This window comes from Neltuma alba, unplaced genomic scaffold, assembly GCF_004799145.2.
Source record: "Neltuma alba isolate B1F8T4 unplaced genomic scaffold, ASM479914v2 tig00010682_pilon, whole genome shotgun sequence".
NCBI lineage: Eukaryota > Viridiplantae > Streptophyta > Magnoliopsida > Fabales > Fabaceae > Neltuma > Neltuma alba.
In genome coordinates this window covers 189949-334127 of record NW_021635523.1, presented here as the reverse complement: position 1 = coordinate 334127, position 144179 = coordinate 189949, and the positions used below count along the sequence as shown (strand labels likewise).

Here is a 144179-nt window from a genome sequence, read left to right as displayed (position 1 = left end):
AACCACGTAGTGATCCAGAATCAAAACTATATGGCTTCTGGCCATTATGACTGCTTAATCTCAAGATAGAAAATCACACACACACACACAACTTTTGCTCATTTAATCTTAAGATAGAAAATCAAATATATGACTTCTGGCCATATAAGATTGAAAATTGAGGCTATATGGCATCTAGCTATTTAATTAGATAGAAATTTAAAGTTGTGTGCCTTTTAGCTATAACATAAAAAATTAAAGTCATATGGTTTCTGGCCATAGTATAAGTATGATGGCTAATGGCTATTTAATCTCAAATTTATATGGACAAATATATCTCTGATGTCAATAATGAATCTGATAGTAAACCTTCAAGGGGACTACAAGTATCAATTAAATTTACATTAATTGCTGGTATTTGAGCTTTCTAAAGGTTTATTCTCATATCTTGTGGTCTTTTGACTCCATAACAAAATTTTGCCATTTATTACTAGCATTTGAGGTTGCTAAGAGTTTACCCCACATTTGGTGGCTTTCTGGCTCCATAACAAATGTTGCCATTTATTACTAGTATTTGAGCTTTCGAAGGGTTTACCCCCATTTTGTGGGCTTTGGTTCCAGAACAAACTTTGCCATTTATTACTAGCATTTGCATAAATATGACTTCTACCCACATTGTAACTATTTTTTTTTTATACAGTGGAATAAAAGATAGCAAAACTAAACAGTAAATGAGGACGCAAGGATCCCCAGAATAGAATCGGCATTCATGAGTTGCAGTCCCCAAGGATCATTCAGTGCTTTTTTTGCAAGATGGTCTACCATTTGAATGGAGTCTCAGCTAACCACTTGGAGTCTTACTTTCTAATTCCAAGTCATCATATTTTTTATTTTCTGAATCACGCCCCAATCTTCATGGAGGCTATTGTCAACAGCAATGATGAGATTTATAACATTAGAAGAGTCACTTCCTATAATTATATCTCATTCTCTGGTATCCCAAGCTCTTTTCAATCCCATTAGACAGCCCCAAAGCTCTGCCGTGAGATTATCTCTATGGTCTAACTTGAGCAGAAAACCTTCGATCAAGGCTTTGCTCTGGGATTTCAGGACACCTCCATAAGCAGCTTGTTGAGAACGAAAAGAGTAAGCTCCATCTACTTCTACCACTAGCTTGGCAGATTAGTCATTAGCATTTCTTTGAGTCACCTGACATTGGTTTGTATTCATGTTAACTCCTTTGAGTTTAGTTGTGGTATTGTTCATGCATTGAATGATCGCATGAGCTCTCCTTTTTACTACTAATAAATCCGAGATACTATTAGAGTGAATAAACTCATTTCTAGCTCTCTAAAGAAGCCAAAAAACAATCATGAAAAAATCCTTCTAGTTACCTTTCATGAACCCAACTGATTTGATTTCATTAATGCGAAGCCAATTTTGCAAGTCAGCGTTAAAAAAGCTATTATGATAACTTGGCTTGATGATGGGTTCCCAAAATTTTTGAATTTCATGACAATCTCAGAGTGCATGGATCTCATCCTCAACATCATGTTTACATTTGCCACAAAAGGCCATCTTGGTGTAAGCCCTTTTTATGCTTGCATTTATTGGTTACCAAGCATTTGTGGTGTAGTAACCAAGCGAAAGTTTTACATCTTTGGAGGACATTCAGCTTCCAAATATGTTTCCAGTTACCAAGTTGATTGGCTAAAGGAGAATTGAGAGACATGTAGGCTAATTTTATGGTAAAGACACCACTTTTATTCCACTTCCATTGGGCACTGTCATTTTTCTGGCTAACTTTAGCTTCTTCTATCTCTTCTTTCACATGGTGCCAATTGTTTTTAATTTCTCTCCAAGTATTAGAACTTGCTTTCTTAATGTTAATATGAGGAATAAGATCATTTCCACATCCATACTTGTAGTGAATCACCTTGACCCAAAGAGAGTCTTGCTTGGTAACTAATCCCCAACCAAGTTCCATCATAAAAGAGTGGTTTTGTTGCCTCATGTGGCGCATACAAAGACCTCCAAAATGCTTATCCATACACACCTCATCCTATGAGACAAGGTGCATCCTACGTTTCTCATCAGAAGATTCCCAAAGGAAGTCTCAAGCCTGTTTTTCAATAGTATTATAGGTACTGTCAGGGATGTAGGCCGTTTGGATGACATAGGAAGGCATGGCGTTTATAACATATTTGACTAGTATTCCCTATCCTGCAAATGACAAGTTATTGATCTTCTAGCTAGTGAGCCTGCTTTTGATTTTGTCTGTAACATACTAGTAAGTCTCCTCTGAAATACCATCATGGTTCAAGGGAACACCGAGATACTTGCCAAGGTCCACTGTGCGTGCAAATCCAAGCTCCTCGCTAAGTTGGCCTGGCCTGTTATGGTTCACATTGCTTGAGAAGAACACTTTGGTTTTTCCTTCATTCACTTCTTGTCCCAATGCCTCACAGAACTGCTTCAAATAGTTTTTAATAATTTTCACCTATTCTATACTAGCTTTTGGAAAAATTAGCAAATTATCAGCAAAAAACAAATGTGAGATGGGAGGGCCATACTTACCTAGAGTGATGGGTTTCCAATACCCTCAATTCATCTCATTATGGATCATGTGTACTAATTTCTCCACACACGGAGGCCTCGAGAGGGTTTAAAATTATTGGCTTTTCCCCCATCCCAAAGGATCTGCATTGAGGCCGAAGAGATACACGAGATAATAACATTTTTCATAGCTTATGGTATATTAATCTCATCAAGGCAGTTGCGAACAAATTCCCAAATAATGTGATCATATGCTTTCTCCAGATCTATCTTGATTGTCATGAAACCTCTTTTACCCTTCGTAATTCTCATCAAGTGGACCACTTCTTGAGCTACAATGATATTATCTGCACTCGTTCGACCCGGCATAAAGTTGCATTAGTTAGGAGAAATAATATCGGGCAAGAAATTCTTCATTCTATTCACAATCACCTTTGTAATGATTTTATAAGTAACATTGCAAAGGCTAATAGGATGAAAGTCTCTAATAGTCTCTGGTTTGTCCTTCTTAGGAATGAGGACAATATAAGTGTGGTTGATAGATGCAATAATTTCTGACTCAATAAAAGCTTTTTGCACCAACTTAATAATCGAGTTACCAACACATTTCCATTAACTTTGGTAGAAGACAGCATTCATACCATCGAGTCCCAGGGATTTCAAAGCACCCATACTAAACAGAGCTACTTTGATTTCCTCACCTTCCATATTTTTGGACGAAGTCATCATTTTCTCATTATTAATCTCTGAATAGGTGATATTGCTATCCTAGTTTTTCACCGCGTTTTCTTCATCCTTGAACAAGCTCATAAAATAATTCGAGTCACATTGTAACCATTACTCCCTCAAATTTTTAAATTTGGGCATTAGTCATGTGTAATCATAAATATCAATTGGAACTCCATGTTTTATCAAAATTAGTGACATCAGGTCACCAATGGCTATATAAAAATATTGATTAAAGCTTTAGGTTCCATAGAAGATAGTGATGTCAGGTCATCGAGAAATAGATAAAAGAAGAACAAATTCCTCATATCATAATTAATTCAAAAAGTATAATATTTATATCGAAATTAAATTACAGTGTAAAAATATAACGTATTAATAATCTTCAATCTTAACCACGAAACCCAATATTTAAAATAACAATAAAGAATTCTTTTAATTCCATATAATGACTCAAATTATGCTAGATAAATCGAATAGAGATACATATATTTTGAAAAACACCATATATATGATGCTTGAAATATCTTCATTTGAACTGAGCAAATGATACTATGGAAAAATCCTAAAGACTATGCTCTAAAGTTATACTAAGGATCAAAGATATGTCATATGTACTTTGGTTAAAACTTCGTGCTAATAACATGTCATAAAACTAAAGAAAGAGCAGAGAATAGGAAAAGAGAATAAAAGAGAATAAAAAACAGAATTATTTCTCATTCCATTCATGGTGTTGAATGTATGATACATGATCTCTATTTATAAACACAGCTTTACATTTTTTATAGAATGTACAGATTACATAATATTAGGAGATAATTATGTGATATAGAGATAATGAGATATATTAGAAATAATAAAAGATAATAAAGATATATGGACATCTACAAATATATTATTATATTCACAACAAAATCAACAACATTATGGCAAGGTGCAGTATTTTTATATTGGACAATATGAATTGTTAGAATTGACTATTAATTTACTTTAGTTATTAATTGCTAGAATCAGACCCAATGAAATAGAAAGGCTGGCAAAATTCTTATGTTTAAGTAACATGAAACCTACTTTGTTTTGCTCATAAAAAATAGGGTATAACAAACTGTCTAAACATGGCTTAAGTAAATTAGAATTTTGTACAAAAATTGGATATTTCATTTGCCTAATTTTTGTTTCAATTAAGGAAGGTTTGTTCTTTCCTTATCATATTACATGTTCCAATTTAAAAACAAAATGTGATCAAATTGATATCTATTATATAATTTTTTTTTGCAACAAAAATGTTCAATTCTTGAAAGTATAATCAAGGAATTGAAAAACAAATTACAATTCTCACAGACCAAAATCAGTATGTGTGATCTTTATATAATCTTTATATTTTTTATATTCAAATTAAGTAATTTATTTTTGTTTAATACTTTTCTGGCCTGAAATATAATATCTATTTTTTAAGTATAAATTACACTACAAAATTAGTCTTATATTTAGGATAGGTAAAGTATATTTTATTTACACTTCGTTATTTAATTTTTAATTTTTTAATTATTTAATGCTTATAGTGATTTTTATATTTATATTGAATATTCATGGTAATTATTTAAATTATAAGTTATTGAACTTTTTATTAATATTATTATTGTGTAAGGTCAAAAGGCATTTTTTTTATTTATATCCTTTTGTCTTTTATAAAAAGGTATTTTTTATTTAATAATATTATATTCTTTCATTAAAAGTAATATGGTAAGATAACTCAATTTTTTAGTCTCTTTTTCATCCAACTAAACATAAAGTTTTTATGGAACCATTTTTCAATTTCATTGTGAACCAAACACTCATTTGGTTAGAAATTTTCAATTCTCTTCTATTCATTTCTATTCCAATTGATTTTTTGAACCAAACGAGCCCTTATATTCCATTAGTTATGCGCCATATCTATTTAATAAAATAATATATAAAATAATTAACAAAAATGACAATAAAATGATACTACCTCTGGTCCTTAATATAAGACCCTATTTAAATTTTTATTTAGTCTTAGTTATAAGACCCCAATCCATTTTGTCTTTCATATTTATGTATTTTTTTTCCAACATAGTCCTTCTAATAATGATAGTTTTAGCCAATACACTTAATTAGCAAGGATATTTTAGGAATGACAACACTTATTTATTACAAATAACTAACTTAACTTACTTCCTTAATCTCCTCAAATAAGTCAACGGGGTCTTATAATTAGGACCGGAGGTAGTACTTCACTTTTGAAAATACAAAATGATCACTTCAATAAGAGAAATTTCATTATTTGGCCTTCACTTGCGTGTCACAAAGTTCTTGAAAAATTAATGAGTGTATAATAAATTGAAAATTTTTAAACTTATGTAATGTGATTGACAAGCCATATAACAATATTAACTAGTTTAGAAACAAAATTAGTAACATGTTTTTCACGGAATTGTGAAAGTGAGGTTTATTTTAACTTTAGTAATATGATTAACAACTCTTGCAATGATATTAACAACTATAATAATGCTATTCATCATGTGATCTAAAAGGTATTCAGCAACAAGGTTTACAATTCTTGTAAAGATATTAACATCTCTAATGACCTCATTCATCATGTAATGTGAGAGGTATTTTAACCTTGAGAAATTTCTAACTGCATAATAAACTGGGAATTTCTTAAACTCATGTAATGTGATTGACAAGTCATGTAACAGTAGTATTAACAAGTTTGTCAACGCAATTAACAACTTGTTTCCAGTATAAGGGCAAATAATATAAGGACAATGTGGTAATTTTAACAAATTTTAAAATTTTTATTCGGTCACGTGTGACCGAAATGCAATGTTTTTTTGGTTGAGTTTACTATTTGGAGTTTTCAAGATTAGAGTACTATCATTTTATTATATTTTTCCAAATAATTATCAAACAGTAATAATTTAAGCAGTAATTATTTATTATTAACTATTTAACTTCAGGAGCTAGAATGAAATTCAGCATTTTGCATGAATCACGTTTTCTACAAAAATAATTAAAAAATAAAAAAATACCTATGAAATTTTTTGAAAAAATTCAATATTTTATATTGATTATTCTTATAATAATTTAGACAAGTTAAAACCTGTTCTATTTATCTTATTCATGGTTTTGGCTACTTGCATGTCAAATCATCTTTTTGTTTTGTGATAATTAAAAAATAACGGCACAAACAACAATCTTGCTGTGTCTTATTTATGGACATGACCGGGAGGCGAATAACACGTTGCCACGCGTCCTATCGTGGGGAAGTTTGAATAAACCTCCGCGTTACCTATTATGCTCTATTTTAAATTTCATGTCTGAAACGGTGACTCCCACTTCATTGTGTTTGAATAAAGAGATAAGACATCATTTGCATCTCCCCGTGCTCCTTTTTTTGTAAATTAAGATAAGATTCACATTATGTATTTACTTTGTCTTCTATAAATAATTACTAAAAATCAGCTTAAAATAGGTTGAAGTAAGGTATGATTGGGATAGTGGATATTCCTTAACAAAATGTAGCGTAAGTTATGATTTTTTTTTTTTGTCTGGCTTTTACCAAGTGAAAATGTGCTTAAAAATTTGTTTTTGTATGGCCCAAAAAATTGCAATCCTTCTATGTTGTTTAATGTGTACTACTCTGTTTCTTATTATAAGATCATTTTAACTAAATTATGCAGTTTAAGAAAACAGTTAAAATTAGTTAAAAATAATTAATTAATTAATACATAGCAAATATAATTTTTTTTTTCAAATATATCCCTATATACAAATATGTAGATGTGATAGGATAATAGTAAGATAAATAAATAAAGAGAATGTATTAAATACATTAAACTAGGGGTAAAATAGGTAATAGTACATTAAATGTTCAGATAAACTCAAAAAGAATCTTATAAAAAAGGATAAACCTATTCAAAAAATAGGATCTTATAAGGGACGGAAAGAGTATTTATAATATCAAAAGATTAATATATCATTGAAAAAAATCGTGAAAAAAAAACCTACTAGATTTATTGACAGATCCCCATAAGGATAAGAAGGATAAACGATAAAATGATCACAAAAAATTTTAATTGAAGGTATAAATGAAGGAAAATTCTCATTTTTCTAAAAATTTAAGGTTAATATAATATTTAATCTTTTAAATTTGTCTTTATTTTAATTTTAGTCCATCAAATTTTAAACTATAGATTTTGGTCCTCAAGAGATAAAATGGTCTTAGTTTTTATTGAATTATAAGAATCAATATTTTAAATTAAAAGAAACTTAAAAAACCAAAACATATAATTTGAAATTTAAAAAACCAAAATTAAAATGAGGACAAATTTAACTACTAAAGATTTTATTAACCCAGAAATTTATGATTCCATGGCTAAATTTACCTGATAAATAAATTTCGGTTATTTAACCCGCCACTTCTCATTTAATCGTTGCCGTTTCATTCGAAATCTTTTTTTTCCCCCCTCCTTTTGTGCTAATTAAACAAAGTACAAGACAAGTGGAAAACAAAAGATTAATTTGTCATTGAAAAAAAATATGAGTAAAATTACACAAAAATCATGAGTATAATTATACAACGAAAAAGTTCAGGATATAGGCACATATGAAAAATAAGATTATGCTGGCCAAAAAAACAAAAGAGAAATAAGATTAATATTAAAATTGTACATTAAAAAAAATCCAACATAACAAGTGGAAAACATCCCGACTCTGTCTTATTTATGCACGTGACCTTGACCCCAGTAATACGTTGCCAAGTGTCCTGTCTTATGCTATTGACGACAAATTTAAAAGGCCCAAAATGGTATTAACCCTCTTTATAAAATAATATTACCACCTCCAGTCCTAGCTACAAAAGTTAGTTAAGAATTTAATTTGGTTCCAAATATAATATTTCAATTTACTTTGTCCTTCAATCTTTATTATTTTTTCGAAGTAGTCCCCATAATAATTGCACATGTTAAAAGATTTTTATTTTAATGCATGTGATTAATAAGGATATTCAAGAAAGACAATACTCATTTATTATAAATAATTAACTTAACTAATTTTCCTAATATTTACAAATTAGTTATTTAATTCTTATGTTAAAAGAATGAGCTAGTATGTTTCTCAAGGTTATAAATTACAATCTCAAAATTATATTTTTTGAGCAAACAGAGACAAGCGAAGCTTACAATTTCAAAGTTTTAATTTAGAATATTTGAATATTATAAAAATATTTTAAATAAAATGATATTTCTTGTATTAAAACATAGCTGCTAACAAGTTATTGGTTGAGATAGTAAACGGTCTCACTCTCATAGAAAGAAAAATACATGTTTGAATTTCAAGATCGATACTCATTGAAAAGAGACGAAATCCCTTTGCATTCCATATTCTAAAAAGAAAAACTTTTGATCAAATTAAAAAAAGAAATTAAGCTACAATTAAAAATATATACCTTGAAATTTGAAACTTGCAGCAACGCGGTGTTTGTAAGGTATAGACGCGGCATTTCATTGGCGTGCGTCTCTGAATTTTCTTGGGGGCTAAAAAGATAAAATAAAATATTTACTAAAAGAGATAAAGTATTTGTGACAAAAAAAATGGAAAAATTTCAGGGAAAAAAATGTCCTTGTATTGTATTTGAAAAAAAAAACTATTAAACTTGTCACTGACTTTGATTAAAAAAAACTGTTATTATTAGTATACTTTTTATTATTAGCTATTTAATATTTTTTATTGTTAATTCACAACTTGTTAATTAATAATTTGTCATTACTAATATATTTCTTGTTATTTGCCATTCAACACTTGTTATTAAACTTTTTAATATAAGAGCATTTTAATCATTTAATTACCTTTACAAAATACCAAATTAAGCACTACTTTTTTCTTTGTCATTTTCAACTCTTAAATGTTTAATTTAATTTTTTAAGTTTGTTCTTATTTTAATTTTCATCTCTTAGACTTTAAAAAAAAATTAAAAAGGAAACACGATGAAATTAAAGAAAAAATATAATTAACATGTCTTGAGTGAAAATATGAAAATAAAAGTGTGAACAACAACAACACATTAGATTTGAATTATAATAAATTATTTGTAAAAAGATTAAACCTACTGAAACTAATTTATTGAATTAATTTAAAATTTAAACTTATAAAATAAATTCCTTGCATTCCTCAAGCTTACGTATATGAGCTTGATGAAAATAAATTAAAGGTAGCTAATCCCAGTTTGATGTCTTCTGGCCATATAAGATTGAAAATTGAGGCTATATGGCATCTGGCTATTTAATCAGATGGAAATTTAAAGTTGTGTGCCTTTTAGCTATAACATAAAAAATTAAAGCCATATGGCTTCTAGCCATAGTATAAGTATGATGGCTAATGGCTATTTAATCTCAAATTTATATGGACAAATATACTTTGATCTCAATAATGAATCCAATAGTAAACCTTTAAGGAGACTACAAGTATCAATTAAATTTACATTAATTGCTAGCATTTGAGCTTTCTAAGGGTTTATTCTTATATCTTGTGGCCTTTTGACTCCATAACAAAATTTTGTCATTTATTACTAGCATTTGAGGTTGCTAAGAGTTTACCCCACATTTGGTGGCTTTCTGGCTCCCTAACAACTGTTACCATTTATTACTAGTATTTGAGCTTTCTAAGGGTTTACCCCCATTTTGTGGGCTTTGGTTCCACAACAAACTTTGCCATTTATTGCTAGCATTTGCATAAATATGACTTCTAGCCACATTGTAACCATTTTTTTTAATACACTAGAATAAAAGCAGCAAAACTAAACAGTAAATGAGGATGCAATGATCCCCAGAATAGAATCAGCATTCATGAGTTGTAGTGCCCAAGGACCATTCAATGCTTTTTTGGGGAGATGGTCTACCATTTGAATGGAGTCTCGCCTAACCACTTGGAGCCTTACTTTCTAATTGCAAGTCATCATATTTTTGATTTTCTGAATCATGCCCCAATCTTCATGGAGGCTATTGTCACCAGCAATGATGAGATTTATAACATTAGAAGAGTCACTTCCTAGAATTATATCTCATTCTCTGGTATACCAAGCTCTTTTCAATTCCATTAGACAGCCCTAAAGCTCTATCGTGAGATTATCTCTATGGTCTAACTTGAGCAAAAAACCTTCGATCAAGGCTTTGCTCTAGGATTTCAAGACACTTCCATAAGCAGCTTGATGAGAACGAAAAGAGTAAGCTCCATCTACTTCTACTGCTAGCTTGGCAGACTGGTCATTAGCATTTCTTTGAGTCACCTGATGTTGGTTTGTATTCATGTTAACTCCTTTGAGTTTGGTTGTGGTATTGTTCATGCATTGAATGATCACATGAGCTCTCCCTTTTACTGCCAATAAATCCGAGCTACCATTAGAGTGAATAAACTCATTTTTAGCTCTCTAAAGAAGCCAACAAACAATCATGAAAAAATCCTTCCAGTTACCTTCCATGAACCCAACTGATTTGGTTTCATTAATGTGAAGCCAGTTTTGCAAGTCAGTGTTAAAAAAGCTATTATGATAACTTGGCTTGATGATGGGTTCCCAAAATTTTTGAATTTCATGACAATCTCGAAGTACATGGATCTCATCCTCAACATCATGTTTACATTTGCCACAAAGGCCATATTGGTGTAAGCCCCTTTTATGCTTGCATTTATTGGTTACCAAGCATTTGTGATATAGTAACCAAGCGAAAGTTTTACACCTTTGGAGGGCATTCAACTTCCAAATATATTTCCAGTTACCAGGTTGATTAGCTAAAGGAGAATTGAGGGAGGTGTAGGCTAATTTTGTGGTAAAGACACCACTTTTATTCCACTTCCATTGGGTACTGTCATTTTTCTGGCTAACTTTAGCTTCTTCTATCTCTTCTTTCACATGGTGCCAATTGTTTTTAATTTCTCTCCAAAACCTGCTTTCTTAATGTTAATATGAGGAATCAGATTATTTCCACATCTATACTTGTGGCGAATCACATTGACCTAAAGAGAGTCTTGCTTGGTAACTAATCCCCAACCAAGTTTCATCATAAAAGCGTGGTTTTGTTGCTTCATGTGGCGCATACCAAGACCGCCAGAATGCTTATCCATACACATCTCATCCTATGAGACAAGGTGGATCCTACGTTTCTCATCAGAAGATTCCCAAAGGAAGTCTCAAGCCTATTTTTCAATAGTATTATAGGTACTGTCAGGGATGTAGGCCGTTTGGATGACATAGGAAGGCATGGCATTTATAACAGATTTGACCAGTATTCCCTCTCCTACGAATGACAAGTTGTTGATCTTCTAGCTAGTGGGCCTGCTTTTGATTTTGTCTGTAACATACTGGTAAGTCTCCTTTGAAATACGATCATGATTCAAGGGAACACCGAGATACTTGCCAAGGTCCACTATGCGTGCAAATCCAAGCTCCTCACTAAGTTGGCCTGCTCTATTATGGTTCACATTGCTTGAGAAGAACACTTTGGTTTTTCCTTCATTCACTTTTTGTCCCAATGCCTTAGAAAACTACTTCAAATAGTTTTTAATAACTTTCACTTATTCTATACTAGCTTCTGCAAAAATTAGCAAATCATCAATAAAAAGAAAATGTGAGATGGGAGGGCCATATTTACCTAGATTGATGGGTTTCCAATACCTTCGATTCATCTAATTATGGATCATGTGTACTAATTTCTCCACGCAAAGGATAAAGAGATAAGGGGAAACGAGATCTCCTTGACGGAGGCCTCGAGAGGGTTTAAAATTATTGGCTTTTCCCCCTTCCCAAAGGATCTACATTGAGGCCGAAGAGATACACGAGATGATAACATTTTTCATAGCTTATGGTATATTAATCTCATCAAGGCAGTTGCGAACAAATTCCCAAATAATGTGATCATATGCTTTCTCCAGATCTATCTTGATTGTCATGAAACCTCTTTTACCCTTCGTAATTCTCATCAAGTGGACCACTTCTTGAGCTACAATAATATTATCTGCACTCGTTCGACCCGGCATAAAGTTGCATTAGTTAGGAGAAATAATATCGGGCAAGAAATTCTTCATTCTATTCACAATCACCTTTGTAATGATTTTATAAGTAACATTGCAAAGGCTAATAGGATGAAAGTCTCTAATAGTCTCTGGTTTGTCCTTCTTAGGAATGAGGACAATATAAGTGTGGTTGATAGATGCAATAATTTCTGACTCAATAAAAGCTTTTTGCACCAACTTAATAATCGAGTTACCAACACATTTCCATTAACTTTGGTAGAAGACAGCATTCATACCATCGAGTCCCAGGGATTTCAAAGCACCCATACTAAACAGAGCTACTTTGATTTCCTCACCTTCCATATTTTTGGACGAAGTCATCATTTTCTCATTATTAATCTCTGAATAGGTGATATTGCTATCCTAGTTTTTCACCGCGTTTTCTTCATCCTTGAACAAGCTCATAAAATAATTCGAGTCACATTGTAACCATTACTCCCTCAAATTTTTAAATTTGGGCATTAGTCATGTGTAATCATAAATATCAATTGGAACTCCATGTTTTATCAAAATTAGTGACATCAGGTCACCAATGGCTATATAAAAATATTGATTAAAGCTTTAGGTTCCATAGAAGATAGTGATGTCAGGTCATCGAGAAATAGATAAAAGAAGAACAAATTCCTCATATCATAATTAATTCAAAAAGTATAATATTTATATCGAAATTAAATTACAGTGTAAAAATATAACGTATTAATAATCTTCAATGTTAACCATGAAACCCGATATTTAAAATAACAATAAATGATTCTTTTAATTCCATATAATGACTCAAATTATGCTAGATAAATTGAATAGAGATACATATATTCCGAAAAACACCATATATATGATGCTTGAAATATCTTCATTTGAACTGAGCAAATGATACTATGGAAAAATCCTAAAGACTATGCTCTAAAGTTATACTGAGGATCAAAGATATGTCATATGTACTTTGGTTAAAGCTTTGTACTAATAACGTGTCATAAAACTAAAGAAAGAGCAGAGAATAGGAAAAGAGAATAGAAAACAGAATTATTTCTCATTCCATTCATGGTGTTGAATATATGATACATGATCTCTATTTATAAACACAGCTTTACATTTTTGATAGAATCTACAGATTACATAATATTAGGAGATAATTATGTGATATAGAGATAATGAGATATATTAGAAATAATAAGAGATAATAGAAGATATATAGACATCTACAAAGATATTATTATATTCACAACAAAATCAACAAGATTATGCAAGGTGCAATATTTTTATATTGGACAATATGAATTGTTAGAATTGACTATTAATTTGCTTTAGTTATTAATTGCTAGAATCAGAACCAACGAAATAGAAAGGCAGGCAAAATTCTTATGTTTAAGTAAGACGAAACCTACTTTGTTTTGTGCATAAAAAATAGGGTATAACAGAGTGTCTAAGCATGGCTTAAGTAAATTAGAATTTTGTACAAAAATTGGATATGTCATTTGCCTAATTTTTGTTTCAATTAAGGAAGACTTGTTCTTTCCTTATCATATTACATCTTACAATTTAAAAACAAAATGTGATCAAATTGATATCTATTATATAATTTTTTTCTGCAACAAAAATGTTCAATTCTTGAAAGTATAAACAAGGAATTGCGATCTTTATATGATCTTTATATTTTTTAGATTCAAATTAAGTAATTTATTTTTGTTTAATACTTTTGTGGCCTGAAATATAATATCTATTTTTTAAGTATAAATTATACTACAAAATTAGTTTTATATCTAGGATAGGTGAAGTATATTTTATTTACACTTTGTTATTTAATTGTTAATTTTTTAATTATTTACTACTTATAGTGATTTTTATATTTATATTGAATGTTCATGGTAATTATTTAAATTATAAGTTATTGAAATTTTTATTAATATTATTATTGTGTAAGGTCAAAAGGCATTTTTATTTATTTATATCCTTTGTCTTTTATAAAAAAGTATTCTTTATTTAATAATATTATATTCTTTCATTAAAAGTAATATGGTGAAATAACTCAATTTTTAGTCTCTTTTCCATCCAACTAAACATAAAGTTTTTATTGAACCATTTTTTAATTTCATTGTGAACCAAACATTCATTGGGTCGGAAATTTTCAATTCTCTTCTATTCATTTCTATTCCAATTGATTCTTTGAACCAAACGAGCCCTTATATTTTATTAGTTATGCACTATATCTATTTAATAAAATATTCTTCCAATCCTTAATATAAGACCTATTTAACTAATTTGATTAGATTAAGAAAGTTAGGTAAGTTAGTTAATTATAAGAAATGTGACACATTTTTCTTAAAATGCCATAATCATCTTTCTTAATACCCCCTATTCTTCTTCTACTTGATTATGGTTGAGGGAGTATTTATAGGAGTAATTTAGAGAAAATTGATAAATATAAGAAATGGGTCTTATATTTAGGACCAAAACCAACTCAATAATTGGATCCTATATTAAGGACCAAAAGAGTAATATATAAAATAATTAACAAAAATGACAATAAAGTGATACTTCACTTTTGAAAATACAAAATAATCATTTCAATAAGAGAAATTTCATTACTTGGCCTTCACTTGCGTATCAGAAAGTTCTTTAATGAGTGTATAATAAATTGGAAATTTTTAAACTTATATAATGTGGTTGACAAGCCATGTAATACTATTAACTAGTTTAGAAACAAAATTAGTAACATGTTTTCCATGGGATTGTGAAAGTGGGGTTTATTTTAACTTTAGTAATACGATTAACAACTCTTATAATGATATTAACAACTATCATAATACTATTCACCATGTGATCTAAAAGGTATTTTGTTTAAGTGTCTAATAATTGAAAGTTTTTGAACTTCTGTAACATGGCTGGCAAGTTATATAATAGTATTGACAAGTTTGGTAACATAATTAGCATTCTGTTTTTTAGGAAATTCTAAAAGTGAGATTTTTTTTCAATTTCAGCAACAAGGTTTACAATTCTTGTAAAGATATTAACATCTCTAGTGACCTCATTTATCATGTAATGTGAGATGTGTTTTAACTGTGAGAAATTTCTAAATATATAATAAACTGAGAATTTGTTAAACTCATCTAATGTGATTAACAGGTCATGCAACGGTGTTAACAAATTTGTCAACGCAATTAACAACTTGTTTTCAACATAAGGACAAATAATATAAGGGCAATGTGGTAATTTTAACAAATTTTAAAATTTTTATTAACTATTTAACTTCAGGAGCTAGAATAAAATTCATCATTTTGCATGAATCACGGTTTCTACAAAAATAATTTAAAAATAAAAAAATACCTGCTAAAGTTTAAAAAATTAAATATTTTATATTGATTATTCTTATAATAATTTAGACAAGTTAAAATCTGTTCTATTTATCTTATTTATGGTCTTGACTACTTGCATGTCAAATCATCTTTTTGTTTTGTGATAATTAAAAAATAACGGCATAAACAGCAACCTTACTCTGTCTTATTTGCGGACATGACGTGGACGCGAATAACACGTTGCCAAGTGTCTTGTCGTGTGGAAGTTTGTGTATACCTCCGCGTTACCTATTCATGTTCTATTTTCAATTTCACGTCTGAAATGGTGACTCCCATTTCATTGTCTTTGAATAAAGAGATAAGGCACCATTTGCATCTGTTTGTGATCATAAACACGTTTTATGTGAATTAAGACAAAACTCACATTATATGCTTACTTTTTTTTTTGTAAATAATTATTAAACATTAGTTTATAAGCTGTTTTAAGCAAGCCCTTAATTAAAACTATCTGATTTGAATTTTAAGAATAGTTGAAGTAAGGTATGTTTGGGATACTGGATATTCCTTAAAAAAATATAGCATAAGTAATGATTTTTTTTTTCCTGTTGTTTACCAATTGAAAATGTATTTAAAATTTTTTTTTTGTATGTCCCAAAAAAATGCAATCCTTCTATATTGTTTGATGTCTATTTATAATATCAAAAGATTAATATATCATTGACAAAAATCGTTAAAAAAAAAAAACTTACTAGATTTATTCACAGATCACCATAACGATAAGAAGGATAAGCGATAAAATGATCACAAAATTTTTTAATTGAAGGTATAAATGAAGGAAAATTCTCATTTTCCTAAAAATTTAAGGTTAACATAATCTTTAGTCTTTTAAATTTGTTTTTATTTTAATTTTAGTCTATTAAATTTTAAACCATAAATTTTGATCATCAAGAGATAAAATGGTCTTTGTTTTTATTAAATTATAAGAATCAATATTTCAAATTAAAAGAAACTTAAAAAACCAAAACATATAATTTAAAATTTAAGAGACCAAAACTGAAATGAGAACAAATTTTGGGCTTGTTTGGTTTCTTGTTTTGAAAACAATTTTCTGTTTTAAAAAACAGAAAAATAAAAAAACTTGTTTAGTTTTAAAAAATTTTTTTGTATGTCCCAAAAAAATGCAATCCTTCTATATTGTTTGATGTCTATTTATAATATCAAAAGATTAATATATCATTGACAAAAATCGTTAAAAAAAAAAACTTACTAGATTTATTCACAGATCACCGTAAGGATAAGAAGGATAAGCGATAAAATGATCACAAAAAATTTTAATTGAAGGTATAGATGGAGGAAAATTCTCATTTTTCTAAAAATTTAAGATTATTACAATGTTTGGTCTTTCAAATTTGTCTTTATTTTAATTTTAGTCAATCAAATTTTAAATTATAGGTTTTGGTCCTCAAGAGATAAAATAACCTCGGTTTTTATTGAATTATAAGAATTAATATTTTAAATTAAAAGAAACTTAAAAAACCAAAATATATAATTTAAAATTTAAGAGACCAAAATTAAAATGAGAACAAATTTTGGGCTTGTTTGGTTTCTTGTTTTGAAAACAATTTTCTGTTTTAAAAAACAGAAAAATAAAAAAACTTGTTTAGTTTTAAAAAACAAAAAAACAATAATGTGTTTTTAAAAATTGAAAAACTAAAACAACTTTTACATGTTTTTTTATTTTTGTTTTTCTGTTTTTTTTTATTTTTTTGTTTTGAAAATTTAGAGGAATCTTCTTCTCTTCTTCCCTTCTACCTACTACTTATTACTACCGATGATAACTACCATTTGTCAAAGTGTAATATTTTATTATTTTTTTAAAGTGTGATTTTTTTAAAAAAATTTTCCAAACAAATTTTTTGTTTTCTGTTTCCAAAACTTGTTCTTAAAAAAATTTTATAAAATTATTTTGAGAATAAGAAAACAAAGAACAAAAATAAACAGGTCCTGAAATACTAAAGATTTTATTAATCCAAAAATTTATGATTCCATGGCTACATTTACCTGATAAATAAATTTCAGTTATTTAACCCGCCACTTCTCATTTGATCGTTGCCGTTTCATTCGAAATCTTTTTTTTTTTTAACCCTTTTGTGCTAATTAAACAAAGTACAAGACAAGTGGAAACAAAAGATTAATTTGTCATTGAAAAAAATATGAGTAAAATTACACAAAAATCATGAGTATAATTATACAACGAAAAAGTTCAGGATATAGGCACATATGAAAAATAAGATTATGCTGGCCAAAAAAACAAAAGAGAAATAAGATTAATATTAAAATTGTACATTAAAAAAAATCCAACATAACAAGTGGAAAACATCCCGACTCTGTCTTATTTATGCACGTGACCTTGACCCCAGTAATACGTTGCCAAGTGTCCTGTCTTATGCTATTGACGTGGAAATGGGTTTCATTGTGTAACTCCACAAGTTTAGGCTTTTCTCATAAGGATAACAGCAAAAGCAAGTTAAAATTTAACCCATTAAATTTCTCCTCATTTTAATTTTAATCCCTTAAATTTAAACTATATGTTTTGGTTCCTATAAGAAAATTTTTTTCCAAATATTTATTAAATTATAGAAATTAATATTCTAAATAAAAAGAAATTTGAAAGACCAAAAATCTATTATTCAAAATTTGAGGAATCAAAACCAAAATGAGAACAAATTTAAAGGGTCCAAAATGGTATTAACCCTCTTTATAAAATAATAATTACTATTACCACCTCCAGTCCTAACTACAAAAGTCAGTTAAGAATTTAATTTATTTCTAAATATAAGACTTCAATTCACTTTATCCTTCAATCTTTAATTACTTTTTTGAAGTAGTCCCCATGATGATTGCACATGTTAAAAGATTTTTATTTTAATGCATGTGATTAATAAGGATATTTAAGAAAGACAATACTCATTTATTATAAATAATTAACTTAACTAATTTTCCTAATATTTACAAATTAGTTATTTAATTCTTATGTTAAGAGAATGAGCTAGTATGTTTCTCAAGGTTATAAATTACAATCTCAAAATTATATTTTTTGAGCAAACAGAGACAAGCTAAGTTTACAATTTCAAAGTTTTAATTTAGAATATTTGAATATTATAAAAATATTTTAAATAAAATGATATTTCTTGTATTAAAACATAGCTGCTAACAAGTTGTTGGTTGAGATAGTAAGCGGTCTCACACTCATAAAAAAAATACATGTTTGAATTTCAAGATCCATACTCATTGAAAAGAGACGAAAATCCTTTGCATTCTATATTTTAAAAAGAAAAACTTTTGATCAAATTAAAAAAAGAAATTAAGCTACAATTGAAAAGAGGGAAAATGACATTGAGGTCCCATACAACACAAAATACTACAAAAAGGTCTCAGGAAATTTGGTAATGATTCTGAAGTCCCAAAGGGACTTGAGTGCAATTTGATGAATAGTAAAAAGACGCCTCTGCCCCTGGTGAGATGCACCTAAACTAACTGAAAGCTGCCTTGTTTTTCAATCTGAAAATCAGCATTCTATACGCAGGAAGCAAGAGAGAAAAAACCCAAACTTTATTTTGCTTCTTCCTCCATTCTCATATGAAAATCTCATCCACTCTATTAATGTCAATTATTGCCAAAAATTGTTTGTGTTTTTGGTTTGGTGTGTGTTTGGTCATTCAAGTTGGGGTTTTATTATAGGTGGGCATGGTGATTATGGGTGTTCTGTTTCTGGGTATATTGTGGGTGGATTGAAGGTGGGCTTGCTCTGTCTGGGTATGGTTTAGGGAGAATTGATGAGAAAGATGAAGGTTGGTGTGATTAGAAACCCTTACTGCGAAATAGGAAAATATGTTGTCAATATGGGCCGCGACAGTTGTCAATATAGCTCCTTGACTTGTCAATAGTAACAGCATTGTACAGATTTACATTAACTGATTTTTTAAATTTTTTATACAAAGGCCATGACCTTCTGTACCCTTGACTCATTGGTAGAGGTCACAAAAGAGGAAGAAGAGACAACAAAGAAGAGTGAGTAGTTACATGAGGCAAAAGGAAAAAAATGGAAGAAAAAAAGCCACTTTGATCCTAGACAAATGATGGCAAAAATTTTTTTTCATAAATAGAAGTGACATAAATTTTTTCTGTAGATGTCACAACACACACAAATAATTAGTTTGATACTGGATACGTGCAACTATATTTTTTTTAATGGGGTTATAAAATCGGTGTAATTACATGTATATGAAGTTGTAAATGAAAGTTAACTATGTATTACATTTTGATGCATAGTTAGTTGTCATTATACGCAACCTTCATTGTCAATTAATGTGCCGATATAAATTTAAAAAAATATGATTTTCATTACATAATGTTATACAACGTCATACAATATCACTAATTCCTCAAAACTAATTCATTTTTTATAATGTGATATAGAATAGTTATTAAAAGTCAATCATCACTGATATGAAGTCATAAAATCACTTGTCATGAACAACACATTCACTTGTTAATGGTTTCAGTGTAACTTGGCATGTTAGATTTTACTGTCATTTCAATTGTCATTACCCGCACCCTGCATTGTTATTAGACCTGTTATAACTTGTCAACGGAGCACTGTGACTTGTCAATTAATTTGCTGATGTAAGTTGTCAACAATATGAATTCAAAGTTACATAACCTGTGTTTAGTATCATATGATATTTTCAATTACTCTGTCATATTATGTTTTAGTTATATTGTCATATATAATCATTATTAATGAAGTGTCAATAGTGGCACTATGACTTGTCAATGGTGGCATTGTAACTTGTCAATAGAAGCACTATGACTTGTCAATGGTGGTACACTGACTTGTTAATGGTAACACTGTGACTTGTTGTTCGCCAAATAACTTCTTGAAAGGGTTAGGCGCTACAGCAGACATGATCAGCCGCCACGGCGCCTTACACAGAATGGCAGCTCCTTGGGATAGATAGGGACGCCGCGGCGGATTATCAGTTGTCAATGGTAGCATTGTGACTTGCCAATAGAGCACTATGACTTGTTAATAAAGGCACTGTCTCTTATCAATTGAACATAAATTTGAGTAACACATTCTTCATAATAATTATATTTTAATGCAAATATCACTTAACATTATAAATAAATGACACCTTCAGTTGTAAAATTTTTGAATATTAATTGTTACTATCGACACATTCATTTGTTATGAAATTGTTATATCACTTGTTATTAACTCTTGCTATATTACTTGTTATTTTGGATAACTCAGGTTGTTAATTTTTATGTTGGGTGCTGTTGAGCTATACATAACTAAGAATTTCAAAAGAAATGAGTTACTTTCTTTTCCAGCAATTGATGATGTAATTTCCTTCAATTCTTCATAAGTTGTGCTCTCCTTTATATTGTTGTTTTTACACTACCTTCCACATATCTCATATCATCTTCTTTATCATTTATAAACTTTCTCCCTATGTAAACAAAGTAAAATAGATGCTTTCCAGATGTACTCGCCATCAGTAATTTAAATGTGCATCAAGAATCACGCAACTGTCATTGACAAGTTAAGGAGCTACGTTGACAACTGTCATGGCACACATTGATAACTATCGCGACCTAATTGACAACACAATATCTTTCCACCCACACTAACCTTAATTTTTTTCTTCCTTTGCCACTAAACTAACATCAGAACAGAGCAAAACCATTAACAAGTGAATGTGTTGTTCATGACAAGTGATTTTATGACTTCATATAAGTGATGATTGACTTTTAATAACTATTCTATATCACATTATAAAAAATGAATTAGTTTTGAGGAATTAGTGATATTGTATGACGTTGTATAACATTATGTAATGAAAATCATATTTTTTTAAATTTATATCGGCACATTAATTGACAACTAATGGTGCAGTGAGTGACAAGTAACAAAGCATATATTGACAATGAAGGTTGCGTATAATGACAACTAACTATGCATCAGAATGTAATACATAGCTAACTTTCATTTACAACTTCATATACATGTAATTACATCGATTTTATAACCCATTAAAAAAAATATAGTTGCACGTATCCAGTATCAAACTAATTATTTGTGTGTGTTGTGACATCTACAGAAAAAATTTATGTCACTTCTATTTACGAAAAAATTCTTTTGCCATCATTTGTCTAGGATCAAAGTGGCTTTTTTTTTCTTCCATTTTTTTCCTTTTGCCTCATGTAACTACTCACTCTTCTTTGCTGTCTCTTCTTCCTCTTTTTGTGACCTCTACCAATGAGTCAAGGGTACAGAAGGTCATGACTTTTGTGTAAAAAATTTAAAAAATCAGTTAATGTAAATCTGTACAATGCTGTTACTATTGACAAGTCAAGGAGCTATATTGACAACTGTCGCGGCCCATATTGACAACATATTTTCCTATTTCGCAGTAAGGGTTTCTAATCACACCAACCTTCATCTTTCTCATCAATTCTCCCTGAACTATGCCCAGACAGAGCAAGCCCACCTTCAATCCACCCACAATATACCTAGAAACAGAACACCCATAATCACCCTACCTACCTATAATAAAACCTCAACTTGAATGACCAAATACACACCAAACCAAAAACACAAGCGATTTTTGGCAATGATTGACATTAATAGAGTGGATGAGATTTTCAGATGGGAATGGAGGAAGAAACAGAATGAAATTTGGGTTTTTTCCCTCTTGCTTCCTGCGTATAGAGTGCTGATTTTCAGACTGAAAAACAGGGCAACTTTCAGTTAGTTTAGGTGCATCTCACCAGGGGCAGAAGCGTCTTTTTACAATTCATCAAATTGCACTCAAGTCTCTTTAGGACTTCAGAATCATTACCAAATTTCCTGAGACTTTTTTGTAGTATTTTGTGTTGCATGGGACCTCAATGTCATTTTTCTTGAAAATATATACCTTGAAATTTGAAACTTGTAGCAACGCGGTGTATGTAAAGTATAGACGCGGCATTTCATTGGCGTCCCTGAATTTTCTTGGGGCTAAAAAGATAAAATAAAATATTTACTAAATAGATAAAGTATTTGTGGCAAAGCAAAATGGTAAAATTTCAGGAAAAAAATGTTCTTGTATTGTATTTGAAAAAAACTATCAAACTTGTCACTGACTTTGACTAAAAAAAACTGTTATTATTAGTATACTTTTTATTATTAGCTATTTAATATTTGTTATTGTTAATTCACAATTTGTTAATTAATAATTTGTCATTACTAATATATTTCTTGTTATTTGTCATTCAACACTTGTTATTAAACTTTTTAATATAAGAACATTTTAATCATTTAATTACTTTTACAAAATACCAAATTAAGCACTACTTTTTCTTTGTCATTTTCAACTCTTAAATGTCTAATTTACTTTTTTAAGTTTGTTTTTATTTTAATTTTCATCTCCTAGACTTTAAAAAAAATTAAAAAGGAAACACGATGAAATTAAAGAAAAAATATAATTAACATGTCTTGAGTAAAAATAAGAAAATAAAAGTGTGAACAACAACAACACATTAGATTTGAATTATAATAAATTATTTGTAAAAAGATTAAACTTACTGAAACTAATTTATTAAATTAATTTAAAATTTAAACTTATAAAATAAATTCCTTGCCTTCCTCAAGCTTACGTATGAGCTTGATGAAAATAAATTAGAGGTAGCTAATCCCAGTTTGATGTCTTTAGTTTGGAAATTGAAATTGCCTTCCGTCGGATAGTGACCTTCTTCTTCTTCCTTTTGCGTCACCGGAGACTGATATCCATTTTTTCCGTCGAAGAACACAGTCACAATCACAAGATATGTCCTCCTCGCAGCCAAACGATTTTGTCGAAGATGATACCAGTACTGCACTGGATGCTTCCTTGCTCGTCACTAGCAAGTACGGTCGGCTATGGCGTCGGAGCTTGTACATTCGAATCTTCATATCTCGCAAGCGAACGACCACAACTACTACTGCCACACGCGAATCTGAACAATTATCTCAGTACACGTCATTACCCCCGTCCCCATCACTTCCCACGAGAACTTCCTCGGCTAAATCTTCTTGTGCGATTGATGTTCCCTCTGATAACGAAGAGGAGGATATTTTGCGTTTGGAACAGCGCATCAAAAGCGATATTGCTGGTATCGTGAAGCGCAAGGATTTGGACTCGCTTCGTGAGCTCGGGGGAGTCGACCGTGTTCGTTCAGTTCTTAGTCGTCGTCAATCAGAGGTGTATATCTGATCAATAAGGACATAATAACTACCTCTAAGTTAAGCTTCCCTGTTGTGGATTGTGATCCTCACTTTTAACTTTTACTTTAGTTTCGAATCTTGAAGTGGTCCAAGCTCCTAAAAAACAAAGCTCGCTGTAGAATTGCCTTTCGCATTTTGTGTTAATTGAGATCCTTTGGATAAATATGTGAACATCGACATGCGGGCGTTTATGATTGTCCCATTTTTACTGATGTTTCTGCGTTTTGGTGTCACTGGTGCGTGAAGGTGTTTTGGAACCACCGAGATTATTTTAATGCGAAATGAAACTGTTAAGGAAGAATCTGCGGTACTAAAGCCTATTTTGAACGGGGAACACACGGTACACGTGGACTGCAACCAGAAAAGTGAGGACGATGAGCAAGTGGTGGTCCGAAGGAGCAAGGGAAGGCTACCGGCCGCCCCTGAAGTTGAGGGAATGAGCAATTATATGATATCATTCTGATATTGTTTGTGGGCTGGAGTATTTTGTGATTGACGTTTCTCTCTGTTATTTTTCTGAAGTGTGGCTTCTTCCGTTCAAGTCTCTTTTCTTCTTCGTTACTGTTTCTTTGTTCTCTATATCAAGCTGTTTCGTCCCCTGTTATCTGTTCTTTCTTTGTATCAGACCCAAGACTTTGTTTTATTGATTTTGATTTCAGAAGTTTAAGTAGTGGTTTCAGTAGCGAGTTGTGGTTTTAGTTGCCGATTCTGTTAGAATATTATTTCTGCCATTTCCATCCATTACAGAATCTACCAGTTTTGGGGAACTTTTCGTAGCCTCCTACCGATGTAGGTCCATATTGGATCCATACGTGGGCTCCCCATGTACAAATCAAATTTGGTTCATTTATTTATTGAATGTGCACAGCCAAGAATTGCTTTAAAGTTTGGTTCTTTGATTCTTGAGAAAGATGTGATTTTTTATTAAATTCATTTTCTTTTTAACAGGAGAGCAATATTAATAATGGGAACCATCAAGTGTTGGAGGCCACTAACCAAGGTCATGGACTGAGCCTCTCGTGCTGTTTTGTCAATAGTTGCAGACGCAATAGTTACACAATTTCATTACTCATGATCTCAGCTCTGTTGTCCTTGGCCATAGAGATCAAGCTGGAAGGACCTAAATATGGTTGGCATGATACTGCAGCTGTACTTGTTGCGATAATCATGATTATCTCTTTCTCTTCTGTGCAAAGCTTTTGGCGTGAAAGAAAGATGCTAAAATTGTCACAGAAGAAATGCAAGTTGAAATTTACTGTTGTTAGAGGCGGAACTCTCCAAACGGTGGACATATCAGATATTATGGTTGGTGATACAGTGTGTCTTAAGATGGGTGACGAGGTTCCAGCTGATGGTTTGCTTCTAAATAATGAAAACTCTGTGCTGGATGAGACACAGGATCCATTTCTCTTGTTTGGTTCAAAAATATCTTTTGAGGGTGAAACTTCGATGCTTGTAACATCAGTTGGAAACAGAATATCAGTTGAGATGCAGAATTCGGCAGCAAATAATCCTGAAAAGATTATGCTGTTGGAAAGTCGAATTGAGAAGCCGATTTCTTTCATTCACAAAGTTGCCCTTCTTATCTCTGTGTTGGTTATGCTTGTGGTGCTCATTCGCCTGCTTCGCAAGAAAAATGGGGACAACAGTGGGTTACCAGAAATGAAGGGTAAGGTTTCAGTTGACTTCCTGATAAAATTGATGGAGAGAATTTTCTTGAAACCCCAAGGAAAAGTTTCCATTTTAACTAGCCTTATAACTGTTGCAATAATAAGTATGCAACATGGGGTGCCACTTATGGTTACGATTTCTCTGAAATACCAAATGGACAAGGTGGTATCAAACCAAGTTGCAGATCTTCATGATTTATCGTCTTGTGCAACAATGGGACTGGTTACAGTCATCTGTGTTGATGCATCTGGTGGGCTAATGTCTAAACCGATGGAGGTTAGTAGAATTCGGATTGGGGAGAGAGATATCAGCAATGATATGACATCAGAAATTAATGAAGTTGTGCTCGACAAACTTAAGCAAGGAGCCAGCGTATCTGTTCTTGCCCCGGAGTTTATTCTTTCTCCAGTGTCCAATTCACTTATTTCTTGGGCAGAAACCACTTGGGGCGTGAACAGAGAATCTTTTGGTGAGAACCTTACCATTCTTCAGCATAGCAAACAAAATGCTCAGGGAAAGGGAAATGGAGTTTTGGTGAGAAAAGTTGGAGACCATGAAAAAGATCTGCACTCGCACTGGAGTGGAGCAGCGTCTACAATACTGGAAATGTGTTCACACTATTATGATAGTAATGGCGAATACCATGGCATAACAAATCAGAAAATCAAATTTGGGGAAGTCATTAAAGAAATGGAGGATAGCGGCCTTGAGCCTATTGCACTTGCTTATCAAAAGACTGAGGCTCAGGAACTTCAACGAGATGGTCTAATCTTGCTAGCTCTGGTGGGTCTCAAACGCTCATTCTTTGAAGAGACAAGATCAGCCTTGACAGACCTAAAAAATGAAAGAATCAAGATCAAATTAGTGTCAGGGCATGACATTGTGGCAGTGAAAGCCTTAGCTTGTGAACTAGGAATAGAAGTTCCCGCTGAAGATGGTTTTATTCTTCAAGGAAAAGAAATTCAAGATTTAAATGGCCCAGCCAGGTCAAAGAAGTTGGATGAAGCACTGGTAATGGGAGGTTTCCTTCCTGATCACAAGGTTCTCATGATTAGGTGTTTGCAAGATGAGGGTGACGTGGTTGCATTCTTTGGAGGATTGACATTAAATGACCCTGCAGTTCGAGAGGCAGCTGATATAGTGATCGATGCTAAGTCTCAGAACCTGAAATCTGATATGGAGAGTTCAAATGTATCTATTGAATGTTTCAGTGCAATAACTACAATTGTGAGGGCTGGGAGATGTCAATATCACAACATTCAAAAGTTCATTCAATTTCAGCTCACAACTAACTTATCTGGGTTATTCATAACCTTGATTACAACAATGTGCACCGGACAGTCTCCCCTAACGGCCATCCAGTTGATTTGGGTGAACTCGATAGTGTGCATTTTGGGAGGCCTAATGATGTTAATGAATTTAGACATCAGGGAAGATCAGCATGCTAACCAACCAAATAACCGGAAGCAGTCACTTATAACCCAAGAAATCTGGAAAGACATAGCCATTGATGTCTTGCTGCGGGCTTCTGTTTCTATGATATTTCTTTTTGGAGGACAAGTTACAGACAGCACAAAACAAGTTAGGAAGACTATGATCTTCAACATATTCATGTTATGTCAGGTCTTCAAGCAGCTCAACTTCTTGGGCCTAGCAATGAAGAAGGGAGTTTTCAAGATGGTTCCTCTGAGCTACTGTTTCTTGGTCGCATTAGGGGTTTGCCTGGTTATGCAGGTTCTGGTGATTCAATTTGCAAATAGCCTAGCAGATTGCATGAGCCTGAATGCAACTCAATGGGTTATCTGTTTCTTGGTTAGTTCTCTTTCATGGGTAATTGAGTGGCCACTGAAGAAGATTCTTACTTGGATATTTCATCATTTTTATCCCTAGTATTCACCCACAAATGTTAGATATATGTGCAGTATTGACCATAGGTCAGAGCTCAAACATTTCAATGGCCTATCCAAATGCTAATTGGATATTTCATTATTTTCATCTCTGTGCCATATTACTGTAATATTCACCGATCTTTGTATAATATGTGTATTATTGACCATAGAAACCAAACATTTCGCTAGTGGCATATTTAATCAATGCAGATATTACTGGTATTTATGCAGCGCCATGTCACACACACACACACACGTATAATTTTTGTGTATTACCTCTGTGCATATATATAGTCACCAGTCTACCATTGCGGCACTGTATGAGAAGCATGTATCAATGGACCATCTAGCAGTTAGGTGGTGCAAATTTAGGAGTGAATATAGTTATTCTTTTTTTTTTTTACAGTATAATCAATTAGTCAGGCTTTTCATAGTAGAAACTTCCCTGTTAGATATTGATTTATTGCATTATGTGTAAATATTACTCCTCCGGTCTTAATATAGGACCTAATTTAATAACTGATGTTAGTTTATATGTAAGATCTATTTTACATGTTTATCAATTTTTCTGAAGTTAACTTTATCAGTAGGAAAGGGAATAAGGGAATTAAGAAAGATAATTTGGGTATTTTAGGAAAAAAATATTATATTAACTAAGTTAACTAACATAATTAATTTAGGTAAATTAGTTAATTAGGTTTTACATTAAGAATTGGAAGAGTGTATTTTTTTTATAACACAGGCTGCTCTCATCTCTTGTACCCAAGTATTGGTTGTAACTTCAAACTCTCTTTACTGTATTATTGTTTCTTAAAGTCTTTCTAGAAATTTTTTAATCAAAATTATGTAAATATTCTCTTTATTCTAATACTCCTCCTGTCCTTAATATATGACCCAATTCTTGAGTTGGTTTTGATTCTAAATATAATACTCATTTTTCATATTTATCAATTTTCTCTAAATTACCCCTATAGATACTCCCTCAACCATAATCAAGTAAAAGAGGGAGAATGGGTATTAAGAAAGATAATTATGGTGTTTTAGGAAAAACGTGTTACATTTCTTATAATTAACTAACTTACCTAACTTCCTTAATCTAATCAAATTAGTTAAATAGATTTTATATTAAGGATCGGGAGAGTAATATATATCATAAACAATATGTTATGTTATACCTTAAGTTAATTTTATAAGTAACTCAACTTATATTTGTTTCTAACATAGATGGCGTCAAAAAAGACTACATCACAAGAGATTTTTCAGACGTTGATCCTCACCAATATCTACTGCGCAAAAGAAGTTTGAATTCATACCGTGCATCTGCACCCAAAAATCAAGTAGAAGCTTGGCATCCCCCGACTCCAGGCCCCAATTCAGACCAACCACAGTTTTGTATTCAGCGAACTGTGTAGCCATTGCAGCAAAAAACTTTCTTGTTTGCTCACTGACAGCTTAAGTTCGTAAAAGCTCATGATTACATTCCTTGACAAAACTATGCATTACCCATTTTCCATCAAGCCTTCTTTTTACATGCTTGCTTGCTTTACAATCAGTCAGAACAAGATCTTCAACCAGTTGAATTTTCAGCATCTTGCTTCTTCTGTCGGGCGCGTGGTCGATTGAATGATTTGCCATGCTCTCTTTCTGTTCCATACCTGGAACGAGCAAATTTTGCATTTATAAATTCTCGTGCTGTTTCAAACATAAGCTTATCAAAATAAGTTGAAAATAAGTTTTGAACATATCCCTGTGTTTAGTTTCTCGCATACGTTAAGCCTAAGTAGAATCATTTTTTTTTATATAAAAAAACTTTCTTTACTCTTAAATGAATTAGTAGAGAAAATTTTACTTTTTAATTTTATGGAAAAATGCATTAAAAAGTTAACTAAATAATTCATATTCTAATTTGGGTCACTGAATTTATGAAATCCCTGTCAAGCCATATAACCCAAAAAAGAATTTAGAAATTTAGTCAAATTACGTCAATGCCCTAAGGTTTAGTCAAGATTTATTGTAAATGTATTTTGGAAAAAAAAAAAAGAAAACTATAACTTAGAATTAAAATTGTGGACTGCATAATGAAACTTGTTAATTTTGAAGTTTGTCTTTTGCTTATGTTTTTTCCCCCCCAAGATTTAACAGAAATGTTTTCTAAAGAAAAAAGAAGTTATTAATTTGTTAACTACATAATAAAACTTGTTAATTTTAAAGATTATCTTGTGCTCAAGCTTTTTTTTTTTTAAAGATTTATTGGAAATGTTTTGTGATGAAAGATAAGTTGTTAATTAGAAATTAAAACTTATTAACTATATAATGAAATTTGTTAATTTTTAAAGTCGTATTGTGCTTAATTTTTTTTCAAAGATTTTTTTAGAAATGTGTTATGGTGAAAGGGAAGTTGGTAATTCCAAATTGTAATTTGTGAAATATGTAACAGAAAGGTTATATTGTGCTTAAGTTCGAATTAAGATTTATTATAAATGTATTGTAGTGAAAGAGAAGTTGTTAATTCGAGGTTGTAATTTGCGCGCTTTTGTAATGAAACTTATTAATTTTTAAGATTGTTGTGAAAAATGAGAAAAGTACAAAGATTGAGATGAGGGAGATGGAGAAAATAAGAGGAAATTGGAGGAGAAATTAAGGGGGAGTTCTGGTTCACTTCATTGTCTCAAATGTGTGTACATCATCTCCTATTTATAGGACCCCAATATTGAAGACTAACCTAAAGAGTTACAAGTACATAAAGAAAGGAATTAAGCAACATAATTGTACAATTGGAGGTTATAGGAAATCAATACTTGAAACCCTTCAATTTGGGAGTTATAAGGTATAATGCCATTAACCATGAGAAGGAATCCTAAGGGACTAAGGAGTTATGAACATCCACACAACATAATGTTTACAACACTCCCCCTTGGATGTTCATAAACAAATATTGTGCCTCATTAAAACCTTACTAAGAAAAACCCAGTGGGACAAAATCCTAGTGAAGGAAAAAGAGTACACAATATACATTAAAGCTGTTTCGTTAAAAAACCTTAACAAAAAAACCCCGTGGGACAAAATCTTGGCTAAGGAAAAGAGTACAACATGATCTTTGCTCCCCCTAATGACAACATCACTTTTACTCCCCCTGTCAACAGCATCACTCTCTATCATTTTATCATAATAGAGTATACTAATTTCTCAAGTTGTCCAATGCTTTTTCAAGCATATCTTTTTTTTAGCTAAACTATGCATAGTACGTCATCATCAAATTATATTGAAATGTATTCATCTAACATATCTTCTAGATATGTGGAATTATCAATATATTTTTTACTTGCACTGAGAAAACTGCAAAGAAAGTTTATTCTGAAAAATACTATAATATATCTTGCATCGACATAATTAATTTAATTTGAATAAAATGATATCATGTAATAGTTTCATAGAACTGCATATCCAATCTCAGTTTCGTTATTCACATGCATACCTGCAGAAACTTATCTTTACCATAATATTGACAATATATGTAAATATTATTATAGAATAAATATATGGGACTTCTAATATATTTAGTTGAATATATTTTGCAAACAAAATTATCATAACAAAATCAATCATTTTGCAATCATTGATGCATTCAATAACTTGATCTACGGGTCAAGTAAGATACGAAATTATTTATTTCTAATACATTTTTCTAAGCCAGATATGTATACTCAAATTATCTTATTCAGCATAATTTTTTAAGCATTGGATGATTTTCTTCTATAAATGCTTCTGGCATTTTAAATCCCTCAAGAATTCTCATGTAAACTTCATTATTTAGTGAGCCATATGTATATGCTATAACGATATCTAACAGACGCATATTTCATTTTTCATATACTGCCAAACTAGTAATATATGCAAAAACTATTGCATCCATCACAAAATATTATGCCTAATCATAATCACTGGACCTTTGTGAAATTCTTTATTTTCACAAAAATATTCATATGTCACATAATAACTTCGTATTTGATGTGTTTGGATTGCAGGTTCATAATTTTCACATATTAAAATAATAATTATGTTTCCATTGCATCTTTTCTCTTTTCCTTTTGCTTTTGGCCAAATTTCTATTTTCATATAAAATCCTCTTTAAAATCACGTGATATTATTATCAAAAATGTTGTCGACAACTTTATCTTTTTGGTTCCATTTTTCCTCTTGTGGCATAACTTATTGAGATCTCTTCATTATTTTTCAGGTACCTGAACCTCTTTTGGGGCCTTTTTTTTTCAACTAGTTATGTCTCAGTACTCTTCTAGAGCACATGCCTCCTTAATATAACTTTTAAATTTCATGCTCCTTTTTTATCAATATAATTATATTGGAACCGATTAATCTCTTATGCTTCAGGCATGTCTCACTTTTATTTATACTAATTGGAGTATTTTCAGCTGGAATATGAGATTTAATAATACTCACTTAGGTCAACAATAGCATCTGGCACATATTTTGTAATATCTCATGGATGCATTCTTTGATGAACTTCTGATTCATACTATGATATATCTGAGGATCTATACTTGATAATAATAATGCATTCTATATGTTATCTTTTTCCAACTACTCAATTTCTCCCCCTCATTTTGGGAAAATTTTGTCGAATGATAATTAATTAATCATGCAGTATGAGTCTCCTCAATTCATTTGCTTCTTTTAGAAACATCTCTTTTGTTTCTTTTATATATAAACAAGAAGAAGGAGATTCTTACCCAACATTCATTCCAATTTTTTATATCCATCTATATGTATATTGTGGTGGATCAATAGACATAAGCATTGCACATTTAAACTTTTAAGATGGAAGGTATTTGGCTCCTGACCAAAAGCCAATTTCATTAGGAGAATTTTATTGGCTTGATTTGCATAAATGTTGCAACATATCAAACTAAACAAGCCAACCTTGAGATGAAGATCTTGTTCTCAAAAGTATTAATCTAGCCATTCATGGAGGCTAATAATTCTGCCAGATCATTCTGTTAAGCAGACTTTTCAATTATTTTTCTAACAAATGCATGTTGATCACTGAAATTCTCGGATATAAATTCACAATCTTTTTCAATAGAAATTTTCTGGATCTCATAGTCTGGAACTTGTGCACTCAACATTATGATTACTCAAATAATTTTGCAAACTTCAGGTTGCAAATTAATAATAATACATGTAACCATCTTATAGATGCATCTATCAAATTTATTAAATACTAGTATGGTTTACATGCTATTGGTATGGGCCCATATATCTGAATTTGATATATTTCTAGAAATGTAGAGATCCATTTTACATCATAACTAGTGATATCAATGTAATCAATTTTTCATTGAGAATAAGCAGCATATGAATTCTTGGATCATATAATATGTTGGCTCTTCATGAAGAATCTTCTGGTTCTTCAATGAATGTTGATACAGAATCATCAATAATTTGTTACATCATATATATTATTTATGATAATCAGACAAGCCACCCCAACTATACATTAATTAGGCGAGTAAACTTCTGGTTTACTGTAACAAGTTTCAAGTGAAACTCTATCCAACATCAACTCACACTTGTATTTCAACAGTCTCCCCCTCAAGTGTGAGTCATAAAAACATGTTTTCCTTATTCATGTATTTCAAAAACAGTGACTAGCATATAATAGGCTAATAACCTCTATCACTTGGAAGTCCAAGTACTTCCTAGTTCATATATAATTATGGATTTTAATTCGATTAGGTTATTACTTTTCAGACTCTTTCGAAACCGAAGTTCTAATGTAGATCAATGGGTCATATTTTTTTACCATTAATTCTTTATCTGCCCATAAAGAAAAATATTTATTAGTTCTTTAGGAACTATATTAATATTTTTACACATAATTCTTCAGGAACTAAGTAATTTGAGAAGAATAAGGAGACAAATTCATCTTAATAATATCGTAATACATAATAATAAATAGTTATAAGTATCATAAGTTTAACTTGTAATATATATAGAATTTACGCATACTGCAAAGATGATTTTGTCCAACCAATCGAAATTAATATCAACTATTTATAATAAATTTTCTCATAAAGTTAAATAAATTTCTATTTTTTCAATTCAAATGTGACATAAATATATGATTTTTTCTCTCAAATGTCACAGTAAAAACTAATTTAATTGTAAATATACAATTTTCTTTTATACTTTTTCAAAATGTATGAACTTAAAGAATTAAATAATGTTTGAATTAATCCAATAATCATAATTTTTTAAACTATAATTATCATTTGCACATGCTTAATTTATTCTCATAAGCAAACTCATATAATTAAAAAGAACACAAATATAGAATATCTTTTAAAATAAACTTTCTGAGAATAAAGGGTAAAATTGAACTTATTGTCAAAACTTCTTAACATTAATATATATTATTTATTTAATTTGTAATACTCAAAATATATCTTCTGAAAAATTACTTACACATTATATGAATACTTAACTATTCTTTCTCAACTAATTTCTTGTTTAGTTAAACTCAAAACAATTTCAAATGCTCACAATAAAATTTATTGTCAATAAATCACAATAAATCATTCAAACTAAGATCATACAAATAGCATATAAATAAACAAAATATGAACAATATATCATCTCTTTAATTTGCGTACAAATATCACAATAAAGTATCAATATCATAATATGACCTTTTTTTTTTTTTGCTATTCTATTGATATGAAAATAAATTATATTCACAATTCATATTTATAAATATGCAAGTAAATTGGCACAATAAATTAACATTTCAAAGTGACCAATAACTACTTTTAATGTTTATCAATATCTTAATATCAAATACTTATAATAATATATTTCTACCAATCAATCACAAGAAATTTAAAATAATATTATATAACCTTCTGGATATAGCCTTCTAGGCTAATGATTATATTTTTCAACTTTGACTAATTTGAACATATTTCTCTATAAGACATTACCTTGGGCATTATAACTACATTTTCATACTTTTCATAATATATCTTGATCTTTTGATTTCATAACCAATTTTAACATTTACTTTCAATAGATTGGTACATATATTTGTCTATATGACTTCTGGTCATATTATGATATTTACTCATAATTGTTTTTTACTATAGAGATATCAATATCTCCTCAATTATGGTTTAATAGCTAAAACCAAATATTATTGCCCTTTAATTATTAATTCCAACGGTACAATGTGGGCATGCTCTTTATCACTCTTATAGACATGTTCCTTACTTTCAACAGCACATAATCAATTTATTCAAATATTAGTCTTCAGGACTATAGTAAAAATCTTTCAAATAAAGCTCTTTTATGCCATTTGATGTTTGAACTATTAGCCTTCAAGGCTTTGATACTTGTCACAATATAGCCTTCAGGGCTTCAATATTTGTCACCATGTAGCTTTCAGGGCTTTGATATTTGTCATTATCAAATCATCAAAGTGCCATAGATTTTTCTTGTCATTCCATTTAAAAGCATCCATAGTGTTCTTTCACAAAAAACAATTGCAAAAGTGATATGACTTCTGGTCATCTAATCACATATGGCTTCTAGCCATTTAATAAAATGAAATTAAATAATATCGTAATGAAATAAATTAAATAAATTAAAATTCATAATCAAATATAAATAACATTATATAATCATATATATAATACTGCGACATAACATAAACCAAACAGATATATGTAAACAAACAATAGAACAAGAAGTATGGAAAAATAAATAAAATAAACAACACAATATCACAATGGGGAGATAATAGAATTAAAATGTATAAAAAGAATAAATTAATAAATAACATAAAAGAACAACATAATATATAGCAAATATATAGAAAATTAAAATTAGACGTGATAATAAGATAAAAAGAATAATTGGGTAAGGAGAAGTTAGTAGAAAGTATTATCATATACTATAAGAATATATTAATTTACAAAGGACTCATACCTCAAATCTTTAGAGCAAACTCGTGTGATAACGTGTTGTGAAAAATGAGAAAAGTACAAAGATTGAGATGAGGGAGATGGAGAAAATAAGAGGAAATTGGAGGAGAAATTAAGGGGGAGTTCTAGTTCACTTCATTGTCTCAAATGTGTGTACATCATCTCCTATTTATAGGACCCCAATATTGAAGACTAACCTAAAGAGTTACAAGTACATAAAGAAAGGAATTAAGCAACATAATTGTACAATTGGAGGTTATAGGAAATCAATACTTGAAACCCTTCAATTTGGGAGTTATAAGGTATAATGCCATTAACCATGAGAAGGAATCCCAAGGGGCTAAGGAGTTATGAACATCCACACAACATAATGTTTACAACAAAGATTGTATTGTGCCTAAATTTTATTTAAAATTTATTGCAAATGTATTATGATGAAAGAAAAATTGTTAATTTTAAATTGTAACTTATGAACTGTATAATGAAGCATATTAATTTTTTTGACAAAAAAAGTATTAATTTTTAATAATGTATTCTGCTTAAGTTTTAGTAAAAATCTATTGCAACTATACCACGTTCAAAGAAAAGTTGTTGAAATCTATTGCGAATGAAACTTGTTAGCTGCCTAGGGCCATTCTTGTCGTTTTGTTAGATTTTAAAATCCCTAATCGAGTTACCTAACCTCTTTTTTTTTGCCTGCTATAACTCAGAATATTCTTAAGCTATGTTGAGTTTGATATTAATTTCTATTAAATCAACAGCATTAAGATTAAAATTTTCTCAACAAATAAGAAATTTCATAACTTTAGAAACTCTAACTTTAATTTGAGTTATTCAGTTGGCTTTTCAAGTAATTTTTTTCTAATTTTATTTGTAAATATTTATGAAGTAGCAATATTTTTCCTTTACAAGCATATATGTTATACAAAATAAAAAAAAAAAAACGCTGAAGGGTATACTTTAAAATAAAAAATATGTAGCTTTATAATTTGACTGCAAACTTTTAAATAAGAGATAAGCAAACGAATAATTAAATTTTTGTTAAACTTTTTTTTTCACAGAAATTATCAAATAAGTGAATAAATTAAGTTAATAATCAAACATGCTCAATAAATAAATAAATTAAATTAATTGATAAATTGTTTTCTTCTGCTAAAAAACAGTTCGTTGCAAACCGTTCTTTTGGTAGTGGCTGTTTTCTTCTCGTCTCAGTTGTGTGACTCCCCTCCCACAGAAACCAATGAGGAAGCAGATCTTGATATGTCCACGTGGCAGAAGGATAGCCACTTTAGATACCCAAAAAATCAACAAGGAAATCCACATCCAACACAACGACCAATAGGAAGCCGCTGGGCTGTACAAATCCTCATCCACAATATCACATGGAATCCTTCTCTCTCTTCTATAAACATTACTCCAACGCCTCATTCTTCTGATCAGAACGCAGACCAACCAGTCCAGAATCATCATATCAACATCATCGTCGCCGCCGTCGCCATGGCCACCTCTGCTATCCAACAATCAGCATTCGTCGGACAGACCGCATTGAAGCAGGCAAATGAGCTCGTCCGGAAAGCCGGCACCTCTGGCAACGGCCGCTTCACCATGCGTCGCACCGTCAAGAGTGCTCCTCAGAGCATCTGGTAAATTTAACCATCGACCTCTTTCATTTAATTTCTACTCATCAACGTAATTTTTATGCCATTTGCTTTTTACTGATGCGATTGAATTCTCTGAAACAGGTATGGTCCTGACCGTCCCAAGTACTTGGGTCCATTCTCCGAGCAAATTCCGTCGTACCTGACTGGTGAATTCCCCGGCGACTACGGATGGGACACCGCCGGCTTATCTGCAGATCCCGAGACCTTTGCCAGGAACCGTGAGCTTGAAGTGATTCACTGCAGGTGGGCCATGCTTGGGGCTTTGGGATGCGTCTTCCCTGAAATCCTTGAGAAGAACGGCGTCAAGTTTGGTGAGGCAGTATGGTTCAAGGCTGGTGCCCAGATCTTCTCCGAAGGTGGCCTTGATTATCTCGGCAACCCTAACCTCATCCACGCCCAGAGCATCCTCGCAATCTGGGCTTGTCAGGTCAGATTAGATTCGGTGCCTTTCTTACCAGAACATTACTCTCTAGTTAACATAAAGATACAAAGCGAGATGAGTAATTCATGAAATAAATTTCGAATTTAAATTTAGGACAAAACTAAACTCATGTATATTTATGACCGGAGGTAATATGCATAATATAGTACTCCCTTCTCCCTTGAGTCCTAAATATAAATAACAATATCTCTCTCTTATATATAAGTTACACTTTGCATATAGGTAAAAGTTTAATGCATTTTTTATTTTTATCCCAATTAATTACATGTATATCTCATTTTTTTAAAGTCAATCCCTCTCAATTATCATCTCGTTTTGGGGGGGGGGGGAAAATTAAATCTTGTCCACACGTATTATTTTTAATTAATTTTGGCTAATGTGATTTTGTTAGTTGTTATTTATACCTGGGATTGGAGGGAGTATACATCAGTTGCTGTTAATTGACTAAAATTGCATAATCCAAACATTTCATGGTTTGTTTGGAATTGTTTATATGCAGTATTTTAATTATAACTTACAGAAAGAAATAAACATATGAGAGGAGTTTTGTCTCATCGACTGATGTGAAATGTGAAATGTACTTATATAAGTGATACTAAATAATGTTTGTGGGGGTGTTTCAGGTTGTTCTGATGGGATTCGTTGAAGGGTACAGAGTTGGAGGAGGACCACTTGGGGAAGGGCTAGACCCAATCTACCCAGGTGGAGCATTTGACCCACTTGGTCTGGCAGATGACCCAGACGCATTCGCAGAGTTGAAGGTGAAGGAGATCAAGAACGGGCGATTGGCAATGTTCTCCATGTTCGGATTCTTCGTTCAGGCCATTGTCACAGGCAAAGGCCCCATTCAGAACCTTTTTGATCACGTTGCTGACCCTGTTGCTAACAATGCCTGGGCTTATGCCACTAACTTCGTCCCTGGTCAATGAGAAGGTTTTCAGCTGTAGCTTTATATTCTCTCATTCTTCTGCTATATTGTAGCCACTTGCTGATATGTAATGATATGTAATATCATACTTATCACTACTTTAATTTGTGTAATTACACTAGCAGAAGAAGAATCTGTGCCATAGTGGTTTCATCATGTTCATTAATTAGCAGTCTCAGCATTTTATGCATCAATGCAACTTATGGATCAGAGATTGTGCTTGGCTAGGGCAATTTGCATGATCTATAGTTCTTGATTCCTTTGAAACTCAGGTATCATGTGAAGATAAATATCTTCTCAAGATGTAAAAAGATTAGTCGTAAGCTAAGTAACTAATTTGAAGGTATTAAAAAAAATCGGTTAAGTTTGCTATTTATAACAAATGTGTGTATATAAATTACTTTTTTTAACCATCCGCATTCAAATTATAAAACCTCAACCGAAATGTTTTGGGGACAAAAATGATAAATTTAGAAAACAAAATAAATTGAAGTTTTATGTTTAAAAGCATATTCAACTTTCATCTAATTATTATATTAAAAATCGGAGGTAGTGCTTCAATAATATTATCAACAGCGGCAAGCCAACTCCGTGCTGAGATATGTTAACATCTATCTAGCGTTTAATAATGAAAATGAAAACAGTAAATAATGATTTAAGTGATTATGTGTTGAAAAATGATTTTCATTAGATGCATATATATTAGTTATCAAGCTAAGCAACAAAGCCATAAATTTCAATTATAAAGCTTAAACCCATTTCTTAAACGAGTATCAGGAAATAACTGGTGAAGATATCTGCAGAGTTGCCACAAGCGTCTTCAACGAGTGAGGCGAACCATATATTATTAAGAAGGCAGAATGTTTCAATATATTAAGAAAATACTACCTTCGATCATTAATATAAAATTTATTTGACTAATAATAAAATATGTTATATGATCTCTCTAAAATACTTACATACATCATTAGATTATATATTAGTTTATAAGTGAGTCAAATTAGTTTAAAAAAACAATAAATATAGATATTTTAAAGTAATTAATTTATCTTCATTACTTTCTCCAAATTAACCTACTCAACTTTATATTAAGAACGACTTCCCTCAATAGACAATCTTTGCAGTTAATGCAATAAATTCTAATTTAATTTATATTTAATGATGTGGAAAAACTTAATTAAAACAACCACTCCCTTTGGTCGTTATTATAAAGGCCCTTCTAGAAAAAATTCTATTCCTTTTTATAAAATCCTTTGATAGTTTCAATGAGTATAAAATCATATATGCTCATGTTTAATGAGAGTACTAGTGAGAGAATAAAATTTAATATGATGTTGGAATTTAATGTAACTAATGAAGGTAACATTGAAAGTTATTTGAATTTTTATGACAAATTTTATGCCTTTGACTAGTTTTATTGATATGTACAAAATAGTTCGTGGATTTTTTTTTTTTTTTATAAAAGGTTTGGGTGAATTGAGTCGCAGGAGTTTATTAGGATAAGGACAAGCTTTCAGGTTCAGAGCATGCTTATAGAGATACTTATAGATTGTTTACTAACAAGGTGCTCATATCAATAATAAAATTTGAACTCATAACTTTATTTACCGATTTTTTATTAACTGAATCAAATAAGATTTATTGGTGTCCGTAGATTCTTATAAGAAGAATAAAAAGAAACATATCCATCAAGAGTGACTTGAGCATGCACACTGCTCGGTTGTGATACGTGGGCTGAGGTCTGCAACGGAACCTTCAAAATCCCCTTTCCATCTTGTGGCCCAAAAAACTTTGCCAAGGCCCATTATTGAATACAATCTCGTCTCCCAGTTCCAGCTTATGATTCTGAGCTTATTCATATTTAAACTGCGAGAATCTATTTAAACATAATGGTTAAATATAGGCATCCACATATTAATTTTCTCTAAAAGAAACTTCAACTAAAAATGCTTAACTGCATAAAAATATTTACAAGTTTTAGATTATTTAACAAATCTTAAATTTTTCTAGTGGTGGGTGAAGTATATAATATATATATATATATTTGGTGAACATATATAATATATATTTGCATGTAAGAACTCTAAATATGCAACACACATAAGGAATATTTAAATGGAATAAACTATTCGAGATTGCTAATAATCTTGAACTTAATACAGTAACTAAAAAAATATATAAAAATTCCATTAAAATATACAATATGTTATGAATATTATTAACTGTGATATCCATCACCTCTTCTTCTTCAATTTCATCAACTCTCATCATTTTCATAATGCATTACTCATCTACTACTCTATTATTCCTCTATTATATCTTTAATCTTGTAACTCCCTTCCCACTCATATTTATGTAATTTATTATCCACTATGTCATTTAATTATGAGTATAGCTATGTGAAAGACTATACCCATAAATAGGATGTGTCATTATGAAGTGAAGTAAGTGAAGAAATACAATATCATTCTCTCATTTTCTTGTCTATATCTCTTCTCTAATTTATTTATTTTTGTTGGTTAATTTCATAACATATTATCAGCACAAGATTCTACCATCTGAATTCATGGCTTCTTGTTGATTTTTGTTGATTTTGTTAGTTGCATGAAGGTAGTTTAATCCATATGCCGTGATAAAATTTTTCTAATTTATTTAGAGAAAATAATGGTTTTGCATATTAACCTTATTCATTTATTGCTAACTGAATATTTTATTCATTGTATTGAGATATGAAAATTTTTATTTCTATTTCTTACCTTTCTTATATTTTCATGATTCTACTATCTTTATACTTCTTGATTTATTATGAGGTTTATTTTCATCTATATCATTACTATATATGATTATCATCTCCAATATTCATTCATTGTTGTCTTGAAAAGTAAGATGTTAAATACATAAATAAATGGTTCATAGCCATTGTCCTCTTGATCTTGTGATTAGATAGTTAGAAGCCACATCACTTTTTTATAATTCTTTGATAAAAGAACATCTTGTGGTTGTAATAAATGGCATTACAAGATTGTCACAATTTGAAAATCTATATTAAAATCTTGAAAACTAATGGTTTAAATATCAAATGGTACAAAAGAGTTTTGTAGTTTTGAAAAATTTTTGCTATGGCCCAAAAGATTAATATTTGAGGAAATTGATGGTATACTATTGAAAGTAAAGAACATGTCTATAAGAGTGATAAAGAACATAACAACATTGTATTGTTAGAATTGATAACTGAAGGGCAATAATATTAGTTTGGGCTATTGAACCATAACTGAGGAAAGAGTAATACCTTTATGGTCAATAAAATTATAAGCAAGTATTATAATAGACAAATATGTATAAATTCATTGAATTTTAAAAAAATGATTACGAAGCCAAAAGACTATGAAATATTATGAAAAATATCAAAAGTATTTATAATGCCCAAGGTAATAAGTTGTGATGAAAATGCTCAAAATATTTATAAAAATAGAAGATATAACCATATGCCTAGAATACCATATAATTTTTAATTTTTATTGGTTTTTAAATTTATTATAATTGTTTAGAGACAAATTATTATAAGAATTTGATATAAGAATCTAGATTAATATTCAGAAGTTTTGAATGGCATGTTTGATTTGCACTTTATTTTCAAAAGTTCATTTTAAAGGTTTTTCTACATTTTGTGTTTTATATATATATATATATTGCAAGTTAAATATATGATATTCATAATTATTCATTATTATGATAATGATGTATTGAAATGAATTTGTTTTCACATTCCTCTCAAATGATATAGTTCCTAAAGAATTATATGTAACAATATTAACAAAGTTTCTGAAGAACTGATTTAAGTTCTTTTTTAATGGAAAGATCAAGAGTTAATAGTGAAAATATGACTCCTATAGATCTACATCAAACTTTGTTCTCCAAAGGCCAAAAAGTAATAGCTCAATTGGATTAAAATTCATAAGTATATAAACGAGGAAGTACTCGGGTTTTTAAGCAAAGGATAAGCTATTGGCATATGAGCAACTTTTGCATGAACCAAGAGGGCCACATCACTTATGATCGGACCAATAATAAGCCAACAACTCAGAACCATTAATCCTAGTGGGTTGATGAATCATCTACTCCTAGACAATTCAAATTTTATTTTGAAAAAAAAAACCTCCTAATTTGAGCTTGAAAAAAAAACACTTATTAGAACTAGGAGTGCCACATCACTTGTGGTCTGACCAATGATAAGCCAATAACTCAAAAATATTTTAATCTAATGTAGTATTTTTTAGTGTGAGGAAAAAACATAAAAAAATTTACAAAAAGAATTCACAAAACCCTTTCCTGTGCTGATGCTCCTCTCCCTCTATCTCCCTTATCACCCATTTTGCTACCTAACATCGTTCTAAGAAAATAATTGTTTACGGTTACCAACTCTGATACTACTAAAATTGACCTTCTGAATAAAAGGTGTTGGAATACAATTTCAATTTGTAAGAGAAAACAATTGTTGGAGGACACCAACTTTGCCGCTACTGAAATTGAGGTTCCAAAAGTCACTAGAATACGATTTCAATTTATGAGGAAATGTATGATTAGTTAATGAATTGGTCTATATGCATTGGATTTGTTTTTCTCTTTTTCATTTATAATACATTTTGTGAATGAATGTATTTAGTTAATGCATTTTCTGTGCATAAATTTTTCTTCAGTTTATCAACTTTTATTTAAGATTATTTTAATTTTACATAGATTTTTAATTAGTTTTAATATTGTACATAATGAAAATAGCAAATGAGTCAAAGTTAGATACGAGAGGAGAAGAAAATTTTATGACTAGTTTTGGCTCTGAACATACGTATAATGGTGGTATTGAAAATATTTATTTAGGCCAAACTATAAATAATGAAGATAAGGCTTATGCGTTATATACAAAATATGCGTATTAGGTGGGTTTTTCTGTGAGAAAATCAAAACAAACCTATATTGCTAGAACTAACAAGATTCACACAAAGTATTATACATGTTCAAAACAAGAGTCTAAATATTTAGAAGAAGGTAGCAATAATTCATTTAGTAGAATGAATGCAAGGACAACTTATCAAGTCATGGTTTGGTTTATTGCTCAATTAGATGGTCTATATAAGATCACTAAGTTGATTACTGAGCATAATCATGAATTTGTAAAACAAAAGCATAGGCACCTTATGCGTTATGCTAGAAATACTTGGTGAGCTTATTAGTTGAATGGTGAATGCTAGAATTAGAACTATAGATGTGTGGAGTTATTTGGGTGAAGAAACACATGGCTTTGATAATATTGGATTTTCAAAAAAAGATTGCTATAATTATATCTATAGGCAAAAGTTAAAACTAATAAAAGCTGGGGATGGAAAAGGTTTAGTTAATTTCTTACGAAGTTTTTAGGTTGAAGATCCAATGTTTTATTATAGTGTTCATTTTGATCAAGAATTACATTTGACAAGTGTTTTTTTAGAGAGATGGGAGATGAGTAATTGATTATGATTGTTTTGAGGATGTAGTAGTTTTTGATACGACATATTGTACAAACAAGTATGATTTAATTTGTGGGGGTGATTTGCTTGAATAAATCATCATTGGCAAAATGTAATGTTTGGTTGTGCTTTTAGGATGAATGAATAAGCAAAATCTTTTGAATGGTTGTTTGAGTAGTTTCTAAAATCTATGGGAAATCAACAACCACAAACTATTGTCATTGATCAAGATACTGTTATGGGTAAGGCAATTGACAAGATATTTTCTGATATATGGCATTGTTTGTTCTTGTGGCATATACTTAAAAATGTCCTATCTCATTTAGGTCATTTGAACTTTGACAAGAAGTTTTAGTCATTATTTCAAAAGTGCATGAAATTGTGTGACTCCGAAGAAGAATTTGAAATGACATGGGATGAAATGATTAAGACATTTAAACTCAGTAACCATAGTTGGTTGAATAGAATGTACACAATTTGACATAAATGGTCAATTACATTTGGTAAGGATATGTTTTCTGTGAATATAAAATCTTCTCAAAGGAGTAAAAGAACTATTAGTGTTTTGGGTGATATATCTACAAAAAAAACATCTCTTATAAAAATTTTCTTAGCTTTTAAGAAGATGGTAGCAAAATGGAGAAGCTTTAAGAGTGAAGTAGATTTTCACAATAGTGTGAGCATTCCTTCATGTGCTATTAATAGTAATAAGAATTTATATCATGCATCAAAAGTTTATGCTAAAAATATTTTTAAATTGTTTGAGAAGGAATATTTGGATGGAGTGGGAACTTTATTTAAAATAAATAAAAAGGGATGGAAACAATTTTTACTATGAGGTATGGCCTAGAGGAAAAAGAGTCAAAGAGATGGTTATTGCAATTTGATTCCTCTAATGAGGATGTTACTTGTAGTTCCAAAAAATCTGAATCTATAGGTATGCTTTGTTCACATGCATTAAGAGTTTATAACAATAATTGTATAACAAGAGTACCAAATAAATACATTTTCAAGCAATGGTTAAAGAATACAAAATTTATTGATTGTCAACATAGAGGAAAATATGCAACTAGTGAAGATCCAAAAACTGTATACCGCAATTTCATTATACGGTCAATTTATAACCTTGTGTTTGCCTCACAAGACCACCAGGAAACATAAGATATTGTGTGGGATGTTATCAATAATAGATCTCAAAAAGTTCAAGAACATCTATATACTTTCAATAAAAGCAACAATTATGTGGGATGTTATCAATAATAGATCTCAAAAAGTTCAAGAACATCTATATACTTTCAATAAAAGCAACAATGTGGAAGTGAACAAGGAAATTCATAACAACAATCAAGATGCATCTCAAGTAGACCAAATTCTTGATCCACCAAGAGCAAAGTCGAAAGGGAGTGGAAGTGGTAGGAAAAAAAGTCATTTTGAAAAGCAACAAAAATCAAGTAAGATAAATTTTATAAATACTTGTCTCATGTATGTAGATTATTTATGTGTTTCTAAATTTAAGTTCTTTGTAGAGAAACAAAAAAAAAATGTAGGACATGCTAATTCAACTACACTAGAGCAAGCTTTTATTCCCCAAAATATTGGTTACTATTCACAGGTAAAGTAGATGTGCCTACAAAATTAATAAACATGATAATTATTTCTTTTATTATATTTGTAGAATACAATTGTGTTGTGATATAGGCTAACCCTACTCAACTTATTCCAAATAGTCATTCTATGACTCCTCATGCTTTTTATGGCACTTGGAACATTAGAAGCCTATTTCACATGATTGATATCAGTAGCAATTTAAATCAGGTTTAATTTAACTAGTTATATTATTCTAAAATAACTTAATCTTTTTAATGTATGCCTATTAATTATATTATGTTGATATATCTCAATATATTTTTTAGGAAGTACATTCATCAGTTTGGAGACCACCAACTACATTTGTACAAAATCAATAATTCCCTTCAAGCATTTAAAGCAAAGGAGATGAAAGAAGATTGTTTTGCTCTTACATTATTTGTACTCTTGTATGCTGGAAAAACCAGTAAATGCCTGGACGTTTTTCTTAGTCCTAACTCTTTTGATGTACAATCAGGTTTACTGCACTTGGAACCATTTTGAAAGTATTTAGAAACATTTTCTATATTTGTTCTTTGACAAACAAGGTCAATTTTGCAGTCCTTTGTCATTTTCTGCATTACAAAAAGTTTTACTTTTTGCATTATATTTATGTCTCAATATGGACAAGCATAATATCCACTTAATCCATATCATAGAATTTAAGCAATATAATCTAACATGAGTAGATCTATTTTGCCATTAAACAAGTGCTGCTTATATCAAGGTCTTGCAATAATTTATGTAGCTTTCTTCCTTGAATGTAACGGCAAAGCAAATGCACAGCCAAAATTTTAACAATATATATGGCTTAATTATATAGCTACTACTGAAACTTATAAATCATGAATACTTAAAAAGGAGCTATATCCATTTTTTTTTTATTTCAAAGATGTCCATACATCACAAACTTAAAATACAATATAGTAAATAATGTGTTTCAATATGACTAATTTCAATTTGGTACAATGTGTTACAACCTAGTAACCTTCACAAACTCCTAACACATTCCTAATCACAAGTTTTGAACCATTTGGTTGCTTTAACTGAATAATCTTCTAAATATTGGGTTTGGACTTGAATAAGTTTTTCTTCCATATCTAAGCCTCCTGTAATAATAATAGACAACAAATCAAGATTCAATCCAAAGTAAGTGGAATTAGGCAAATTTCTGTTGCTGTAACCAGAGATGAAAGCTTAAAACAACAATCAAGTAAAAAAAATTGATTTGCAAGCAATATTTAAAAACAAAACCTGAAAGTACAAAAAGTTCGTCAGATTTCTCATTAATCCCCAATGCAAACAATGCCTATGCCAAACTCAACTTTAACAAAAGATGAATCAGCAAGAGGCAAAGCAAGTAGAAACACTTGCATGATTTGATTAGTAGTTCCTCATGTAGTCAACCTTAACAAGTATTTATTTCCTACACTAGAATGACTTACTTTATAGCAAAGAATCATGCATATAAATCAGTTAAGTGTAAGAAAATAAACAAAGCCATCAGATGTATGAAAAAGTCACCAAAGGAAAAGGAAATCTATCACAGCTAGTGTATATCTTCCACCTAGCTTACAAAAAGTGAAAGTTTTTGCTTGTTTCCCTAACAATAAACATATTAGGACAAAATAAAGGAGACCATTATTTTTTTCTTGGACTTAAATCTGTATTACAATTCTACTACCTTTAGTTTTTTGGAATCAAAATGAACCAAGTAAAACAAAATTCTATATAGGGCAACCCAGAACAATATTATAATCATATTTTTCCCTTCATAAGCAAATCAGATTCAATACTTATATGAAGACTCTTCAAGATATCAAAACCTAGAATATTTATCTTGTCTAGGTGTCGACGGAGACCAAGGATTTGAAGATGCCGTTAGCAGCTACGAACCTTTTTCATCCAAGACTAAGTCTAAAAGAGACACAACAGCACATGATGAAAGAATGGAGGCCGCAAGTGATGTCATAGGAAAAACGCGCACTATGAGTGAAAACTGGAATCAGATCTAAAATTGAAATCGAAGATACTGCAGAGTTACGGACTCTCCACCAGTGACGTCATGAACTGCCTGCTGATGAAGAATATGCTACGAGGTGGGATTAGGGCACACTAGCGTGAAGCCTTCAATTAGGAGGTTTATTTTTTTAAAACTCAAATTAGGAGGTTTATTTTTTTTTTTAAATAAAATTTGAATTGCGTCGAAGTAGATGATTCATCAACTGGATAGGATTAATGGTTCTGAGTTGTTGGCTTATCATTGGTCAGACCATAAGTGATGTGGCACTCCTAGTTCATACGAGAATTTCTCTCAGCATATTATATAATAGTTATATTGTTTTGAAATACATAAATAAGAGGATCATGCATGTTTGCATGACTTACTTTTGAGAGAGAGATTGTTGGAATACAAATATGAGTAGATGTTAGATAAAGCCCTGCTCATTTTTCACACAACTCAATTAATCTCACAAATGAATATTATATAAAATCAATAATATGTTATAGAAATTGAAAAGTTTACTATTGGTTAAAAAATATGGTACAGTAAATTAAAAGTTTACTGATCTAATTGATTGTTAGCATGAATTGTTTGATCATCCTAAATTGTATATATGATACAATAAATTATTAAGCATTATGTATTTATATCCTTTATGAAGAACTAAAAGATTCTTGATGAATAGTCAACATGTTATATAGTTTCAAAATTATTATATGCTGCTTGTTTTTAAAGAAAACTGATTATGAGAATATTATTGGTCATATTTTGGAATGGATTTCTACATTTATGAAAATATATCAAATTCATGTATATGGGCCCATTCAGATAGTATGTAAACTATACAAATATTTAATAAATTTAATAGATGCATATATATAACAGTAACATGTATGATAGATATTAGTTTCCAACCTGAAGTTTACAAGATTGTTTACATAAATGATTGTGTGAGATTTCCTGTTACACTTTACTTTTAAACCACATTATGTCTCAATTAGAACTATTTGGAATCATTTCTTATGACCTTAAGTTGAAAAATTTTGAACTTCAAATTTCAATGAATTCAGGTTACTATTCATGTAACTCTAATTAAGGCCACATTTTGAAAAATAATAACTAATTCTAGAAAAAATTAAAATGAAGTGATTCCAAGTTCTATTTAAATCTATTAATATGATATTTAGAGAAAAAAAAAATACTCACTAATATCCAGACTTTACCAATTAATCCCAAAATTAATGCAAAATAGTACTGTTCATATGGTTATTTTTCAATTTTTTTAGAATTAGGCATAAGTTTTTGCACAAAACTCCAAATTTGATGGAATATTACTTGTTTTAAAGCTAAAAATATGATCTATAAGTCTGCCAAGTTTCAGCCCAAAAATCAACCAATTGCATAGAATTTCATTGGTGCAAAAATGAGATATTTTTAGGATTATTTTATCACTTTTTCATTCATTTTCTTGGTTTTTCTTCTCTTTTAACCCCATAGAACTATTCCATACACATATCAGAGAGATTCAAACATGATTCCTTAACCAATATTCACATGTATATCAACTTTGATTATTATTACAATATTCTAATATAATTCACAACAATTCATAATAATTCATACTTAATTACAAAATATTGTTCTAAGAGGCATAATAATCAACTATCTCCTAAGATGATCTCCTTATGCTGATCCTACTATGTAGAAATATGACATGTTATCATGAAACCAGAATTATCATGCAACATTTTATGTGTATTTCATTGTCATGGAAAGAGAGCAACCAATCAAGCTATTAAACCATTCCACATAACATATTGTCAACACATATTTGACATAAAATTCCACACATAATCACATAATTTGCTCAATCACATCATGGCAATATAAATCAAATAACACACACATTTTAAAAAAGTAAGAAAGTATTCAAATTATCACTAAAAATACAGTAAATTACCAGCGGTCCATTTTTAGATGTTAAAAAAAAACTGCTACAAAGGTATATATTTCTAGTGGTTATAATACAAACCGCAAGAAATCTACAGCGTTTAACTAGAAAGTGTGCAAGACCCACACATTTCTAGCGATTTTGAACCAACCGCTAGAAAGTGACTGCCACAACTGTTGGCGCCATATTTTCAGTGTTTAAATTCTAGCGGTTTTGTTACTGGAACCGCTAGAGAATGCAAATCATCGTTGCATTTCTTAGCGGTTCCATAACCACTAGAAATTTTAACTAATTTTCTCACGGTTTACATTGAAACCGCTAGAAATGTTTTATTTTTCCCAAGGAGAACTGACACATGGCTGCATGCAAGTGGCGGCGGACTGGCAATGCTACAAATTTCTAGCTGTTTTTGTATAATCACTAGACAATCACAGCCTATATATACCCCCTCCGCCTTAGTTGCATACTTTTGGTGAATCGTGAAGCAAAACTCTGTCGAATTCTCTCCACAAAGTATATCCAGATCTAGATCCAGATCCAAATAGTATTCCACATTTTCAGGTAAGAATAGAAATTTATTTATAAATTATTTTGGTTTTTATTTTTTTATTTTATTTTTTATATTGAGTTTAATAGACTGGTTTAGTTAGAGTTAATAGAAATTTTTTTTATAATAGACTAGTTTATTTAGAGTTAATAGAAATAATTATTTTTTTAATGAGTTGGTGGCAAATTTAAATGTAAAAATAAATGTACAAATATCTATTTTTCAATTATTATTATTTGATATTATTATTTAGAGTTAATAGAAATAATTATTATTTGATATAATTGTTTATTTTTAATAAGTTTTAGTTGTAAAATATATTTTTCATTATAATTGTTATTTGTTATTATTAGGATGACTCGTCGACCAGGGAAGGTGCTGGTTGATCCTGATAGAGTAGGACCCAGCAAGGATCATGGTACTAGGAGTGATGATGCTGGTAAGCCATTTCCAAGCATTCATGACCACGATCTAAATGAGGATGATATATTGGGCTTCATGGAGCATGATGATATCTAGCCTACTGAGGAGGCTTATTTATCGCGGGATGAACAACCTCATGTTGATGCTGGTGAGGAGGAGGAAGAGGAGGTTTAGAGGAATAAGAATCCCCATAATGAGTAGCATCCTGCTCCAAGACGCCAGACGGTTTTGAAGTAGAGTTTGTGGGTAAGTATTTATTTAATTTTTTAATTTGACAACTATTTGATTTATATAAAAAATTGTTTTAATTTAATTAATATATAATTAATTTTCCAATTAAATTTTGCAGACTCTGAGGAGAGCAGGTCCTATAGGAGGCTGACAGCCAGAGATATGTCCACAATAATGAGTGAACAGGTGGTTGTACCGCTGAATGAATTGGGCCAACCGACTAAAAAAGGTGGCCAGCTATATAATAAGTATGTACGCCTTCTTGGTCAGCAGTGGAACTTGTTCCCTGTTTATGTGAAGGATTGAAAGAAAATCACTACAGAAAAGAAGCAGCAAGGTTAGAAAGTGATGATAGTAATATATATTTGTTATTTATAATTTTGTTTAAATTAGTTAAATAAATAATATTTTTATTTAAATTACTTAATTGTTTGATTATAATTTGTTATTTATGTAATTAATTTTTTATTTATAATTTTTTAAATTAGTGAAATGAATATTATTTTTTATTTAAATCACTTAATTGTTTGATTATAATTTTTTATTTATTTAATTAATTTGTTATTTATAATTTTGTTTAAATTATTTAAATGAATATATTTTTTTATTTAAATTACTTAATTATTTGATTATGATTTTTTATTTATGTGATTTTTTTTATTTAAAATGTTTTTAAATTAGTTAAATGAATATATATATTTTTTATTTAAATCACTTAATTGTTTGATTATACTTTTTCATTTATTTAATTAATTTGTTATTTATAATTTTTTTAAAATTAGTTAAATGAATATATATTTTTTATTTAAATTACTTAATTGTTTGATTATAATTTGTTATTTATTTAATTTATTTTTATTTAAATTAGTGAAATGAATATAATTTTTTATTTTTTTAATTACAGAGTAAATTTATATTGGGAGAGGAGTTGAGGGCGGATACTATTAAGAGACTTAGGGTGGCATGGAAGAATAGGAGGGCTAACCTGTAACGGGAGAAGAAGGGTGACGGGATGAGGCTCCTATAGGAGATACTGGCAGATATACCTGGTGGAGTCCCGAAGCAAGACTGGTCAAGTTTTGTGTATTTTAGGATGCCGGCTGAGCAGATGGTATGATATTATTGAATTAATTATAATTTTTTTTTTACTTTTTTTGTTCAATTTGACTAATTTAATTTTTATACATTTTGTTTCAGGGTCTTTCCTTGAGAAATACTGGGAACGTCCGGTAACAGACAATGCGTTATAGGGCTGGATCTTGGAGCTTTACTATCACCTATGATGAGATTGTAAGTACATAAAAAGAATTTGTATGTTGTGTATATGTATTTAATTTATAATTAATAATTTTTTTTGTTTCATTTACAGAGAGAAAAGACACTGCATGAGCGGGGATATATGCCCACCTATGACGAGATGTGGCCGAGTCTGTAGAGGCCCCTCGAGATGGGTCTCTTGTGTCAGATGAGGTTGAGGAGATGGCGATAAGTAATTAATTAAATATTAATATCACAGTGTAAATATTCCATATTAATATTTTTATATTAATTTTGATAAGCGCAATGACTCAGGTCGATATCGAGCTGCGGGAGTCTCAAGGGTCTGTCTTAGATCCCACCGCCTCACTTTTAGCGGGTCGTGACTAAGTACAGCACCCTAGCAGAGTTAGTAGGCTCAGTCTTGGACCCACACCTAGTAGGTTGCCCCGCTCAGTTGGTGTTGGCCCTTCATACACTACTGGGAGCTCTTAGTCAGCAGCAGCGTCCCATTAGACAAGTGCAGTAGTGAAGCAGCCGAGTTCCTCGTCCTCAGACAAGCTGCAAGAGGAGATCAGGCGAGAGGTGGAGGCCAACATGGAGACCATGGTGGAGGCGAGGATGGAGGAGCGTGATCATCAATTGCAGTTCCAACTTGACCAGTTCAAGGCAATTGCTATGGCCATGCGTGATGTGATGATCAGTTTTGTTCCAAATATCCCGTTTCCTGAGTTCCCTGACATATGCCAGACACTAGCCCAGCCCCAACATGACCAGCAGCCTGCCTAACCCCAGCAGGAGGATCCAGTGCCTGACGATCACGATAATGCTGTTTCTACCTCTCACCTCTGATTTACGCCCTTCTATTGTATTGGATTTTATTATGTTATGTTTTATGTGAATATTTATTTAAATTTTATGTTTATTTATTTAAAACCATAGTTGTTTAATTTTATTATTAGTCACTCATTCTTTTTTTTATTTGTTACTGTTTTATTTTTTTTACGCAGATGAAATTTGTAGCGGTTACAAACCACTACAAAGGTTGCAAGAAATTTTAAACCCTAGCTGACAATTTCTAGTAGTTCTAATTACTGGAAATTTCTTACCGTTACACTTTGAAATTTAAATTCTCTCCCACCTCGACATTTCTAGTGGTTATAAATTGCTAGAAAAGTCTTGCCGTTGGCAAATTCAAATTTTCCTCCCACCTCGACATTTCTAGCAGTTATAAACTGCTAGAAAAATATTGCCGTTGGCAAATTGAAAAATTCCCTCCCACCTGAACATTTCTAGCAATTACAAACTGCTAGAAGATTCTTCTGAATTCAAATTTCTAGCGATTCTACCTACTAGAAAATGTATATAAACGTTAGAAATTTCTAGCAGTTTATAACTGCTACAAAATGTTGATCGTTATCTATCCGTTGGCAGCTTCCTTTATAAGCTGAAGAACTTCATCTGAAATTTATTTTAACTTCTCTTTGAGCTTTTCATCTCATATGTTCACGAAATTTGAGCAATATTAGTGATGGATAGGTCATGGATCAACTTGTACCGGTCGACTCCATAATACTTGGATGGTCTAAGCTATTTCTTCGATTTTGCTTTTGCCAATGCCGCCGTAAACGGTAAGATTTAGTGTCCATATCCAAAATGTAATTTAAAGAAGTAGCATCCAAGAAATTTGTTAGAGAGCATTTGATATTTAAGCCCTTCCCGTGAGAGCATGTATTTTGGCAACTACATAGGGAACGATCAGATATGATTGTTGAGTTAGTTCCAGTTGTTTCACGGATGGGAATTCGAGCAAAAGAAGCTTATGCCGTGAACGATGCTGTGCGTGATGCTTTCGACATTCACGAAAGTGAGGATCCTAATGAAGATGAAGTAGGGAGGCCTCAACTGGAGTTCCTTAGAAACAAAACTGGCCGAGAATTTGTTGACCTTATGAACAAAGCTGATAAGCCTCTTTATTCTGGGTGCACAAAGTATTCTAAATTGTCATTCTTGGTGAAGCTTTATCATATCAAATACTTTTGTGGTATGACTAACAAGGCAATGTCCATGCTATTGGAATTAATGGGAGATGCTTTCCCTCAAGCTGAATTCCCTCCATCTTTTTATGAAGTAAAGAAGATTATTAACAAGCTTGGCTTGAACTACAAGAAGATAGATGCATGCCCAAATGACTGTATGTTGTACTGGGAAGATGATGCAAACAAGGAGATTTGTATGAGATATAAGATATCTCGCTATAAGTCAGTATAGGGAAAAAGCAGAAGAAGAAACCAGCCAAACTTCTCAGGTATAATCCATTATAATGTGTTACTTGTTCCGTCTCTAAAATATTCGATATTTGAAATTCTCAATAATTCATTATAATGTGTTCCTTATTCTGTCTCTAAATATTCAATATTTGAAATTCTTAATACATTGTTTTGTTAGATACTTTCCTTTGAAACTGTGGTTGCAAAGATTGTATATGTCATCAAAAATGGCTAAGCACATGAGGTGGCATGTGACTGAGAAAAATCAAGATGGTAGGTTAAGACACCCACGAGATTCAAAGCGTGGAAAACATTTGATGCAAAATTTCTAGACTTTGTTGGTGATCCTAGAAATTTACGTCTTGCGTTGGCAACAGATGGTTTTAATCCCTTCAGAAATATGAGCAAAAGCTATAGTATCTAGCCGGTGGTGTTAATTCCATACAATCTCCCACCTTGGATATGCATGAAATAGAGCTCTTTTTTGTTTTCCATGATCATTCATGGCAAGAAAGCACCAAAAAATGATATAGACGTGTATCTGCAACTATTAATACACGAATTGATCAACCTGTGGATGAATGGTGTTAAGACATATGACTTATATGACAAGCGACTATTCAATCTCTGTGCAGTCTTGATGTGGACAATGAGTGATTTTTCCAATTTGGAAACTTTGTTCTGCTGGAACATGTATAATGGGTTGGCTTGTCTTGAGTGCAATTTTGACATCGTATCATGTACCTTCCACACAGTCACAAGTGTTGCTTCATAGGACATCGACAATTCCTCGATTCCAAGCATAGATTTAGATTGCAATGCATTCACTTTGATGGAAAACAAGAAAAGAGACATCCTCCTGTTACTTTGTCTGGTGTGGATATTTTGCGGCAGTTAGAAGATGTTGATGTCGAGTTTGGCAAGAATGTGGATCCTAAACAACTGGGATGACGGTCTCGTGGGACATTTGATGCACAACCTATGCAATAGCAAAAGAGAAGCATATTTTTCACTCTTTCTTATTGGGAATCTAATTTGCTATGACACAATTTAGATGTTATGCACATTGAAAAAAAAATGTGTGCGTTAATGTGCTATATACGTTGTTCAACGAAACTAAAAGTCTAAAGACCATCTCGTAGCTAGAAAAGATTTACGGGTCTAGGGAATTCGTGAAGAGGCTTGACCTGATAAAAACAACAAGTTTTAACTAGCTAAATTCACCTTGACAAAGCAGAACAAGGATATCTTCCTTTCAACGTTGAATAACATAAAAATACCTGATAGATATTCTAGCAACGTCTCAAGGTGTATCGATCTGCAGGTTCAAAAGATTACTGGGTTAAAAAGTCATGACTCCCATGTTCTTATGCAACAATTACTTCCATTGGCTTTGAGAAACACACTTCGTTTTGATGTATCAGTGGTTTTGGTGGAATCGTGTTCGTTTTTCAAGAAGTGGTGTGTGAAGGTCTTGATATCGAAAGAGCTCAATCAGCTACAAAATAAAATAATTCTTACACTTTGTCACTTAGAGATGATATTTCCTCCATCATTCTTCACTATCATGGTTCACTTGACTGTCTAACTTGTTTGAGAAGCAAAGGTTGCTGGTCTAGTTCAATATCGATGGATGTATCCTATAGAGAGGTACTAAATTATCTTTTATCCCTACCTCTTTAAATTTGACATTTTTATTTCAATTGCTCACAATTATTAATGGAATATTAACCTGTAGGTATTTGGAAAAATTAAAATCATATGTTAGGAATAAAGTGTGGCCTGAGGGGTCAATAGTAGAAGGTTATTCCCGATATGAGGTCCTAACTTTCTGTTCAAGGTACTTTGATGACATGGAGACATCTTTTAACCTCTCGCGTCATGTAGATGATTCTCCTCCTGGTCCTTCCACATCAACTTTATTTCCTCCTCTTGGGAAACCAGTTGGAGGATATGAATTCTTCAGACTCACTCTCACAGAGAAACTCCAGGCACACAGATATGTTTTGATAAATTGTAGCCAAGTTGAACCCTTCATGCAGTAAGTATTATATAAGCTCACTAACTTTCATACTTTATTTTTGTTTCTCACTGACTCTTCTAACAAATTACACTTCATTGTAGTGAGTTTAGAAATTACCTTAGGTGGCAGCTACAAGGGCGTGTGCATTCCACTGACATTGATAAAAGAGTCCACAGAGAGTTTCCCGGTTAGTTTACACGTTGAATATATAATGACAATAGCCCATACACAGATGAATTCAAATCTCTTTCCCTCAGTCCATTAGACCATGCATGAAGGTTTACCGCGTATAATGTGAACGGGTTCAAGTTCTGTACGGTTGGACGTGATCAGGGATTGCTCACACAAAACTTTGGAATTTACAGGATATTTGGGACGAGATGTTATGCGATTTTGGCTTTAGGAAGGTAATCATAGAATCTAATGCTAAGAGTTTAGTGTTGTTTAGTTTATTTTGGGCATTGCTCTCTCTTGTACCCAAAAAAAAAAAGACTTTATTAGGAAGAATGGCAAATAAAAGCCAGAATTGGTTACAATACTTAAGTTTTGACAACAATTGACTTGTAAATTACAACATATTTTTGTACAAATACCTAACTTATGATTTTATAATTTTTATCATTTTTTTGTCATTTTTCCTTTTTGATTATGCATATTTAGGCTTAAATGCATGTATTTGCAACAATAAAGCTTTTTTTTTTTTTTTTTACCTGAGCAGCACATAAAGCTTGAGCACATATGGGAAAGCACGAACATAAATGAAAGAAATGTAACATACGTATGGAAGAAGTTTCGTAGCATGGTAAGTCCAAAAAAACGAAGAGTATTTTGATTATATTTTATTGGTTTTCAAACCCACAAAATTAATATAAATAAGCATCTCATGCTGCATAATGTGACTTCATTAATTAGGTGCCATTTTTATATTAACTGTGCTTTTTTTTAAAAATATTTTTATTGTGTTATGGAATTAACCAATAAAGAAAATAGATTAGAGAAGAGATGTAGATAAAAAAAATAAAAAAAATGATATTATATTTTTTTCATTTATTTTACTTCACAATGGTATGCCTTATTTATAGACGTAGTCTTACACATAGTTACACTTATAATTAAATGACATAGTGGACAACAAATTACATGACTATGAGTAGGAGGTGAGTTATAAGATTAAAGGCATAAAGGAGGAATAATGGCGTAGTGGATGAGTAATGCATTATGAAAGCAGTAGAAGTTGATGCAGTTGAAGAGAAAAAGGAGATGGATATCTACACTTGGTAATATTCATAACACTTTCCTTTGGATGTCTATTATATAAGAACGTACCTCATTAAAAAACTTACTCTAGAAAAAAACCATTGGGAGAAAAACCTAGCAGAGGAAAAAAAAATACACATTCATTAATACACTATTCAATGCCATCTTAATTAATAACCTTGCTTGGAAAACTCAGTGGGAAAATACCATAGACAATGAAAAAGGAGTACAACGTGTAGTAACTCTCCCTCTTAGAAACATTAATTGTTATCTTTAAGTTTGCAGCATTTGATATCATGAACAAGCTTTTCAAATATTGTACCAGGAAGTAACTTAATAAACAAATCTGCTAAATTTTCATTTGAATGGATTTGCTAGATATTAATTTCACCATGTTTTTGAATATCTTGGGACAAATACTTTGTTTGGGATTATCAACATGTAGATTAGACAATAATCAAGAATCTCTATTTTAATGTATTCATATTGGTAAAGAACTATATCTTACTAGTAAGTTAACAACCAACAATATATAAGGTTGTGTGTGACTAGCAAGATACATAAGTGCACTAATTGCACTAAGATATGATACTTATAGACTAAATAGTTTTTCATCACCTTTTTGAGGTGTAAAAGAATATCTTTTTCCCACCTCTAATTGCCCTATAACCATCGAAGTATATAGTGCATAGGACTTATTCATATAAAAGTACTTTAAAACCTTTCTTAATGTATAAGAATTTCATTTCTCAAGTGTTCAATTTGCAATCCAAGTCAAAATTTTGTTCTTCCTAAGTTCTTCATTTCAAATCCTTTCTTTGTGAAAATAGTTATTTTCACATAAATGTTCATATATCTCATAAAAATTTATATTTCATGTGTTTGGACTATAGGTTTATAATTTTCACATTGTAAAAGAATATAATCATATTTTCATAGCTTCTTTTTTCTTTTTGCTTTTCCTTTTGGCCAATTTTTTATCTGTCTTTTGCATGATAGGTCTACTGTAAGATCATCTTTTTATCACGTAATATTATTATCAAATTCATTGTTGGTAGCTTTATCTTTTTTATTCCTTTTTTCCTCTTTTGACATAACTTATTGTAATCTCTTGCTTACTGTTCAAGTACCAAAACCTCTTCTGAGGTTTTGCATTTAATTATGTCTTGGCACTCTTCTGGAGTGCTCCTCAATATAACTTCCAAATTTTATACTCCTCTTTATCCAAGATATTTATATTGGAACCAATCAACCTCTCACGCTTTGGACATGTCTTACTTTTATTTATCATAATTGGAGCATTTGCTGCTGGAATAAGAGCTTTAGAAATTCTTATTCAGGTCAGTAATTGTATCTAGCAGATATTTTGTAACATTTCATGAATGCAATATTTAATGAATTTCTAGTCCATATTGATATATTTAAGGATCTATATTTGATAGTAATAATGCATTTCATGTGCTTTCTTTTTTAGCCACTCGATTTTTCCCCTTGTGTTAGGAAAACTTTATCGACTGACAATTAACTAAGCATGCAGTATAAGTATCCTAAATCTACTTGCTTCTTTTAGAAATATCATTTTGTTCCATTTAGAGACAAACAAGAAGAAGGGGGTTTTTACCCAACATTTGTCCCAACTTTCTTTAAATATCCATCTATGTGCATTGTAATGGATCAATAGGAATAAGCATTGCATATTTAAAATTTTAAGATGGAAGATATCTGGCTTCTGACCAAAAGCTAATTTTATTGGAAGAATTTTATTGGCTTGATGTATATAATTGTTGTAATATGTCAAATTAAATATGCCAACAGTGAAATGAAAAGCTTATTCTCATAAAATATTGATCTAACTACTCATGGAGGCATGGGGCCATTAAATGATTTTGCTAGGTCAGCTTGGTAAGCAAATTTTTCAACAATTTGTCTATCAAGCATATGATAATCATTGGAAGCTTGATATATAACATCACTAACATCTTTAAGATCAAGTTTTAGGGATCACATAATTTGGAAATGTCACATCTTGAAAAATTTAACCCTAATAATAGGATTAAAAAAATTAAGTCAAGGGCTAATAGAGAAAGTAGATTGGATGATGAAGTCATGTATGACATAAAATCCAGACAAGATCCAAACTAATATTTTTAAAATTACCGATCCAAGAAGGAAAAAATAAAAAAATTACAGGAAAAACTCCAAAAAATTGTCAAAATGGTAAAAAGATAAGTTAGAAGTTTTAGAACCCTATTTGAGGCTTTGAAAGTGAAAATAACATGAAAATAATTTATTATAGAATTTTCTATAAATAGATATTTTTTAGGAAAAATAGTAAAAAAATTAGCTAGAAATAATTATTTTAAATATCTCAATAATTCCAGAAAAATATGTGAAAATTATTTAAGGATTTATTTGAGTTTATAAAATTATTTTTAGCTCTGAAAGTTCAGGAATTAATTTTAGAATATTTATTAACAAAATCTTATCGGTAAAGCCTGATTTCAGAGAAAATTCAAAATAAATAGTTAAAGGTTGAGATAAATTTTGAAAATTTTTAGGGGACCTTCCTATATTAAGAAAGAATTTTTTTTATGGAGAGAAATAAATTCTTGGAGGCCCAGAACTATTTTTGAAAATAGTAACTAATATTGTGAGTTTTAGTTGGAAATTGATAATTTGTGACTGGGCCACACTTACCTTTCCTTTCTAATCAGTTTTGGACTTCATTTGGGCCAAGGAAGCCCATAAAACTCATGCATCCCATATTCTCTCTTGTTAAGAGAGTTCAAGCCCAAAATACATAAGAAAAATCAAGACAAAGGGTCACTTGGCATGAGCTGAAATTTGGGGGTCATGAAAATGGACATATGTCCTCTTATATGGCAGAAAATGAGACCATTTGGAGGGACAAATGGCCAGCTTGGGAGCTCTATAAATACCCCCTAAATATGCATATTTCGGTAAATATTAGAAAAAAGAGAGAAATTTTGTTCAATTGAAATCTCAACCTAAATAGCACCTAAAACCTTTTAAAACAAGGAAAAATCATCAAGTTTCAAGAAAGGATCCATTAAGGTATGTTTATGCTTGATTTTGGTTAGATTTAAGGGTTGTTTTGGTTGAAATTTCATGACAAAATCCAAGCCACCATGTTGTCTAATTTTAGTTAACTTGAGAATGAATTAGGGAAGGATAGAAACCATGAATATGAGCTTGGAATAGCATGTTTAATTGATATTTGAATTGAATTTTGGAAGAAAAACTAAAGTTAGAATTTTATGCATACATTTTGGCCACTATGTGTTCTTGAGGTTAGAGATTGTTTCAATATGATTTAATGATTCCAGTGAGTTTAGAAGGTGTTTTGTGTAGGAAAATACCAAGAAAAAGTGTTTGAAATTATTAGAATCAAAATTGAAAATTTTGGAATCCTAAACCCTACTATTCAACCAAAGCAAGTTAAGGGGGAAGGAGTGTGATTTTGTTAAATTTGATATGATATTTGGATTCTACATGAAAAATTATATGGGAATGGCCCAAGAGTTGGCTGAAACAAAAATGAAATAATAATGTTAAAAATCAAGGAAAAAGGGATTTATATGAGTTTAATGTTGAACAACATTTGTAGCAGTTAAAAACCGTTAGAAAATTTCAAAAATATTTCTAGCGGTTACAAAAACTGCTAGAAAGTTTTGAACAAAATTATATTTTGTCGAGAAATGAAATTTTCATATTGGCGCCAAAAATTTCTAGCGGTTTATAACTGCTAGAAAGTTTTGAACGAAATTACATTTTGCTGGGAAAGAAAATTTTCAAATTAGCACTAAAACTTTTTAGTGGTTTTTAACTGTTAAAAATTTGGCGCTAGGTGGAACCAAATTTAAATTTTGTGAATTTTCCCTCTTTTTTTAAACTTTTCTAGCGGTTTCTGAACCGCTACAAAGTTCATTCCAGGCCAAAAAAAATAAAATTCAAATGTTTCATTATTAAAAAAATATAATATTACAAATTAAAAAACCATTAAATAGATTATATTAGAGAATTTTCGTTAATATGTATATTTACTAATGTATTACATGTTATATATTTGAATTTTGTGATCAATAATAAGTAATTAAATTATGATTTTGTCAAATGAATTGAATTGAATTTAATAAGATAGTTGAATTGGAGATAGGATAGTTTATAATATTGAGCTTTAACTTTTATGTTGAAAAGTAGTTGAATCAGTTGAGGAATATATGACAAATGTGAAAAAGAAAAATTTGAAAGAAAAAGATAAATAAATATGTTAGTAAATTATAAATAAAAATAAATAAAAGAAATTAAGATTTATAAAATGAATACCATCTTACCATATAAAGAAGAAAAAAAAATCCAATATATAAGAGAGTAAGAAGAAAAGAGAGAATTATAAAGAAGAAAAGGAGAGGAAGGAAAAGAGATGGGATAAATGAATGAGGAGGTGACATGATATTTATAGAGGTCAACGAGACATTTCTAGTAGTTGTTTACTATTTGCAGTGGTTTTATTCGTTTTATAGCGGTTTTGTAGTTTCTAGCGGTTCTATAACCGCTACAAATTGCAATTTTTTAATTTTTAAAAAACTGAACCAATTTTAATTCATACATATTTATTTATGAAAAAAATTATTTGAATGATAAAATTTTTTAAAACTGCTATTCTTGATCATCGTTCTGCCTGAAAGAAGATATTAAAAAAATTATTGTTAGAATTATAACATATTTAGAAAAAATTAGTAATTAGTAGTTAATTATTTAAATAATTTAAGAAAAGACATATACCTAATAATGGCCAAATTATCGTCTCCTTGAGGAAAGAAGTTTTCAAAATTCGTGAGTTGGAAGGATTCGTTGTCATAAGTAATGTCACCATCACCCATATCATAAAGATCTCGTGGCTTGAGGTGAACGACCATATTCCAATCTTTATGTTTCTCGTCCTTGACATAGTAAACCTGGTGTGCCTCGAAGGCAAGAATATATAGCTCATCATCTTCAAATTTCCCGGTATGAATGAGTCTAGAGAAATTAGCAGAGGTGATGCCCAGTAGTTAATAGTGAGTCCTCGTGAAGTTGTCGTATTTGCCTAAGAGCACTTGAATAGAGTTACAGTAAAAAACTAGTAACTTAAATCAACGATGTCAATTGGCTTTCCATAGTAAGTGACGCCTCCAAAGCGCATATCGCCGTCACTGCTACTAGTCTGAAGGAGGAAGCATGGTTATGAGTCTTTTGAAATATATCACTGGGGATGATAGTAGCAAGCGTTTGGAAATCCCAAGACACATAATTTGTTCGTTCCACCACTTTCCTTTCCTCCTCTACTCAACATAGTGGCTTACTACAAGGATCTTCAATAGCTATATTGGGAAACATCCAATGATCAGTGAAAAAAATTTATCACAGGACCATTTCTAATATTCCATTTTGAGCCCATTTTAATGATGTCTTCCTACTGTGATATAAATTTTCAAAAGGGTGAGTCACACGGCTTAGCATGAAGTAAACTGACTTCATTTCTCATTATATATTTATTAAGTAAAACATTAGCCCAAAGATCTTTAGAGCTAGAGATAAGTTTCAAGCAATTTTAGCTCCAAAAGCACAGTTTAGAAAAGATAACCTCTTAAAGCCAAGAGCCCATGATTCTTGGGTAAGATAAGTTGCTCCCATCCAATGGGATGAAAACCATGAACCTTTTGACTACTTCCCCAGGTAAAATTCCTTTGTAATCTTTCAATTTCACTACAAACAGAAGGTGGAAGCTTTGACACTTGTAGAGGATAAAGAGGAATGGCACTAATCACTGATTTAGCTAGGGTTATTCTACTAGCAACTGATAAAGAGTTTTTTTTTCCCCAAGTTGCAAGTTTAGTTTTAACTTTGTCTGCTACATAATGAAAAGTGTTCGTTGGATTCCTCCCTCTGAAGATTGGAAATCCAAGATACCTTCCAATTTCAACTAAAATAGGCATGATAGTGAATTTTGAAATTATGCCTTAGATGTCCTAGATTTACCTGTATACACTTTTTCATGGCAAATCTAATCCCTCTTGAGTCAATGTTTGACTAAGATTACCTTTCTTGTATGTCTAGTGTCCACACTTACTACCACGAAATGTCATAAGGGACATATTATAGACACTAGCATAAATATGTATATTACAGTTAATCCTTCTTTCGCCTAAATATCACTTTGATATGAATCAGTCACTTTCTTAGCATAATACCTTAGATTGCATCTACCATGACTGTAGGAAACATGCTAAAGTAGCAGTCGCTGAAACATATCTTTATGATATTGTTAAAGTCAAAGGACATCAATGGGAGGAATGTTCCTCCCTAGGACTCACACAGCAACGAAGCAAGGATCTTTCACTTGCTTCCCTTTTTTCAATTCTCCCAGCACATGTGCTATGAAACACATGCTACAGTGTTACTCTTTTACTATAAGAGCGTGTTAGTAGCAATCTCACCCAAGAGGGGGGTGAATTGGGTGAGTTAAAAAATTGTTAAATTAAAACTAGACAATATCGGAAATAGATAGTTAGAGTTAGGAGGGATTTCACCGCAGAGAGGAAGACACAGGATTTATACTGGTTCGGTCTTAACCACTTGACCTACGTCCAGTCCTCAGAACACCTCTGAGTATTTCACTATTTTCTAAGATTGATCGGGCTCTTGGTGCCTCAGTACAGTAATTGAATCACTCAATCACTCCCCCTTACTCCCGTAAGGATACAAACCCACTCAAGAGTCCACACTCTTGAGTATCACTCAGTAGTGATTAATAAATGATAGATATCGACTCTTTTACAGAGTGAATTTTAATGATGAACACTGACGCTCAGTAGTATTGAAGGAACAGAGTATTGAATGCTAGACTTAATAATCACATATGGTAGTTACGGTATTCAATTTCCTCATTAATGCTTCTTCGCGCCTTTTATAGTTGCTGTCGTTAAGTAACCGTTAGACGAAAGAGCTTCTAGCCGTTGTGACTCCGTTTGCGTGTTCTCCCGGTTCCAACGATTCTGCCATTAATGCGTCTGAGCTTCTGACACTGTAGGTTACAGGCTACGTAATCCCGTTGAAGAGCCGTTGTAATTTCTCTTAGTAATCTGCATCCATATTTTAAACTTAAACAAGTAAGAGTCTTGCAGTGTAAGCTTTAATATGAGACAGGAAGAATGATTATTTGATTACTCAATGATTCTAGATGAAATGAATTATCTGTCAAAAGTGCAGAAAGACATTCTGGACATGGTTGATCGAAGTGGTGATCGATTACTGGTTGATCGATTGGGTTATCAAAAAACAGAGTGAGAAATTTTGGATCAGTTGAAGAGGTTTATCGATAAGATGATGGAACAATGGTTTATCGATCAAGTGATCGATAAAATGCAACAGGAAATCTTAAGCTGATATGTAAATCAGAGTTCCTTTGAATATACATCACTTAGTAGAGTAATCATGAAGATTATGCAAGCTAAAAATCAGTTTGGAAGTAAATAGACAAGTGAGTATGAGAGATGTTATAGCTCGCTGAAATTAAACTGACAGAAGTCAATGATCGATCAGTTTATCGAGTAAAGGTTGATCGATCAATTTATCGATAATTCAAGTGTTACAGAATTGAAGCTTTAATGCATGTTGATCGAACACATTATCGATAAAGTTGTGATCGATAATATTATCGATAAAAGACAAGTGTAAAACATTTAGTGAGAAACAAGGATAGCAAGAATTATCGAATAGGTGATAGATCAATACATGTTCGATCAGATTATCGATAAACAGTGAAGTGAAGAATTTGTTCTAAAGTTGTTTATCGATCATGTTATCTAAAAAAGTGTTATGTAGAAGAGCTTAATTATCGATAAGGTTATCGATAATTTAGTACTAGGAAAAACTAAGTTGAAGCAACTGGAACATAAATTATCGATCATGTTATCGATAACTTGGTGATCGATAAAGTTATCGATCAATAGTCTATAATCAGTACCTGCATTTTAGAAAGTTAGAGCTCAATGTTCGATCATATTATCGATAAACAAATGATCGATAATGTGATCGATAAACAATGACAGGATCAATAAACAAAATAGGTAGAGAGTGTCTTACCATTTATCGATCACTTGATCGATAAAATCAGTTCAGATTCACTTCTTTTTATCTGTCACTTGTTCGATCATCTTGGATTATCGATCAATCTATCGGTAATTGATAGTTACGTTATATGACCTTTACGTTAGCGATAATCGATCATTTTATCGATCAATGAATTATCGAACAGTTCATCGATTAAAATACTTAGCATTAAACTGATTTATACTGAAGAGTTATCTGACAGCTTATCGATAATCATTTGATCGATCAACACACTTAACCAATTTAATCTAACTTTGTTATCATCAAAACCATAATCCGAACATTCTCCCCCTTTTTGATGATGACAAAACATAAGAGATATAAGCCAAATAACATTAGAAACATCAATAATCAAAACATTAAACAGATTCACAGTAATAGATAATCAGTGAGAATGCAAACTGTTTACTGTAAGCTCTAAAAATACATTAGTAGCCAAAACATATATCAGTAACAGCATCAAAGTACAAAAATGATAGGAAATGAAAATAAAGACAACTAAGAAACATCAGTTTTCTTCTCCCCCTTTTTGTCAGCATCAGAGGAGGGGGAAGGAGTAGGAACAAAGGGAATGGTCAAGGGAATAGGAAGAGAGGGAAGGCGAGAAAGTGGAGAAAAAGATGGAAAATGGGAGGGAACTGGTTGAGGGACTGTGATAAGAGCAAGAGTGGTAGGGATAGTAACAGAGGTAGATGGGACAGAAGGAGAAGTGGAAATAGGAGAAGTGGGTAAGGGAGAGGAAGGAGGTGCAGGCTCAGGGTGAGGAGGAGAGGGTGGATGAAATAAGAGATCCTCATAGCTAAAGCTTGTGCTGGGGGCAGTGAAGTTGTTGCAGAGAGAAGTGACCATCCCTTTGAGCTCTCTAATTTCTCTGTCCACTGAATCAAATCTCTCTGAAACTTCTTTTTCTAAAGCCATCATGGCTTGTCGGTGAAGGTCCAAGATTTTGGAAATTCCATCAAACTTCCTATCCGAGATTTCCCCATACTCTCTGGCAGTGATGTATACTCTATTTTCAAACACTTGAAGCTCAGCCTGAAACATCTCCCTGAGTGATCTCTCCATAAAAGATGGACCAAGGGCATGAGATGGAGCGGCAGTGGATTCAGCCTCATCCTGAGTTCGAGAGGTACTTGCAGCTGGTTGCTTCCCTTTATCCTTCTGAGAGATTTTCTGTGATGGCTTGAAGGGAACAGAGATCCGCATCTTGTGGAGCTGTGTGAGACCAAAAGCAGGTACTTTGGTCTTGATTTCTCCAGGCTCAAGTAGATCAATATTGTGTGCCTGAAGAAGGTAAGTAGCCAGCTGAGGGTAGGGAATTGGGGTGAATTTAGACTTGTTGAGGACAAAGTCCTTCATCTCAGTGTATGTAAGATCCCCAATATTGATCTTTTCTCCACTGATAATTCTAGCTAGGAGCAAATAGTCATCCTGAGTGAGGTGTGAGAAGCTTCCAGACTTATTTACCATACTCCTAGAGTAGATGTAATGTATAATCCGATAGTAATCACACATCTGCTTAGGAGGGAAATTAAGCTCACCAGGGTAATCATCACTTTGCATTAAAATTCTGTAGGCTTTTACCTCATTCATGTTGCCCCCTCTCACAAATTCTTGAGTCCCGAGTAGCTCATTTAATTTGACACTTGTGAGTTTGAAAGATCTATCTCTTAGTGTGACCCTTAAGTAGTTTTCTATAAGATTGTCCTTATCATCATACTCTTCTACTGATTCCATATTACAGTAGAATCTTTTAACTACCTCAAGACAGTATTCACCACCAATGATTAACCAATTTGAATAATGCTGCAGTGGGTCACTTAGGTCGAGATCAATCTGTTTGTTTTTCTTCAGACCCTCTAAGTCCACAGATACCACATGACAGAATTTTCTATTGGCAAAATCAGCTTTATACTTTGCTATATTAACTTCACTATCAAGATTTCCAGTTAACAACTCAGAGAACTCAGTTGATATACCTTCAGGGGGAATTTGCCGTGCAAGCCCTTCACTTGCCCTTTGCTTTTTCTTCCTCGGTTGCTTGGGGATGGATATGTTCAATGCAATCTCCACAGCTTTCTGAAGTGAGGCGACATCATCCGACTCGGTTTCCGATTCTTCAGTGACTATCGGCAATTTTGATTTGGATCGGGGAGATTTTCTTGGAGGGACTGGTTGCTCTTCGGCTCGACTCTCGTGAATTTTCAGAACACCTTTCTTCTATGATGATTCTTCCCTTACCTTCGATCTATATCGCTTCCGAGTGCTCGAAGGAGTAGTGTCGCTTGATTGGATTTGCCTCTCCGACCCTTCTTCCCTTTCCACACTCGGTTGCTTTACTCGGGCCATTTCTGAGGTACTGAGAAATTTCTGATAAATTGAACGGTTGAAATGGTGTGTTTTGAGCTCGGTGAAGGTAAAAAAGGTAGTAGTGATGGATTCGAGTGGAAGAGAGGTTGGAAATTTAATAGAACAGTGATTCCTGACCGTTGCGAGAAACAGGGGACGGGTATTGTTCGAGTTAGGGTTTGATAACTGACAGAGGGGTTTCAAAAAAGTACCGTTATAATCTTCAGAATTATCGATCAAGTTATCGATCAACTCTTGATCGATCACGTGTTCGATAAATATGAAGAACACACATGAACACAAAATAGAATTATCGATCACATTATCGATCATGCAATTATCGAACATGTTATCGATAAAATCAGTAATAAAGATGCATACCTAGTCTAGTTTATCGATCATTTGATCGATAATCTATTTATCGTTCAGCTTATCGATTAATGCTTACCAATTCTGAAAGAGAGGTCTCAAAACCTTGAGGCTCTTGATCGATGTTCTGATCGATAAAGCATTTATCGATCAAGTCATCGATAATTGTTGTGTTGGAGTGCTTTCTTTTCTCACAAATTGGTTTTATCGATCAGGTGATCGATAAATTACTTTCTTTTTGCCTTCATGATTATCGATCATTTGATCGATAATCTCATACTCTGTTTACCTCTGTTTTTCTTCATCGAAACAGAGCTTCCTGCAAAACAAATTTCTACATACTCCGATGCTTAAGTTAGTTATTTTATCATCAAAACATTAAATTTAAACAATTAATCTTGAGAGATAACATGAGATTTCTTACAATTCATTGGGATTTACCATTCCCAATTCTCTTCGAAAGAAGTTGAACTTCTGTTGATCTAGAGGTTTCGTGAAGATGTCGGCTATTTGATATTCAGTGGGGATGAACTCAACCTTTACATCCTTCTTTTGAACATGGTCTCGAATGAAGTGATGTCAGACATCGATGTGTTTAGTTCGGGCATGATGGACTGGATTCTTGGACAGACTTATCGTGCTTGTATTATCACATAGGATTGGAATCTCACGTAAGTTTATTCCTAAATCCTGTAGTTGTTGCTTTAACCATAAGATCTGAGCGCAACAGCAGGCAGTGGCTACATATTCTGATTCAGTTGAGGAGATTGCCACGGTATTCTGCTTTTTACTTGACCATGAGACGAGACATCCTCCGAAAAATTGACATTGTCCACTGGTGCTTTTTCTGTCCGTCTTATATCTACCATGATCTGTGTCTGAGTATCCTATTAGATATTCGGTTTTGCTTTTTGGATACCAGATTCCTAAATTTTGAGTTCCTACAAGATATCTGAGTATCCTCTTGACAGCTTCTTCATGTGACTCTTTTGGAGCTGATTGATATCTTGCGCACATTCCCACACTGAATTGAATATCTAGTCTACTAGCAGTGAGGTATAGTAACGAGCCGATCATCCCTCTGTATCTTGTTAGATTTATGTTTTCGCCATCTTCATCTACATCAAGCGAACGGGTTGAGCTCATAGGAGTCTTTACACTTTTGGCATTCTCCATTCCAAATTTCTTCAGTAACTCCTTCAGATATTTCGTCTGAGATATAAATATGCCGCTTTTCTTTTGTTTGATTTGTAATCCTAGAAAGAAATTTAGCTCTCCCATCATGGACATCTCGAATTCTCCCTGCACAAGCTTAGCAAATTCTTGACAAAGATCTTCGTTAGTAGCACCGAAAATAATATCATCCACAGAAATTTGAACAATCAAAAGATCTTTCTTATTTCTTTTAATGAAAAGTGTGGCATCCACTTTACCTCTTTCAAATCCTTTTTCTATTAAGAAGTTGCTAAGTCGTTCATACCAGGCTCTAGGAGCCTGCTTTAAACCGTATAAAGCCTTTTTAAGTTTGTAAACGTGATTAGGAAAATTTAAGTTTTCAAAACCGGGAGGTTGTTCGATAAAAACCTCTTCTAAGATATAACTGTTCAGAAATGCACTTTTAACATCCATTTGATGTAGTTTGAAATATTTGATGCAAGCAAATGCCAAAAGTACTCGTATGGCTTCCAATCTGGCTACTGGAGCATACGTTTCTTCATAATCGATACCTTCTTCTTGATTATAACCTTTAGCTACCAATCTGGCTTTGTTCCTGATGATTTGTGCAGATTCATCGAGCTTCTTTTTGAATACCCATTTGGTGCCAATGACCGGATGATCATCTGGTCTGGATACCAATTCCCAAACTTAATTTCTCTCAAATTGGTTAAGCTCTTCCTGCATTGCAACTATCTAGAATTCATCGGATAGTGCTTCATCAATACTGGTGGGTTCAATGTGAGATATGAATGCAGAAAAATGAACTTCATTGAACACTTGTCTCCAAGTTTTGACCCCTTCATTGACTTTACCAATGACTTGTTCCAGTGGATGATCTTGGTTATGTCTCCACGCCTTTGGCTGTTCTAGATTTTCTTGTGAAGAAAGATCGTTTAAATCATCTCTGTTTTCTGAAACGGTTTCTGAGGTTAATTTGTTTGAGGTTTTGTTTAAATCCAGTTTTTGAAAGTTTTGAACGATCTCAGCATCATCATCTAGAGGTTTTGAAATTGGTTCAGTTTCAGCAAACACAACATGAATTGATTCTTCTATTGTAAAGGTTCGTTTATTGAAAACTCTGTAAGCTTTACTATGATTAGAATAACCAAGAAACAAACCCTCATCAGCTTTAGGATCGAATTTACCCAAATTTTCTTTGTTGTTGTTGTGAATATAGCATCTGCTCCCGAAGATCCTTAGATGAGTCAGGTTAGGTTTTCTTCCCTTGTACAATTCATATGGCATCTTTCCGAGCAGCGTTTTAATGTAGACTCTATTGGATATGTAGCAAGCTGTGCTCATTGCCTCTGCCCAGAATACTTGTGAGACTCCTTTCTCGTTCAACATTGCTCTAGCCATTTCCGTGAGAACTCTATTCTTTCGTTCAACTACTCCATTCTGTTGAGGAGTTCTTGGTGTAGAGAAGTTGTGGTCAATTCCATACTCCTCACAGTAGTCTGCAAATTCGTTATTTTCAAATTCTCCTCCGTGATCAGACCTGATTGACACAATAGATATACCTTTCTCATTTTGGAACTTTTTGGCCAAAACAATGAATACATTAAACATTTCATCTTTAGAGGAAAGAAACAAAGTCCAGGTAAATCTCGAATAGTCGTCAACTATCACAAGAGTATACAGATTTCCACCGAAACTTTTTACTCTTGATGGACCAACCAAATCCATGTGAATCATTTAGAGTAGTCTTTCAGTTGAGACTGTCTTCTTTGATTTAAATGAAGACTTTGTTTGTTTACCCTTTTGACATGCATCACAAATAATATCATGTTCATACTGAATTTTTGGTAAACTGACAACTAAATCCCTTTTTGTTAATTTTGAAAGTTGATTCATGTTAACATGTGCAAGACGTTTGTGCCAAATCCAAATTTCCTCCTTTTTACTAATAAAACAATTTTTAGAGTTTTAAAATCAATTTGAAGTGTATAACAGTTATCGTCCCTCGGAGCTCTCAGCTTTGTGTTCAACTCTTCTTTCTTCAAAGGTAGGTCATCTTTGCTTATGATTAAGCATTCTTCAGAATCAAAGATCACCCAGTTGTTTTTGTCCGCACTTTGACTGACGCTAAGGAGATTATGACATAGACCTTCCACATAGTATACATCTTCGACTTTCATGCCCATGTTACTTCCAATTTCTCCGATTCCAGCAATTCTTCCCGATTGGTTTCCTCTGAAACTTACTTTTCCTCCTTCTTTTGGTTTGAGTGATGTAAACTTCTCAGTGTCACCCGTCATGTGTCTAGAACATCCGCTGTCAATATACCATTTGTTTGTTCTGGATGCCTTGAGACATACCTGTAAAATCCCAATCATGTTTTGGGTACCCATACCTTCTTGGGTCCTTTTTGGTTAGTATGAGTTGTCTTTGGTACATAAGTACCTTTAGGTACCAATTTTAATGTTCCATAGGTTCCTTTCTTCTTATGGTAACAAGAAGAAGTTGAATGGCCTTTATGGTTGCAGTAAGAACATAGTGCAAAAGGATTGGAAGAATGCACAGTATTTCTAAAATATGTAAGATATGATCTACCACTACTCTTTTTCTTTCCCTTTGACTTATCCTGAGTTGGATCGTATCCTATACCAGTTTTGTCCATCGAACATCGTTGAGCTCCTAGGATTACTTTAAGCATTTCACTACCTTTAGTAAATTTTTCTAAAGTTCTGGTAAGATCCTCAATCTTCTTTTTGTTCATTTCGCAATCTTTGCAAACTGGGAGCAAATCTACATTGTCTTCAACCTTTGATTGTTGTTCTTCTAAGAACTTTATTCTTTTTTTAGAGCTTACCAACTCCTCTGCAATTCTTACTAATTCTAAATGTAATGCATTGTATTCGGACTGTAATTCATCATAAGATGGTTCAGAAATTATTACCTCATCTGTCTCTGATTCTTCGTTTTCCTGGGCCACTAGACAAATGTTAGCAGTTTCTTCATTATCACTTTCTTCTTCTTCCTCCGAAGAACTATCTCCCCAGATTGATGTAATGAAGGCTTTCTTCTTTCTAAATCTTTCTTTCTTCTTTTCTTTATCCTTCATTCTGGATAGTTGGGGACACTCTGCCTTGATATGTCCTGGCTTCTTGCATTCGAAGCAAATGATTGGATCCTTTGATTCATTCTAATATGTTGAGGCTCTGTGTTTTGGCTGGAACTTCTTTCCAATTCTGTTCTTGTAGAATTTCTTGAACCTTCTGACTATCAGGCCCATTTCATCATCTTCAAGATCATCTTTATTGTCATCTTCACTCTCTTGAGTTTTAAGAGTGACGCTTTTCCAGTTCTTCTCGTTCATCTCCTTTTTGTATTTTTGCTTGCTCTCGTATTCAGCAAGGCTTCTGAACAGCGCCGCAACAGAACCAATGGATTCTCCTTTGGTTTCTTCAATTGCTGTTACTTTCGGTTCCCATTCTTTTGTGAGACCGCTCAGTATTTTCCTCACTTGATCTTCCTGACTGTATTTCTTTCCAAGTGCCGTGAGGTGGTTTATGAGATGTGAAAATATGACCTCCATGTCTCGGATACTCTCTCCATCCTTCATTATGAATAACTCGAATTCGGTGGTGATAGTGTTGATTCTGCTCTGTTTTATACCAGTGGTTCCTTCGTGAGCTATCTCCAGCGCTTCCCACATTTCCTTTGCAGTCTCCAGACTTGAAACTCTGAAGTATTCCCTCTGGCTAAGTGCACATGTGAGTATGTTGATAGCTTTGTCGTTTAGGGTCACCAGCTTCTTGTCTTCCTCATCGAACTCCCTGGGACTCTTGCGTACTTGCTGTTTGTCTATTGTTTTCATTGGGACATAGTTGTCGTGCTCTATTACATCCCACAATCCATACTCTATGGCCTTGATGAAGATCTTCATCCTCATTTTCCAGAAGGTGTAATTTTCTCCACTGAAGCCTGGCGGTTTGGACATTGAGCATCCTTCCGGTAGCACACTGTCTCCGAATCCTGCCATTGGATCTCTCTTCAGACTGTTAAATCTTTAATGAAGAGACCTGCTCTGATACCAAATGTTAGTAGCAATCTCACCCAAGAGGGGGGTGAATTGGGTGAGTTAAAAAATTGTTAAATTAAAACTAGACAATATCGGAAACAGATAGTTAGAGTTAGGAGGGATTTCACCGCAGAGAGGAAGACACAGGATTTATACTGGTTCGGTCTTAACCACTTGACCTACGTCCAGTCCTCAGAACACCTCTGAGTATTTCACTATTTTCTAAGATTGATCGGGCTCTTGGTGCCTCAGTACAGTAATTGAATCACTCAATCACTCCCCCTTACTCCCGTAAGGATACAAACCCACTCAAGAGTCCACACTCTTGAGTATCACTCAGTAGTGATTAATAAAGGATAGATATCGACTTTTTTACAGAGTGAATTTTAATGATGAACACTGACGCTCAGTAGTATTGAAGGAACAGAGTATTGAATGCTAGACTTAATAATCACAGATGGTAGTTACGGTATTCAATTTCCTCATTAATGCTTCTTCGCGCCTTTTATAGTTGCTGTCGTTAAGTAACCGTTAGACGAAAGAGCTTCTAGCCGTTGTGACTCCGTTTGCGTGTTCTCCCGGTTCCAACGATTCTGCCATTAATGCGTCTGAGCTTCTGACACTGTAGGTTACAGGCTACGTAATCCCGTTGAAGAGCCGTTGTAATTTCTCTTAGTAATCTGCATCCATATTTTAAACTTAAACAAGTAAGAGTCTTGCAGTGTAAGCTTTAACATGAGACAGAAGAATGATTATTTGATTACTCAATGATTCTAGATGAAATGAATTATCCGTCAAAAGTGCAGAAAGACATTCTGGACATGGTTGATCGAAGTGGTGATCGATTACTGGTTGATCGATTGGGTTATCGAAAAACAGAGTGAGAAATTTTGGATCAGTTGAAGAGGTTTATCGATAAGATGATGGAACAATGGTTTATCGATCAGGTGATCGATAAAATGCAACAGGAAATCTTAAGCTGATATGTAAATCAGGGTTCCTTTGAATATACATCACTTAGTAGAGTAATCATGAAGATTATGCAAGCTAAAAACAGTTTGGAAGTAAATAGAAAGTGAGTATGAGAGATGTTATAGCTCGCTGAAATTAAACTGACAGAAGTCAATGATCGATTAGTTTATCGAGTAAAGGTTGATCGATCAATTTATCGATAATTCAAGTATTACAGAATTGAAGCTTTAGTGCATGTTGATCGAACACATTATCGATAAAGTTGTGATCGATAATATTATCGATAAAAGACAAGTGTAAAACATTTAGTGAGAAACAAGGATAGCAAGAATTATCAAATAGGTGATAGATCAATACATGTTCGATCAGATTATCGATAAACAGTGAAGTGAAGAATTTGTTCTAAAGTTGTTTATCGATCATGTTATCTAAAAAAGTGTTATGTAGAAGAGCTTAATTATCGATAAGGTTATCGATAATTTAGTACTAGGAAAAACTAAGTTGAAGCAACTGGAACATAAATTATCGATCATGTTATCGATAACTTGGTGATCGATAAAGTTATCGATCAATAGTCTATAATCAGTACCTGCATTTCAGAAAGTTAGAGCTCAATATTCGATCATATTATCAATAAACAAATGATCGATAATGTGATCGATAAACAATGACAGGATCAATAAACAAAATAGGTAGAGTGTCTTACCATTTATCGATGTCGTTATCGATAACTCATTTATCGATCACTTGATCGATAAAATCAATTCAGATTCACTTCTTTTTATCTGTCACTTGTTCGATCATCTTGGATTATCGATCAATCTATCGATAATCGACAGTTACGTTATATGACCTTTACGTTAGCGATAATCGATCATTTTATCTATCAATGAATTATCGAACAATTCATCGATTAAAATACTTAGCATTAAACTGATTTATACTAAAGAGTTATCTGACAGCTTATCGATAATCATTTGATCGGTCAGATGATCGATCAACACACTTAACCAATTTAATCTAACTTTGTTATCATCAAAACCATAATCCTAACAGAGCGTATGTTGTTTTGGACTTATCATTAACACCGTACAGACTTAAGTCCATACACACTTAGTATCTGAACTCAAATTCTTCAACTATGCTCATATCTATGACATTGACATTAAAGAATTTGTCATTTGACTACAGGTATTATGGAAGTGGGATTCCAAGCTTCGATCTAACTTTATTTATGTGGATCTCATCTTCACTTGCTACACTTCATTCAAGGCGACATATAGTTTGTATTTCTTCCCTACCATATCAGCACTCTTTATTGCTTTACTGGCGAACACAAATGTCTCATCTTTACTCACTCCACCTAAGCATCAAAGATGGTTACCCATGTGAGAGAGCCTACCTTTTTGACTTGTACGACATACTAGATATTGTATACTTCCAGACAGACACATAAAATGATGATAGAAAAATATAATTTTATTAATTATAAAAGCAAATTATATAAGGTCTGCATATTACACTTTACGCATGCCAAGGGCTTGCACATGTTCTTTAAAAACTTCTTTGCCTTTTGGCTTCGTCATGGGGTATGCTATCATACATTTGGTTAAAATGTATTGTACAGTAACAATCTTTTCTACTAATAATTTTTAACAAAATTATATTTGATGTCAATATGCTTGATCTTGCTATGGCTTTTGGGATCTTTGGTATAGGCTATGTTAGATTTAAGGTTTTGATGATAACAATTTAAGTAAATTCTGGTTTAATATGTTGATTAATCACCTAATCGATCAAAGGTTAATCGATCTTATGTCAGATAAATTGTCACTGTTTGCTAGTAAGTTAGTCATGGGTTTGATTGATAAACTAATAGATAATTCAAATTTTTAGTTGAGATCAATTGATCGATCATCGTTAACACTAAGTTATATAAAAGGTTGCAAAAAATTATCGATCAATTAATCGATAATCAAATGTTCGATCAACAGTCAGAATAATCTGTACAATTTTGGTAAGCTTTTATCGATCATATGATCGATCAACGTGTTATCGATGAAAGCACAAATAAATGGTAAAGTTTTTGTACTCACTTAGTATTCTAATTAATTCACCATTTATCGATCACTTTATCGATCAATACTTAATCGATAACCTATTCTAACATTGCGTAATAACTTACTAGTTTATCGATATTTTTGCTCTGTCCAGGTATGTTGTGAGGATCCTTAATCAATCAATTGATCAATTAGTGGTTTATCGATCAAATGATCAATCATCACCGTATCACTACATTAAATTGTTTTAAGTCACTTTTTGCATCACCTAATCGATCATTGAGTTATTGATCAAATGATCGATCATCCAAACTTCGAAAACTTGTATTTTCACATAACATGATCGATCAAGCCTTTTCTCGACCTGTTTAAACTAATTTTTTCTATGATATTTTATCGATCACTTAATCGATTAAGCTTTAATCGATCATTTACTCGATCATCGAATATTTTGTGACTTATCTGAGAAAATCTGTTTTAAACCTATTATTGATCAGTTTTCTTATCACTAGTTTATTGATGAAGTATTCAATCGACATCTTTTGAAAATCTTTTTCCATCTTACTTAGCGTTATCGATAATATGATCGATCAAATAGTTTTCAATCACTTTTTTGATCAATGTACCAGTTTATTTCATAACAAGCTTCCCATAATGATTTCAAAATCTTTTATCTTTAAGCCTTTCTTTTACACATAATTTTCTAATAAAAAGATTCAAAGGCACAGATGGATTTAAAAGTTTTATTCTTGCAAAAACTTCTTTTGAAAGTCACTGTATTCATTTCTCACAGTTTATCGATCACTTATTCGATCGTCTATTGATCTATAAGCTCATTGATAAATGAACACATATGTGACTAAAACTTTCTCTGTATTTAATCGAAAACTTGATTGATCAACTACTTATCGATCAAGCATTGATCAAGTAGGATCAATTCATATTTAAAGTACTTGATAATTGATTCATTGCTTTTCCAATTGGTATATGAATATCATTGTTCATTATTTTTTTAGCTATCTTCACAAGTTTCCTTCTAAAAAAGAACTCATTTGTTTCAAGTATTGTTACAGATTACAAAACAAGCTCAACAATTATTTAGTAGCCTGTAACCTACCATGTCAGAAATATTAATGACGAACTACCATTGTAGCTACCGAACACACACAACTAATTTTTTCAATGGCTAGAAGCTCTCCAGCCTAATGGTTAATTAAACGTCTCCAACTATAAAAGGCGTAAAGAGTGTTGAATGAAATTTTGAATACGCTGAAATACTTACTATTGCATTTAGTACTATGTTTTCTCACCGAGCTTCAGTGTTTATTACTCATTTATTCTATAAGAGAATTTGATATACCTTTACTCATTTTCCGAGAGTAACTCAAGAGTATGGACTCTTGAGAGGAATTATAACCTTACGAGTAGTAAAGGGGAGTGATTGAGAAAATTAATTACTATACTGAGGCACCAAGAGCCCATTTAATCTTGGATCATAGTGGAAATCTCAGAGGAGTTCTGAGGACTGAACGTAAGTCAAGTGGTTGAGACCGAACCAGTATAAATCTTGTGTCTTCGCTTTGCAATGAAATCCTTCTAACATAACTTTCTCTGTTTTATTTACAGCACTATTTCATTACATTAAAATTTTTATAACTCACCCAATTCATCCCCTTCTTGGGTGAAGTTGCCATTAACAGGCTATAGTTGCACTATTGTCATAATACACTAATATCGGATTGGTACTCTTGTTTCCAAATCCAAGGTGTTTTATAAATCTCTTCAACCATAAAGCCTCTTGCACTGTTGTAGTGCATGCCATAAACTCAGCTTCCATTGAATGTAAGGCAATGTACGTTTGCTTCTTGCTACTCCAACATATAGTGCCATTGTTTAGTAGGAAGGTATAACCTAAAGTTGACCTTCGTTCTTCTTCATCTCTACCTATATCAGCATTGAAGTACCCAACAAGGCACAGATCACTTCGTTCATAGCACAATGCATAATTAGAAGTGCCCTTTAAGTATCTTAAGATCCTCTTCACTGCTTTCCAATGTTTTTTATCAAGGTTAGACTGGAATTTGCTTACCAATCCCACTACATAATAGATATTTGGTCTTGTACACATCATTACATATATCAAACTGCCAACAGCACTGGCATATAGAACTCTTTCCATCTTCTTTTTGTCAGACTCGGTTTTAGGATATATGTTAGGACTTAGGGCTACTCGAGTAGTAACCGGGATACTCATAGGATTATAGTCTTTCATGTTAAATCGCTCAAGAATTTTGTTGATGTAATTCTCTTATGAAAGAGAGAGGATTCATTTTGAATGATTTCTTTGGATCTTAACTCCAAGTATATACTCTACTTCGTCCATATCTTTCATCTCAAAATTTGATGAAAGCCATTCTTTAATAGCCACCACTAAATCTAGACTATTTTCGGTTAATAATATATCATCTACATATAAGGATAATATGACAAAATTACCCTCAAACCACTTAATGTAGACGCAGTGGTCTTCCTCTATTATTTGGAAGTCATATGAGGTTATTGCTTTGTGAAACCTCAAATACCATAGTCTGGATGATTGTTTCAATCCATAAATGGACCTTTTGAGTTTACAAATTTTGTTCTCCTTTCCTTTTTCAATGAAACCTAATGATTGTTCCATATAGATTTCTTCATCCAAATCACTATTCAAAAATGCAGTTTTACATCCATCTGATGTAATTCCAGGTCTAAACTATTTACTATTGCCAGAATAAGTCTAATAGAGTTGAAACGTATAAAGGGTGAGAACTTATCTTCATAATCTATGCCTTCCTGTTGTGTGTATCCTTTTGCCACTAATCGAGCCTTATATTTATCAATTGACCCATCCACTTTTCTTTTAATCTTGAGAACCCACTTGTTCCCAATGGCTTTATGCCCTTTTGGTAGATTAATTAACACCTAAACTTGGTTCTTTTTCATTGAGTCTATCTTCTTCCATTGCTTTCTTTCATTCCTCCTTGGCAGGACTTGACAAGGCTTCTCGTACAGAACATGGCTCATTATCCCCTTCTTGAGTAACTAAGAAATATTTACCTTCTATTTGAAAGCATCTTTTGGGAACACTTTCCCTATTACTCTTTCTGGTGGGAGCTGTTTGCTTATCTTTTTTTCTCTGTTCAGGTCTCAATGTTGACCTTTCTTGGCTCCCACTCATATTGACACACCTTGACGATTCTGATTTGTCAATTTGTTCTACATTATCTTGTTCCTGTGTCTCATAAAGAGAAACAATACGGTCAACATCTCCTCTATTAGAAAATTCAGTCTCAATGAATGTTGCATCTCTTGATTCTATTTCAATCACTCTTCCATCTTTGTTTTCACCTACGAAAACATATCATTTTGATTGTTCAGAGTACCTTATAAAGATGCATTTCTTTTCTCTAGGACTCAATTTTCCATACTTATGGGAACTGTCATAGATATACGTCGCTGACCCCTGGGGTCTTAAGATGCTTAAATCTGGTTTGTGTTTCATCCATAACTCATAGGGTGTGGACATGACTAATTTGGGGGCACATGGTTAAAGGTGGAAATAGGCTAGGCGGCTTGTCAGGGGCCCGCAGCCTTTCCTGTATTTAGCCTGGTTTGGCCTAGCCTGTTTCAAAATAGAAAAAAGCTCAGGCCTTTTTAATGGCCTGTTTAGCCTAATAGGCCAAGCCTAAGCTTTTTGAAAAGCCTGTTAGGCTTGGCCTGGTGTGGCCTATTTGATATATAATTATACCTGTTTTTAATAATATTAACTGCAATTATGATTTAAAATATTACTTATGACATTAAAATTTAAATAAAAGATAATAATAAAAAATTATTATTATTTAGTATTTATATTTTACATTCTTAATTAGCCTATATATTTTTTACTATGCATTTTGAAAAATTTAAAATTATAGACTTTTTTAACAAGCTCAGGCTAGGCCAGGCTCAAGCTGGAAAAAAAGCCTATTACAGGCCACAGGCTAAGCTCAGGCCAGTATGTTACTAAATAGGCTTGGCTTGTTAGGGACAAAGCCTAGCCTGGCCTGACCTGTTTCTACCTTTACACATGGTTAAGTATGAAAGTTGTCGTTAATAAAGCATCACCCCAATATGAAATTGGCAGGTTTGCTTGAGCCATCATAGACCTAACCATATCTAGAAGAGTTCTGTTTCTTCTTTCAGCAACTCCATTTTGTTGTGGAGTGCCAGGGATAGTCAGTTATCTAATTATCCCTTTTTCTTCACAGAGCTGTTTGAATTGTTCAGTTAAATATTGACAACCTCGATCAGTGCATAATGCTTTAATTTTATTATCCATTTGATTCTCTATCTCGTTTATGCATTGTCTGAAGCACTCAAGGGCTTCAGACTTATGTGAGATAAAATAGACATGACTATATCGTGAAAAATCATCAATGAAGGTAATAAAATACCAAGCTCTGTGTCTCACCCTCACACTCACTGGACCCATATGTCAGAATGAATTAATTGTAATGGATTTTTAGCTCTTGTTTCCTTACCGAAAGGTTTTCTTGTTGCCTTACCAGCTAGATAATTTTCACATAGTGATATTTTCATATTTAGAATAGCACCTAACAACCCTTCTTTAGCTAATTTAATTATTTTATTTTGATTTATATGTCCTAGTCTAGCATGCTAGGTATTTATGTCAATATTACTCAAAGAAATAGCAAGGCATTCATTACAATTAAAATCACCAACAATATCCAAAATAAAGAACTTTTTAAATAAAAAAGCTAAACCATAAAAGACTTAGTTGCTTAAAATGTCTATAACTTTATCATGAAAGTTTACATCAGACCCAAATTCTAAAAGACATAAAACAAAAACTAGGTTTCACCGGATGTCAGGAGCGTAAAGTACATCATGGAGTATCAAAGTCTTCCACCAAGCAAAGTAAATTTGCAGGTGCCAAAACCTTTAACCTCGATCCTTGTGTTGTTCCTAACGTAAAGCCACTTGCTTTGATGTGGCAACCGACGATACTTGATGAAGGATCCTCGATCCCTAGTTATGTGGTCTGTGGAGCTTGAGTCTATAATCCAAGAAGAAGAAATAGGTTCTGTTAGAAAAACAATACTAGAAGCATATGAAACATGTGAATTCATATAATTCACTAACAACGTTTCGCTCTCCGCCTGTTTTGAACAGTCACGTGCAAAATGGCCCATTCTCTGGCAGGCGAAGCACTTGACCTTCTTCAGGTCCAGCTTCTTTTTCCTGCCTTTCTTTCCCTTCTTCTAGAATTGTTTCTTCCCCTTTTTAGGTTGAGGACCAGCCTTCTTCCCTTTCTTTTGGAACATCTTGCCCTTCTTGGAATTGGGTTTTGATTGGGAAATGCCAGCATCCTCAATGTAATAAGCTTGTCTAGAGGTTTTGTAAACCTCTAAACATTCATCCTCCAGCTCTAAGTGCTTAACTACATCATTAAAAGTAACGATGTTTTCATAATGGGTCAAATTAACCTTCATATGCTCCCAGCTAGTAGGGAGCGATCTGATAACAACCTGCACCTGCTGTTCATCAGACAGAACGTGTCCAGGTTCCTTAAGTTCCCTGATTATGTTAGCCATCTCTCTCACATGTTGCTTCATAGGAGTATTTGGCTTGAGTTTATTGGTGTCGAACTTAATCGTTAACCTCCTAAGTTTAGTGGTGGAAGTACCACCAAACTTATCCTTCAGTGTTATCCATATAGCCTGCGCCATTTTGTGCTTCTCAAACTCGCACAATATGTCATCAATCATGGCATTCAGAAGCATGATTCTCGCTATGCTGTTTTTCTTCTTCCAAACCTGGTAAGCTTTGTGGTCTTTCCTATGTTGGGCCATGTTCCCAACTTTAGGTTCGACCATAGCAGTCGTTAGAGGTTCAATAGCATCTTGTTCCTCTAAGATATATTGGACCTTTCAGTGCCAAATGACCCAGTTGTCCCCGTTAAGCTTTTCCCTTTTATTAAGCTCAGCAATAATATTCTTGGTTGCCATTTCCAGATCTGTAACAAATTTATCCCATATTATTCTACGTTCTCTCTAAAAGAGAGACGTACCATAGAACATGTTAGTTATATAGCACAACAAAGTATACAATGTCATGTACTGATATTATTCTTGATCAGAAAATAATGACACTGCAAGATCCATGATCAAGAGCATACGTTTGTATCTCCCATCACACAGATACAAGCAATAACCATTATGTTCTATCAAGAATTCTATATAAGCACTTTAGTTAAAATTGAGACTCTTAGAAGTCTTATCTTCTAAAAGCTCCCACTTATAAAAAGCATACATATATTATTCACAAATAATCATTTAATGATAATTTAAATAATTTCATTAAATAAAATAAGACATTTAGTCTGTTTATAATGCATAATGTAAAAACCCTCTACCTCAAGACATTTTAACCCATCATAAAACCTCTACTATGGTAGAAAAGGAGAGCTGTTAAAACAAGCTACCATAGTAGAAGGAAAATTTCATATTTTTAGAAATTGACTTTCAAGCTCGGGCCAACCCGTAAGACGTTGCATGCAACTAAAAATAATCCATTCACATCTACTGGGCCTCCGAGCCTCCGGCCCGGGTAACACATACATCAAGATCAGCCCATCTAAATAGTTTTCAACCATATAATCCAGAGTTCATCAAACACTAGCAATGGCCTCCGGCCAACCAAAATAAGGAGATACATTCTCTCCAATTTACAACAAGGCCGGGTAATCAAATATATCAAAAAGCAGTCCTAAATGTGGCAATATATACTAGTCATACATATACAAATGCTAGAGGCCTAAAGCTAACCGAGCTCAAGCCTCTACGTCTCTTCCCGATAGCCCACGCCCGGAACCTTCACCTGAAAACATTGTAAACCACGGGGTGAGACAAAGTCCCAGTAACCAACCTTTCCAATACTAGGTACTACTAAATAGGTGCTCGTGAGGTGTCAAGTGGGGCAGTTCACAAATACTAAGATAACAAGATAGCCACAAAAAGTTATGCCAGTGCAATGATACAATCCCACTAACCAAATCCCTCACTTTGGGGGATTTTCAAGAGCCGAAGCCGGCCTATCCCTCACTATGGGGGACGTAAGGAGCCATAAAAGGCCTATCCCTCACTCTGGGGGACGTAGGGAGCCAAAAGGCCTATCCCTCACTATGGGGGACGTACGAAGCCAACCATCATGCATTAATGGAGGCCTTACCACGTGGTAGTAACAGACAAAACTCTCACCAATTCCCAATTAATGCATCATGCTCAAATCATAATCAAAGAGTAATAATCATTTCACAATTAACCTCACTCAGTGGCATATCTTTCACAATACCAAAATTCATTCATCATTAGTCGAAACCCCACAAGATGGTTTTTCTTTTTATACACAACATACAGTTTGAACATAATTACTACTCAGAGCACAAAACATAAATCTACTCACAAAACCACAGAAGCAAGTACTAAGGATTGGAAAGTGGTTACCTCTCGCCTGAGCAAGGAACAACAAACCAACGATGTGGCCCCGTGCACCACCAAGACTCACAACCGGTCTACACAAGCACACAAACACACAACCATCATATATTAGCTTTCAAACTAATAATATGGTCAACACAACACTTGGGGACACAAAATTCCTATCTCCCATCAAAACTCTACCCAACTCAAAGGGTATATCTATCAAGGCAACACTCCAAAGTCATACCAATCCATTAACACCTTAATTCCTTTCCAAACATCAATTAAGATTCACAACCTCAAGGACCCACTATGGAATTCTACACCCAAACATCCCATTTGAGCAATTAAGGTTCCAACAACAATTCTAAACCGATTAAACATCCAATTTAACCCTCCTTAACATAACCCAATTCACAAAACCCAAAATCAATCTCTACATTGTCATCCTCAGTCCCAAATCATCCAATTCCATAAACCCTAGCTCCAAAAATTCAAGATTCTTTAAATCCAAGGAAACTACACCGATTAAATACTTAAACTAACCCAATGCAATCAATTAAACTCAAAACAATCGGTCAAAAACCTCAATTCTATCACAACTTAGAAAATCCTAGGGTTCCACCAAAAATCCTCAGAAATTCCAAGAAATTCCAATAAAGAAAGAAGATTAGAGATTAAAATCACTTACTTGAGGTAATGGATCCTTAGAAATGCCCCCTCCAAGCCAAAAGTTCAAAACCCTAGCAGAGCCTCTCTCTACCTCAGATTTTCTAATTTTCCGCACGCTGAACTCCTCCCGCGAATATATAGATTCGCGACCTTTCACCGCGGCGAACTCCATCTTCGCCGCGGCGAACTAATCCCGAGAGGGATTACTCGCCTGAAAACCCGACTTCGCCGTGGCGAAAGCTTCCCGAGAGGAAACTCTTGCTCGCCCAGAAAAACTTCACCGCGGCATGCCCCTACCTTCACCGCGGCGAAACCTTCCCGAAAGGGAAGCCTCGCTCACCTGAACAACTTCGCCGCGGCCAAACCTTCCCGAGAAGACACTCCCCTCTGAAACTCCCGGTGTGCCGCGGCGAAGTTTGCGAACATACCCTGAGAGGGTACGTTCACCTATTCCTCCAACAAACCTCAAATCCAACCCAAACACCAAGATCAAGATTAGATCACTAATCTATCCTCAAAATCAACCCAAAAGAGGCTATTAAAACCCGATAAAACTCAGGATGTTACACATAAACCCAAAAACCTAACATAGCAAATGTTAATAAACCAAATATAAATATTACATCATTTGACATGGGCACGACAATAATCAAGCATTGCTTTACTCAGCTTTCTAAGTTTGCATGATTTAGTCATAAAGGAGGAAACTAATTCTATAGACCAAATCTATTTGGGTTTGCCCTTAGGTCCGCCACTAACCCTTGTTGTTCTCATATATTCCATTATGACTTTAAGATAGAATTCGGTATTCTTCCTATCGGTCATGTATTGAATGTAACTGGCAAGCACACCATTGATGCCTTTTATGTTTGTTAATTTAGCTGCATCTCTTTCAGTTATACTCATAGCTAAGGTAGGGGCACATGATTAATTCACCTCTTCTCCTTCATTAACTTTGGTTTCATCAGGAAGATCCAATGAATCTGTAAAGACCAAGTGAGGTTCATGATAGAGGGGTTCAATGGGGAATAAAGTTTCCGACTCAGGCCCGAATTCTTCGTAGACCACTTGAGGTTCCTCAGGTGGTTGTTCTTTCATTAACTCCTCTACGTCTTCCTCAGGGAATTCATTGAGATCATCAGGATCCTCTTCAAGGTCCTTCTCAAGTTCATCATGCTCTGGAACTTCATCGTCTGGGAATACAAAGTTTAATGAATCATATTTAGTAATTTCAGTGCTGCTTGAATCCCCTTGGCTCATTTTTGCCTGGAAATTTAATAATATAAATTATTAGAGGTATTCTGAAAGTTTTAACCACATAAAAAATACCATAAATGCACTAAAAAACTAAAAAAAAAATAGATTCAAAATTGCCCTAAAAATAAGAAAATTATAAATATCATAATGAAACTTATGAATTTAGGGATTTTTGGAGACAAACCGCACCTTAAACGGAGGTCTCATACGCCTCAAGAAGACTAAAATCTGAGAAAATGGAAAAAAAAAAAAAGAATCCCAGTCACCACCAGCAACACGCGCCATGTTGGCAACCTCAACACACTATGACCTTTCAAACGGTGGTACCCATGTATCCAAATGGCATGCCACGTGGCAACACACACCACGTGGCAATTCTGCCTCCTTTTTTATTTTATTTTATCTTTTTTAATTTCAATTAATTATTTTTATTATTTTTAAAGGTTTGGACCTGTTGGGCTCGGTCCATTCCTCTGGCCTAACCATTCCTTTCCTTTTTTTTTGTTTTCAGGTTTTTTTTCTAGGTTTAGGCTAAAGGAATTTGGGCCTGCGTCCCTTTTTTTTTTTTTGGATCAATTATGCAAAACACTACGTTTTGCCAAGTAGAGGAGGGAGACCCCCGCTCTAGGCAAAACAACACTGTTTCACTTGGAGGTCATCTTTAACCTGCAGCCCAATCGCCTTGACCCTGTTTCTGCAAGTAGGTCGAGTCTAACGAACCTGTCAGACCCAAAACTTCTCTCCTTCATATCTCCTCTGTCTGACATCCAAATTTCACATACTTTATATTGTTTTCTTCATTTTTTTTATCCTCTACATAATTAGATAGGTTTTGGAGCCTAAAAACTTAATTTTAAAGGGACCTAAAACCAAAAATAAGATATTGCTAAAAACGCTTATGGTATAAAACAAGTTTCATGGAGGCAAAGAACAACCAAATATGACTACTTACAAATACAAGTCACAAAATAATCATATTGAAAGTAAATGAAAGGATTTGCATAATATATTATGAAGCAAATCACATCTGAACTGTTACTTAAGGAAATAAGCATATGGAGTAATAAAAAATGAACACAGGGCTCTGAAAAAAAAAAAACCACAGCCTACAGAATAACCTAGCTCTGATACCAATATAGGATTCCGAGCATACCTAGAGAGCGGATCAAATTCAGATAGCCACGCAGAGGTTCAATTACTTTAGTGAACTTGGATCTGATGTCTCACAACAAATGCACACTAGGAGAGAGAGGAACTAAAGGGGGAAGGCGAACTCAAAGAGGGAAAAGGGGGTGCGTGAGGCAATTTTTCCTAATTGATATTCAATTAAGGAAAAACTACCTCCATATACCCTATTTATGTTAATTGTTCCCTCCAATCTTCCGTTTAAACAAAAAAGGAGAAAATCGCAATTTCGGACCCAAATGTCCTGTTATTTAAACAAGAGTCCCAAAATTAAGAGGCTTGGGTCCAATCCACCAAGGGCGGACTAGTCCATTTTCCTACAAATTGCTGCTCCAAAAAGGAGAAGATCATCTGCAAACATAAGATGAGAAATAGATAGTCCCTTGTTCGAAACCTTTATTGGTTTCCAATTTCATCTATTAATAGCTTCACATATAATATGAGATAGTCTATCCATACAAAGAACAAAAAATAGATGAGAGATAGAATCTCCTTGTTGGAGACCTCTTATGAGAGAGAAAAATTAAGTTTGAGACCCATTCCACTACATATTATAAGAGACTAAAGAAACACAAGTCATGATTAAATTAATAAAATTAGTCTCCATCCCAACTTCAGTAAGAGTTTGATGTAAGAAATCCCATCTAATTCAATCTTAAGCTTTCTCTAAATCAAGCTTCCAAGCCATAAGTCCTTTCTTTCTTCGAGTCTTCATTATATGCTAAATTTCTTGAGTCACTATAATATTATCTTGGCTAAGCCTTCCTTTTATGAAACTAACTTGAAATGGAGAGATTAACTCATCCATGACAAGTCTCAACCTACTAGTGATAACCTTGGTAATACAATTATAATGAACAGTGCACAAAGAAATGGGTCTAAAATCAATCATAGGAAACTTAACTTCAAACTGCAGAACGTAAGAAGATCCACCCTCATCATGAAAACAATTTTTTTAAAATACTCCTCCGGTGCTAAATATAAGACCCATTTTGTAGTGCAAATGACCTATTTAGGACCGGAGGAGTAATTAATAACTAGAATTCTGAGATGATCAGCATCATCAATCCATTCATTGCTTTCATTTTTCAAAGACAGCACTTTAGTTTTCCTCGTTCTTATGCTAGTTTTCGAATGATAATATCACGTGTTTCTATCTCTTTTTGAGACCCAATCAGATTTAGATTTTTGAAACCATTTAACTTCCTCTAGCCTTAAAATATCCTCAAGTTCAGTTTGAAGATTATATTCTAGATTACACAAGAACTGAGAAAGAAAGTAGGAGGGAGAGCTTTGAATCCCACCAAATCTAGCTAGAATATTTCTTTTCCTTTTCTCAACATAGCCAAACACATCCTTATTCCAACTAGTTAAAGAATTTCTCAGATTCAATAGAGTTTCATTCAATTAAAGACTTGTCTGTACAATCCACATGTATATTAACATCGTGGGCCTATATTATAGTCAATTGAAACCCAAATGTTTTCTCCAGGTTCTTGAATCTCTTACCCTTTATTTGTCTTTTAGTCATTATGCATTTGATGCCATGAGGATGATTTCCGTCTTACATGGACTGCATTTTGGATGACATGCCCATTATTGACTGTAAATGCCACCTATGACGTGGTTGCCATCTATAATATCACCTTGTCTGCCACGTAGAACTTAGTTGCCATCTTCGATGCTCTAACTTGAATATGTTATTCTTTTTTTAATTACAGAAGTAGACACTAATGGCATAATGTTATAAGAGGGATTGAACACGCGTTCTCCTACTTCCAGGAAAGTATTCAACTTTTCATGTCATTGGGTTATCAGATCATTTGCAATTTGAATATGTTATTAGATTATATATCAATTTATAAGTTAAATCAATTACTTTGAAAAAAAATAATAAATATGATAGATAAAATAGATTAAAATTTTATATTTAGGACCAAAATTGACTTCTAAATAGCTCATATATTTACTATTTAGGACGAGAAGAGTATTAGACACTGTATAGGATGTCACTATGTATACACTAATATCATACTTGCAAAACTCACAATGACATAAGGCAAACTGTGTCCTTCTTAAACAAATAGTACAAACCCAAGACTTTGTATGGTTTTGTTTGTCAAATGTTTGATGTTGTTGTGTGATTGGTTCATGAGCTTTTAACGATTGGCTGGTAATGCAACAGGTCATAATCATTTGATGGCAATCTCCAAAAGGAAAAAATATTCCTTGCCAAACTTGTTTGTCTTTTCTCTACACCATAATTTCCACCCTTCACTTCAAGCTCCAAAACAAGAACCGCACATTCAACTACGCAGGAAAAAGTTATATAAATAAATGTAGCGTTATTAGCCAAGCAAGCAATGTCTCATACTTTAATACTACCTTTGATTATTAATATAACCGGATTTAATTTAATCCTAAATATAAAACCTCAATCCACCATGTTTCTAATATTTATCCATTTTGCATTTAAATAATCCTTATAATGATTGCACATGTTAAGGAAGGGGTAAGTCAAATGCACATTATTAATAAGGATATTTTAGAGAGGGCAACATCTATTTATTCAAATAATTAACTTAACTAATTTTTTTAGTATTTACAAATGAGTTATCTAGTTCTTATATTAAGAACTAGAGGCAGTATTATGGAACTAAACTTGCTTTATATAATTAGAAAACATGGATGATAAAGAGAGTATATTTTTAAGATAATAAGTTTGATTTTGTTGAAAAGCATTAAATATATCAGAAGCATGCATATATTAAAATCAATAAAATCGGAGAAGATATATAGGTAATAGGGCAATGGAAATGAAAAAAGAAAAGAAAAGAATTGAGATAAGAATAATAGGGAAGCATTATTGATTCCACACAAAGCGTTCTGCCAAAAGCTAGTCTGCATGATGGATTTGGAAGGACTCAGATGAAGTTATGCGGCTTGAAAAAGTGCTTTTGGCCACACATGGAGCGACTCTTTCTGCCTTGGCCTGGACTTGCTCTCTTAGACGCTAGCGTTTGGCTTTATGCGAGACAGCAGCTTGATTCTACTTCATGCGGAATCACCTGCAACCCACCATATGCTAACCATCAATGCTCAACACCTAAAATTTGGTCAGTTTACTAGCAAACTATTCATTAAGATGGTATACGGTCTCATTATCATAATTAAAAAAAATATAAGTTCATATTGTGAAAAATGTATTTATTAGAAAGGCTTTAACATTAACCTATAACAGAGATTAATTTCAAATTCAAAGTGACTTGAGGATACTGTGAGTGACATTAAAAAAATATTGATCAAGCTTGAAGCCTCTCTATTACTTTCTAATACCATTTGTAATATCCTAACTTTTTGAATTTCTTTTCATTTTGATTTTGATCATTAGATTCTAGATATTAGTAATTTCTTGATATGTTATGGGGATAAAATGACGCAATTTCGATTCTTTTCTAATTTTAAAGGAATAAAAATACATAATTTCATATTATTGTTCTTTAGAAAATTGAAAAAAAAATTCAAAATTGCATCATTTTATCTGGAGTCACTCATTTTATGTAGATTTAATGATCAAAAGGAAAAAAAAATTAACGAAGGTTGAGTCTAACAAAAAGAGCTAGTTCCTTATAACATGGCGAATTAATGTTTAAATTTCTTTTGGAAAAGGTTCTCATATTTAGTGCCTGACAATACATCAAACATGATTATCTTCAATAAAAGAATATCTATGCTTAGCAAAAAAACAAAGAAAAAAAAATATTTACGAGGTTGGGACATTACAAAGAAAGAGGCAAGCCCAATTTGATTCATGTTGTAATTATATACCACTTCCAAGCCACTAACAGCCAAACCCACCGAATTAAATATATCTATATCCATCCGTCATCGATCATAAAGCAACATTGAATTGAAATCATACTCTCAAAAGCATAAAATAACTGCTGCAAAAATGGGTCGCCGGCAAGATCATCAGCAGCATCTTCAAGATGCCACCATGGTGAATTATTCCTCCATTGCTCTCCTGCAAGAAAGGTTCAGGCAGTTGGAGAAGGTGAAGGAAAGGAGAGAAGGCAAAGAGCTCCTTAAGCTCTTCTCTTCTTCTTCGGATTCTTCTTCTTCCTCCTCCCCTTCTGCTATGCACTTTCAGGCATCATCACAGCAACCAAGTTTGGTTCATGGATCTCTTTCTCTGGGCCTTAGTCAACCCAGCAAGGAAGGCCGTCATCACGAACAGGCAGCTTCCACATCAAATTTTGAGCACTCAGATGTTGATGTTGATACTTCTCTTCATCTGTAAATACTGATCATCATGTATAATTACTTTTTCTTCAGTATGTTTCTATATATACATATATATGGACGATGCCTCCATGTTTTAATTCTCTCATCATTATCATTGTTATGTTTAAATCTTCTTTTTTTAAGTATAGGTAGTTATTATATCTGTACTTCACATAGAAACAATAAAATGGCAACATAGATGCCTGCAGCTGTTGCCAAGGATTTATCACATCCCAGAAAGTTATTAGCTCTTTTTTACATGATATCTAAATTTTTGAACTGGTCTGATTCATTTTAGAAGACATTGTTTGGAGTCGTTGAGTTGTTGTCTGAACATTAAATGTCTTTTTTTAATCAATTTTACCCTCTAATTAATTGGATGATTTTTTTTCTTCTATATTCTTTTTCATATTTTTTTTTTGTATTCCTCTTTTTCACTTACCCTTTTGTAAATAATGACATGTTTTACAAAAATAAATTTTTACTTATTTGTTACTTTTAATTAATATTAACAAAATTTTTAAATTACACAGTTCGATAAGGACCAAAGGGTATGTATCTTTTTCCCCTTTTTATACCCCTCCTTTGCTTTTTGTGCCGGAATCAGTAGTTGAATACTACCTTCGGTCCTAATTATAAGACCTAATTGACTAATTTAAGGAGATTAAAGAAGTAAGTTAAGTTAGTTATTTGTAATAAATAAATGTTGTCATTCCTAAAATATCCTTGCTAATTAAGTGTATTGGCTAGAACTATCATCGTTAGAAGGATTATCTTGGAAAAAAATGTATAAATATAAGAGACAAAATAGATTGGAGTCTTATAATTAGAATCAAACTAAAAGTCAAATGAGGTCTTATATTAAGGACCGGAGGTAGTATATTTTTATCAATATTATCTTACAATCAATTGCGTTATCTTTTTTTGATATATCCTCTTTTATCTTTTTCTTAGTATTCCTCTTCCTTTAATGGCATATCTGAAAAATAAATAAATTTCTTACTTCTTTATTTTTTAACAAATGTTAACAAATTTTTCATATCACATAATTTGCTTATTTGGATCTTATGAGATAGAATGAGTATTTATCTTTTTCCCTCCTTTATTACCCCCTCCTTTCCTTTTTTCCCTTAATCAGTAATTCAATTAGTTAAGTTATTAAAATCAATTCTTTTCTCCTAAAGTATAAAATTAAACTACCCTAACGTTAAAGAAAAAAAAAATTGAAGTCCAAAATATAAAGATGCAAAAAGGATATTTTTAATCTCTATAATTTCTTTGCTAAAAAAATATCTATATTTTCATTAAAATTTTGTTTGAATATCTCATTGACAAAAAATTTAATTGAATATCTACTGTTTATAGAATCTGTAATGTACATGATCTATTATTAAAACTCAATGAAGTTTTGTTAAATGTAATGATTTAGTTAATCATGCAGTATTATGTTTTTCCCAACTAGTGATATAATTTTTCGCCAGACAACTAATGATACAATACATTCAATCCTAAATATAAGAGCTAGTTTGCAGTGTAATTTACTACAAACTAATTCTTATATTTAGAAATAGAGGTACTATTATGTTTAATACTCTTGTTGTGTTCCTACGATCAATTTATTGCAATAAGTTATGGAAAATATAAATTTCCTTCTGAAGAACTTTCCACAACTTACAAGGTCTCCTATTCACTTTTCATGAAAAACATTTGACACCAGTTCTTTTTTATATAAGCCATCTTAGAAGAAAAAGACATTAAACCTATCATTTTAAGTACCAAATAAAAAAGGATCTTTTTTTTTTTAAGGAAGTAGGATAGAGCCGTTGCAAACGAGTGTAAAAAAAAAAATACATACCTCAAGACATAACATTACCAAAAAAAAAATTTATGTGAAAAACCACTAAAAAAAAACACATTTCATAACCGATGAAAATTCAGTCACTAAATTTAATAATGGATTAGCGACAAACATCACTAAATTTAAAATTTTCACCGAAAAACATCATAAAATCCATACGAAAAAAAAAAGCTACATAAGACATGATACACATGGGTTAGTAAAAGACTACAAATGGTGGTTCGGAAAAAAAAGAAAGTATGATGTCATAATTTTCAATTTTCAAGAAGCTAAGAGATTTCATAAAATAGTTTCTTCAGCAAGGAAACTCTTAAAAAAGTGCTACTTAATTCATGATGAGACGCTCCATTTTGACTAACAGGTCCTCTATCATATGTGCAAACACAAAAGTCAAAAGGCATTAACTAAGTTTTACTGAAATGCCAAAAAAAACAAATGGTAAACCAAGTGGCGCATATTCAACAAGTTGGGGTTCATGATTACCCTACAAGCTTGACCAAGAAATCAAATCTATATAGACTTCAACGTCTGTTTCCTCCATGCGTTGCACATCTTCCAGGCGCGCGCGCACACATATAAGGTACTCCCTCCGTTCCTTATTATAAGAGACGAATAACCGAATTATGTTGATAAAAAAAACAGTTAAAATTAGTTAAAAACAATCAATGTGTAAAAAGTATAATTTCTTTTCCAAAAATACCCTCATTAATAAGGAGAGAGAACATGAGAGAGAACAATAGTAAATTATTAAAAGAAAGAGAAGTGGGAAGGAGAGAGAGTGTGAGTTGGAGACAATAAATATGGGTAAAATAGGAAATCAACACAAAAAAATAGAGACAACTTTTAAGTGTCTCTTATATATAGGAACATGCTATAAGCATCAAATGTCTCTTATAATAAGGAACGAAGGGAGTAGTAAATTTGATTTTATTAGGACCAAAACATTACTAACTATTGACTAAAATCTGCTGAAGTTGGAGATGGCCAAAGTTCTCATATGGGAGTATAGAGTATAGAGCACAACCCACCATTGCTAGCAGATTGAATCAATGGCATTTGCTAAAACTTTAATATCATCTGCCAATGGGATGACAGTGACTTTGCGGAGAGAAGTAGATATGAAGTATTATAGATTATACATGAAGCAAATCAAGTTTCCCAAACACACTACCTCTTGATGATGATCTCACTACAAAAAAAAAAAAAAGACTTTAGGTGATGACTTTCAGCGGTGACTTTTTTTGTTGCCGCTGAAAGTATACTTTTGAAAATCATTGGGTTTACTTTCAGCGGTGACATTCTATGGTCGCCGTTGAAAGTAGACTTTTAGCGGCGACTATCAGTATCGCTGATGAAGGTCTGACTTTCAGCAGTGATTTTATAATGTCGCCACTGAAAGTGTAATATAATAATATATATTTTATTTTACAATATTAATACACAAATTCAATCTGGCTCAGCGGCAAGAAGATTGGACATGAAAGGAGGTGATTACGAGTTCGAACCTTGAAGAAGACACATTTAAGGTGAAGATATTTGAACGATGACGTGGCGGGGAGGAGTGATGTGGCAATGACGTGGAGGTGGCTAGTGATGATGTGGCGGTCAGCGGCGATGATGTGGCAGCCGACGACGATGATGTGGCGGTTGGCGGTGATGACGTAGCGTTGGTAAAGTCAATTCTTCTTAGGCATTACTTTCAGTGACGACAAAAAGGTCGCCGCTGAACATCCCTTTTGGCGACAAAAAATTGTCGCTACTGAAAAGTCTTTTAGCGACGACAAGAATGTCGCCACCGAAAGTGTCTTTTAGCTGAAACTTCTAAAAGTCGCCGCTGAAAGTGTATTTCAGCAGTGACCTTCTTAGTCACTGCTGAAAGTTTTCAGCCACGGTTGCTACAACAACAACTTTTTAGCAGTGGCTTTTATACTTTCAACAGTGACTTTTTGTCGCCGCTGAAAGTCAATTTTTTTGTAATGCCTAAAACATCCCAAGATTAGACATGTTCTGTTATCTTGTTTAGGACAATCTTATACTGTATTGGATCGTATTGTGTTTTTACCTTTCAATCAAAGAATGCATGTTGATTATGCTTAAACAACTATGAGACAGAGACATCCTAGGCTCAAACCAAAGGCAATCGCCACTTTATCTGTTTTTTGGTCTGCCAGGAGGTTGAGCATCTGGGGAAGGAAATAGATTGATATCAACAAGGAAAGTCACAAATTGAATACTACAAGCAAAAGCAAATTTACATCTAGTTCCCATAAGTTTTACTGAAATTAAATGGATAAAAATTCATGGGTATTCTTTGATTCAATAGAAGTTTGTTTAGGTTTCAAAAATAAAAAGAAAACCTAGGTGTATGTAATTTTAAAATTTCCAGACATTTCTATCAATTTTGAAAATGGAAGAAAAATCTGTCTTTTCAATAGAACTTAGGAGAGTTATATGTATAACAATAACATACTTAAAATAGGTTACCTTGGGTATTGTTTAAGTTCATGGACGTAGGCATCTGCCTCATCCCATGGCAAGTTTCTTCTTTCCCAGTACCACAAGTGACGGGATTTCCAACAATGCTGAAGTAAAATATTAGCACTCAATAATCACAACTCAATTTTCTGTTTACCACCAGAAAGGTGTTTATCTAAATTCTAGGCACAGGCTCACTTAGATTGTTGTGGGAAAGTCACTGAAATGAATATCATAAAATAAGAAACCATCTTTAAGGTGGGAAAAGGAAGTTGCAGAAGCTATGTATTGAGTTCCAAAGAAGAAGCCAAGAAACATTATAGAAAAGCAAGTTGTGTTATGTTGACCTGTGAGTCTGTACATTCTCCGGAAAGACTATTACTCCGTTCGGTATTTAATGTAAAAGTTAGTTTGACTTTTAATTTGGTCTTAAATAGAAGACCCCAATCCACTTTGTTTTTCATATTTGTTTTTTTTTCTTAGAATAATCCTTGTAGTAATGGCACATATTAAATGTCTCATCAAATGATATTTAATTAGCAAGGATATTTTAGGGAAGACAACATATATTTATTACAGATAACTAATCTAACTAATTTTCTTAATCTACTCAAATTAGTCAACTAGCTCTTATATTAAGGACCGGAAGTGGTATTATTGAGCCTCCTGAAACGAAAACCATTGTAATAATATAAAGCTTCACACAAAATCTGAAGAATGTTACTGAAATGTTCGGTGTCTTAGAATCAGATCATAAATGCTCAATTGCAAGTATTGCAGCTTGCCCACGTGGCCTAAAGAGGCAGGAATTTCCCCGTTGAACAAGTTATTTGACAAATCTAAAGGTTGCAGCTTTGAAAGCTTCCCTAGTTCTGTAGGAATTGTATTTGTTTTGTCATTATTCTGCAACAACCTGAGAAAACACAAACACTAAGTAAAATCATTGAGTTTACAAAGAGAAACATGTTTGCGTGTATAGATTACGAGTTAATTATTATAGATATCTTTTTTTTTGGGAGGGGGAACCACATGGAGAAGGGGGAAAGAAGAGAAAACAAATATAAAAAATAATATGGTCCCTGTGTTCTCTTTATTAAACACTCTATTTTTATTTACTTCGTTTTTCTAATTGGTTAGAAACTATTTTGTTTTGGAAAAACCATCATGTTACCTCATGGGGGGTTAGTTATTGATTTTTTACTTTTAAAATATTTTAACTAATGAATTGGTAGTTATTGTTCTGATTCCTATAATAACCTTAACAGAAGTAGAATTAGGAGGAAATTTCATAGTAATAACTAGCTGCTTCTTGAAATTCTTTTTTGGAATAGTAATATAAATTACTAGAGTGAAACACTCTGATTAAAGAATAATGATTATTCAAGACCATAGTGAATGACTATGAGTATGGGTAGTAGCTTCTATAAAATGTTGATATGAGTTTAGAGATTAATTCTTGAGCTAGAAAAAGTTGAGGGAAGAATTTTTAGCGTTTGGATAAATGCTCTCTTCATTGTCACCTATATTTAAAACCTTTGTATGCGTTCATATCAAGCCCTCACTTCATTTGATTCTCTACATATCAGAGTTATATACAAAGGTTATATTCCAAATTTTTTGTATACCTTTGTTTTGAAATACTAAAAAATAATAATCCCCTATAACTTTCACAATTAAAGGTTCTTAAAGGACAAAGATCATAGGTGAAAAATAATTAAACAATTGTAAAACAAAGAATATCTTTTTCTTTTAGTCCTACAAAAATTTTCTAGGTTACCATTTTTTTCAAGGCATTCCAAAGAATTGAAAATCTTTATTTGATTCCAATATTTAGTAAATTCTCACAATACTTTAGACATAAGATGTGTGTAAAATTGCTATTGAGTCTAAAACACACACACATTTTCAAGAAATATAACTTACCATTATCTTATAAGCTGTTAACATAATTTATTTTGTTTTCTTTTAGTCTCTACCTTCTAACTTGATATTTATTATTAAATGCATCAATTCATTTATACACGTGTATTTCACTCATCACCCAGCATCGAAGTTGTTTGAATCCCTGATATTGTTTTAAAAACCCATCGATTGTAAAACATTAAGATGAATGTCTATCGAGCTGATCAATTATTATCTATTATACTAATTAAGTGCATTTTGAGATACCTTTAAAATCAATTTTTTAATATTTTAACGTCTTAATTACCAGATTAAAAAAACCCTCAAATGTTCCGTATAAAATAAATGAGAGTGATAAATTGAACTCCACCTCAAGGGTGGCCAGGTGAAAGGGAAAGTCATAAATGGGAAAAATAAGAGAAATGAGGAAGAGAGAGAAAAGAGGGGGAGAAGGTTGGGAAAATAAAAAGAACTCCATTCAATAAATCTGAGCACAACTATAAACCTCTAAAATTATTTATAAAGTCCTAAAAATAAAAAATAATTCAAATTAAAATTTGAAATCAAATCTTAAAAAACTCTAAAATTATTTATAAAGCACTAAAAAATAGCAAAAGAATTCAAATTAAAATTTGAAATCAAATCCTAATCTTATCATTAAAAGATAAAGAAAACAAATAAATTCTAAAATAATAAATAAAAACTTTTAACTAAGAAAGAGGAAAATCAAATGCTGTGACTGAATTTGCTGGGATTGTGACCAGCATTTCTCTGCTTGGATCATCAAGTGGGCTCTGTGTAGGTACAATCTACACAAAAAGAAAAAAAAAATAATATAAGTATATAAGGATAATTTTGAAATACTTTTATTTAGTTTAAGTAATTAATTATTAATTAATGTTATCAAATGGCAAAATGTTGAAATGGAGAATAAAATATTGCTTACCTTTCTAGGCTCATCAAAACTATTCACATCCCATACGCTCTTGGATGTGAGTACTGTCTTTGTTGCACCACTAAAATCCACATTTCCATCCAAACCATTTATTGTCATCTTAAAACTTGTTGAGTTATTGTTGAAGTTTACCACCTATATATTATCAAAAATATCTTAATTAGATTGAGTGAAACATAAGGCTTGTATAATCATTTAATTAAATTTAAAAAATATTAACATTTATATATACATTACCTTGATTCTTAAATAACTGTTCTTAGTCTCTTGATTTTGCCACTTAATTGCAGTCGCAATTAGTGTGGCTGGAGCATCAAGTTTTGAATCTAAATATGTAGCTCCACTTGATGTGGTAAATAGGTGTTGCAACCAGTAGCTTGGAATTCCATAATGTCGATGAGAGTCAAATACTATCGCATCAGGCAACCAACTGCAAGTTCATAAAAATTATGACTTTTCAATATTTTTGACACAAGGATTAATAATATATACAATGAAAAGTAAAAAAGAAAATGAAGGGTCACCCTTTATCATTTGTATTCAGAAAAAGTGGTGCATAACAAACCATTTCGACTAGATCACTGTATCAAAAGGTAGGAAGAATTAGCAAAAACTTTGAATATGAAGTTAAAAAAAGAAGAAGAAGAAGAAATAGATCAATACATAATTAATTGTTATTAAAGTCAAAAAAATATTAACTAACCTATTCTTTTCTAAACCCATTAGAAATCCAGCTTCACCTAATGCTGATAAAAGTGTTCCATTTCCCGCGTCACCTTGCCAAACAGCATACTCACTAACAAAAGCTTTTGCACCAGTACGATTTTGATGGTCAAACCAGTTGTATAATGAGAAAATATCCTTGGAAGATGTGTATTTATGATAGTCATAAAAATCAGCAGGCATCCCCAATGGACTTTGAGTAGCATCACAATTTGTGATGGTTTTCATATCGGGGTAGTGATGTTTGATAGCATCATAGAACTTGAGGTAGTTTCCAACATAGTTAGACTTATCACAATCTTCATTTCCAATAGCAACATATCGTAGATCAAAGGGTTTGGGATGTCCAAGTTTAGCTCTTAATTTGCCCCATTTTGATGTGACTGGACCTCTTGCAAACTCAATTCCATCTAAAGCTTCCTAAAAATAAAATAAATTGAAATGGTATTTCCAATGAAGAACAAAAAATGAAATTTATCAAGAAAAATATGGAAATTAAAGTTATAATTTATACTTGCACAAAAGGACCAATGTTGGATGTATTGACTTGATCATAACGATGACTAATACCAATGTTAAATACCCAAATTGGGAGTGCATTAAGATCCTCTGCAAGCTGTTCAAGAATAACAAAAATACCATATGAATATGCATGTAAATATATATAAAATAGAAAGACCATAATTAAGAAGAATTTAAAAAGTTACATACTTGAAGAAATTCTAAATATCCAAAGCCATCATCAGTCCAATAACCCCATATATCATTAAAGTGACCAGGTCTTTTCTCCCATGGTCCAACACTATCTTTCCATCTAAATGCATTTCTCAACCTATCTCCTTCAATGTAGGTACCACCTAATATATGAATTGAGATGGAAAACATAGTTATAATAAGATCCAAATAATATATGATTTATAGTCATTCTTTTTATATATGTATACCAGGAAATCTAAGAAATCTTGGTTTTAAATCTGCAACCATTTGAAAAAGATCCTTCCGAAAACCATGCCCCTGAATCAAAAGAAAGTTAACTCAGTCTTACAAAAAACAATAGCATCATTTTGTATAGTTAAAATGAAATATCTCAAACCTTGTGTGTATCTAGAGGCATAGCAGAAACTTGATCCAACCAAAAAGTCCCTTGTTTGGTAGTTGTTATTTGGAGGCTTGAGTTAAAGTCTGATGCTTTAGACTCAAGAAGCAGCTCTATCTTTTTCCACTTTGGGAGATGGTTTCTATAGGAAAGGGGAAAAAAAAACAAATAAATTATGTATTGTATTATATGTATGAGAAGATAATCATCGGAAAATTAAAATTAAAAGTTATGATTAATAACCTAAATACCTAATGTTAGTAGAAGCCAATTCTTTTCCATCTGCTCCCACGAACGCAATTTTCAAATCAACTGGTTTTGGTGCTCGCACATAAAAAGCTACCTTATATTTCTTTCCCTCCTCAATATTCTGAAGAAATAAAACATAAAAATAAAATGTCAAAATAATGATAGTATATGAAAAAAGGTTATAAAGTCAAATATTGAAATTGAAGTTATATATATATATATATATATATCTCTCTCTCTCACCATGCCCCAAAACCCAGGATTAGAAAGACCAACTCCAATTGAGGAATCTTTGATGATATCCAATCTTGCGGCAATTTCATTGCGCGGAAAAGGAGAGGAACGCTCTGTTGCAACCCTTATAGTTGATTCATCTCCAATAACCGACCATGGGAATATGTTTGAGGGAACTTGAGTACCCCCAGCTTCAAAACCTTGATGTGGACATAAGCATAATCAATGTATAGTTAAGCTTAAACCAACAAAACAAGGGAAAATCACAAAAGAAAAAAATCTTAAAAAAGAAAAATTATAAATAAGGACCCATTACAACATTAGTATGAGTTTGGACAACAATTAATAAGCAAATGACAATAGTTTTTGTAAACAGGTCCTCATATGCAATTTTTCAATTTTCAAGGTCTTTTTTTTGTGATTTTCCAGCAAAAAAACTACTGTTAATAAACAAATTAAAAGTTAAAAGTTAAATAATTACCTCGGTTATTAACAAGCTCAGACCATAATCCTCCAGATCCAGCATGGTTAATCTCCTAAAGAAAAACAAATAATCAATCATATTTATATAATTCAAAATTTGCATAAAAATTTATACATACAGAGAGAACTTATATACTCACCTCAAAAAATACTCCAAAAAATGTTTCTGGAATTTTCCTTCCAAATTGAGCATTGACAACCAGGGAAGGAGTTGAATTGTCATCAGCAAAAGCATGAAAAGCAAAAGAAAAGAGGACAACCAAGAGAATTGTAACTCTAAAGAATCCCATCTTTCTTAATTGCTCAAGTCACTACTTGTGATCTTTAATTTACTCCAGTCGGCAGGTTATATATATAGGGATTAGGACTGAGATATAGAAATACAACACTATATTTTAAAATTTAAAGTTTATTCACTAAATCTCTATCTCTCTGTTTTTTTTTTTTTTTTGTGTGGATAAAGATGTACCTCTATGACTCTATCCCTAAGATATCCTGATTCAGTAAAGCAGTAAATCCAGATATTGTTTTTATAGATAAGTTTAATATTGATGGAGTTATATAGATGAAGAAGAAAAATTTGTTATAAAATTTTGATAGAGTCCGGTATTAAATCTAAAACCTTCTTATGAAAATATTTAGATCCTTTTGCATTTGTTTACATTTTTCCATATTGATTTCATTCAGTTATAAAATTGTTTGTGTCCTTCATAATAGTATGTTATTTATCATGGGTTTCATCGTTTTTTGATTTTACATATACTTACATATAAACATACAATTTATTATTATTTGAAATTATATTTAAGTTATAGTAGTATAATTTTTATTTTATCAAATTTATGTAATTCATAAAATAGAGTAAAACGCTCTTACTGAGATTTTTAAAATTAGTAATTAATTTTTGTGATCGGATTCACATGACACTCATAAAATAGAATAGAGTTGTTTGTAGTCACACTCACATAAAAGGAGAGTCATTTTTAATAACTTTTTCAATTGCTTTGACTCAATTTCAAGAAGTAGTGTATTGCATATACACACATTAATTTAATTCTAATTTTTTAGGCCCGTGTATCTAAGTTTATCAATAAGAAAATCACTTTTTTAAACAAAAATACTTTTATTAAATTTTAACATATGTTTTTAATCGTTGGCACAAAAAAACATATGTTTTTAATTTTTTAAAATAATCACAATGTGAAAAATAGATTTATAATTATTTTGAGAAGTTCAAGGTTTATGACTATCCCTCCCTTACAAAAGTGTTTTCTTCAGAACTCGAACTCTGAGACTCAAAAAGATCTAATAGGACTTTACATTATTAGATCAACTTTTTGTTGGTCACACACGTGTATATTAATTGTTAATTATAACTCTCAGTGCCCATTTATCTAAGTTTCTTTCATAAGAAAATCATCTTTTTAAAAAATTTATTATATTATTTCATTTTTTTTAATTTTTTTAAAATAATAAGAATCTGAAAAAATAGATTTCTAATTATTTTGAGAAGCCATCCAAATCAAAATAATTAGATGTGATAGATGAGGAAGGATATCAATAAAAATATGAAAAAACATACAAATATCATAGCATTTCAAAATAACTAAACAAGAAGAGCATATGTTTTTAATTTTTTAAAATAATCAGAATCTGAAAAGTAGATTTCTAATTCTTTTGAGAAATTTAAGGTTGGTGGCTTTTCCTCTCTATAAAATTGTCTTCTTTAGGACTCGAACTCAAGATCCAAAGAAATCTAATAGGGTCTTACACTGTTAGACCAACTATTTGTTAGTTTGGTTCAATGGAAGGAAGGGGAGTGGAGTGAAGGTGAGTGGAGGTGAGATGAGGTTATGAGTGTTGTTTGGTTGGAAGAAAAGGAAAAGAAAGAAAGGTTTTGGCTTGGGAGGAGAGGAGAACTAATTATAAATTGACAAATATGTCTTTTTTTAATTATTTTATTTCTAGATTTATATTAGAATTATTATTTTCTAATTTATGAATATAAAAAAAAGTATCTCACATGCATAAAATATTTACATATCATAAAAAATATTATATCATCATTATCAAATATACATATCATAAAAAATTATATACTTGTCATATTATATTAAGAAAAATAGTACAATTATAATAAACATATTATATCATCATTATCAAATGTCATTTAAAAGGGTTTTTATTGAAAATGATAAACTTGGAATTTAAAAAAATAACAGCTGAAAAAGTTAAGAAAAAGTTTTTACTGAAAAGGATAAATTTGAAATATTTAAAAACTGATAATTTAGTTAGGATAAGACATAATATTTTTCTCCTTTCCAAAAAACCCTAAATTTAGATAAAGTAGAAAGAGATGAAGGGAGCACTAAGAGAGAAATTATTTTTTCCTTCCCTCCCCTCTATTTTTCTAAACCAAACACAATTTCTCATTCCCTCCCTCTCCCTTCCTTCCAAAACCTTCCAACCAAAATGTACGGAAGTTTCTTTCATAAGGAAATCACCTTTTTTTAAAAAAAATTATTAAATTATTTCATGTTTTAAATTTTTAAAAAAATGTAAGGATCTGAAAAAATAGGTTTCTAATTATTTTGAGAAGCCATCCAAATCAAAATAATTAGATGTGATAGATGAGGAGGATATCAATAAAAATATGAAAATGTATACGGATATCATAAAATTTCAAAACAACTAAATAAGAAAAGCATATTTTTAATAATTTTAGTTTGTTTTAGATTTAAATTTTAAATTTCATATAAAAAATACTACTTATTCACTAACGAAATTAATTTATCTGTAAAGCCTGCTGTTCATGTAGCATCGTGATACTAACGTATTCTCCCGCAAGCAATCAACTGCGTAACTTTAAGTTTAACGATGAAGCCAAAAACAAAAAACTTTAAATTTAACGATAATAGTAATTTATTACTTCTTAAATTATTCTTAACTGTTTACCATTGACTTTTTAATTATCATGTAATTTGATTATTTTTGCGTTTATTCATATTGAATCTATATAACCAATTTAGATTTATGTATCTCTAAGGGTGTTCACGGGATGGAATTTTTGTCTCATGTCCTGTCCCATCCTGTAAAGTCCTGTCATTTGTTTTTTTCAAATTCAGTTTTTGGTCTAATAATTTATGATTTTTTTCGGGCCTAAACAAAAAATAATTAAAAATTCCTTCTTGTTTTTTTGGGTCTAACACTGTTGGCCAGGGAAAAAAAAATATGGACAAGTTTACTTTGGGCCTTTGAAATTAGTGGACAAGTTTATTGGGCTCCTGGTATTTTTTTAATTATGTTTGTAAAAAAATTTTAAATTATCACATATCCCCAGACGAGTCCCATCCCGTCCCGTTCAACATCTTGTCCTGTCCCGAAAAATTTTTTTTTCCTTCCCAAAGTGATCGGGACCAAAATGGGGATAAGACAAATTGGACACCCCTATTATTTCTACTCTGTTTTCTAGATAATAAGTCCATTTATTAAATATCGGGACTTGTTCTCTATGGTATAATATGAAATATTCAACTGAATTTAAGTGTAATTTTGCCAAAGCAGCTGCAGCAGAAATTTCTGAAGCAGCATAATGAGGAATTGGGGATATAATGAAGCTTGAATTCTCCAAATATATTCCTCTTGACTGATAAGCAGAGAGAATGTCTTTTTTTTTTTTTGTGGGATAATGCAGATATATAATTAAAGAGATTAAATGCATTGCTAGGGACACATATATTTGCAAGTATGGTTGAATTTCCCAAAAAATTTAATCAGGTTTAAGGTTTTTGTTGGTTCTTATGTTTGACTGAGTCAAATTTGAGCATTGTTGAGCCCTCAAAAATAGTTCTTGCATTACGAACTCAAAACTACTAATTTAAGCGATTAAAACTCCTTCCATTAGAACTGATAGTTGTAGGTAGAAATACAGAAAAATGATACTTCTCACGAAATTATTATTATCATCATAACTAAAGCAGCTAAACAGGTTATACTCATAGTGGACTTTGAGTTCAAAACAAAGCTCGTCCCTAGCAAATTTGGCAAGCAAATTTGATTTCCCAACAGCTGAATCACCAACGAAAACAATCTTGAAAAGGAAATCCCCCCAACCCTCCCCTTCATTAATTTTCCTAGTACCAACCAGCATGCAGAGTTGCTAGTGTCCTCCCCAGCTATACTAGCACCTGACATGAGAAGAAGGAATTAGAGAATCACAACATAATCAATTAAAATTTGCCACGATCTATGTCAGCTTTAAAAAAAAAAAAAAACAAAGAGCCTTATCTAAAAGCAAAATGCATTCTAGCTGTTACAATTGGAAAGAGTAGTTCATCCAACCCTCCACAATCAAAAGGCGCTGTTGGAATTTGTTCTTGAGTTGATACTGAAGAGTGTCTCTTATTGGCTCTCACTGTCCTGCAGACCAAAATCTCTCCCCTATACTAGAGTATATTGCGAAGGTTATCATTGGAATAAAGAGATGGAGATAATATAATGCTCAAGTTCCAGTAATTTCATTCTCATCTCCACTATAAAAGCATGCTTGAGAAAAGTTAATCTTCCAAAAATTAGGTGTGCATCTATTTAAGGTACTAACTTTGATTCTTAATATAAGAGTTAGTTGATTAATTTAAATAGATTAAGAAAATTTCTTAAATTAGCTATTTGTATTGAATAGGTGTCATCCTAGAATACCTTTGATAATCGTATGTACTGCCTCCGGTCCTAATTATGAGAACTAATTGACTAATTTGAGGAGATTAAAAAAATAAGTCAGTTAATTATTTGTAATGAATAGGTGTTGTTTTTCCTAAAATATCCTTGCTAACTAATTATATTGGCTAGAACTACTATTATTAGAAGAATTATTTTGAAAAAAAAAGTATAAATATGAGAGACAAAGTGGATTTGGGTTTTATATTTAGGATCAAAATAAAAGTCAAATGAGATCTTATATTAAGGACCGGAGATAGTATTAGCTAAAACAACCATTTGATGGAAACTTTAACATATGTAACTACCACCATGACTACTTAAAAAAAAGAGGATAAATATGAGAAATAAAGTGAATTAGGATCTTATATTTAGAATAAAATCAAACGTCAAGCTGACTCTTATATTAAGGACCGGAGGTAGTATAATAGAACTGAATTTTATGGATTGATCAAGTTAATTGATTTTGAATATATTTTGGAGAATCAAGTTGATGATGCAAGAGCATATTCTAGGAATTAAAATAATGGTTTAATTTCCATGAAAGTAAAATTCAAGATTATTACAGAAGTAACCAGTCAAAGGCTTAGAAAGAAGCATTATAGGTAAAGGAGCTGCTAATCATCAATGCAGCATTATTTAGACAAAGTAGTGATGATATTATGATATGTAATTCACTCAATGAAATTGAAGAAAGGAAGTGATGGTTGGTTGGCTATTAAGGGAGAACAAACCACTGTGCACTTGTGCCAAAAGGCATGAAGAGAAGACAACCAAAAAGCCAACAAGAACCCTAAGCCACTAATCTGTCACTATTCCGAAGCATGGTGTTTTGTGTCTGGGGCCGTTATCTTGTGCATTGAGCCATGTCAATGTTCTTATAACTGTATACTTCTTTCCATTTTTTTTTATAAGATTCTAAAATTTGAAATTAATTTTATGATCTCTGTACGAAAAATTAAAAAAAAAAATTCTTACGATCTCTGCTCATCATTTTTCCCCCCTTTACTACATGTCTCTAATATATTATCTCACTATTAATATTTCTCTTTCTTTGGACCAAAAAAAAAAATATTTCTCTTTCTTATCCGTCTTTTTACTGAATAAGGACATATTTGGGGGAAGAAGTTCAATTTTTACGTATTTATTTTTTCCAATCTCTTAGTTAAAAAAGATGTTATAGAAAAAGCACGCAAATGAGTACTAATTTGAAATGTAATTAAGAGATTAGAATAATAAAAAATTTTCATAACAATTATAAAATTAATTTATCACATGAGATGTTTCACAGGGAAAAAATTCATGTAAATGAATTAAATTTAGGAAAAATTCTATAAAAAATACATTTTAAATTTAAAAATTTCAAATCAATATCAATAGTTACTACAAAAATATTCCGTCATTTACTTATAAAGATTTTTCCTTTGGTTTAAACCCTTGAAATATTGAACATTCCCGATTTCCTGTTGGTGCGCAGTTCATTTCATGTCTAGAAGCTTCCTAACCCTTCATTTTCTGCTCCCTCCCGTCCTCCTAAAACCCCTCAAAGCTCCCTTAAACCCTCGATTCCGAAACCCGCAAGCCCCAGCTGCTTATTCACTGTCACTGTGTTGTCCATCTTCTCCTTTGCAGTCAGAATGCACAGCCTCGCTAGGCGCTGCTCCGTTTCTGCTCTGTCGCGCTACGGTGGCGCCCGGCATCGTAACGTAGCTGCTCCACTTTCCTCCTCTTCATACATCTCATTGGTACAATTCTCAGATATTAATATTCTGGCTTTAACGAATATATTTTTGGTTTTAATCCTGTGATGTAAATTCAATATTGTATTAGTTTGGTGTGATTTTGAGAAACTGAGTTGAAGTTCGATTCTGGGCTTCCCTTTTCGGTTTCAGCTTTTCTGGATTCTGCTGTCGGCTGTGATTTTCCCTATCTTTTGAAGTTATTTTGGATAATCTGAATTCGACCGAAGCATGATTAATGTTGTTATACATTTACACTTACGCGCACAATAGTCGTCTTCCATTTCATACTTGAACTTGGTATGATGTGCATATCACTTGAGTTCCATGTTATTCCCCACCTTTGTTTTAGTTGTTATGGCAAATGTTCCCACCTCAGTGTTCATCTAGGATTTTCTTTTAGCTATTATTATTGGTATATGGTATTTGCCTGTTTAAGAAAGCGGCGGCGGTGTGATTTGTTGTACTCGTTTTCATTTTGAGCAGGTCGATGAGAATAACGCCCAAGCTAGATTGTATTCTATCTTAAGTTCAGAGAATGGTGGTACTGTGAAATCCACGAATCTGCCCAATTTGAAAAGAGATTTGTTTTTGGGCAAACGATATGAAACAACTGCTGCAGCATCTGATGCATCCAGTTCGCCACCGGCTGAAAAATATGAATACCAAGCTGAGGTATGTCAATTTTAGGATACTCTGGTACATGTCTCAATAGTATTGTGCAAAGTATAAGCTTATTTTGGGTAATGCCCTATTGTCAGGTCAGTCGACTCATGGACCTCATTGTTAACAGCTTATACAGTAATAAGGAAGTGTTTCTTAGGGAGCTTATCAGGTATGTGTTTTTGGAAGTATTGATGTTTGACTCAACTTTCCTTCTTTCTTTACTGAATAACCTCTTTTTCCCCCCTTTCGCAGATTGTTTCCCAATTGTTTTAAAATCTCCTGAATAAGCTCTTACTTATGCATGATGTAGATTAGATCATATGAATTGTTGCTTGCTCAATCTACTCATCTGTGAATTTTTTCCACAGCAATGCAAGTGATGCATTGGACAAGCTGCGGTTTCTAAGTGTTACTGAGCCTGAACTTATGAAGGATGCTGTTGATTTTGATATTCGAATTCAAGCTGATAAAGATAATGGGATTATCACTATTACGTAAGATAATTAGCTATGGTTGCTGTTTGATCAATCACTGTTTTCTTCACCTAGTGCTGATTCTTTTGTTTATATTTTGGCAGGGATACAGGTATAGGCATGACTAGGCAAGAGCTTGTTGATTGTCTTGGAACTATTGCACAAAGTGGGACTGCAAAATTTTTGAAGGCTGTGAAGGTATTATATCATATGCAAGATGTTAATGCTTATCAATGTATTTTATCTTTCTTCTGCTGTAAGTTGCCATTTTCACTGACAAATCCTTATTTGTTTTTAAAGGATAGCAAGGATTCTAGTGGTGACAACAATTTGATCGGTCAATTTGGTGTGGGATTTTATTCAGCTTTTCTGGTTTCTGACCGGGTATTTATTTGCATAAAATAATAACATCAAGCTACTTTCTAAGGTCTTGTATCCTGTAGTTAAAAATGTTTCTTGTTGTGGAAGGTGGTTGTGTCAACTAAAAGTCCAAAATCTGATAAGCAATATGTTTGGGAAGGGGAGGCAAATGCTAGCTCTTATACCATACGTGAGGAGACTGATCCTGAGAAGTTGATTCCAAGAGGAACTCGCCTTACATTGTATCTCAAGGTATCTTAAGAATTGTAAATTATTTGGTTATTTTCTTTAGTTTTGGTTGATCCCTGTGCTTTAGAGTTTTTACATATTACCTTTTACTTATGTTTTTCTCAGCGAGATGACAAAGGTTTTGCACATCCTGAGCGCATTCAGAAACTTGTAAAAAATTATTCACAGTTTGTCTCATTCCCAATATACACTTGGCAGGAGAAAGGATACACCAAAGAGGTATAATTTGTTGGACCATGATCCTTTTGTAATCAATTTCACTATGTATGGGAGTTGATTCATACTATCCTAGTGCAGGTTGAGGTTGATGAAGATCCAGCTGAAGCTAAAACTGATGGGCAAGATGAGAAGGCTGAGGTACCAGTTTGGTTGCTTCTGTATTTTTCTGTAACAAGCACATATAGTTCACTCAATAAAGTGTAGTTTTTTAGCTGCTGCGTATTTAATCTTTCTTGGATTACTTTGCTATTACAGAAGAAGAAAAAAACTAAGACTGTTGTTGAGCGATACTGGGATTGGGAGCTCACCAATGAGACTCAACCTATTTGGGTGAGTTTATGAAGCGCAACTCCATGTTTTGTATTTTTTGTTCTTTTATGCTTTCTACTTTGAATAAGATACATACATCACTTTGTGCAGCTTCGGAGTCCTAAAGACGTTAGTAAGGAGGATTACAATGAATTCTATAAGAAAACATTTAACGAATATCTGGACCCATTGGCATCCTCACATTTTACAACAGAGGTAAGAGTATTTTACGTTTTGTGCTTTGTATTGCATATTTGAATTGTTCATAAGGAAATTGTGTATTCATCAAGGATTCTAGCTTTAGGCCATAGAGTTATATGATCTAAGTGAGATTGGCAATCCTAATTTTGCTGCTACTGTTCTAGTGCTTGTATTGATTTTTGTGCTGATGATGTTTACTTATTGCAGGGTGAGGTAGAATTTAGGTCCATAGTTTTTGTTCCTGCAATTGCTCCCTCAGGGAAGGATGACATAATCAATCCCAAGACCAAGAATATAAGACTCTATGTGAAGAGAGTGTTCATTTCAGATGACTTTGATGGAGAATTGGTATAGAAATTTGTTCTTCTTGTTTGGAAGAGATTCATCATGTTTTCATAGCTTCAACCTGTGCTAATTTTATCTTCTTTCAAACAGTTCCCCCGATACCTAAGTTTTGTCAAAGGTGTTGTTGACTCAAATGACCTTCCCCTCAATGTCTCACGGGAAATTCTTCAAGAGAGTCGCATAGTAAGTGGATAGAGTTTGTACCTTTTTTTAATTGCAGAAGTCTCTTTGAAAATGCATGTTGAAAGTTTTCTATACTTGTTTAATTGGTTCCACCCTATTCTTGTAGGTCCGGATTATGAGGAAGCGTCTTGTACGCAAAGCTTTTGACATGATTCTCGGAATATCCCTAAGTGAAAATAGAGAGGTACGTTTTAATTATTAAAATTTCTTCTATGTTGCAGAAGAGATGAATTTTTTAAGATCAATACACAACCCATTATGGAAGATCAAATAAGTTACTCATTACTCATTTATGCATATTTATGACATTTTTGTATTAATCATGTCCATTAATTTTGATCAAACATGGGTTAAATATTCTTATCTTCATGTCTCTACTCTCACCTAAAGCCAATCCTCGCTTGATCCATCTCTATAAATAATACACACACTGATATGTTTTCATAACTCATTCCTTTTTTCATATATGTATTGTCTGTAGAAAGGATATTATGTTTCCTCTCTGTATTTTATGAGTTCCTTTGTCTGTTTAATGCAGGACTATGAGAAGTTCTGGGAGAACTTTGGGAAATATTTGAAAATGGGATGTATTGAAGATCGTGAGAATCATAAACGTATTGCTCCATTGCTTCGGTTTTTCTCATCCCAGAGTGAAGATGAAATGATCAGCTTGGATGAATATGTTGAGAATATGAAACCTGATCAAAAGGATATTTATTTCATTGCTGCTGACAGTGTGACCAGTGCAAAGAACACTCCCTTCTTGGAGAGACTTATGGAGAAAGATCTTGAAGTATGCGCCTGCCTTTGGTCATCAGTCTTATATTTTAAATCAATTTGTGCTCATAGCTGTTATTGTGCTATCACGTCATACAGGTTCTGTATTTGGTGGATCCTATTGACGAGGTTGCCATCCAAAACCTGAAGTCATACAAGGAGAAAAATTTTGTTGACATTAGCAAGGAAGACTTGGATATAGGTTTGTAACTTCAATTTATCACTGTAACAGCTCTTTTAAAAGGGAGAATGCAGCAAATTTTCTTTCCTTTCTCTGTATGATTGATATTTAATATATGTGCGCACACACGTCACTTGGAAAACATTCATTCTAGTCATGCGTAGTAAAATTTCATTTTCCAGAATATTTGCTAGTTAAGTGAATAATCATGTATTAATCTTGGTGTGAATTGGTGGCTTAATTCATTTTGGTTGCTAAACCTTGTTCTTACCACTTCACTTTGGGGTTGGCACACATTCGTGTAGGTGATAAGAATGAGGAAAAGGAAAAGGAGGTGAAGCAAGAATTTGGCCAAACTTGTGATTGGATTAAGAAACGTTTGGGAGATAAAGTTGCAAATGTACAAATCTCGAATCGACTGAGCTCTTCCCCTTGCGTCCTGGTATCAGGGAAATTCGGTTGGTCTGCAAACATGGAAAGGTAAGCCCTCTCTTCTTTCAGCTTTGAAATCACATGTTTTGAACAATCAAATTACAGTGTGCCATATGTGATAAAATTTACTGCAGACTCATGAAGGCGCAAACTATGGGTGATACTGCCAGCTTGGAATTTATGAGAAGCAGAAGGGTGTTTGAGATCAACCCTAATCACCCTATTATCAGGAATTTAAATGTATGATGAATTGAGAATTCTCACATTTTTTGGTCCACTCTTGTAAATAATGGATTTAATTTCTTCCATTTGTTGAAAATCACAATTATGATAAATTAATACTGGTTTTCAGGCTGCGTCCAAATCAAACCCTGATGACCAAGATGCCCTTAAAACTATTGATCTCCTTTATGATGCAGCGTTGGTTTCCAGTGGTTTTACGGTGAGTTAAAGGCTTCATATCTTTGCTCTGAAATGATGTTTCACTATACATACTTGATGACATATTTTTCAACATTCGACCTTGCTGGATTCTGTTTTGAGCCAATATCTCCCTCTTTGGTGTGCAGCCTGAGAATCCAGCTCAGCTGGGAGGAAGGATATATGAGATGATGGGGATGGCTATCACTGGCAAGTGGTCAAGTCCCGGTCAGGTTCAGTACACAGGCACGCAGCCCCATGCTCCTGAAACTGTAGAAGCTGAGGTGGTGGAACCGGCCGAGGTTGGCAGCCAGAAGTGAGAACTGCGATAGAAGTTTAGTTTTAACTTCTCATCACAACAATGTACCAGAACCATAGCATTGTAGTTTAACCGTATCCTAAGGATTTTCCGGTTTAATATATTCCTGAGCATATTTGAGCTCATCAGCTTGCTTTCTTGAATTAATCGTCATTTGTATGAAAATTTGATTATTTTCTCGCCGGGTTCTTGTTTTCCTGGCGTCACGTTAAAATTGCCAAACTTAAAATACGTAAATACCTCCGTCCTTTGTAATAAAGTTCAACACTGCTCAGCCGATCGGCGATAAAGGGGGGTGATGGAGATCTGTGTGGGCCTGAAGTGGAAAGATATTTTGGGTATGCCCATGTTAGTTTGCTCCTTCTATTTGGGTTGCGTATTCATATTTTTGTCCCGCCACGTAAGGAGCAATCTCCTCGTAGGGTTCGAATTGGGGCGAATCCGCTAACCTTCCAAAATAGGCGGGCTGGGGGGAACAAATTGACCCATTGAAATGGGTCGCTCTTCTAGCATCTGGGTTAACGGCCTGCTTGGATTCGTTAGATTAATACTGTTTTTAGTTATTAAAAATTGATTTTGAAATTTTAAATAAGTAATTTTAATTTCTAAAATTTAACCCTATTTTGATTTTGGTCTACCTTCAGATTTTTGGTCTTTGAAATAAGAAGCAAAATAAAAAATAAGGTTAAATTTCAGGAGCCAAAACTATTTGTTTCAAATTTTGAAGATTAAAATTAAAATGAAATCAAATTTTGGGAATAAAAATTATTAGGTTTAATTTATGAATTAAAATCAAAATAGGGTCATTAAAAATAATATGAATCCGTATTTTTTTATCTTAAGTTTTGCAAACAAGTTGTGATGGAAGTTAACAGGTATAATGTGATTTATATTTAGATAAATTTTATTTTAAAAAAATTTAATATAAGTTCGTATTGATGATATATTGAAATTTTAGAAGATCTAAATATAAAAACGATGGGCCCCAAAAAGTGTTGCATTAATTTTGGCAAAAAGTCAATTGATACCTAAAAATCATGTTTTTTTTTTTTTCATCGAGCTAACTTCTTTTTGGTTAGTCCCAACTAATCCATGAGGCTTCCTAAGGTGTCGTCAAACAAGCTCTTAAGGGCATGTTTGGATAGTGGTTTGAAACAATAAAAGTGTCGTGGAATTTGTGAAACTCAGGTTTGTAGTTTTTTAAAGCATTGTGGTTGTTTGGGTGGGCTTCTAGCCCAACCAACTTTTATTCCAAAAGTCAGTTATGTTCCAATGCTAATGAGAGTTACTTTTGAAGTGTTGAGAGGTTACAAAAGCCAATCTACCGTTACATATATTTATTTACCTAGATTTGCCCTTCTCTTTCTGCTCTTTTAAGCTTGTCGAACTTGAAGAAGAATCGAAGTAACTTAGTGGCCTCTCTCTCTCTCATCTCTGACTTGAAGAAAGGTTCAACAGCATGAACCGGCCCCCATCTCTAGTATCTTTGGACAGCCCATCAAGCCCACCTTATAGAAAAAAAGACGACCAGAAGCTCTCACCTTCTCCACTCTTTTTTCCAGCTTCGCTTGCAGTCCTCTAGTTGAAGAAAACGACAAAGAACAATGCACCCCAAACTAGTGAATAAAGATATGAATAGTGAAAATTTGCACGCTAGGTGTTTCTTGTGTGGCTCCTCACAATTCTCTAATCTAATGAGAAAGGAAAAGATACAAATAGAAGGAAAAAAAAATAAAAGAAATATAAAATTAAGACAAAGCAAAGTATTAAAAGAATTACTCAATGAGTGATTGGTTTAAAATATTTATATTTATAGTTTTTTAAAAGTAATTTGTCTCATTTATAAATTAGTATAAAATATAATGATATATATAAATATTTCATATAAATCGTATAATATATGTTATAATTAAATAATTTATTAGTTTTTTCAAATTAATTATATGAGTCGAATATTAAAGATTAAGGGTAGTATATTATTTTTAACACATTAAAACAATTTTTAATTCTCACATTCCTCTTAAAATTATCATATGTGTATATATATTATTTAATAAAGTTTATATTTTTTTCAATCATTTTACATCTAAACTATTTTTATTTTATCATAATAATTTTAGGTATTATTTTCTTTAACTATTATCATATTAAAAATATAAAATATCAAACACTACTATTCAATAAAGTCCATACTCTTTTTAGTCATTTTACAATTAAACTCACTTTTTTATTAATTATTCAAACAAATTTTAACTTTTCCAACTGACTTTTTATAAGCACCTGTCCAAATATAAATCATATTATACTAATTGACTTTAACTCTGGGGTGTTTGGGAAATAAGAGAAGTGCTTTTTAAAAACACTTTTTTACAAATCGAGATAAACCCCTCCACATATTTGCGTTGTATATCATAAGATCACTTCTAAAAAACTATGATTTGATTTCTATACAAACACCCCTTCTAACTTTAATTACAAAAATCAGTTAAACTGGAAATTAGTTTTCCTAATCCTAACACACCCAAAAATGCCTTGAATCAAAATGCAGCCTTGGTAATGGCATTTGATTTTCTGGACTACAATTTTAGAGCCACAACCTTGCGACACACCACTTACCCTGCGAGCTGCGTTTTATCATTTGCTGGAAACGACTGCACTTACCGGCGGCGGAGGCGCAGTGGATAGTAAATTCAGCGGAGAGCCGCTGAGCCCGATGTGTACAACGGCGTATCTTTGGTCGAAAAGAGGACTTCGGTTTTTCCCGACTCGACTCATGTCGTCGTTGGTGCGAACTTGTCCTGCAAGTGTTGACATCGCAGGTTGAGAGACTCGACGGGGAACAGGAGGACGACGCCGTCGACGGTATGCTTTTGTTTCTGCGTTTGAAAGTTTCAATCACTTAACCTTTACTTTATATATGGTGGCTATTAGATTATGGGTTCCATGTGTGCGGATGGCTTTCAAATTGATAATTTGGAATCCTTATTGTATTTGTTATAGGGACTCCAATAACTGAACTCAAAATGAGTTTTTTTTTCCCTTGCCTGGTTTCGGTTGCAGTTCGAGTGTGATATAGATTATTATCAAATAATGGGCACTCCGTCGTCGGAAAATGCTGTCTCATCCCTGCCACTTTTGATTCCCGAGAATTCGAACCAAACGTCTTACGCTTCTGAAACCTCTCTCCTTTCCTTCTCATTCCCTCAAGTTTCAGCAAGCCAAACGGTTTCTTCCACTGTCGTGCTCCGTTATGCTTCTTCTCTCTAGCCGCACCGACGAATGGGGTTTCATAAAACGGACGAGTCGTGAAAGACGCACTTTATTGGTACCCATTGTTCTCTCTCTTATAGCTATGTATTTTTTTTTTTTGGTGGGGGGGGGGGGTTTGGCTAATTAGGGTGGCAGTCAAGTAAGAAATTACATCCTCATGCATCTGTTATGGAGGTATGAAACATTGCTGTCTTATTTTGGCAAATTTGGGAGGGTAACTAAGGGTTGGTGATGTTTCATGTATAAGCGTTTCTGAATTATTGCCATGGCCTGTGGATTCGGAATAGATTAAGCTGATGCTTGATGTCCCTTTATACTTATTAATGATAACCGGTGGCAAAGTTCCCTTATAAGCTCATAAATATATCGCATGATTCGAGGGTGGATGTTTGCGTCTTTTGGCTCTAGGTTCTATCGAGAAACTTTGGACCAGGTCTAAGAGGAATTTAATCGATACTTAGGTCCTTGTTCCCACTTGTGTTTAGTCCTGAAATACTTGATAAGGATTCTGTATCCCGGAGCAGGGGATTGAAGAACTTGGAAGTAGAGTTTTATGATCTTAATAGGAATTCAATGGGTCTAACTTGGTTTGGGGTGATTTGGACCATAATTTCTATGGTTTTGGTGCTGCAACTCAGTGAAATTTCCTTTTAATAGTTTGGCTAGGTTTCAAAATGTTTAAAGTATCTAAACAATAACTTAAGGGCCAACGCTTACAAAAAAAATAGTAAACTGGGCAGTTTTGGAAATCAGTGCATTTGAGGCGCAACATGATGGAGTTTTGGTGTGAAATTTGGAAGATTATTATATCTCATATATGGTGGTTTTAGCATACCAATTTTGATGGGAATCCTACTAGAATAACATCTCCAATTGACCTCCCTATATTCAGGTCTTTCTGAATATCAGAAAATTGTATCTCGCTGACATTTCTCTGATGGACAATAACGCGCTCAAAATTTTTTTACTTTTTAGGTGTTATCTAGCCGTGAAATTACATGGTAGATACCAGGCATACATTGCTTCATAATTGGCCTAAGTTTGTTAAAATTTGAGCTATATAGCTCAAATTATGAATTTCCAAATTTAATATGAGATATCATAAATTTTGCAGGAAAAACAGCTTAAGAATGAACTTTGATGAATTTTCTGTACTAACGTAGATGTGATTTGTCTATAAAATTTTTACTTGTTTTCAATACTTATGTCTATCTAGTGAAAATTTGGCAAATTTTACAGCTCTTTTGGTTGGTTAATCGTTTGTTTTCTTAGGGTATGTTCATAGTTGCTGATTGTTGTTTTAGGAAATGATAATATGATTAATAATCAGGCGAGCTCTTTATGTGTTAATGTTCAGGAAGTTCTTCAGAAGCAGAAAAAGGCAGTTAGCTCTTTCTTCACTTTATAAATCTGTGCCGGATGATTTACCACAGTATGTGCATGTCTGCTTTATTCTGATTCATGTTTGTTACCTGTAATTGTTTAGTTTGCATGAGTAATATCTAGGCATTTGGCCATGGGCTTGATAATGTTGGTTAATGCGGACTTACCTGAGTAACTGAAAGCTTTGGTTGATTCTAGATTCCTGAAGCTGCTGATGAGATACTGGTATTGACAAGTATTCTCTTTTTCTTCAGCATTACCGTTTCATCATTGATTTTATAGATTGAATAATTTATTGACTAATGAGATTCGCATCTCACTTCCGAACTCTTATTTTACAGGAAAATCTGGGGAAGGACAGGAAATTCTTTTTATACTTGTTCTCTCTAGTCTCTCATGGCTTTACTATCAAGTCTAATAGGGACTCCTCAATTCAATGGTAAACTCTTCAAGCCTGGTGCTCTATGCTCTCTCATGTCCTTAAAGATCGTCTATTATTCCACCACTCACTCTCATATTCCGTCTGTGGAACCCTCATCTTGCTCTCCTGACAATGCCAAAGATGTCGTGGATTCCCTTATTTCCATCTTTACCAAACAGCCGTTGACACCCAACAGTCCTAGATTAAATCAGCTTGCTCCTAGAATCACCACTCAAGTGGTCGAATCTGTACTGAAAGGTCTCAGGAGTTGGAAAATAGCTCAGATGTTTTTCAATTGGGCCTCAGATCAACATGGATATAAGCATAATTGCTACACCTACAACACCATGGCATCCATCTTGTCTGGCATGCACCAAATTTATCCTCTAAAAGTATTGATTAAGGATATTTTGAATTCACATTGTTCATTTACCCCTGGTGCATTGGGTTTCTTAATTAGATGTTTGGGGAGCGTTGGATTAGTCCAGGAAGCTAGTGAATTGTTTGATGAAATCAAGTTAATGGGTCTTTGTTTTCCCAATATTTATAGCTACAATTGTTTACTGGAAGTTATAGCCAAGTCTGGCTCAATAGATATGATGGAAATGAGGCTGAAAGAGATGAAAAAGTTGGGGTGGCAATTTGATAAACACACATTGACTGCAATCATGCATGCTTGTTGCAATCATGGGAGGTTCGGAGTAGCTTTGAATGTTTTTAATGCAATGCACGAGAGGGGTTGGGTGGATGCACGCATTTATTCTATGCTGATAGTTTCTTTTAGTAAATGGGGCAAGGTGGATAAGGCATTTGAGTTATTGGAAAGAATGGAAAGCCTAGATATCAAATTGAATGAGAAGACGTTTTGCATTTTGATTCATGGGTTCGTGAAGGAGTCCCACGTTGATAAGGCCCTCCAATTGCTTGGTAAAATGCGGAAAGCCGGTTTCATTGCTGCTGTTTCTGTTTATGATGCTCTGATCGGAGGACTATGCAAGAACAAGAAGATTGACAAAGCTTTATGCTTGTACTCAGAAATGAAGGAACTTGATATCCGACCTGATGCTGGAATCCTCACCAAATTGTTATCATGTTCTTCAGATAAAAGTATAATTATGAAGTTACTTGAAGAAATTCCTGAAGGTGTGAATACTAAAATTCTTCTTTTGTTATATAACGCTGCTTTAAATGGTTATTCAAGTGATGGGTTGATGGATGAAGCTTGTCATCTTCTTCAATCAATGATTTGCAACAAATCTGGTATGGTTGATCAGGTAGACATGCCCTTCAAAGTGAAGAAAATGATTTTTCCTGATTCCACTTCCTTTAGTATTGTTATCGATGGCTTACTCAAAAAGGGTGGGTTGGACCTTGCCTTGGGCCTTTTCAATGATATGCAAAGAATTGCATGTAGACCAAATATATTAATTTGTAACAATTTGATCAATGAACTATGCAAAGTCGATAGATTGGATGAAAGCCTTAAGCTTTTGAGAGAGATGAAAGATTTAGGGGTCGAACCAACTCATTTTACCTACAACTCTATATATGGTTGCTTTTGTCAAAGAAAAGATGTATCTGGAGCCATCGCTATACTGAGGGAGATGCGTGCTTGTGGCCATGATCCTTGGATAAAATACACTACCCTTCTTGTAAGGGAGCTTTGTGTGCACAAGATGTCACTAGAAGCATGCCACTTCCTTAGCAACATGGTTCAAGTAGGTTTCCTTCCTGATATAGTTTCCTATACTGCAGCTATACAGGGTTTGATCAACATTCATGAAGTTGATAAAGCATTGGAATTATTCAGGGATTTGTGTTCTCGTGGCTACTGCCCTGATTTAGTTGCTTTTAACATATTGATAAATGGTCTGAGCAAGCTAAACAAACTAACAGAGGTTGAAAGTTTGCTGAATGAGATTGCTGAGAGAGGTCTTTTTCCTTCAGTTGCTACCTACAACATGTTAATAGACAGCAACTGCAAAAATGGATATTTTGATGAGGCTATGCTGCTTTTTTCCAGGATGTCAAGGGAAGGCAGGGAGCCCAGTGTTGTTACATACACGACTATGATGGATGGGTTATGCAAAGCAGGAAAGCCTGATGATGCTCTCGTGGTCTGGAATGAAATGGGAAGAAAAGGCTGTAGGCCAAATAGAATTGCTTTTATGGCACTTATTCATGGTCTTTGCAACTGCTGTAGGCCCACTGAAGCCCTCCAATATTTTCGTGAGATGAAACAGAAAAAATTGGTGGCCGACCAGTATATTCATATGGCATTGCTAAGTGCTTTACTGTGTGATCTTAATTTTCCTGCAGCATTTGAGATTTTGAGAGAGATCGTTGACAGAGGACTTTTCCCCCAAACACATGATGAAAGCTATTTGATTGTAAGAGATGCAGTACAAATATTATCTAAGGACGAGGGAACATCATCTGGCATTCAAGCTCTTATTGAAGAAGGAAAAATTCCAATATCTTGCCTTTCAGTTGTTGGAAATCAAGGTGTACCTTAGCTCATTGTTAAGACAAAAGGAAGTTAATATTTTTCAGGTTCTAGCTATGAGCTGATGGAAGTATTTTGGATTTTGAATGGAGACTTATGCTTATTGTACGAATCTATTATGCTTCCTTAATTCAGAGTCTGGATCTTAGTGGGTCATACGTTTCACGATTTCAATACTAGGGGGTTGAAGTTATCTTCAAACGTAGAGGTTAGCTACTTTTCCTATTAACACTTTTGTGGGTAATATCTATTCAGAGAAGATTTATCTTATCTTTCCTCAGTGTGATTATCATTTTTAAAATAAGCAAGAAGGGAGTTCTAGTGGAGCTGTGCTGTGCGCACTTTGTCAAGATTAGAGGTCGGTTACCATCTGACAAATAATTGGGTTATCAAAAAAGCCACGGAGAGAAGTCAGTGAGTGCTTTCTATGTGTTAACAAAAATAGCAGAATTGATTCTCTGTTGCTTGATTTTAGCCTGATTGGTTGATGCTCATGGTCAATTATGACAGCTAAAATCATGGTTTTCTTAAAAAATATCCAAACACCCTGTACATGCCAAAATCAATTATGAACCCAAAACCAGCCACCTCTTTTTGTGAATTCTTAAAAATACCCAAACACTCTGTACATGCCAAAATCAATTATGAACCCAAAACCAATCACCTCTTCTTGTGGATAGCGACAGCTATGCTATAAAGAGAAGAAGGATCAAATGCATGACTTTAAATGCTTGTAATCCGGATTAAATTCAAAAGTCAATAAAATAGTTCTATCTTAACAGAACTAAAAAATATAGAGGAAATCTAAATAGAATCCATTGATAAATAGCTCAAGCATTAACAACTTGATAAATGGTGAGGCTTAAATTAGATGAGCAGCCTTATTCACAAACACTGATTGCCATTACACTTGATATTCGTGACTTTGATGTGTAATATATACGTTAGTTTCTTGGTAGCCGCAAGGATTTAATAGCCTATCAAAGGGGGCTGTATGAGAATGTCGCTACTTATGCATATCGAGGATTTCAGTTAGCCATTTCTGTGTGATCTCTCTGTTTCTTTATTCTGTCTCTCTTTTTTCCCTCTCCCTCTTTCTTTCTTTCTTCCTTTCTTCTGACTACCACCTTACATTAGACTTGTTTTGAAAGTTCAGTGATGAATTATAATTTATTCCTACATTGTGAGATGGAATGGAAGATTGGGATTAGAGTATATGGTATTTTATAATGAAAGCTGGATTTATCCTAGTGTCTACAGATTGTTTTATGGCAGTGTACTGTTATTTTGCAGGACTGTGGTGTTTTTTGGTTATAGTGGGTTGCAAGAGATGTTAATAAAAGATGAGGATTTCCCCCTTCTATTATGGCCTCCCTGGGGCTTGCAGCTGTTGGTGTCTTTAGAAGGTATCTCTTGTGGATCTTCCAAGGGAATAGAAAGCTCTTTGGTTTTTAGTCTTTGTTTTCTCTCTCTGTTTTTTTCCCTTTTGGTTGGGGGAGGACCGCTAGTCCTCTTTTACTGCATTGCTCTCATATCTAATCAATGAATTGTCTCCCCCCCCCCCCCCCAGTTTCAAGTAGAGCAAGGAAAAATTAGCACATGTCACTTTCTGTTGGAACCTTCCGTTTATAATAATTTATAGTGCAGGTTTGGGATTTCAAACAACGTCAATTTAAATCCAGCTGGGAAATGGGCATTCGATTGTCAAGATCAATTAACATCGCCGTTACAATGACTTTTGCCCATGACTTTATGTTCTTGTGTTTTAGAATTGCTTTGAAATTGAATCTTCGTGGGGTGATCAATATCCTTCAGGTTCGGTTACCATTATAGATGATTAATGTTCTGAATCTTAGACCTGTTTGAAGGTCACATGGATCGTATGACAGTGTCCTTCGGTGAACTTGGTATGTTATCCTGGCACAAATAGATGCAATGCATGTTGATGTCCCTAAGAGGGCATTATCAGGGTCCCCGTAGATATAATAGCTACTGTTTATTCTGATAAAAGTGGTGTATATCTGTGATGAGATTCCTTGTGATAAATTTGTGTAGAACATCTTTCTGATATATATAAATATATATATTCAATATTTTACTGGATCTTCTTGTGGTTATTTGTGGTAGTCAAAATTAAAATTATGAAGCTGAAGCTGGTTTTCCTTTTTTGGTTGGTCATCATGTCATCGGAAATCAAGAGAAATGCCATAATATCAAGACGAGGTATTTCTGAGACGATCCTCTCCATGGTTACAGATTTCAATATTTTGTTATTTTCTATGAAACATCCTGGGGACGCTTTTACAAAACTCCTGGCAATAATGAATTGGAAGACCATTGCATTTGTGAATGAACCATAATTGATGATTTAGAACCCAAATATAAAATAAATGACAAGTTGAATGAAATAATTAGTTTGATTAATCTAAGAGTGGAGATAACCCCCTAATACTGATGCCAAGAAACTTCATTAGGGTGAATTTAGTTATGTATTTGTGATACCTCCTATGTTCCTTTGTAGGTGGAAAAGAGGTTGAGCATATCTGTCTCCTTTGCAGATGAGTTTCAGGTCCAACGTTTTTATGGGCCTGTGAATGTTTCTAAACCCAAGGATGCTGTGGGGTTTTCTACTCAAGGTAGACATATAGCTGATCCAGTTATAATCTCATTGCTGTCTAGAAGCCAGTGGCGAAGCTTGATTAGTCTAGATGTCAGAATCTCTCCACAGCGCCCTTCTCGTGGTATGCAATAGCGTAGCGTGTACTTTCTCAATCCTAACTGTAGGATCTAGTTAGGAGTTAGCTTTGGTCTTAAATTAAGACCTTAATCCATTTAACATGCATATTTACCATTTTTTCCAAATTAATTTATGTAACTTGTAAATTGATATATAACTAAATGGTATATGGGAGTGTTTTTAATCGATAATATCACAGGATTAAGTAATTTATTTAGCTTTAATAAATTCAAATTAATTAGCTCTTACATTAAGAATATGAAGAGTATAACTTTATTTTCTGCTATTTTTTTATGTGAATTATTTCCCTCTGGTTCAGTTTGTTTTTGATGATATAATCATAAATGACCTCTAATTTCTGAACTACCAACGTCAGCATGCCAAAAACATAGGGCCTCCCAGAAAACCTGAAAAAAAGGTTCCATTCTTGTTGCCTTCAGTTCCATCAATTTCTAGGGAGATATTGTTTAGACATAGCAAGTTAAAACAAGCGATGAGGCAGAAATAAATGAGAAGAAAGTAGGCATGGCACCATCTAGATTTCTCTGTCCGCTTAAATCCTCAGCTGAAGGAGACAATTTTAAGCACTCCAGCAGAGTACTGTACGCATTTTTTGTTTGTGTTTTACTTTTGAAAATAGTTTTTATTTATTCTCCTCAAAATGTTACCAGGTAACATATGTGTAATATTTGTGGATTTTCCGTATCAAAGGATTATCTGCATCAACTTTGGATTTGGAGCCTGGAATGGTTAGAATGCTTCAGCTCATGGATAATGTTAATCAGCTAGAACACAAGATACCAGAGTTGATTTGGATATAATGGGTTCGGGATTCTTTCATCCATGAGCTCCTCCATAGTAATAATTGAGTTTCTATGAGCTGTTTGATTTGAAGGCAAAATAAATTATTAGCTATGTGACTAATTTAAAGTGTTTATATTTTTTTTTTCCCTAAACTAATTTGTCTGACTTATAAACAGATAATATAACATATGTTATAATTAAATATATTTTTAGATTTCTTAATCTTTTTAAATTAGTTAAATAGATTTTATATTAAGAAGCGGACAAAAAAGCTTCATATCTGTGTGTGTTAGTTTGATATTTAGAACTTTGCTATTCTGTTTTTGCAAGGTATTCTTTTTCCGTTATCTCACTGACCAACAATGTCTAGGGGCACGTGATTAGTACTTTTAACACCAACAATCAGAGTAAAAGAAAGTAACTGTGAAAAAAGAAAAAACAAAAAGTTGACAACAAAAAATTAGTTATTTATAATTCAAATTCGGTAATTTACAAAAAAAACACAGAAATTTATCATACCAAATAAAAGTGTTTAGATGTGAATGAGTAAATGAAATTAAATGATTTATAACAAAAATTTTATGATTTACAGTCCAAATTTAGTGATTTATAAAAAGCAAATTTAGGGATTTACAAAAAATATGAGAAAGTTTTTAACCTCAAACGTATGCGCTTATGTACAAATGAATTGCATGATTTACAAAACAAAATTTGGTGATTTACAATCAAATTTGGTGATTTACCATACCTATAAAGAAATTCATAACTCAAAATGTTAGTATGTGGGTGTGACTAAACAAGTAGAATTCATTAACTTACAATCAAAATTTGTTTATTTACAACCCAAATTTGGTGATTTATAGGAAATATAAATATTATAAAAAAACATAAGAAAATTCACAACCTTAAATATGTGTTTATATTTCTTATAAATTGCTGAATTTTTATTGTAAATTACTGAATTTTACTTATTTATTTACATTTAGATACTTCCATTTGATATTGTAAATTCTCTTATATTTTTTGTAAATCACTGAATTTTAATTGTAAATTGCTGAATTTTTATTGTAAATTGTGAAATTTTGCTTGTTCATTCACACTTAGATACTTGCATTTTTTGTTGTGAATTTCTTTATATTTTTTGTAAATCACCAAATTTTGGATGTAAATTATTAAATTTTTGTTGTAAATCATGGAATTTTACTTGTTCAATCATACTTCGACACTCGTATTTATTTTGTTATATATATATATATATATATCTGTGTGTGTGTTTGCATTATATAATTAAATGGATTGGTTGGCTTGGTGGTCACATTTTTCTCGGTGTGCCAAGGGATCAAGCCCCCTTGGCCACCTTATTTAAAAAAACAAATTCTTAGGTGACCATAGCTCTGATTATTGGCCACCAACACCTGAGTGGTCGGTGATAGAGATCGGAGTTTTGACAACAATTAATATTTGTTTTTTAAAAAAGTAAAAAGGAGAGGTATTATTATATTTTCACCCTTAAATTTTAATTTTATTTTGGTCCAAGGGATGGATTAAAGTTTTGAAATCTTTTAGAGCTTAATTGATATTAATTAGCTATTGAAGGGGTTTACTGAAATCCTCCCAAAAATCATTACAAGTGGTTTGGAAAAATCATGGGCGAAAAGGGTGTTATGAAGCCGAAAGGGGGGTTGGACCCAATTATTTTTTTTCAATTTATTAATTATTATTATATTATTATATGTTATATTTTATTTAAGAAATTGAAAAAAATGCTTATAATATTTATTTGATGTTTTCAATTAAATATTTTAAGAAAAAACAAATATTTTATTTTATTTTTCATATCATAAAAGAAAAAACATTAAAAATAAAATTTTTATTTTAAAACATTAAATAATTGTTGGTAAACCTGCCAATCCAATAAAGTGGGGTAAGTTTGACTACAAGTCAACCTGCCTGCAAGCGAGCCTTTTGATCTTGTACCGAATAGGCTTAATCTATGGGTTGATTTGTATTATCACTCCTAGATGTTAACTTTAGTGAAAGATGCTAGGTGAGTAGTATGAATTTATTGTCATTTTTTTAATTTTTACATTAGAATTTATTATTCATTTGTTTTGAGGTTTTTTTGGGGTAATTATACTTTTTGTGGAAATGTAACACCCTGCAACTTACTTATCATACTTAGCCTATTTAAGACATAACCACAGTATAAAAGGAACAACCGCATGTAGTCTATACGGCATCATGTTTTGGTTATAAAAGACTTTGCTTACCTTTAGTATGCAATTATGTTAGAAAAGGATTGAACTATTAATATGGTTATAAAAACTCTTCTTGTACCTAACAAACGCAATTATAACAGACCATAAATCACTATTGCAGTAATTAAATCAAAATATCAGAAATACTTATTTACCCAATGAGTGCCATCAATCAAAGAATGATTCCAGGGCCTAAAACTGGGCTTTTATATAAACCAGATCAAACTATAACGTACCAGAAAAAAGGTTTAGTAAACCAGACTTAATGAACGTTGAGGATTAAAACAATAAATGCCCATGTTCTAGGTGAAAAAAAACCAAAAGTGAAACATAAAAGAATTAAATGGTGAGGTGAGGTCACTTTGCCATGTGACTTCCAGCTTCATGCTCTTTCCTTATCAGGACTTCTTTATTGTTCTCATCTATAAAAGTAACAGTGAGACAAACATCTTGGTAACATAAATCCCTACCCACTTGACTTGCTAGCACCCTAAAAAAGTACCAAATGGGACAAACAGTTAAGATAGTCTTTAAACGAATCATTATTCCCTCACAGATAAAAGATAAAACATGTATGAACCAGGAAAATGATCGACAGATAGCATGCCATACGCATGAAACATTACTCATTAAATTAAGTTCGATTCCGGCATTATATCCTCCTTATACCTGCTAACTTAAACCTCTGGGTTGAATCTTACCATGTGACCAGTGACTCCTACAAGTTTCCCTCACATATGATGCAGACCAACTAAAACTGACAGGGCATACACAGGCCATAGACTTCTCCAAGAAAAGAGCATGCTACCCCATTGGGCCTACCGCCTAGTATTCTAGTAGGTATGCTGCCCTTGGGGTATATTGCTTCAAGATACTCTTAGAGTGTTGTAAATAAGGGTTACCCTTCGAAGTGTGAACTATAGTGCGTTGTATGAAAGCGAACCACGTGGTTATACCATATATTCTTATCACAACACCTCATTCTTATAGTATACAGCAAAGTACATAGACATGACATTTCTCATTTAATAATAGTTTGATCATGATAATAGATTCTCCATCCTTAACAATTATTACTACCTACAAGCATAAGTGTTTGATTCATGTTATAAACACATCAGTTGTACAACATACTTCAGCTAGATAAAGTTTATATAGTCATACAAATGTCATGCAGCACTCAACTATACCTGTTGTTGCAATGAACAGGATCTTTCGTCGCATCGAAGATGTCGCTGGGATGATGCTAATGGGCACTTCGTCATGGAGAAACCGTATATCGTGACAATTCAAGGGCCACGTTTTAAGGCAATTCAAGGGAGAAATCTAGAAATCCAATTTTAAGGCTTCTAGTCAATCTTAGAGTCTAAAAAATATAATACTTTCAAACTAATCATCCATACCAAATAAATTACTCTACATACACTTAACAATTCTAATAGTTTTCCATTCATTTTTCTTGTTCCTGTACTTTTTAAAACCTTATCCTGGAGGTTACGTTTTAATTAGTGGTTTTCTTATACCAGCCAGTAAGAGAAATGGGTAAAAGTTTTCATTCGTTGGATTTCCAAAGCAATTATAGAAATCAGCCAAAACATACTATGACATCCTTACAAACACCTATGGTTACCGTGAGTCAAATTATATCATAGAGTTGGTGAACTGTTAAGGATTTACTGGGGGATAACAAAACTCTAGCTAGGGGAAGAGAGCACTGGGAGCTTGTTTAGGCCCAGGTTTAAAAAAGTACTCATTTTACAAAGTTCAACCCTTATACAAGTGGCTTGGGACGGCCTACAGGTTTTTGGCTCATTTAAATTTTTTTAAAGTATATTTTGATATGTATAAAAGCAAAATAATAAAAGGAAAATGACAGTAAAATACCATATGAATTTCAAAAAGACAAATAAGGCACCTGAATAAGCAAAATGACAAATAGGGCACTGGGTACCAATTTGGAATTTAGATTTTTGGCCTAATGACCGAATTGCCCTGATTGTCTCTGAACATTGATCAGTGTATTAATGCGATAGAGAAAGGGAGAAACTGATTTCCTTCTACGAAACTAAATCCAAGTTCCTGCAGTCACCAAAAAGGGTTCTTCGAAATCACATTGCCGCCGTCGTAGGAGTAGATTGCCGTCGTTGAATTCGGTTACCATCGCTGAAATACATTGCCCTGTCTGAAATAACTTGTACTCCCTAAAATTGTCGCCGTCGAAGAGGTCGCTGAAGTATTTGGATTATTCATGAGTGAGTAGAAGTTGATGGCGGGATTTGGATTATTCATTTTTGTGGATGTTTCATGGTGAAATAGGAACAGGATTATTGCATTTGAGGATTCATATTCAGTATTTGGTGAATGATGAAGCAGAAATCAGAAAATAGTGGCAAGCAATTACGTAATGTAATTGCTGTCATATGCTTGTTGGTTTTTGGTAAATCCCATTACATGAATGGTAAATTTTATTATACATGTAGTTAATTATGAAAGTTAATAGTTCAATGTTTATTGTGATGTACTTCAGGTGCACGTTCACTGAATGATTTATTTATGCTTACAAGTTGCTCTTCCGGTGAAAACAGGTTTACAAAACCTATTGAAAAAGTGGTCACTTTCACTATAAAAGTTGTAAATCCCATTATGTGTTTTGTAAAATTCAGCGTGAAATTTTATTGGTGGTGAAAAGTAAGTTACTCATCCCCCGAAAATATGTTGCAAAATCTATTAACAAAGCGGTCACTTTTATCACAAAAGTTGTAAATCCCAGCATATGTTTTGTAAAATTCAACGTAAAATTTTATTGGTTTTTAGAAACAAATTACCCATCCCCTGTTACAAAAGCCATTTAAGAAGTGGTCATTTTCACTATAAAAGTTGTAAATCACACTGTGTGTTTTGTAAAATTCAGCATGAAATTTTATTGGTTTTTAGAAACAAGTTGCTCATCCCCTGAAAAGAGGTTGCAAAACCCATTTAAGAAGTGGTCATTTTCACTACAAAAGTTGTAAATCTTACTATATGTTTTGTAAAATTCAGCATGGAATTTTATTGGTTTTTATAAACAAGTTGCCAATCCCTTGAAAACATGTTGCAAAACCATTGAAGAAGTGATCATTTTCACTATGAAAGTTGTAAATCTCACTATGTGTTTTGTCAAATTTAGCGTGAAATTTTCTTAGTTTTTAGAAACAAGTTGCCCATCCTCTGAAAACAAGTTGCAAAACCCATTGAATAAGTGGTCATTTTCACTACGAAAGTTGTAAATCCCACTATATGTTTTGTCAAATTTAGCGTGGAATTTTATTAGTTTTTACAAACAAGTTATTTATCTCCTGAAAACAGGTTGCAAAACCCATTAACAAAGTTGTCACTTTCACTACGAAAGTTATAAATCACAATATGTGTTTTGTAAAATTCAGGATAAATAGTTTAATAATACTAGAAAACCAAACAGCTTCACAACATTTTCTGAAAATGGTTTTATACGAAGAACAGAAACAGAACCAAAAAGAGGAATGCTAGGCAATAACATTTTAAGCTGTGGAGAGCCATTGAAAATGCTCTATGAAGAATAATATTTAAGCTTCCTACTTGTTTATCACAGTTGGTGTTACTTCAGCGACCTCTTTGACGGTGACAATATCAGGGAGTACGAGTTCTTTCAGACAGGGCAATGTATTAACTTTCATAATTAATTACATGTATAATAAAATTTACCATTCACGTAATGGGATTTACCAAAAACCGCAGGCATATGACAGCAGTTACATTATGCAATTGCTTGCCATTGTTTTCTGATTTCTGCTTCATCATTCACTACAAATCCTCTTTCCCACAACCAAAACCCACCAAATCAACAATCTCTACAGAATGGTGATGCGGAGGAGTAAGATAATAGTATTTCCAACATTCTTCTTTCCTTCTTCCCGTATTTCATCAGCATCTTCCTCTCTCCCTTCTCTCACTTTCAGACAGGGCATTTGGGTCTTTTGGCCAAAAATCTGAATTCCAAATTGGTACCCAGTCCCATATATGTCATTTTGCTTATTCAGGTGCATTATTTATCTTTTTGAAATTTAGGTGGTATTTTGTTGTCATTTTCCCAATAATAAACCTTATAAAATTCAAGCTTCCAATAATTAATATTTGTAAAACAAATACTAAATTGTTATCCAAATTTCTAAAACTGACCAATCAAGTTATTGTCCTAAATATTATACAAAGCCCAAACTAAGCAGTAAATAATAGCAGTGTCATCAACATAATTTTCATCATGATCTTCAATATAAACAAGATTTGATTTCGCTTTATTATGAGTAAGTTTTTTTTTAGTGACAAAAATATTAAGGTTTTCTTCTTTAAATAAATTTTACTTTTAAATTTTGTAGTTTAGTTATTATTTTATTGTAATTTGAGATACATTAAAATTGAAAGTCATAAATTTCTAATTCAAATTATGGAATTACAAGCTACAAGTATAAAAATATTCTCTTATTAAATATATATAGTTTAAAAATATTAACACATAGTATAAATTAAATTATTATTTAAAGTTCAAATTAACTCATTTTTTAAAATTCAATAAAAAAATCTTGTCTAAAACCAAATAAAACCAAAACATTTTATGAAATTCAATTTTAAAAAGATGATAATAACTAAATATTTACAATATCATTAACAATAAAAAAAATCAATCATACTAGCATCATGTAAATAATTTAAAAAATAAAAATAATAAAAAGACTTAAACGAGCCAACCCTTTTGAGTTCTTGACTTATTAGGGCTGGTTCTTTTCTAATTTGAAGGGCAAAATCACAAGCCTAACCCTTGTCCCAGCTCTAATAAACGAGAAACAAGGAGAAAAACAGTACAGAGGGTTTGAGATCGCTTATTGTTACTCCCAGAGTTTGCAAACTCGTCATAGAACTGCCTTGAGGAAACCTTAGAGCAAAACTCCCCTTTTTAAAATAAAATTCAAAGTGACGACGTGACCTATTTACAAGTTTTCTACCTTTCGCCGCGGCAAGCGTGTCTCTTCGCCGTGACTACAGTGCTTGAATGAAACACCGCATTTCAGGCGCGTCCCCGCGATAATGATGCCCAGTCATTGCATCCAACGTTGCAAACTGGCAGATGTTACAGGAATCATACGGTCATTTTTCCTGTAGTCCTAAAAAAAATATAATCAACAAAATGTCTTAAAATTGAGCAACATAACTTTTATTGTTATTTTATGAATCCGAATTTGTATTCACTTGTTATGAGACAAAGTAGAGTATGTGGGTGGAAGAATTATTTTTTCTTTTTTAAATTTTACCCATTCATTTTTTTTTTCACGAGAGAGTTTCACTTTTTTTTTTAAATGGAAGATAATTTTATTAAGGAAAAACTAATTTTGACCTTTATAGTTTGCCTCTGTTTTTATTCAAGTCCTTAAAGTTTTTTATCTTTTCTATTGGGTCTTTGGGGGTGTTTGGGTATCATCCCAAATAATAGTTTGGGAAAAGAGTGAGCCAAACAGGGAGAAATAATCCGAAACCATAGTTTGGGTTAAAACCATAGTTTTGGAGTCTAAAACCATGGTTTCAGGAGAAATGAATCCATTCTGCTTCTGGCTCAAATTGGAGAGTATGATTGTGTCTGTCAAAGTAGATTTCAACAATAATATGATTTTAACACCCCTTAATTATTTTTTATTAACATATTTAATCTTTTATCTCATAACTATATATACACATATTAATTATTTATTAATTATATTATCTTATGTATTATTAATTATATTGGTAAAAATATATTATTAACAATTTTATTCCTTCAAATTAAAATATATTATAAAATCTATGTTTTACGTAATTATCATATTAACTTATGCTTTTTTTTAGTAATTTGTATATGTAAAAAGTACTTCTGGTAACAATTATCCAAATAATTTCACTTTATCAAAATCACTTTTCCACAAAATCTATTTTTCACAAAATTTATTCTCCATAAGTTATTCTTCAAACCATGGTTTGATTTCATGCAAATACCTCATTTGATGTTTCTGCAGTTACATCTATTAATCTTTCATTTTTAAAATAGTTAAATAAAAAGTAATGTGTTAACTTTGGGTTATTTTGCCAACTTGGATTTTGATTAAGATTCAAAGCGCCGAGCAAGTAAACAAAAAAGATTAAAACCAACTGGATTGATCCAAGTGGTAAGCGGCTTGGTACCGCTTAAGTGAGGTCTCGAGTTCGAGCCTTATCGTATGCAGAAATCCCTGTTGGGAGACTCACCCACCACAACTAGGTGCGCGACGCGGGTCGGATCCAAATGTAGTCGGAGCAAAGCTCTAGTGAATTGGGTGGGCAACCAAAAAAAAAAAAGACTAAAAAGGTGTTTAGGTAATCTTACAATTACTTTTCAGAAGTATTTTTCCGCAATTTAAAGTAAACTATTTCACATATTTACTTCGTATATCGTAAAAGTACTTCTGAAACCATGATTTTGTTCTTATCCAAACACCCCCTAAAAAAACCATATTGAAACCCCTCTCACAAACGACGCCATTTTTGTCTCCTGCCTCTAGAACTCATGGATTTGCCTGTCTCACCCTGTTGTGGCTCTCTGTTTTGTTCCCAGCCTTTTCAGTGGTCTTTATTCTCTTTCTTCAAGTTTTCGCTCTCCTAATTTGTATTAGCCTTCATAATTTCTCCCTCCAGCTACACATCTTTTCCGTCAAAATCCTTAGTTTACTATAGGATTTGAATTCTCTCAATTAAAAAATATTAAATAAATAAAGATTTGTTTTTTAAAAAATTTCAACCCAAATCGCTTTGAATCTGAAAATTCCACGAAGAATGATGATTGAATGTAACATTGAGATTAAAATATTTATTCTCTCAATTGAAAAATATTGGTCCTTTGGAGTGTGAGGGATTTCCGAGGAGGGGAAGAGAAAGAGGAGCCAAATTGTAAGATTTAGGTTTGAGATAAAGGGAGCCACATCCACGTCTGATTTCAAATCCATAAGCTGCAGAGAAGAGAAGGTGAAAAATATTGGTTCTTTTATCTCTCTCCATCGTCATTTTCAAACACATTCCAGAAGCTTCATTGCTATTCCAGATTCAAAATGCTCCATCATCTTCAATTGGCCAGAGCACTCCATTTTCACCCCCATCTCTTTATCATCATCTTCCATTCATTTCATTCTCTCTGTCTTCTTCTACCTCTTTTACATTTGTGATAAATTGGCTTTTTTCTAGATTTGTTTGTTTTCAACTTGATTTATTGTCCTTTCTTAGTGGGCTGTTGTCATTCTCTCATCTCCCCCTCTGTTCTTCTTCCTCCCCCTTCTTCTTGTTCTGATTCTAAGTAAAGAAAGAAACTTCGACCTCTTTTGGGTTTTGGGCTCAATGCCGTCTTTCAGGTAAACCATTCGAAAAGTCTAAACTTACAAACCGAGCCACAACGTTGAACGAGCAAGTGGTCGTTAGATCGGTCTAGTCTGATTTTCAAAAATTTGTTCAAGATATTAGAAAAACAATTGGAAAAATTTAGGAGCAGGAATAACCATAACAACAATTACCATAAATTATAGAAAGATGATCAAATCAAGTAGCATTGAAAATATGGCCCAACAAAAAGGAGATGATTCCAACTAGCTAGATTCTCTCATGGGATGAATAGTATCCTTGATCATATTCCTCCTGATTTGTAGACGGACGGTGATGAAGGCTCTTAAGACTGGGTATTGCACTGTACTTTGTTTTTTATTTTGGTTTTTCAGTTATCATTAAAAAAAAAAAGAAAAAAAAATACTCCTTCAATTCTTAATATAAAACTCATTTAACTAATTTGATTAGGTTAAGGAAGTTAAGTAAGTTAGTTAATTATAAGAAATGTGACGTTTATCCTAAAACATCATAATTATCTTTCTTAATACCCTCTCTCCCTCTTCTACTTGATTATGGTTGAGGAAGTATCTATAGGGGTAATTTAGAGAAAACTGATAAATATAAAAATGGGTCTTATATTTAGGATCAAAACCAATTCAACAATTGAGTCCTATATTAAGGACTGGAGGAGTATGAGAGCCAACAGACCTCATTAACAGAACACAGTAACTAAAAAGTAAAAGAAAAACACAAAAATTTGCAGTGCCATTCCATGACTGGTAGGTGGTAGCACTCGAAAATGAACTTCTAAATGGCTGCTGATAAAATTAGAGAGAGGAGGAGCTGATAGTAAAAAAGTTATGAGAGTTTCATATCTTTAAAGGTAGTTGAAATCCGTTAGTCTAATTAACTTTTTAATTATTTTTTAAAGTGATCTTTTTCAAAATAAAATTTAATAAGTTATTGTAGTTTTGTCTCTCTATATATAAATTAAGATCAAAATCCTCAACAAAAAAAATAAGTAATTGATACTTTTAGAAATATGCAAAATTCTTTATAGAAAAGGATTGTGGAAAGTGAAAACTCAAAAGTTTCTTATAGAAAGGGGTAAAAAAAAAAACAAAATAAATAAATATATATATAAATCTATTTACTTTTTTTCCCAAAAAATAACCGAATGGAATGAAAATTTCTAAGAAGAAAATAAGGGGAAAAAAGAAGTGGTTGATGCGCCGCATAACTCCGGCGGGAGCCCACTATTCTTGCAGCGCAGGCGACAGAGGAAGCAGGTGACGTAGGCTCCGGCGTGAGAGAACCAATAAGCTTTTCAGATTTGGAGGGAGATTTGCTCGATGTCACGGTTAAAAGGGGACTAGATCGAGAAATAGAGGAGGCTGTGGGAGTTTGAGTCTCCGGACGGAGGGAAAAAAAAAAGAAACAGAGGCGAGTGGTTGAGAGTGAGAGACTGTCTATAAGAAAGAAAAGAGAAGGAACGAAAGGGAGGAAGGAAAGAGCAGAGAATATTTCAGGAGAGGCCGAGAGAACAGAGGAGGGAGATGTAGAGGGATCGAGAAGAAGAGTGAAGAACATCCGGTATCACAATGACATCACTGAAAAGGTATCTATTTTACCTGCCAATTTGGGTGTCCTGTTCACCAGTTTAATTTACTTCTTACGGATCTACTTGTGATGGGATTTTGATCCTGCAGCTTCTGTTTTTTTTTTTTTTTTCCCTTTTGGGTGTCGACTAAAAGTTTATTCAAATCAAGGTGATCTCTGCAGACTTCTCTTTATATAGAATCATCTATTCGATTATTATAGTATCCAATGCTTACGCTGTGACTGTCTACGCGGCTTTGCCAAATTGAACTGAACTTTGAGTTATATATATAAGGGGTGAAACCGTTTCCTTGCGTCTTTGAGGCTCTTGATTTTTAATTTTGATGACTAATGGGACTTATTTGGGGTGCATGAAATTGGCCTATGGAACTCCTTTTAGTTGGTACATCCCAATGGTATTGCTATTCTTTGGCTTCTCAAGCTTTGATGACTGCTGTTTTTAGTCGGACAAGCTTCGCGTGCTGAATGTGTTATGATCCAAAAAGATACCTGATAAGAACATAAGCTTTAATATTCTTATCACTTGAATGCTAGATTGTTTTATTCAAGTCCTAAGAATTGACGTGGCCAGATTACATGATTTATTTCCAACATATCTTAATAATTAAATTGCACGTTAATGAAAATCTCCAAATTGAGTTATTGTGATGGGGAAAAAAAAAAATCAGAGGTTTACGTCCAGAGTAAGATGAGAGTTAACAAATGGGCAATAGTGAGTTCTTATGCCTGGTATTGGGGATTTTTTTTCTTCCATCTACTCCTCCGAAATATATAATTCATTCATAAGGCCTCAATATATAAATATACAATGGCGAAACATTGATACACAACATTCGTATTCTGCCTCTGAATTACTCTGGGCAACAATAGATTGCTCCTTACTATGCCATCTAATGAGTTTTTCACAGACATAATTGTGACACTGATAGAATCAGCTTTATTTACCAGACCTATAAAAGTAAAATTAGCAAGATACATGGAAGAGTAAAATCACTTTCTGCTACCCTGGACGTTGGCCTCAAGCTTTATTGTCTTTTAGAGAAAGTTATTGAGCATATTAGTTACTCTAGGGTGGCTATAGGCCTGACCTAGGAAACTGTTGTATTGGGGGTTGTGAGGATCACTTTTTGGAGTATTAATATTCGTTGGGTTCTCAGTGGAAGGGGGACTTATTTTTTGGACTGAGTTTGGTGAGGAGAGTGCTGGCCTCTCGAATGCCAGGTGAGGGGTGGAGGAAGAGAGTCTTTCTTCATCATTTTCTTTGTATTTCAGTGTGTATTTTAGTGTGCTAGTGAGTTGAGTGACCTTTGTTGTTTCCTGTGTGAACTGTGCCGGTTATATATTGTATTGAACCCAACCTTTTGTGTGATTAATATCAGTTTCAGCATTACTTGTCTACTGTTTTATCTTGGTCTCTATCAGACACCCAATGTTTGGTCCTCTATTCAGGCCCCAAAAAAAATGTTTGGTCCTCTATCTATAACTGACCCTGCCCAAGTCACTTCTGTATATGCTACTACACTTTTGTCTTCTTTTTTGAAAAATTTTCCATTCCTTGGGTCATTTTAAGATAGCACAGAATATTGAACTTGCACTCTTTGTTACCACCAGGATGCACATGAACACTTCTTTAAATCTCCATTAAGAAGTGCATTCTTGACCTCAAACTGATGTAATGGGCAACCAAGTTTAACTGCACTTGAGAGTAAGACTTTGAAGGCATTAAATTTTGCTATAGCTGCGAACACTTCTGAGCTGTCAGTTTCATATGTTTGAGCGAACCTATTAGCTACCAGTCTTGCCTTGCATCTTCTTATGCTTGCATCTCCTTGTTTGTGAAAATCCATTTACTCCCTTCTGGTTTCTTTCCCTCAGGTAAGCCAATAACTGACAAGTTTTTATTTTTCTCTAATGCCTCCAACTCATTCTAAAATGCTTCATCAATAGTTTGAGGCAATTCCTCATTTGAGATATTGTCAATAAATGATTTATGATGGGCAATCTTACCAAATAAAGTTGCCAATAGGGTGACCTGTGCATGATCTCCTCCCTTTCTCACTGCAATAGGAACATCTAGATCATGTATCTTGCCTTCTTCAGATTCTGGAGAAGGAGCAGGGGCATGAATAATTAGATTTGGCTCTAGTACTCACTTTCTTCCTAGTATATCATTGTCATTTGTTGCTCTGCACTTGCTCTCGATCCCTTGATGTACCTTAAATTGTTAGGACCTCCTCTCATGACAAGAGCCACTGATTCATTCTTTGAATTCTGTTTCTGATCAATAACCACCAATTTCCTTTGACTTTCCTCATGCTTGGCTGGTAATAATACTTATCTAAATCTTGGCAAGGTGTCTATGCTCATAATTCTTCCTCAAACTTCACTATAGAATGAATTAAGGCTCAAGAAATTTATATTCCTTTTTTCTGTTTTTAATCATGCTGTAATGAGTTGCATTTGTGAGACATGACTAGTCATGGAATTTGTAGAGTTCAAGCTGCTGCCAGTATTGAATTAGTGTATAAGTATGCAACTGCAGTTTGGTTTCTTTGTTGGTAGTTGCGCAAGAACCTTTTAATGCTAAGGAGCGTTGCTTGGCTCTTCATGGATGTGAAGCTTTCTTTTATTCCTTCCCACACTTCATAGGCTGTTGGTAATAACATGAAATTTTCTCTAGTCTTTGTTGCCAATGAAATAATTAGCTTAGTATGTATCATACTATTGGCATCCAGCTCACTGAATTTTGTATCAGCTTTGTTGGGTTGTGTGGCTCTACCTGGGATATAATCAAACTTCCTTTGCCTTTGATATGTACATATGTTAACGGTCATTGACCTTTGAAGATATTTTGGCCATTTGATCAATGACTAATGATGCAACCTGGACGTTGGTTGTTTGATGCTTGAGAGATTGGGTTTGTTTTCCTGATGGCAAAATTCTGCCAAAAGATATTGGGCAGTATTGTCACTATGGGTCATAAGAGTTTCAAAAAACTCAAATTTGATCATGGTGTAAACATTGGGGCTGGAGCATCACAATTAGAACTAGTGTTATCAAAGATGAGGAAAAAGGGTTCTATCAAGCTGTGAGGGATAATGGGTTTTTTTCACAGAAAGAGATAGACTCTATTGAATGAAAATTGGGCCTGATCAATTTAGAATATGGATTCAGCATTGGCAAGTGGGTACTGCAGGGAAAACACATGGGTCAGCTGAACATTTTGAGCTAAGTCTCTGATGAAATAATACAGTTTTTCTACCTTGTCTTCTTTTTTAGAAAAAAGCTGTCCTAATGCACTTTCGAATTTCTAGATAAGAGCATCATTCTGGGGCAGGAAGTAAATATTTATATGGCAGGAATGTTAGTTGGGAAGATGCGGTCGGTTAAATCACCCTTCCATTAATATAAATAATGAAATATGGCATTGTAATAGACATCTTTGGAAATGAGTATTACATTTTCTTTACTTTTCTTGTCTCTTAGCAAAAATACTTGTAACTTTTAATAGATGATTAATGCTTCTATTGGTTAATGATTTGCATGCTTGTAAACTAAGATGACAAAATAAGAGTAATACATGCTTTGTTGTTAGCAGTGAGAATGAGATTTCTTGAATATCTGGAGGCTCTTTTGCTGATGTAGTTACAGCTGCCTTTTAATTAGTGATTTCTCCTGGCAGTGAATCAATTATACTCACGAACTTAAGTTTGCTTCTTTCATTTCCTCATTATTGTCATTTTGGAAGTGCATGAATTAAACCTTGTTATTTGCGTCATGGCTTCTCGGAAGCAATAAAAGAATTGGGGATCTTGAACACTTATATCTAGGCATTGTCATTATTGTCATCTTCCATCATTGGTCTTTGCTGTTATTGTTGCAATTGTGGAGGTAGCCTATTTTCATTCCTTAGATTTTGTTCTTGCTAATGTGGTTTTTTGCATCTTCTCAGTTGTGTCAATTTTTAACCATGGACCCTTAATCCTTTTTGTTAGTGTTCTGTGTTTTCGGGGCTCAGGTTTCAGGTTTTAGGGTGTCACGTTTGAGTTTCAGGTTTCCAGGTTTTAGGCTTTAAGTGTTTTTTTTTTCCGGGGTGGGGTGGGCTTAGGGGTTGGGGCTTGGGTTTTAGATTTAATGTTTTGGATTTCAAGATTTAGAATTCAAGGTTAAGGTTTGGGATTTTTGTGCTGCAGGTTAGGCTTTGGGGTGGGGGGAACCTGAAAATTAAAACTTCAATTTCTTGTCCGAGTTTGGAAACTCTCATTTAAGTTGATTTTTCTAGATATTTGGTTTGTTCAATGGGTTTGGTTGTTCATTCTTGGCGTTCCAGATGGATTCATTCTAGGACATCTCCTGAATTACCAACTTCCTACGTCTAGGTACTGTGCTGAGAACCACCTTCATGATGTTGGGACTCATAGTATGAGTCAGTAAATTTTTCTTTCTAACCCACTATAGGGCGTTGAGAAAACTTATGGGATGATCTTTGTGAAATTTTAGATCTTGTGTATGCTTAGTGATGGTGACTTGATGGGTTCTTTGGCTAGGGTGAGTGAAGCAGCTGGGCAGTGTTGTCTGAATTTGAGTTGCTACTGTTATATATCGTTTTAGAAATTTGTAGTTTGAAAGTTGATACATGCCCATCTTTATCTCTTTTGGGTTTTGCTGATTACCAAAATATGCTTTATGTTACTGTTCCTTTTCCCTAAAAGTAGCATCTTATCTGCCAACTAATACATGTTTTTGGTATCCTTTTCAGGATTCAAGTTGTTGATTACGTAGAGACAATCAAGAGAAGTTGAAAACATGAAATTTTCATTATCAAGGGAACTTTAAAGTGTGAAGTTTTCATTAAACCTCTTGTCCCCAGTGCCAATGAAGATTCTGCTGGTTTTCTAGCACATAATGGTTGTCTAAAATGAAACAGAGGGTCTTTTAACTTATAAAAGCTCATACTATTGTTTTCTAAACATGAGCCAGTCTGCTGCTGCTTTATCTAGTAAAACAGAACTAAGTCCAGGTATTGACTTAGAATCATTACAACAGTGGATTGTTGCCCTCTGTGCTATAAGGTTTGATCTTGAACAAGGTCAACTCGTAGAAGAGTGTTATCCTCCAGGCTGTCTTACACGTGATGAGGAGCTAAACATTGCTTATAGTTCGTTTCCAGACTCTGTTTCCCAGCAGCAAAACCGTTCAAGCATTCATGATTCTATTTTCTTTTTCCGAATTTGCGGGCAGCTAAAATCACAAACTGTGAATGATACTCATTCTGAGATTACTGAAGTTGACGGGGGGTTTCCTTCAAAATCCATATACAAAAGCAATCTCAGTAGAACCTCAGGTAGCAATAATGTCAATGCTTCTAGATACATGTATGGCTATGTCTTTAATAGACAGAGACATGATGAGAGGCTAAAGCGAGGAGGTGAGCAGAAGTCTGTGGTCATCTTGTCCCACAATCCATATTCTAGTGTGTTCAGACCTTTGTTACAAATTATAGGTCCCCTGTATTTTGACATTGGCAAGAAAGCTTTGGAGCACATTGCTACATATGTCTCTACATGGCCAGCTCCTATTCCCGGTAAGCTAATGGATCTTCCAATCGGGAATGCAACTCTCAAAGTGTACTTGCCGCCTGCTTATAGCTTGCCCATTGAAAGTGGTGAATCTTTTGAAGAGTCTGCTTCTTCAGTGGCACCCTTTTTGCCTAATAACCAGTATATCCCGCAAGGTCTTTTTCATGATTCAGATATTTTTGGTACATTCCGAGGCCTTTTATTGCAGCTTTGGTTGCTATGGGAGTTGTTACTTATTGGTGAACCCATTCTTGTCATTTCCCCCACACCTCCTCAGTGTTGTGAAGCTGTGGCCAGTCTTGTGAGTTTGGTTGCCCCCTTACTTTGCAGTATTGATTTCCGGCCATATTTTACCATCCATGATCCTCTATTTGCACGCTTAAACACCATAAAAGAAGGTGAAACTTTTCCCGCAATGGTCTTGGGGGTGACTAACCTATTTTTCCTTAAAGCCCTCCGCAGCATCCCCCACGTTGTCTCAGTTGGAAGCCCTCCTCCTAATTCAAGCAGGTTCACCGTTTCAAGTAGGTCTTCCACTGGCAGAAATGAAGGTCTTGGGATTCAACAACTTTCTCTAAAGAAGTTTTCTCCTTCAAGTTTATTGAATGCAGTTAAGCTGCGGAGAGATGGTCCTCTTTGCCTCATGACAGAACATAAGGAAGCAATCTGGAGTACTTATTCTGCCACAACCAAGCCAGACACTGCTATCTTAAATAGGCTTATTGATGCCGGGATGCTGCCAAGGGTTGAAGAGTCAATGTCAGTTGTTAACAATGAGATATTAAGGAGGCATTTCTTGGAGCTCACTACAAATTTTTTGGCCCCTTTTGGTCCATATTTTAGGACCACTGCACCATCAGAAGGAACTTCTCCTTTTGCAGATCCCCCACCTCTACCTCCATTTCATGCCGAAGAATTTCTTGCAAGCTTATCTGCTAGAGGTCCAGGGAAGTTCTTATCAAAGCGAATGAGATCCAACTGGCTTGATTTATATAGGTAGTGGATTTTCTTAGCTGTATTTATTATGTAATACTATTTCACTCTCCTTATTATTGTAGTTTACGTTATAGCCTTGATGTTAAGTCTTTGAACCATTTGATTCTATATTTCATTTGCATGATTTAACAATTTGAAATTAAATGTGGTTAATTTCTCACACCAGGCGATTTCTGAAGGGACCCAACTTTTTGCCATGGTTTCAGAGAAGGCAAGCTGTTGCGGAACAAGAGCAAGACAGATCGTGGAGGCATTCAAGAATGACAACTGACATACAACAGCTTCTATCTAAAATGAGTGAGTTGGAAATTGTGGATTCCTTCAATGCTATAGAGAGACTTCTTGTTGAAGAAGTGCAGGTAACTTGCTCTTCAGTGGCCTTCACTGATGATATGCTGTTAATATTAGTTTTCTTTCAGACATGAATGCAGGATGCTCTATTAATATGCAGCTGGTTATTGTTTTTGACTATCAAAGCATTTGGTGTTTTATTTATGTTAATACTTTTTACATGCAACTGGTACACGATACCTGTACAACAACACCCCCCCCCCCCCAAAAAAAAAACCACAAAAAAAAAAGTGTGCACTCTGCTAGAGCATCATCATATGTTTTCCCACTTCTCTCATTTTTTTTTGGGGAGATTATTTATCTTTTACTCTTTGATTTTGCATTGAACGGAGAAGAGTAGTTTTTTGTTTTGTTTTTTGGACTGAGAGGAAAGAACTTAGTTTGACCCAGTCTCATTTTACACCATTTGTTTTTGTTGGCTGAGCATGCCCTTGCTCGTCTGAACAAGGGTTTCAACAGTTACATATAACTTTGCATGGATATTCATTGCATAAACCTCTAAAGGATATTATATGCTGTACGATATGATTGGTCAAGATTTAAATGAAACATTTTTGGTGTTTTGATACATTTTTCAATTAATTTCAATTTGTAGCTGCAACAATCTGGAAGGGCTAGTGTAGATTTCCCAGCTAGCTGTCAGAAGCTAAGGGCAGACCTTCAGGCTGTTTTTAATATGCTGTCAAAGGACATGCAGCAACTGATGCTTTCAAATCCACAAAGAGCAGCCCTTCTACAAGGAAGCCATGAATTGACAAAACTTCCAGGCCGCCCATTAATACAAGTTGGGGTTTTATCTTCTACTTCACCCAAGTGAAAATTATGATACACATTGTCTCGGGTATGTGGAGCCTTCTTAGCTGTGTAGGACGAACTTTTGGTTAATTTTATGCCTGCCATCCATCTAATTGATATGTTCTGATTTCATCTTCTTTTAAATAAACAGATGTGCGATGACCACATTTTTTAGTAATTAATCCTCTCCAAAAGCAGACGCTGGATAACTTCATTGGCAATGCATTCGAGTTGTATTATTTTAAATGTCAGGTTTTTTTAATTACCTTTCTTTCCAGAAATTGAATCTCTATATTTTGAAGGATCAAACTGTAAATTACCAACTTAGTGTGATAGCTCATGGTGGTGGTTCTTGCAGATTTTCTACTATTTGAAAATCCTCAACATATGCAGTGGGGATATCTCGTGAGTCAATTCATTATTTTGATGTTTCTCTAGACTCCATTCTCAGTTTTGTAAAGACGAGGGAGAAAAAGAAGGTTAAGAGCACTAGAAGTTGTTAATACTCGTTGCAAAATTTGACTTCTAGGGTTTTCTCAATGTGACATGATTTGTGTCTGTTATGCTTTCTATTTCTGGGTTCAAGGTGTTATTTTGTGTCTTTTGTTAATTTTTGACTTCTAGGGTCTTCGTAATTAGTTTCAGGCAAGGAAGAGGAGAGCTTTTATTATTATTATTATTATTATTATTATTTTGGGTGTGTTTAGTAGACTATAATCACATTGGAAAGCTCACTTCCATCAAATATCAAACATCGGAAAGAGCCTTCCATTACGATGGCTAAAGAAATGCC

At 32.9% G+C, this 144179-nt stretch overlaps 7 protein-coding genes across 18 annotated transcripts; 6 read left to right on the top strand and 1 right to left on the bottom strand.

The window, feature by feature from the left end:
- Nucleotides 1-23442: 23442 nt before the first annotated feature.
- LOC114758227 (calcium-transporting ATPase 12, plasma membrane-type-like) lies at nt 23443-27733 on the top strand. The gene is made up of 2 exons (XM_028947254.1): nt 23443-23926; nt 24898-27733. The coding sequence occupies exons 1-2, from the start codon at nt 23513-23515 to the stop codon at nt 27508-27510; spliced, it is 3027 nt and encodes a 1008-aa protein (XP_028803087.1). The 5' UTR covers nt 23443-23512; the 3' UTR covers nt 27511-27733.
- LOC114758228 (chlorophyll a-b binding protein 151, chloroplastic) lies at nt 24172-38773 on the top strand. Of its 2 annotated transcripts, XM_028947256.1 has the most exons (4): nt 24172-24176; nt 36968-37149; nt 37249-37594; nt 38233-38773. In XM_028947256.1, the coding sequence occupies exons 2-4, from the start codon at nt 37004-37006 to the stop codon at nt 38536-38538; spliced, it is 798 nt and encodes a 265-aa protein (XP_028803089.1). In that variant the 5' UTR covers nt 24172-24176; nt 36968-37003; the 3' UTR covers nt 38539-38773. The 2 variants fall into 2 exon arrangements, with proteins under 2 accessions (XP_028803089.1, XP_028803088.1); XM_028947255.1 differs by lacking the exon at nt 24172-24176 and having other exon boundaries at nt 36935-37149.
- A 52607-nt stretch (nt 38774-91380) lies between these two features.
- LOC114758218 (uncharacterized) lies at nt 91381-91981 on the top strand. The gene has a single exon (XM_028947244.1). The coding sequence runs from the start codon at nt 91385-91387 to the stop codon at nt 91730-91732; it is 348 nt and encodes a 115-aa protein (XP_028803077.1). The 5' UTR covers nt 91381-91384; the 3' UTR covers nt 91733-91981.
- A 6680-nt stretch (nt 91982-98661) lies between these two features.
- LOC114758225 (alpha-L-arabinofuranosidase 1-like) lies at nt 98662-101981 on the bottom strand. The gene is made up of 13 exons (XM_028947251.1): nt 101832-101981; nt 101690-101744; nt 101218-101408; nt 100977-101095; nt 100723-100867; nt 100574-100643; nt 100341-100486; nt 100144-100245; nt 99610-100049; nt 99431-99487; nt 99144-99336; nt 98898-99041; nt 98662-98760 (listed from the first exon to the last, which is right to left on the bottom strand). The coding sequence occupies exons 1-13, from the start codon at nt 101979-101981 to the stop codon at nt 98662-98664; spliced, it is 1911 nt and encodes a 636-aa protein (XP_028803084.1).
- Nucleotides 101982-107911: 5930 nt separating this feature from the next.
- On the top strand, nt 107912-113535 carry LOC114758237 (heat shock protein 90-6, mitochondrial). The gene is made up of 20 exons (XM_028947273.1): nt 107912-108152; nt 108633-108821; nt 108908-108981; nt 109181-109306; nt 109390-109483; nt 109586-109669; nt 109754-109897; nt 110000-110113; nt 110192-110251; nt 110369-110443; nt 110534-110638; nt 110831-110971; nt 111059-111151; nt 111258-111335; nt 111690-111944; nt 112028-112130; nt 112415-112589; nt 112676-112781; nt 112894-112983; nt 113111-113535. Exons 1-20 carry the CDS (start codon nt 108045-108047, stop codon nt 113279-113281), a joined length of 2385 nt encoding a protein of 794 aa, XP_028803106.1. The 5' UTR covers nt 107912-108044; the 3' UTR covers nt 113282-113535.
- A 2350-nt stretch (nt 113536-115885) lies between these two features.
- On the top strand, nt 115886-124615 carry LOC114758229 (putative pentatricopeptide repeat-containing protein At5g08310, mitochondrial). 9 transcript variants are annotated; one of them, XM_028947261.1, is made up of 9 exons: nt 115886-116142; nt 116341-116605; nt 117908-117982; nt 118132-118158; nt 118275-121068; nt 122154-122266; nt 122508-123083; nt 123419-123601; nt 124269-124615. In XM_028947261.1, exon 5 carries the CDS (start codon nt 118330-118332, stop codon nt 120868-120870), a length of 2541 nt encoding a protein of 846 aa, XP_028803094.1. In that variant the 5' UTR covers nt 115886-116142; nt 116341-116605; nt 117908-117982; nt 118132-118158; nt 118275-118329; the 3' UTR covers nt 120871-121068; nt 122154-122266; nt 122508-123083; nt 123419-123601; nt 124269-124615. The 9 variants fall into 9 exon arrangements, with proteins under 9 accessions (XP_028803094.1, XP_028803090.1, XP_028803092.1 ...); XM_028947257.1 differs by having other exon boundaries at nt 123382-123601; XM_028947259.1 differs by having other exon boundaries at nt 118132-118168; nt 123382-123601.
- A 10654-nt stretch (nt 124616-135269) lies between these two features.
- LOC114758235 (protein DENND6A-like) lies at nt 135270-143958 on the top strand. Of its 3 annotated transcripts, XR_003741758.1 has the most exons (6): nt 135273-135663; nt 140425-142240; nt 142407-142599; nt 143187-143432; nt 143538-143633; nt 143745-143958. XR_003741758.1 is itself a non-coding variant. In XM_028947272.1 (5 exons), the coding sequence occupies exons 2-4, from the start codon at nt 140637-140639 to the stop codon at nt 143406-143408; spliced, it is 2019 nt and encodes a 672-aa protein (XP_028803105.1). In that variant the 5' UTR covers nt 135273-135663; nt 140425-140636; the 3' UTR covers nt 143409-143432; nt 143538-143958. The 3 variants fall into 3 exon arrangements, 1 of the variants encoding a protein (XP_028803105.1); XM_028947272.1 differs by having other exon boundaries at nt 143538-143958; XR_003741759.1 differs by lacking the exons at nt 143538-143633; nt 143745-143958 and having other exon boundaries at nt 135270-135663; nt 142447-142599; nt 143187-143305.
- Nucleotides 143959-144179: the final 221 nt, after the last annotated feature.

Excerpts from the sequence above, each read along its gene's own strand:
- LOC114758227 (XM_028947254.1), top strand. The coding sequence starts at position 23,513 with ATGTCCTCCTCGCAGCCAAACGATTTTGTCGAAGATGATACCAGTACT. Across the intron at positions 23,927-24,897 it reads TTAGTCGTCGTCAATCAGAG|GAGAGCAATATTAATAATGG; the intron begins GTGTATATCTGA and ends TCTTTTTAACAG.
- LOC114758228 (XM_028947256.1), top strand. The coding sequence starts at position 37,004 with ATGGCCACCTCTGCTATCCAACAATCAGCATTCGTCGGACAGACCGCA. Across the intron at positions 37,150-37,248 it reads AGTGCTCCTCAGAGCATCTG|GTATGGTCCTGACCGTCCCA; the intron begins GTAAATTTAACC and ends TCTCTGAAACAG. Across the intron at positions 37,595-38,232 it reads TCGCAATCTGGGCTTGTCAG|GTTGTTCTGATGGGATTCGT; the intron begins GTCAGATTAGAT and ends GGGGTGTTTCAG.
- LOC114758218 (XM_028947244.1), top strand. The coding sequence starts at position 91,385 with ATGGGTCGCCGGCAAGATCATCAGCAGCATCTTCAAGATGCCACCATG.
- LOC114758225 (XM_028947251.1), bottom strand. The coding sequence starts at position 101,981 with ATGGGATTCTTTAGAGTTACAATTCTCTTGGTTGTCCTCTTTTCTTTT. Across the intron at positions 100,868-100,976 it reads TTGGCTTCTACTAACATTAG|AAACCATCTCCCAAAGTGGA; the intron begins GTATTTAGGTTA and ends CCTTTCCTATAG. Across the intron at positions 100,050-100,143 it reads ACATTGGTCCTTTTGTGCAA|GAAGCTTTAGATGGAATTGA; the intron begins GTATAAATTATA and ends TTTTATTTTTAG.
- LOC114758237 (XM_028947273.1), top strand. The coding sequence starts at position 108,045 with ATGCACAGCCTCGCTAGGCGCTGCTCCGTTTCTGCTCTGTCGCGCTAC. Across the intron at positions 110,114-110,191 it reads AGAAAGGATACACCAAAGAG|GTTGAGGTTGATGAAGATCC; the intron begins GTATAATTTGTT and ends ATCCTAGTGCAG. Across the intron at positions 111,945-112,027 it reads TTATGGAGAAAGATCTTGAA|GTTCTGTATTTGGTGGATCC; the intron begins GTATGCGCCTGC and ends CACGTCATACAG.
- LOC114758229 (XM_028947262.1), top strand. The coding sequence starts at position 118,330 with ATGGCTTTACTATCAAGTCTAATAGGGACTCCTCAATTCAATGGTAAA.
- LOC114758235 (XM_028947272.1), top strand. The coding sequence starts at position 140,637 with ATGAGCCAGTCTGCTGCTGCTTTATCTAGTAAAACAGAACTAAGTCCA. Across the intron at positions 142,241-142,406 it reads AACTGGCTTGATTTATATAG|GCGATTTCTGAAGGGACCCA; the intron begins GTAGTGGATTTT and ends TTCTCACACCAG. Across the intron at positions 142,600-143,186 it reads TTCTTGTTGAAGAAGTGCAG|CTGCAACAATCTGGAAGGGC; the intron begins GTAACTTGCTCT and ends TTCAATTTGTAG.